General features: G+C 42.4%; 1 protein-coding gene and 2 long non-coding RNA genes across 4 annotated transcripts in view; 1 reads left to right on the plus strand and 2 right to left on the minus strand.

Moving 5' to 3' along the window:
• Positions 1 to 5,110: 5,110 nt before the first annotated feature.
• On the plus strand, positions 5,111 to 120,121 carry EIF4E3 (eukaryotic translation initiation factor 4E family member 3). 2 transcript variants are annotated; one of them, XM_061397392.1, is made up of 7 exons: positions 5,111 to 5,319; positions 20,648 to 20,720; positions 29,264 to 29,358; positions 30,937 to 30,997; positions 35,167 to 35,233; positions 38,917 to 39,072; positions 120,085 to 120,121. In XM_061397392.1, the coding sequence occupies exons 1-7, from the start codon at positions 5,150 to 5,152 to the stop codon at positions 120,087 to 120,089; spliced, it is 627 nt and encodes a 208-aa protein (XP_061253376.1). In that variant the 5' UTR covers positions 5,111 to 5,149; the 3' UTR covers positions 120,090 to 120,121. The 2 variants fall into 2 exon arrangements, with proteins under 2 accessions (XP_061253376.1, XP_061253375.1); XM_061397391.1 differs by lacking the exon at positions 120,085 to 120,121 and adding an exon at positions 43,504 to 45,503 and having other exon boundaries at positions 5,116 to 5,319.
• On the minus strand, positions 95,743 to 104,045 carry LOC133235676 (uncharacterized). Its single transcript, XR_009732623.1, has 2 exons — positions 100,876 to 104,045; positions 95,743 to 100,741 (listed from the first exon to the last, which is right to left on the minus strand). It is a non-coding gene; the product is annotated as an uncharacterized LOC133235676 (long non-coding RNA).
• Positions 120,122 to 140,948: 20,827 nt separating the features above from the next.
• The window catches only part of LOC133235670 (uncharacterized), a 6,560-nt gene continuing 3,329 nt past the window's right edge, over positions 140,949 to 144,179 (minus strand). The window contains exon 2 of the long non-coding RNA XR_009732617.1: positions 140,949 to 144,179. This exon is cut by the window's right edge and continues 1,883 nt beyond it. This is a non-coding gene — a long non-coding RNA (uncharacterized LOC133235670).

Genomic DNA, 144,179 nt, shown 5'->3' on the forward strand with positions numbered 1-144,179 from the left:
TCCAGGCAAGAGTACTGGAGTGGGGTGCCATTGCCTTCTCCGGGGCAGGTGCTAGCCCTGGGAATAAAGAGAGAAGACCGATACAAGGGTGAGAAGAACAAAACAAGGAGTCTGGGGCTGATGAGTGGATAGGGAGGTGGATGGTAAGACAAGCCAACCTCAGTGCCACAATTCCCAGGCTCGGTGACTGGGAGGACCTCTGTCTCCTCACTGCAGAGGCTTTAATAAGTGCTCTTCCCCTTGGCCCTCTCTCTTCCACTTGCAACCCTGAACCAGACCTTCAGGCATCTTTTCGATTCTAGATGAGTAACAATGCTTTTTCCATGTGCAGCTTGCAAGGTGCCTTAGACGTGTTTTCTCATGTATGCCTCAAAGCAGCAACCAGAGGGAGCTCTGTTGTTACCTCTTTGTGGAATGTGGAGCTCAGCAAGGTGAATAAAACTTCCCTGGGTCACACAGCTTCCACAGGGCAGGATCCTGATTAACAGAGGATTCATTCTCATTAAAGCAGTCTCTCTTCCACCACACGACAGCCTCCCCTGAGAACTCCAGTGTTGCATCCAGAGACGTTTCTGGTCTCTCCCACCCCTCCAGCCTTGCCCTGGGATGGACCAACTGCAGCCCTTGCCTTCACTGGAAGCATCCTTCTGGGTCTGAGCCTCTACGGGTCATTTATCTGCAGAGATTGAGGTCTGCCATCTAGTGGCCACTGCCCTCCTTTTTTTCTTCCATGCTTCTATAAGAAGAGAAGACGGGAGTTTCCACATACAAGACAGGCCTGCATATTTATAGCATCACACCCTGTAAACAGGAAACTTCTCAGTCTTAAGAGAAGGAGCTTAGTAACGTAAACATAGCACATTGCCAATAAGTTTCTGCATCCATTCAGCAAACACTTAAATAGATATATGTGTATATATAGATATAATAATATATCCATTCCATAGGAAAGTGTGCTTCCTGAGACAGGGATTTCTTTTGTCTGTATTGCTCACTAACAAATCTCAAGAGCCTAGAACAGTGGTGTTTGTATGGCAGACATGCAACAAATATTCACTGATAAACTGGAATAAATGAATACTTAACATGTGCTGCATCTTTACTCAATACCGGGCACTTGACCTGTACATTTTCTCGTTTAATCCTAATGACAGCTCAAGAGGTAGGGACCATCAGTGTGCCCACTCCTCAGATGTAGAGACCGAGGTGGCGAGGGATAAGAAGCTTTCCAGGTTTGGGGAAAGCTGGCGTTTGATTCAGGTGTTCTTACTTTAGAGGCCCATGCAGAGTGCCCCTTGTGTGTCAGGAACCCTGCCTTCCCTTCTAGCTCCAACATTCTACTGCTCCTGCGACTCCCAGGGAGCTGGATTGAGTGGAAGAGAGAGGACCACTTGTTACTAGGCAACCAGTACCCACCTCACCCATGTTGCCATGGTGATGATGAAAGTTGGGCTGATGGGATTACCAGCTCTTGTTAATTGCATATGAGAGCTCAAGGTCTCTGTCTCTTTCCTGCTTGCTGTCTCCATCTTACTTTCTTATTCTTCTGGGAACTGTGGAGAGATCTCCTTTCCTTCATCTGCAGTGTCCCTGAGGCAGCCATAGTACAATGGAAAGCAACTGGAAATGGAGCCTGGCTGTGCCTCTGAGTAGCTGTGTGACCTTGGGCAGGTTCCTCAGCATCTCTGGGCTGCCACTGCCCTATTTGGGAAATGAAGGTGTTGGAATAGTGGTCCCTGTCTAAGGCTCTTCCTGGCTCTCAAATCCTTTGATGCCTAGGGAACATGTTAGGGGAGCAGACCACGCTGTTACTAGGCAACCAGCAGGCACCCTGCCCAAGTTGCCTTGGTGACTGGATGCTGGAAGGGAGGGGAATAGCTGCTGCAGCTAATTGCTTAATTATTTATGAGTGCCTCAAGTCTTTTTGTTGTTTTCGTTGCTAGGGGCTGTGGGGTCACCTTCTCTTCCTTCCTCCTGCCACCCCAAGCCATCTGAGTGGCGTGCTACGCAGTGGGAGAGCACGTTGGCCTGGACCTCACGCTACCCACGTTCTAGTCCTGCCTCTGTCATTTCCTAGAGCTGTGGCCTCGGGTAAGTTCCCTCACCTCTCTGGGCCTCAGTTTCCTCATTTGTAAAATGATGGGTGTATGTAGATACTCTCCAAGTTCCCTTTCTACCCTGAAACTTGGAATTCCTGCGGTCCAGTTGCAAAGTGGGAAGGATCAGGGGAATTTTCCTCACTGATTATCTTCTGAGGATAATTCTGAAGAGAAATGGTTAAGAAATGGTTAACCATTCTCTGAAGAGAAATGGTTAGCAGTGGTTAAGTATCTTACACGTTTCTAACAGGAAGGGAGTGAAAGCAATGCCCATTGTCCTCTCCTTGCTTCTCCCCTTGGTCACATCACCAGACTTCTTTAGTAATCTTAAGGTGATTTAAATTTTATATTTTTTGTAGATCACCTACTTCCAAAATAGATTTGAGGGGTTCACAATATAATATGCACATGTGCAACTGGATCATTAAAAATAGGAATACATTAATATAAAAGTAATGATGCTTTTTCATTGGTTACTATTGAAGTTTGGATCGAACATCAGATGTAATTTTGAGCATCCTGGAAGCCAAAGCAAAAAGAGGAAGGTGCATAATTGATAAAGACAAATTGCCAGACTGTTCCTAGTTCTAAATTCTGAAAGTAATTTATCATGTGGTGTATATTATTTTTTAGAAACTGCAGATGAAACTTTTAAAATATCCCTTTCTTGCTGAGAGTATTGTTATAGGACATAAGGAAGAAGCTAAACTTGATAGTTTGACTAGTTCTAATCACCAGTAAGCAAAAACTCTCTTTCAACCAATACCTTAGAATTTTATATAAAATTTGAAGATGTCACTAAGAAAATATAAAAGTTTGGAATCTGCCAGTATTTACAAATCATTTACATGTAAATGTATGTAACCATTTTGCACATTAATTTATGTGCAAATTAATGTGTATCAAAATTTTAGATGCGGGCAAAAATTCTACTTCTCCAAACTTATTCTGAAATAAACTGGTGGAGATAAGGAAAGACATTAAGTAGAAAAATGCTTATGGTAGCATTAAATATCAAAGAAAATGCAAACCAAATCTTGAGTGTTAGTGAATTAAATTATATTACTTCTTTAGAATAGATTACTTTGCAGTGCTTAAAATGAAGTAGATTTATATGTTTTGATATGAAAGTCTTCAAATATGTTAAGTAAGATCAGGAGATGCCGCAGTGGTATAAAACACATCTATTTCTTTATAAAAGACGTAGGTAGGTGTACAATATATGTATCTAGATATATGCTTTTATATGCATACTTGCATTTTTCCAGAAGGAAACTATAAACAGTGGCTTCCTCTGGGTAACAGTATTGATAGCCTTGGGAGGGAAGGAGGCTTACTATTCACTCTTATTTTTATTATGTGGACCTGTTAGTTTCCTAGTTAGAGAGGCAGTAGATACTGGCAGTCAGGAGCTAGGTTCTGGAGTCGGAATACCTATGTTCAAATCCTGGCTCTCTCACTTTTTAGCTGGGTGACCTTGGGGTTAATTTAATTTCTCAATTTCTCGTCTATTGAATGTGCTAATAATGTACCTTCCTCATTGGATTTTGTGAGGATTAAATGAGTTAATAACTATAAAATGCACAGGATAGCTTAAACAATGCCATATGTGCATTTTCTTGAAAAAAAAAAAGAAGGTAAGCAACAGCAACAAAAAAGTGCATCTAACCTAAAAGGCCCTTGTATGTTAGAGTTGGAAGGACTTTTAAATATGTGGCTGCTTCTAGCATCATACTTTGTATAAAAATTGTGTTGAAAGTGAGGCTAGCAAAGCAACACTGTTTCATGGTTGTCGTTTTACCCGAACTTAAATTCCTTTTAGGAAAGGCACCTACCCTAGGATTCAACCAGGTGTTTGCAATGTCTGTGAAGCCCCCGAACCCATCTGGTTTTGCAGCTCCTGTTCTGGTGCATCCAGAGACACTCAAGCTAAGAGCAGGATGTAGGCTAGGCCAGGTAGAGTATCTTTGAGGAGATGGAGCTCTACATCCACAGCTGGTCAAGGCCAGAGAGGGACTGTCCAGAAATTCAGACTCCAGGAGGGCGTCCATGTCCCTGCCAGTTAGGACGTGTGTTCACATGGCCGCATGCCTTTCCTTTTCTTTTGAGAGAGACTGATAGACCCCTGGTAAGCAGCTGTGCTTGCACGACCCGACCCCTCTTTGGGTTCAGGAATCTTCCTCTGTATTCAGCGGTGCAGAAAGCCGAGGGCTATGTTCAAAACGGCCCCGTTTCTTCCTCCATTCCTCGTGGGTGCTTTGGGGCAAGTGTGGAGAACCTGAACTGACTCTGGGCACCCTCGTTTACAGTTGGTCACACTTGGGCACACGGTGACCCCTTCAAATCCACTGGGTTAGGAAATGGGCGACACTGATCTGTGACCACTTTACGGCCGGATTAGTGGTCCAGGTTCTGACTGTCTTTCTCAGCTCCTGCTCACTCCAGCCTCTGTTCATTTGGCCAGCGGTTTCCCTGGCATCTGTCTGTCACATCCAACTGTGCTTCCATCTGCCCTTCCATCCCTTCACCCCTCTTCCAAGCATCTGCCAGCTTTCCCACCATCCTTCAGACTGCTGGTTTGTCTGCCCTCACCTACTCCCCTCTCGCCATATGGGTCTGACTCCATCCGCTGGACCATCCATCCATCCATTCCTTCATCTTTCTGTAGCCCACACATTCGTCTCGCCCGTCACCCGTCAGGCTGCAGAATCCACTGACCCTCTGTTCCCCCCAACCCGTAGCCTGGAATCGGTGCCCGCCGCCGGCGCGCCCGCGCTCCCTCGGGCCCGCGCGTCCGTCGGTCCCCGCACGCGGAGTCGGTGCCTGCACGAATTCGCCTCCCCCTCGCGTGGGCCGTGCTTTTGTTCGGCGGCCGCGGGCGGTACTGTGGTGCGGCTCCCGGGCCGGGCGGGCGAAGGGCCGGGCCGGGGCGGGGCGCGCGCGGGGCGGGGCGGAGCGGCCGCGGCGGGGCGGGCGGGGGCCGGGGTGACTCAGCCGCAGCTCGGCCCGCGGTCCGCGCGTCCGCCGGCCTCACAGGCGGGGCGGAGAAAATGGCGATGCCCCCGGCCGCCGCGCCCCCCGCCGGCGCCCGGGAGCCGCCGGGGCCCCGCGCCGCCGCCCCTGCCGCCGCGCCGCCGATCGGCCTGCAGCAGCTGTCGGCGCTGCGGCCCGAGCCGGGCGGGGTCCCGCTGCACTCGCCCTGGACCTTCTGGCTCGACAGGTGAGGGGGCGCGGGGCCCTCCGCCGCCGCCGCGCGCCCGCCCGGCCTGCGCCGCCGCTTTGTCTCGGCGCTCGCCCGGGCCGGGTGCGCCGGGGCCGCCGACCCCGCGCCTACCCCCGCGCCCGCCCAGGCGCCCGGCGCCCGGCCCCCGGCCCCGCCGCGCGAGCTCGCTTAGACCCAGCTCTGAAGCCCAGGTTTCGGCCGGCGCGAGCGGCCGTCGGGCGTCCTAGGCCAGGAGGAAAAACACGCAGTCCCAAAAGTTTCGGTAGCACTTTCCCCCTTTATTTCCTTCCGAAGAAGCAGTGCCGGCGGGCGGGCGTCCCGGCTGGGCGGTGGGGGATGCCGGGCCTGGCGTGGGTGATCCGTAAAGTGGGGAGAGTGGTGCTGTCCTGGCTACGCCCACGGGGCTCTTGGGGAACTCTGGACAAGACCCTCACTGTGACAGCGCCCGGGAGAGTTGACCAGCCCCGTGGGAAGTGTGCGGCGGTGGTGTTACTATGGCACAGCAGGCGCCTGCCCCCCTGCCCACCGATGCTGCCTTGCACACTTCTTTGAATTCTTTCTCATTCACTGGGCAGCTATTTCTTGAGCACTTACTGGGGACCGATCCACACACCTCCTAGGTGCTGGGGATTCAGTGGTGAGCCGTGCCTCACCTTGTTAGTAGAGTGCAGACGATTGCAGCTTCCTAAGGGCAACAGCTCAAGTACCTTCTCAGAAATGCCCACCTGACTGTCACATCGAAATTAACACTCCTCATTCCTATCACTCCTGCCCTCCCTGGTCTTCTTCGTAATGTTTATAATGCTACCGAGTTGTGTTGTGTAGGACACTGTTTATTTTCAAACTGTCTCAATCTCTCAACATTTACCCCTCTGTTCCGGGCCAGAGAGCAGGAACTCTGTGCTTGACACCTAGTAGGAGCACAAGAAATTTTGACAAATGAATAAATGGATGAATTGCAAAGACCCTTCTTAGTATCTGTCACGCATCCGGTGCCCAAGGCTGACATTTAAAGATTGTCCCACGAGCTTACGGACGTTTTGATGACACTGTGTCTACTCTGGTTAAGTATTAGGAAGGCCCGGATGTGAGTTTTCTGTGCAAGTTACTCAGTAGACACAAATCTGGTTTTTAAAAGCCTTGCGTAAAATATGTGCAAGACTTTTAAAAAATGATGTTCATCTTTTCTTAGGCAAACAGGCTCATTCCTTTCTTCCTGTTGGAATTAGCACCCCTCTATGAGAGTTAACAGTTTGAAGTCATTGTCTCTTTCTGGAACACAAAAAAGTTAGGGGGTGGGGAAGATACAGTAAGTCGTTTTTTTTTTTTTCCAGTGTTTTTACTTTCATTATGAGATGCTGAAAGAGCGTCTTACTGTCATAACAAGAATGGTTTTGGCAAACTGCAGCAGAATGAAATCATATGCGTCTTTGTTTTCAGAAGTGTGTTATGTTGCTGTTACCTGGCATCTGTTTCCAAGGTGTTAAACCTGGATTTCTGGTCTACGATGGAGACTGTGGGCTGCTGGAAACAGTATCAAGAGAGTTTGTTTATAAACATGCACAACATTTTTAAGACCATTAATACTACATAGCAGCACAACTTTTAAAGAATATGTTACCCTTTTTTTAAATGAAGTATAGTCAATGTACAGTACTACTACAGTGTACAATATAGTGATCATAGTTTTTAAAAGTTACACTCTATTAATAGTTATTATAAGACAGTGGTTTTATAGCTTGTGTTGTACAATATAGCTTTATAGCTTAATACAACTTTTAAAGAATATCTGGTATCTTTTAAGATGAGAATGTGGTGATTTCAGTGAAGAAAGACTATAGCTTTTCTGCTATGCATTTGCACATTTTTGTTCTCTGAAAGCCAGTAATCAAGTGAAATATGTTGTTGCCCCCGTATCCAAATCTGTAATAGAAGTGGCTGTATTCATTTAGACATTATATTTAGTCTATATATCCCATAGGTTTTATTGAACTTTCTCTAGTTCTCTGGAGATGTAGAGTGCCTCTCTTCCCCTTGAGGTTGTGAACACATTATGTTCTAGAGGTTCCCACGTATCTTTTTCCCTCAGAGAAACAAGATTGTAGGGAGGGTGGTAAGGCTCTCTGGAGAGCCCTCCACTGCACCCTTCTCCCCAGATAGCTGATGTATGCGCTGATGAGATCAGTCTCGAGAACCACACCATCCAAAGGTCTCCTGCTACTTACACACCTACTTACTTGGCACCTACCTCCTGGCCTGTCCTACCTTTCAGCCTTCTGTGTAGTGATGAACGAATGACCTAGACTCCCTAGGGCCTCACCTGCGTTGTTTGTGAAATGAGGATAAATAATCACAGGATACATTAGATAGGGCTGTTTGGTGGGTTACATGAGTGTTATGAGTGTAGAACACCAGCATTATTATCCAGTGCTCCCTAATTAACCACCCAGCCCCCATCAGTGATCCTCAGGGCAGCTTGTCTGATTTCAGTGTTAGAAAGCCAGCATCCTAATGTATTCCCCTCATGGTTGGATTTGAGAGTTCCCCACCTCCACCCCTACCCCCATAGAGTTATTTGCAGTTCCAATAGTAAACTCCAGTAGGTTCTTATTTAATTAGACTGTATGGCTAAAGATTCAAACATTTGGGGGATAATTTTGGCTAGGGATATAGGATGAAGAATTTTCCTCTCCTTTTCTGGGAATTTGAAACTCTGTCTTGTCTTGACTCTTAGAGGCCACTCCTGGTTGTGTGCCTCTGACTGCTTTGTGTTCATCTCATATTGACCCCTCCCCCACCTCTGAGTTTTATCTGCAGTACTCAGTGCTCAGGCCTCTTCTTGTTCCCATGTACACCAGTGATCTCATCCAGTCACAAGGCTTTGGGCTCCATCTGGACCGCTGGTGATTCCCAAGACCCTACACTGGTGCATTCAACTGCTCCTCTCCATCCCCATGTGGATGTCTGATACACATCCCAGCTTGACACGTGCCAAACTACTTCTTCAGCTGCCCTCCCCATCTTGCCTCCTTGGACCGAGCTGTCTCAAACCAGAGCAGTTAACAGCAACGCATCCTTCCAGTTGTTCACCCCACCCTTACAATCTTAGAGTCACCCATGACTCTCTTTTCCTCCTTATCTCCCCACTTTCTCTGGCCCCTTCCACATCCTCCTCCTTCCCACTGCATCCATTATCAACAAGTGCTATTGATTCTACCCTCAAAATGTATCCAGAATCCAGTGTATTCTCACCACCTGCATCCCAGACCCTGTCCCACACCACGTCTGTCTCTTGGATGAAGGAAAGAGCATCTTCACTGCTCTTCGTGCTTCTGCTCTTGCCCCACACAGTGCGTTCCCAGCATAGCAGCCAAAGCAGTTCCTTTAAATACCGTAGTGAAAGCCAGTCACCTTTCTGCTCCCCAGTTGTCTCAAGCAAAAGCCAGAGTGGTCATCACAGCCCTTGAGACTGCAGCATTTCCCACCCCGCTTAGGACACCTTTCTCCTATTTCTCTGTCACTCTCTGTCCTACACGTGCCCTTCTAGCTCGCTGGCTCCCTGGCTCTTTCTCCATCATCGCAAGCCTGGGCCTTTGCCATTGAGGGGCCTTCCTGATGGGCTGCTCTACCCTCAGTCACATCTACTAGGTCTGCACATTGCTTCCCTCTAGTCTCTGCTTCAATGTCATCTCAGCAAGGCCTGCCTTGACCACTGATAGAAGCTGATGCACACCCCCGGACTCCCTCCCAGGCCCCTGCCTCCCTTTTATTGTCTCTGTAGGATTAGCATTGCTTGTCTGTCTTCTCTAACCAGAGTGTATGCTTCCCAGGATTCCTCTCCCCACTGCTCTATCCTCGACTCCTAGTTCAGAGCCTAGAACAGGCTAGGTTAGCCAGCACTAAACATTTAGGTGTTGCACTCAATATGCCTGCAAATTTGGAGAACTCAGCAGTGGCCACAGGACTGGAAAAGGTCAGTTTTCATTCCAATCCCAAAGAAAGGCAATGCCAAAGAATGTTCAGACTACCACACAATTGCACTCATCTCACACGCTAGCAAAGTAATACTCAAAATTCTCTAAGCCAGGCTTCAACAGTATGTGAACCTTGAATTTCCAGATGTTCAAGCTGGGTTTAGAAAAGGCAGAGGAACCACAGATCAAATTGCCAACATCTATTGGATCATAGAAAAAGCAAGAGAATTCCAGAAAAACACCTACTTCTGCTTCATTGACTATGCTAAAGCCTTTGACTGTGTGGATCAGAACAAACTGTGGAAAATTCTTCAAGAGATGGGAATACCAGACCACCTTATCTGCCTCCTTAGATATTTGTATTCAGGTCAAGAACAATAGTTAAAACCAGACATGGAACAATGGACTGGTTCCAAATTGAGAAGGGAGTACATCAACGTTGTATATTGTCACCCTGCTTATTTAACTTATATGCAGAGTACATCATGTGAAATGCTGGATTGGAGGAAGCACAAGCTGGAATCAGGATTGCCAGAAGAAATATTAACAACCTCAGATACGCAGATGACACCACCCTTATGGCAGAAAGCGAAGAGGAACTGAAGAGCCTCTTAATGAAAGTGAAAATGGAGAGTGAAAAAGCTGGCTTAAAACTCAACATTCAAAAAACTAAGATCGTGGCATTTGGTTCCATCACTTCATGGCAAATAGATGGGGAAACAATGGAAACAGGAGAAACTGTATTTTGGGGGTCTCCAAAATCACTGCAGATGGTGACTGCAGCCATGAAATTAAAAGATGCTTGGTCTTTGAAAGAAAAGCTATAACAAACCTAGACAGCATATTAAAAAGTAGAGACATTACTTTGCCAACAAAGGTCCATCTAGTCAAAGCTATGATTTTTCCAGAAGTCATGTATGGATGCGAGAGTTGGACTATAAAGAAGGCTGAGTGCTGAAGAATTGATGCTTTTGAACTGTGGTGTTGGAGAAGACTCTTGAGGGTTCCTTGGACTGCAAGGAGATCCAACCAGTCCTTCCTAAAAGAAATCAGTCCTGAATATTTATTGGAAGGACTGATGCTGAAGCTGAAGCTCCAATATTTTGGCCACCTGATGTGAAGAACTGACTCGTTTGAAAAGACCCTGATGCTGGGAAAGATTGAAGGCAGGAGAAGAAGGGGATGAGATGGTTGAATGGCATCACCAGCTCGATGGACATGAGTTTGAGCAAGCTTCAGGAGTTGGTGATAGACAGGGAACCCTGGCATGCTGCAATCCATGCGGTTGCAAAGAACCGGACATGACTGAGTGACTGAACTAAACTGGACTGACTGAAACATTTAGGAGGCTGTTGAAATCTACCCTCAGTGACTTTCCCTTCAGGAGAAGGGGATGATTTTACTCTAATTTTCATTTGCAAATCTGCATCCTAACCCTGACCTCTCTCCTGGGTTCTTACACCCAGAACCAACCCTGTGATGGTCAGCACCACCTCGTCCTACCTGGCACCCCCTTCTTCCTCAGATGCCCTTCCCTCCCCAGTTCTGTACTTAACATTGTCCATGTACTCTGGGAAGACGTGCTCCAAGCCTAAGCCGTCCCCTCCTCTCCTCGTTCCTCCCTCTGCACTCCCTGGTTCTCTACAGCCTCAGTCACACTGTAGCTTCTTGCTCCAAGCCTGTCCTTCCTCCAGGCATCTCCTACACCTTCAGAGTTAGCCTTCTAAGTGACACCTGACCTCACCCTTTCTGCCTCTCTGTTCTGCCACAGTAGTCAGTTTTGACTGTGTCTCTCATCACCTAAGGGTGCCTCTGTCATGGATTGTGTGCTCCAGACGGGTCCAATTGTGGATCTCCACCCCTGCTTCCACCAGAGCAGGTCTGATTGGTTTTGGTGGTGGTGGTTTTTAGAAGTGAGCCATGTTCATTTGAAAAATGAAAGCATTGAAAAAAACCATTCCTCAGCTTTGAAAAATTGAAAAAAGCATTCCTCAGCTTTGAAAAAAATGAAAACCATAGGTTTGCAGATTGTGGTACAAACTTCTTTATTGCTCATTTAATGTGAAACTCACCTCCTTTTTAGCCTCATCACCTGTGTCTCCCCAATTCCATTATTTCACTCAGTCTGTCTATTCTTTCTGATAACAGCAGATGCCTGCCCCTTCTCCTGGATAAACCATGGACTTGCCATCCTCTGAGATATATCTCATGATATTGCTTCTGCTTGGGGTGCCCTTCTCTCCTTCTTCTACCTGAAAACCTGCCACGCATGCTTTGAGGCCTTTCTGAGATGCCCGCTCTGTAATTGTCCTTAATTACATAATAGCCCTTGGCCCCGGCGGGGTTAAGTGCACCTCCTTTGTGTCCCTGCAGCATTTTTATAGCCTGTATTTGTATTAAGGATCGTTGATGCCTCTTCTGTCCCTCCCTTCTGATCATGAGGCGCGGAACTGCCTCGTGTCTTGACTCCCAGAAGGAAGTGCGCCTTACAGTGTGCATTGTAGGTACTTAGTGAGTATTTGTGTCCTTGTGTTTTTGATCACAACTGTGGGCCCTCTCTACATCGCCCACTGACTCCACCCCATCACGGTTTAACTGCACCCAGTCAGTTGAAATGCAGGCCCTCACCCTGCCCTAGACCTACTCCATCAGACCTGGTGTGGCATGTGCATTTGGAACCATGGACCCTCATGTGCATTTGTAACGGATGCATTAGGCGCCTAACGTGCCAGTTACTGTTGTCCTTATTGATCAAATTACTTAAGCATATCAGCTGCCAGTTACTGTTGTAGCTGCTGAGAATGCAAAGATGACAGCATGGGCTTGGGCCTCCTAGGAGTTCCAGGAGGAGCTCTGTCTGCCTCAGTAGCATCGATGAAGAGTTTGATGAGGGACCCGCCTTCCAGGGTGAAATGTGTCCAAGGGCATTCCGGTGGTGGCTCCATAGTAACAGGCATGATGGGGGCAGGGTGGGACCAGGCTTGACACAGAGGACCCCCAGAATGTCCTTCCTCATCCCAGAGTGGCCTGCTGGGTCTAGGCACGGGCGGGTGACAGGGAGAGAGGAACTGGCGTTTCGACTTCTCCTATTCTTTTTCTCCATTCTTGCCTTTCTGAACCCACAAACTCTTACTTGCCAGGATTTTATTTTCTGTGAGGCAAGTGTTTCTGGGTACTTCAGGCAGGGAAAGGCCCAGACTTTGGGGCTCACAGCCTGTCACCTGTGGGTCAGTAGCTGCTTCCTGCAGACAGGCCTGAAGACCTTAGACATCCTCACTCAGAAAACTTACCAGTCCTTACCTGGTATATAGTAGCTTCTTGAAAATATATTTTCCTGCTTTCAGTGTAACGGATGCCATTTCCTTATTTCCAAACCTAAGGCAGCTGGTGAGACCTCAGTGACCTGTCACGATGACAGTTCAGAGCCTGGCCTTTTTCACTTCCGCTGTCAGCTCTAACACTGTTAAACTTCTTTATCCCCCATCCTCTGTGTACTAAAGGATTCATCAGATATCTAGATCAAAGAGTCGTAGTTGCTACCATCAGGGAGCTCATAGGCCAAGAGTGACAGCAGATAGAAGCAGGGAAAAATCAAACTCAAATAAACATGCAAAGATAAAATATTTAGATTATGTGGATAGTTTCAGTAGATGCGCTATTAAATGTTATTAATAGGCTCTTACCCATTTTTGCAGGTGACTCTCAAACAGGAAGCTGATGTAGCCGCAAGCCACAGATCTATCTAAAAGTGATTAAACTGCAATCATCTCTAATGGAGTGAATGATAGACAAGGGATGTCCTTCCTCATGTATCTGGGCTTGTGCAGGTTTTCTCTGTGACAGCCGAGCCTGGCGTTAGTAAATTCAGCAAGAAGACTGGCTTTTAGGAGTCGTATCCCTGGCTTTAAAAATTTCCCCATTTAAGTTATTCTCCTGGCTGAAATGAAATGATCTCTCGTAAAAGTAAGGTGAAGCCACCATTCATCTTTTCACCAATGTTTATTGTGTACACATGTGCACTGTACGTGTGTTTCCATAACCTGGCTGTCCTGTACCATACGTAAAGCTTTAAACACCTTGTTTGTCACTTTAACCAATTAATATTTACTCCTGTTTATTCGGTGCAATGGGCAAATGACTGGAGCTGTATGTAGTTATTCACGGAATCCTCACGATACTGGAGTGGGCAGTACAGCAACATTTTGCATAGGAGATGCTTTAGGCCCAGAGAAGTAACTTACCTGAGGTCACAAAGCTAACGTAGAACAGAAACAGGGTTTGGAGTAAGGACTGTGTGACCCCAAGCACCAGCATCCCTCACTCCACTGAACATTGCTTCCCTGTGAGTATGAACCATGAATGGCAAACAGTTCTCCCCTGTCCATAGCTTTAGATATGGGAGCTGGGCTGGGCTTCTCAAATAAGGAAACTGGGGGCCAGTGTTACAGGAAATACATAAGCCAAGGACTCCCTGTTTCAAAATTGACAGAGAAAAAGAAGAGAGTCCCACCTAAAACTCATATTTAAGTGCTTTTATAGGATTGTCCTTCACATTTTAATGATAAACATGTCTTAATCATCTCTTTGGATGATTGAAAAAATATCATTGTTTTCATAGATGCATTTTTTTCCCAATGATTTTTTATTTATTTTTCTGATGATGCTATCTGTAGTTGATTTAGTTTAAAAGAATTTTGTTTGGATGTAGTTGCTTTATAATGTTGCTGTACAGCAAAGTGAATGAACCATACATATACAGAGTTCATTAGATTTTATTTCCCATTTCTTGTGGTGATTTGCTTTAGATGATGTAAGTCAAGAAACCTCAAACTTATACAGACAAATCCCCTGGGATTCAGTCGGTGTCAAGTGGGGCCTGGAGACTCTGAAGCTCTAACAAACTCCTGGGTGATGCTGCTGGCTGAGAGACTACAGTTTAAGTGGCATGGATGTGGGCAGGGTTTGGGGAAACCTTTCTAGCTTCTTTCCTTTATTAGAAGCATCTCCAGGAATCCAGGTCCCTGGTAAGGGGTGCTGTGCTCCACTGAGAGCCAGCTAGGCAATGGTTCACATCATTTCCTTAAGTACTTACAAAGAGAGTAAGTTCATCTGTCTGCATGAATTTTATTTCTGAGCTGAGCCTGCAGCAGCCAGGTGGGGTTTAGGAGAAAGCACATTTGGATTGTTGGCAGGTCGGGATTGAGGGTTGCAACATGCAGGAGAATTGAGAATGTATTTGGTCCAGAGTTGTGTTCACAGCACCAAGCAGAGTAGGGATCGTGCCAGAAGTGATCAGTTTAGGTTAGTGACAAAGAGCCAGGTTGCCAGGGACCCTTGGTTCTGGTATCAACCCTGCCACTAGTCAGCCAAGAGTCTCTGGGCAAGTTACTGCTCTCAGATTTAGTTTGCTTATCTGCAAAGTGGGGCTGTAACCATTATTTAATTAAGAATTTAATTAATTAATAAATACTGCTTAATTAATGGTGCATACACATGGCACATGATGTGTGGTCTTTCTACCTACTGGGAGTGCAGTAAGTATCTCTGGAGTAAGAAAGGTTAAAAATGCTTTGAAGTGTCTCAGACTTCAGTTGAGCTAAATGAGTTCTGACTTGTGGAGATTCTCAGGGACCTGCTTTAATGAGTACATAAAGATGACTTGTAAATAGCACATTACATTTTTGCATATAAATGATAGTTATGTGCCTGGAAGCCACTTACGTAGAATAGTTGGTCCAACTTACCAAACTTCCTGCCTTCTCCTAACTCCCCAAATGGGGACGGATTTTAACTGATTTCACATAGAGAAACTTAAGATGCATATGTTGTTATTCTGTCATTAAGTTGAAGAGACACAGGAGTAATATAAAGCTGGATTTGGGCATTTTGTAAGTTCAAGGGTTCCCCTGACATCTTTTACTAATCATCTATTTGGCAGACCTGGAAGCATTCCTTCCCACTCTGCCTTGACCATCAGCTTCCGGATTCACCAGGTCCAAGTGGAAGCAGCTCACGGAAGCTGTGGCCTTAAGCCCAGAGAGACTGGCACCCTATGGGCTTTCTTTTCTAAGGATGGATCCAGGAGGTTCTAGGCTCTGTGTAACTCTCGCAGAGTTCTTGGGATTTTTGCTCTCTGACCCACAGATGAGAAAATGCACTTGCTGTCTCTCAGCTCTGATTGCTTCCTCCTCTGTTCCTCTTCTGCTGCTGGTGGTGGTGACAGCAACCACTGCTTCTGAGATACTGGGCGCTGTGGAAATACTTCATGTGCATTCGCTCGTGTAGTCTAAGTAGAGAAGCGGTGAGGGGTAGAGCCCATGTTCCTCGGAAATGGGAAGCGAGGTTCAGAAGAGTCAGGCTCATCACACGGCTGGGGGGTGGCAGAGCTGGGAACTCAGATCTGTCGACTTCAAACCCCTCTGCTTTCCTGCCTTCGTGCTGCAGGCCAGTGTGACTCTTGTTTGGCAAATTATCTTAAAATGATGACCTGCAGATGTGTTCCTCCTGAATTATGTTCCTTGATTCCCATTTGGGGATATCATTGTGGCCAGGGATCCTGGTGACATCGATCCCTGTCATGTGTCTCTGATTCTCCCCCCTCCCAGCAGTGTGGCTTGATGGGTGGTGACGGAGGAGAGGATCACGGGCTATAGCAGTGGGTGGGCCCAAGGAGGGAGCAGGTCATCTAAGAAGGGCTGAGAGGGGATTGCCCTAGGATGTGTCACCTGTGACCACCAGTGTTGACAGTGACTGCATGTTTTTTACTGAGGAGCAGACTCATCCAAGAGGAAGATTCTGGGCATCAGAGCCAGAGAGACCAGGAGAGGAACCCAGCTCTGCTACTTAACAACATGCTCAGTTTTGAACTCTGTACATGGAGACAGTGGTACCAGTACCCTGGCAGGATTGCTATAAGGAATAGAGATCTATATATGCAAAGCCCTGTCATATAGCACAGGCTCAATAACAGGAAGCCGTTATTACATTACTGTCATTAAATCACAAGGGAAACTTCTAGTCAAACAATTCAGACTCCTTGACCTGATCCATCCAGGAGACATTTACTGTTCCATTGCTGCATTCTCAGCTCCAGCTGTGTACTGTGGGAGGCAGATGTAGTATTTAAAGAATGAAAATAGGTCCTGACTCCTTGGTTCTGTGATTTTCCACAGCTTTGGCTGTATGGCCTTCTAGAAATGGAAATAGTCAATGTGTATATTTCTTTCTCAACTTTTTCTCCCACTTCCTGCCTCCCAGCTCCCTCCCCGCAAAAAAGTATCTAAATATTATTTCTTTGCCTTCAGATATCTGGGGAATTCAGAGAGGCAGGGTGCCTAGTTCTAGAACACACACACCATGAGGACAAGGACTTTGTCTAGATTGATCACTGTCGTACCCCCATCAGCTAAAAGAGGTGTGCAGTGAATCTTTGTTGATTGAACAAATTACGTCTTCTCAGGCTGTTTCTTTTATGTCCGTGGCAGGGTTTCTTAGCATGGACTCTTGACAGTTTGGACCTGATCGTGCTTCGTTGCGGGGGCTGTCCTGTCCACCATGGGAGAGTCCAGAGCAGTCCTGGCTCTTACCCACCCAGGGCCAGTAGCACCCTCCCCGTTGTAAAAGCCAGAAATGTCTCTGGATGTTGCCAAAAACCTTTCTTTCCAGAGGCCACATCACCCTTAGATGAGCACCCTTGGTCTGCAGAGAGGGGTTTGGGTTAGGGTTCTGTTGAGAGGTTTGGGTTTTTGTAACATGAATAAAGTAAAAAGATTTGTTTTAAGATGTGAGAATGTACTATAAGTGTGATAGCAGTAAAAAAAAAAAAAAAAAAAAAAAGTTTCATTGAAATCCACTACAAACACTTCCCTTCCAGTTGCTGCAACTGTCTGTCAGAGGAAGTGGAAAGAGAAGGTGCGGGCTGGGCTGAGGCTGTGCCAGGAACCCCCGGCAACTGCTGCTTAAAGAAACAGTAACTCTGGATGGCACAGCTTCCAGTTCAATTTGGAATCAGCAAGTCCAGTACAGATTAACCTGTTTACAAGGCAGATCACTTATACATCTTGGCCAGCTGGCCTTTTTAAGATCAGTTCTGTGGATATTTGGCCCAGTATTGCTTGTTAAAGATAGCTGAGGTTCAGGCATGAGGTGTAGTCTTTCTTGTGACTGTCCGGATCAAATTTGGCTTACAGAAGAATGAGTTTTCTTATACTGGCTAAGCCAATTCACTACTATCAGAAGCATTGTTTTCTTACTTTGACACCTGGGTATTCATAAAACTGTCCAGCAGCTGGAAAGAACATTGAAAATCAGAGAATCTGACCTCCTTCATTAAGAAATTAGAAAACTCATCTTCCATAGAAGCTGACACTTTTCCTTTCAAGGACCAATGCATCAGCACCTTGAGATATTAATCAGAATAGAGCTTTTGTTGCTCATGATCCTACTGCTTTTAGCGAGGACCTTCTCTACCTTGCTCTATTGCAAAGACTATTCTAAGAAAGTAATATGGACACAGTCTTGTATTAAAAGTATTATAGCATTCCACAAAAACAGCCTTGATGGGAACACACCAAGAGTCATTTGTGAAACTCCATTAAAAATATAAGTGTGTAGATGGTATTAACTGGACAGTTTAGCAGTGATAGTGTAAAGAGCAGGAAATCTCAGGTTACCTGTATTCAGATGAGGTTTTTGTGGCTTGGGGCACATTACCAAACCTCTGCAGGCACTGGGCAGCTCACCTGTAAGATGGTGACAAGTAAGGATGACATCTAAGTACATTGGTGGGAATTCGGCACTGTAGTGAAGGTGACTTGCTTATTTGCATATAAGCGAGAGTTCAGTCCACACACCCCAGCCCCTGACATCGTCGTCACGCCCTGAGAAGCGCTGCCCTGTCGTCTCATGCTGTAGCCTTTCTCAGACTCTAGAAATTAGATTTCTTTGAAAAACTTGAGCAGTGGAGCTTTGTGTAATTGTCTCCTGTTCTAGAATATGAATAAAAGACCAGAACTTGGAGACAGAGGCATTTTAAAAGAGAAAGATAAAGCAAAGGTTTATCAGTGATATTTTTTTCTAGGTTAAATAGTGATATCCTCACGTTGTATTTGCTTAAATTGACATCATGCTGTACGAGGTGAACACTCAAATTATAACTTGTTCTAAACCATCATAAATTGAATGATAACTTTAGAAGTTAGCAAAAATTCAAAATGCACAGTTTTAAAAATGAAGAAAAAGCTAGGTACATTTTCCTACCTTTGGACCTTCACTTTTTCCCCATACCCCATTAAGGACAGGACTTGTATGTGATCTGCTCTGTGCCTTGGGCAGTCAGGGATATATTTGCTGGGAATAGTTGGTGGAGACTAAACTAAACTCTTCAAAGGAAGAAAAGTCATTGTTAGAATAAATGCCAGTACATTTTCCTATAAAAGTGATAGATTGTTCATGGGAAAATCTGTTCAAAAAAGGTTAAAGTTTGGGTTTTGTCTTTAAGTGTTTCACCCAGTTCTTTTGTAATTTAAGCCTCAAACAGCACGTGTGTGTGCTAAGTCACTTCAGTGGTGTCTGACTCTTTATGACCCCATGGACTGTAACCCGCCAGGCTCTTCTGTCCATGGGATTTTCCAGGCAAGAATACTGGAGTGGGTTGCCATTTCCTTCTCCAGGGGAATCTTCCTGACACAGGAAATCGAACGTGCATCTCCCGCATCGCTAAGCACATTGAGGAAGCCTAAAGTTTGTGTTAAATAGCAATTCAGTGTTTATCTGAGTCAGTCCTTCAGTTCCTTGAGCAGCGCAGATAGACGGAGGCATTGTGGGCCTGGCACCGCTGCTGCAGGTGCTGATCGAGTCCTCTCTCTTCACTACGCTGTAGTCTAGTGTAGTGTAGTAACAACACGGCTATCTTAGGCTTCCAGTTTGGCAGCAAAATGCGATCATGGTGGTTATTGTAGCTTTGCTTTTGTCAAACACAATGTCCAACACACTCATGATAACTAGAAAAGAGTTGCACACCTGGTACTTTGGGGAAGATTTATTTAATGGGCTCTACCTGTTCACCAGGGTCCCTTGTTCGCCCCCACACTAGTCTGTAACTGTACTTCCTTCTGACCTCCAGGCTAGGGAGCTGTGTCCAGAAGTATGTTTTTTTGTATCAGGTTTGACACCCAGGTCCGTATCATTGGCCCATAGTTCCTGGACTGTCGTCTTCAGACCTTGGCCCCTTGGTGCCTGGTGCTCACCCCATAGCTGGGCGGGACCCTCTGCTCTGCCATCCCCTGCACCTTTGAGCTGGGTCAGTTTGGGGCACATTTCTAGCTGGGAAGTTCAGCATCTTGAAGTCCCTGTCAGAGGGTCAGCACTGGTAAAGAGCATTCTTTTTACAGGTTCCAGACTCTCATGGGTCAGCTGGGAACCAGTGCGTGCTCCTCACCACAAGACTTAGTTCTTACCAACAATCAGACATGGGGCTGTGGTGCATTACTTGAATTTTTAAATCTTAGGCATAATGTAGCTGGACCCGAACTTTCCTGAGCAAGACCTGCTAATTCAGTGTAGGGAGAAAGGAAAGATGGCCGGGTTGGAGAGGCTTCACTCCTGCAAATAGATGAGCACGCGTGCTGTTAGCCCTGACCCAGGACACGGTGCTGGGTAAAGCCGGTAGTGGACGGCTCCTCTGGTGAGTAAGCCTGTAGTGTGTTGCCATCTAGTGGAACATATGGCAAACTAAAGATTAATGTATTCCGACTGCAGAGTTCACCAGAGCTAATTACATGAGCCGGAGAAGATAGCTGAAAAGTATTTTGGAAACATGCAAATTCAGGTGAAACAAAAAGTCGGAGTGACTTTTAGTAACCATGTTTTCTTACCGTTGGCAAAAGGTCAGCCCGTTTCTTAAGAGTTCATGAATATTTACCACCAGGGAACTAAGAAGTTTTTCAAACACGTAACCTGATCAGGACCACGCACTCTCATTGTCGTCTGTACAACAGGCCCCATTTCCCGTTCAAAGTCCTCGACAAAAAAGGCTTGGTTATTACACGGTTATTTTAGTATTTTTTAGACTGTGATTTTAAGGCTTCGAATACCTTTCTCACTTACATTTCCACTTTTCCTATTAAATTTCCACAGGGTAAATATGCTTGTTTTTAGGAGAAGCAAGCACCTGACTTGACAGAGTAGGAATTCCACATTTTAAATTCTAACTAGCATCCCAGACGTGTCTGCTTCTGCGGTTTCAGACCCGGTTGGTGTGCAGACCTGCAGACTTAACACTGTGGAATGTTTCATGAACACTGACCCCTTGTTTTCCTTGTTTCTTTGCTCTTTGGCTTCTGTTTGCCTAGGTCCCTCCCTGGTGCCACAGCAGCTGAGTGCGCATCAAATCTGAAGAAGATCTACACAGTACAGACAGTACAGGTAAGGCCAAGAAACCTGCTGTTTGGGGAAGCTTTCTCGTCCAACCTGAGACCTGCCGCTGAGCTAGCAGCGCCCACCCTGACTGCCCTGGCCTCAGCCCTCAGGTTCATTCCAGCAGAGCTTCCCTCAGCCATGTCTGCCCCAGAGGCAGCTGATCACACTACGCTTCTCTTGGTGACCTATAGGATGTTATCTCTACTTCAGTGTTTCCCTGACCCTCACGAATGGCAGTCTCTGGCATTGTTTTGAAGGTATCAGGCTGTGTCGCATTCAAACACCAGCTCAGCCGTTCCCCCCCGGGCTCTGTTTGCCATCAGTGAGAGGCGCTGGCACCCACTTGCAGGGCTGTCATAAGAAGGGTCACGGGTCACGTTGGGAGGACGGGACAGTGTTGAGCAACAACGTGGAAGGTGTCAGACCTGTTTCCTACTTCCACGTTCGAATTCCATCGTCCTGAGTTGGGCGAGTATCAGCCCTTTAATTGCTGTGAAACTGGTGTCGTGGTAGCACCTGCCTCCATAGGGGTTTGTGAGGACTGAGCAAGATGATGTCTTTACCAGGTTTCACGGGAAACCTGGCACACTGTGGGCTCTCAGCAAATGTGGGCTCTTAGATCTCTTAGTTCGTTCTCTATCCAACACTTAGGGTGAACTTTAAAAAAAAAAAAGAAAAAAAACTGGTTTATTTAGTTGATCACATTACTGTTTTGTTCCAAGGAAAATTCTATCGTTTCTCTCCCTTTTCTAGTTTAATACATTGTTGAACACAAAATAAGGCTTTTAGGCCCACTTCATACTTGCATTGACTATATGTCCTGAATTTTCTAGAAGGCCCAGTTTAAGTCATTTGTGCGTTCTGCCCCTAAATCTTTTAATGTCTTAGAAATTTCAATAGATTGGTGTTTAGACTGTGTCTCTCTGGCAACCTCTCACAGTAGCACAAGGATCCTATATTCAGATGCTTCTCCGTCTATCTGGTTCAGAAAATTTAGGGCTCAGGAATCTGATTGTAAGTGCCTCGCCAGCCACAGAAGACCCTAAGCGGGGTGTAAAAACACAGTCGCAACTGTAGGCCGTTTCTGATCTGGTTGAGAAAATGACATAAGCATGTGGAAAGCAGGATAACAGAGCTGCTGTAAATAACCAGTGCCAAGTACAAGCAGTGTCACACGGCAGCACGTGGGCCACCGTCCAGAGGGACAGATGCTCTCAGAGTCTGGGAAAGGCTCCCCTCCCTTCTCCCTGTGGTGACATTATGGGCCTTGGTACTTCTCCGCAGTGCCGCTGTGTAAACCTCCGAGCACTTGATTCTAAACCTGTCCTCATGTAGAAGTTCTTAGATCCCGCTGGTTTTATTATTATTTTTTTTTTCTGAGGTCCTCTTTAGACTTTTTCCACACTATTATGACATTGGATCATCAGAACTCTGCCTGGGATTCCAGGAAGACGTTGGTACGGGCACACTGAGGGATCAGTTTGTTTCCCTGACCCTGCTTGAAGACAACAGAGCGTTGGTTGAACCTTGATATCTGGCAGCAAGTGACTTAGGACCTTCAGGGACCAATTTAAATTTCCCAGGCTAGCACATACTAGGAAATACTTGCAAATAAACTTTATTGGGATATAATTTAGCAGGTTTCTGACGTGTACAGTTTGATAAATTTTGGCAAAGATACACAAGCATGAACTATCACTAGAATCAAGATAAAAAATTTTCATCCTGCCTTAAAATTCCTTCATGCCCTTTCCTTCTGATCCTTCTTTTACAGAAGCAATCACTACTCACATTTCTGTCACCATGCCTTGGTTTTGTCTTTTATTGAACCTCATATAAATGAAATCACACAGTATTGTATGTTGTGTCTGATTCCTTTCACTTCATAAATACTGAAGGATCAAATGAGTGAATGAGGAATTAATAAATGAACCAGTTACCTGAGTCACAGCAGACTGCTTGCATAAGGATCCATTAAGCTGTTTGTCACACATTCTCAATGGGGGCAAAAACTGATTCTTGGTAAGGAAAAAATGATTGTACTGTTTTCATATATTAAGCACAGATATGCATACAGTACGTGTACAGATACATAGTCTTTCGGTGGTATTAAAGTTTCACAGTAAAGTGATTAGGAGAAGCTCCTTCAGCACAGTGGGGTGATGATGAAACTCTGCCCTAAGGGGTCAGGAAGCTCTGTCGTATGCCTGATGTGTGTGTCCCCCTCCATTTCCTCATCTGTAAAACTGACATAGATAATAGCAGTTCTGCTCCCTAAGGTTGAATAAGGGATTAAGTGAGATTGCATAGCTCTTAGTAGTGCTTGGCACTTCATAAGCCCTCACCTGTCAACAGCTTTTACAAAAGCCAACACTTGTAATAAAAGTAGACCCGGATAATTCTACCCTTTAACTTCATCAGCTGACCAGGGAGGATGTGGGCTGAGGTGTAGGGTGGTCACATTGCCTGGGTTAGTATTGCATATCTTCCACTTAGCAGCTTGGGCAAGTTGTTTTGCTTCTCTGTATCTGTTTACTTATCTCTAAGATGGGGATAATCTGATACAAGTTGTATCATCAGTTTGTGAGAATGAAATGGCATAGGACTTAAAAACACATAGTAAGTGCGTGATGATAATAATAAATTCATCTGCCGTTATGTATCAGTTTCTTTTGGAACATCTTCTTGTACTTTCCACAATCATTTTTTTTAATTGTATTGCTGTATAGTTGTTTTACAATGTTGTGTTGGTTTCTGCTGTACAGCACAGTGAGTGAGCTATATGTATACATACATCGTCTTTTTTGGATTTCCTTCCCATTTAGGTCACCACAGAGCGTTGAGTAGAGTTCCCTGTGCTATACAGTACGTTATCCTTAGTTATCCATTTTACACATAGTAGTCGATAGGTGTCAGTCCCAGCCTCCCAGGTCATCCCGCCCTGTCCCCTTTCCCCACTTGGTGTCCATGCATTTGTTCTGTACATCTGTGTCTCTATTTCTGCTTTGCAGATAGGTTCATCTGTATCATTTTTTCTAGATTCCACCTAAATACGTTAATATACAACATTTGTTGTTCTCTTTCTGACTTACTTCACTCTCTGACAGTCCCATTCATGTCTCTGCAGATGGCACAATCTTATTTTTTTCTTTCGATTTTTTATGGCTGAGTAATATTCCACTGTATATGTGTACAGCGTCTCCCTCGTCCAGCCCTCCATCGATGGGCATTTAGCTTGTTTCCATGTCCTGGCTATTGTGCATATAGTGTCACAATGAACACTGGGGTGCCTGTGTCTTTCTGACTCTCAGTCATGTTTTAAATTCTGTGCACCACTGCTTCTAGATGATTTCAGGCAATTATTCCCCAGATTATACCACTGCAAATACCTCTACTTAAGGAAGACATGTTTAGCTTATCCACAGGTTTGGGGATTTCAGCCTGTATCCTAAATATCGGTGAATAGTTTTTGGTATTTGAGAACTAGCCTGGGTGCTGATTTTAAAATCATTTGCAAATATGCTTTTTCCCTACTCTCTTTTTGTTCTGCAATGGTAGGTTTATTCTTGACTATTCACTCTGCCAGTACTAACAAATGTACATCCCCTAATTACGTCTGTTTTTCCTTCATGCGTGTTTAGATGCAATGTAAGTATCCTGTGTTATTATTGACCGCTTTCTGTAAGGACGTAGTATGTCTTGTTGTACTTTGAGGCCCTCAGCAAATCAGGGATGCAGATGGAGGGAGAGGAGGAATTGTCATCCCTATTGATTAGCTGGAGGGACTGAGTCTGGGAGGTTAGTGGCCCAAAACCTATGGTGGAAACAGCCCGTCATGCTGTGTCTCTGGGACCGGAAGCCCCTCCTCCTCTAGGTCCACCCTTTTGCTTTTGCTCCTCCCTGACCGAGGAGTAGATGGATGAGGCCTGTGCCTCCAGCCGGCCCGGTGACCCTTGCTAAGGACACTCTCATTACAGCCAACAATAATGCCCTCTGCTTAGAGTTAAATTTATTTCCTACTTTATGGCTTTTCTTGGAAAATTCCATGTTTCATTTAGATGTGTTTTCCAGACAGCCTATTGATTCCTTTTACTCTTGTGTAAACATTTCCAAATTTTCCACATTTCTCCTGTGTTTTTATGTCCTAAACGGATGCAGCACAGAATAGAAGAGAGCTTCTGAACAAGCTTGATGGGAGAGAGCTACCAGCCAGAAGCAGTTTGCAGGGGAGGGCTCTGTTGCTACCAGAATTTCAGCCCTGAAAACCCATTCCTGTACAGCATTCTAACCCACTCTCTTGTTAGTTGCTCAGTCGTGTCTGACTCTTTACGACCCCATGGACTGCAGCACATGAGGCTTCCTTGTCCTTCACCATCTCCCAGAGTTTGCTTAAATTCATGTCCATTGAGTCAGTGATGCTATCTAACCATCTGATCCTCTGCTGCCCCCTTCTCCTTTTGTCTTCAGTCTTTCCCAGCATCAGCGTGTTTTCCATTGAGTCAGCTCTTTGCATCAGGTGGCCAAAGTGTTGGGACTTCAGCTTCAGCATCAGTCCTTCCAATGAATATTCATGGTTGGTTTTCTTTAGGATGGACTGGTTTGATCCCCTTGCAGTCCAGGGTATGGCAACACCTTAAAGGTGTATCACCTTACAGGGTGTTGCCACACCGTGTCTTGTTCTATGTCCTACCCAGCGGTCCTGTAAATTGATGGACATTTTGCTTAAATTTAAAGGAAACAGAAACTTCACATTTCTTCCGTAAATGAACATCCAGCACTGTTTATTGTAAGCTGAAGGTCTTCATAAGAATATATGTGCGTGCTAAGTCGCTTCAGTCATGTCTGACTTAGCACAACTTTTCTCTGTTCCTCTCAATGTGTGAACCTCATTAGCTCGCTAATTCAGATTTTGTTTTTCATTCTTTGACTTCCTGCATGGTGGGAAATTGCCCTGATCCTAGCCTTCATCTTCCTTACTCCCCAACAGTCCTCCAAACTTTGGTTCTCACTCTAAGTCAGGCCCTTTGGAATTCAAGGCAAAACCCATTTCTCTCTCAAGTACCTAGCTTTCCCAAGTCAGAAGCACTTTGCTTTCAGCCTGTTGTGTCTGCTGTGATTTAAAAACATCCATTAAGCTCTCTATAGCTGCCTTCTTTCTTCTGGGCTCTGTCTGCCCTTTCCATAAACACCATTGATTCAGTTGGTGGGATACAAGCCCCAGCCAATTAGAATTACCTAAGGAATGAAAATGTTTGTTTAAAGATACTTTCCAAGATTTATATGCTGTGACCCTCAGAAGAAATTGTGGATTTGGGTTTTTTTTTCCTTTGGAGGTGTATTTGCTAGATTTTTCATTTTTTTCTGGTACACCACGTTGTCTGTCACCATGGGGCATTTTTTCTTCTCAAGTATTTTCAAGTTTATTCTCTCTCTTTTTTTTTTTTCCTTCAGAACGTACAGTAAAAAACTGAGGAGGAAATTTACCAATTTTCCTGGCAATGACTGATGATCTATTTGGCAAAAAACTGTGAGGAGGAGCATAATTGCTTCAATCAGAACTAATAGGTTGGGGATTTATCAAGTGGACACTATTGTCTAGTGACTCTAACCACCCCTGAGACTCATCACAGCGCCCTGCCCCTCACTGATGGCCACACATGTTGACTGAATAAATGATGCTGGACTTCCCTACCTCTCTTCCAGTTATCATTAAGTCTTTTGGGAAAAAAAAAAAACACATCATTTTAAATAAATATTGTGCTTAGTTCTACTGTTTGAAGGCCAGTTAGAATTAATTCTAAGTCTACAGGCTTTTGGAATCTATTTGCAAGGTTCTATCAATGATAAAACATAGATGTTTCAACAAAAATAAAAGTGTGTTACGGAGAACATGACCAGGAATTCTCCAGCTTCCAGGGAAACGGCGCTTTTACTTGCGCAGGAAAGGGCGGGCAGGGTACAAGAAACTGTGTGATGCTGGCTTCCTCCCTCCAGCGCTTTCTCCATCACACATGCTTGAGGAGTAGTCCACACACTGGGTGAGGTTTGCAGTAAGGAAACAGACTGACTTTGTGCTGTGGACTTTAATGGGGCTGTTTTTAATGAAGGTACCACATCCTTCACTCTCATTTTGGGTTCATGCACAATCATGCAAATATGGGCTTGAATAAGTACATAGGTCAGAGTAAAGTCTTTTACTGTATCTTCTTGGGCTGTAATCTCCTCCTCTCAGATTTGCCAAGACTAACAAAATCAGTTGTCCATTTGTGTTTTCAGGGAAACTTCTAAAGTCACACACCTTAGCACAGTCCTTAGTGTAAAGTCACACACCTTAGCACAGTCCTTAGTGTGTTGTTCTTAAGTTTGGAATAGAAGAAGCATTTTGTTGTGTTTTCCATGGTGCCTCAAACACTGGGTGAAAAGTTAAGATTTGAGAACTTTGGCAAGAGTACAAGGGCAGGTGTTCTAGCCTGGGATCCCTTTTAGGAAACTTGAAGTTTGCCAGGTCTGAAGTCGTCTTGGTGAAAGCAGGCATTTATATTGTAGCATAAATGTGTCCATAAATTCTGCACAGGTCCTTGCCATATCGTTGTGGAAGTCCCAGGCTAGAGCTAAGGCAGCAACATAGCCAGTAATTAAGGGAACCTGCTGGTGGGAAATGGTCTTCAATGGTGCCCCTCACTCTGTGACCTCGTGACCTGTTCCATGGCTTCTAGGATTGGAGAAAGATGTGCCTAAAATGGGTCGTAGTGTCTGCAGAGGAGGAAATTGCTGAGTGGTTAATATCACAAGTTTTAGAGTCCACGTGCCTGGCTTCAAATTCCAGCTCTGCCTATTCACACAGAACAGAAATGAAATATTGGGATAATCTTACTATTTGCACGAATAGCAAACCATTTACATGGTAGGTGTCTCCACAAAGACAGACGTCTGTTTGATGACTTACAGAGTTAATTTCAGCTACTCCCTATTTTACCACCGTTTAGTATAAGGAACACTAGGTATTCTCATTAAATCTGTTGTCAAGTAGGGTGTGTTTCTTTTGCCTTCACTTCTATTTTCCCATTCATTATAGTTGGCCTTGCAATGAATCCAGCTTTAGTTTTTACACAACACGGGCTGAAACAACCCGATAAGATTGTTTTATCTGTGTTTGATGAGAAGAATTACCGTTCAGCAGAGATAAAATCTCATTTCGCCTGTGCTGCCCTTGGATTCGTTTTTCTGGTTGTTCTCTTGCTTGTTCTGTTCTCCTCACATCCGCTAGGAGTCCCGGTCTTCCTTGACTCAACCTCAGCACACAGAATGTTGTTTCTCATCTGTATAGTGATTCTGTGCAGAGATACGTTCATAGTGCAGTGATTCTCGGGCCGGTTCTGAACAAACTGGGACGAGTTCTCTCCTGTGTACACCTAGTCTTTGTCTTAAGCCTGGCAGTCATTCCAAACAGTCTTGCTGGGGGATTAGTCTGTGTGCCTCAGTTTCCTTATCCATAGAACAAGGCTAATAATTACACCTGCTATCAAGATTGTCATTAGGATAAATTTCGTAAACGTGTAAAAGTTCAGAGACCAAATTCTGGCCCTATTAATGTTCCCGCTTTTATTCTCATTGTTACTATTACTCTACTATTTTTACGTAATCTGTTTCTGACTACCAGCTACCATGTGTGTTAGTTCCAGCTGTTCTAACAGAATACTGTAGACTGAATGAATTCAACAACGAACGCTGATTTCAGCTGATTTCTCATGCTGAAGTCCAAAATCAGGGAGCCAGTATGATCAAGTTCTGGTGAAGGCACTCTTCCTGGTTTTATAGACAGACAGACAATCGTCTGCACGTGGTAGAGAGAACTCTCTTCCTTTCCTTTTCGGGACACCAATACCATCATGGCGCATGGGGTGTTCCATCCTTATGGCCTGATTTTGTCCCAAAGACCCCACCTCCTAATACCATCCCAGTGGGGTCTTGGGTTTCACTCTGTGAGTTTGGGGAGCATGCAGACATGGAATTCGTAACACCTTGTATCTTGGGGAACTTGTTGCTTTGGCAGTTGAGCTGTTCCTTTTTCCTGCTGGGAGAGGAAAGGAAGTGGGGAGTTTTCTGTTTGCCTCCTGTATACCCCCTCCCCCAATCCAAAGTGTAACAGACTCTTTCTAGGCTTAAAAGACAGAGTCTGTGTTACAAGGAAATACGGTTCAGTACATATATTCAGCACTACTGACTTTATTATATGCCATCTATGTGTCAGAAAAATCATTAGCAAGATCCTCACCCAGTTTTATGTGGAGACACATTGCATAAGAATGGTTGCTTAATAACCATAGTTTCCTGAAGCATACAACTTGGCCCGACTTCAGAAAAGAACATTCTTTAATGTTATGTTACATTTCCTAGCAGAAAATTAGAAAGAATACTGAGAAAAATCTAGTTCGAACGGATAGGACTTAATGAGAACCTGATTTTTTTTCTTTAACACATTAGTTTTATAATCTAGCAGTAGAGTAAGTCAATACTGGATATATTAAACAAAGTGTTTTTCTTTTAAGATATTCTGGAGTGTGTACAATAATATTCCTCCTGTGACTAGCCTGCCTTTGAGATGCAGTTATCATTTAATGAGAGGAGAGAGGCGACCACTCTGGTAAGTATCTTCTGTATAATTCGCAGTTATGGTGGGAGGGAAATGATTGTGAACTTAATAAAATGTTTAACTTCATGCCAAATTGGAATGCCACAGTAATTTTCTCCTAGTGATGCTGCCATGATTTAATTTTGAAACAGGCCCTGCCCGCCATCCCTTTCTCCTTGTGCCCCAGGATGATGAGCAGGTGTCTCAGCATCTGCCCATGGAGGACCCTGCCGTGGCCTCTCCATAAGTAGGTCCTGAGTAGCTCACTGAAGGGCCCATGTGGGTCTTTGTTTGGGGGCGTAGCATCATTTGGGTTTCTTCTTTCACTTGTTCAGCAATGACCCGGACAGTACAATGAAAAAGCTTATAGGCTTAGGGAAGGTGAGAGAACAGATGTGGTGCCCAGGAACCGAGCATGAACAGAGAGCACATCCCCTCAGACATACCTCACACGGACCACATAGAAAGTGTATGATACTGATCACGGCCCACAGTCAAGGGGAAGCTGTCTTTCTTCTTTAATGGCTGGGGTGGTGTTGAGGGTGGGGAAGAGTAAGCCACTTTGCCTCAGCTGGAATCCCAGGTAATAGTGAATCCTTGTATCATGTTCCTTGACTCTTCTAAGTCATTTACTCATTAATAGAAGGGAAATGTATCTTAACTCTTTGATAGTAAATGACAGAAACCTAAACTGAGCCAAAAATGGAATCTTTTGGCCTCTGTAACTAGATAGTCTACTGATGGGGCTAATTTCGGGCAGATCTGGGTGCTCAATTGTTAGTGGGACTCGACCCTCTGTAGCAGATTCGCTTTGCCTTCCTCTGCCTTGGTTTCATTTTCAGGCAGGTTCTCCCGTTTAGGTGACAAAATGGCTTTCCTAGGCGCCAGTCTTTCACCCTGCAAGTTTGTCAATGTCAGCACTCACCAGCCCCAATAAAATGCCAGGGCAGGCTCTCTCTGGCCCCATGTGGGTCATCTTACCATCCCTGGCCAACCACAAAGACTAGGAGGAGACAACATTCTCACGGGCAGACCTGGGTCATGGGCCCATCTTTAAAGCTAGGGTGTGAAACCAGCCGTATCAGAAAGTGTCTGACGTAAGAGTAGAGGACAGGAAGCTATTTAAAGGGAGATTGGGGTGCTCTTGCCAGAAGGGGGAGCAGTTACTACAGTGGGAAGCAGCAGATACCTTACACAGGAGCTGAGTCTCCCATTAGACTTGTGACACAGGGCTGACAGGCCAGTCAGAGCACGCGATGTCAAGAACATGACATGGAGATGGAAAAGCCCTCACCCCTGTTAGGCACTTGCAGTCCCTCCCAGATACTCTGGGGAGCCTCTCTGCACCCTTCCTTGAGGATGATCATCTTCCTTGCCCTTTTGGCCACTGAATCCCACTCCCCTCTCCATCTCCATTGCCTCCCTTTTTCTTTCATCCACTTCTGTTTCCAGTAAAACAGACAGGGGTGGGGAAGTTCATTGCGGGATGCTCCCTTGTCTTTTGTTTTTAATGTCATCCATTGTTAAACTAGATGTATGCAGGGCCACTTCATCCAGGAGTATAACTTTGAATGCTGGTTTTTGATCCAGGGAAGAAGAGAGTAATGCTAAGGGTGGCGTGTGGAAGATGAAAGTCCCCAAGGACAGCACGGTAGGTTTGTTCTGATCCTTTTCCATAAGCTGAAGTTGTTGATTGCATGTGATGAACCTATTGTGTGTTTCATACAGTCCACCTAGTAGACTCAGAACAGGACTGGGAGTGAGAAATTCAATTCTGAACTTGGTGGTTTTCTTTTTTTTTTTTTTTTTAACTTTATTTTCCATTGGGGTATAGATGATTAATAGGCTTCCCAGGTGGTGCTAGGTGGTAAAGAACCCACCTGCCAATGCAGGAGACATAAGAGACTCGGGTTCAATCCCTGGGTCGGGAAGATCCCCTGGAGGAGGGCATGGCAACCCACTCCAGTATTCTTGCCTGAAGAATGCCACGGACAGAGGAGCCTGGCAGGCTACAGTCCACAGGGTTGCGAAGAGTCAGACACAACTTGAAGCAATTTAGCAGCAGCAGCAGCAGCATAGCTGATTAACAGTGTGTGATAGTTTCAGGTGGACAGTGAAGGGACTCAGCCTTACATATACATGTATCCATTCTTCCCCAGACTCCCCTCCCTTCCAGGCTGCCGTGTAACATTGAGTGGAGTTCCACGTGCTATACAGTAGGTCCTTGTTGGTTATCCCTTTGAAATATAGCAGTCTGTACATGTCCATCCCAAACTCCAATCTTGGTGCTTTTCTATCTTAAACACTGTCACCTTGAAAATACACTGTGAGTCTCTAGAAATGGAGTAATAGTATGACTGTATCATAGAGACTGAACAGCTCCGTACCTGTAAACTTTACCAAAAAAGCTAATTATGGTCGTGTTGCCCTCCCCAGCCATAGCCAACATGTGGAAGTAGGTTTACGTAGTGAAAAGCATGACCCTTCCCAGCAAAGGCTCATCCCTTCCCCACTGTAATGAGCAACACTCCTGAGAGTGATCCCGGCTTGGAGGGTCTGGACGCATGGGAGGGGTTGCATCTCAGCATTCTTTAGGGTTTGATGCAGGGCTGTGCTGAGTCTCTCTCTGGGGCTAATGAGAACCTGGTCTGTGGCATGGGCTGCCAGGGCACTGATCGGCCGTGGTCATGCCTCAGAAGCCTGGGTTTCCTAAGAGTGGGCTCTACTTCATTATACTCACTGAAAAGAACATTCAAATCTGCTCTGAAGCCTTGGGAAACCGAAAGCTTCTTTGAAAATGGATGTGAGGACTGACAGTCTCACCTTTTCATGGTTTCTTTCATATGGATAAGTGCAAAGAATTGAAACATCTCTAGGGACCTATAGGCTTGACCAGGCATTGCTGAAGCTGAAACTTCAGTACTTTGGCCACCGGATGGAAAGAACTGACTCATTGGAAAAGACCCTGATGCTGAGAAAGATTGAAGGCAGGAGGAGAAGGGGATGACAGAGGATGAAATGGTTGGATGGCATCACTGACTCTATGAGTTTGAGCCAGCTCCAGGAGTTGGTGATGGACAGGGAACCCTGGCGTGCTGCAGTCCACCCCTCTTTGTGGGGTCACAAAGAGTTGGACACAACAGTAACTGAGCTGAACGGAAAGATATGACCCAGTTTGTTTCTTTCTTTTTTTTTTTTACTTTCTTTTGATTTATTGTTAATAACCAGTTGAAAAGTATATAGCTCCCTTGCTAAGACTAGCAAGGGGGGCACTCTCCATCCCCCTTCTGGTGTCTATGTCAGAAACTTTCTCTGACCCTTTTTATACTTTATTTATTTATTTTTTAATTTTATTTTTAAACTTTACAATATTGTATTAGTTTTGCCAAATATCAAAATGAATCCGCCACAGGTATACCTGTATTCCCCATTCTGAACCCTCCTCCCTCCTCCCTCCCCATACCCTCCCTCTGGGTCATCCCAGTGCACCAGCCCCAAGCATCCAGTATCGTGCATCGAACCTGGACTGGCAACTCGTTTCATACATGATATTATACATGTTTCAATGCTATTCTCCCAAATCTCCCCACCCTCCCCCTCTCCCACAGAGTCCATAAGACTGATCTATACATCAGTGTCTCTTGTGCTGTCTCGTACACAGGGTTATTGTTACCATCTTTCTAAATTCCATATATATGTGTTAGTATACTGTATTGGTGTTTTTCTTTCTGGCTTACTTCACTCTGTATAATAGGCTCCAGTTTCATCCATCTCATTAGAACTGATTCTAACCCAGTTTGTTTCTTAAAAATGCAAAGTATCTTTAAGGTGCCTAGCTATAAAATTTGGTTGTTATTTGATGTATAGGATTTACAAAATGTCAGGGGAGGGACTTCCCTGGTGGCCCAGTGGCTAAGACTCTTTGCTCCCAATGCAGGGGTGCTTGGGTTCGATCCTTGATCGGGGAACTAAATCCCACATGCTGTCATTTTGAATTTCAGTGAAAACAGGCTTTCCTTGTCACGTTCTTTTTTTACTCACAGTAGATATTGAACTCCAGTGGAAACGATCATGATGGGTGAAAAGTAGCTGAAAGATGTTTGTTCTCCCTCCTGGTCAGCTCGCTCAAGCACATTCAATCAGAAATAATAACACCTTCATGACTGTAGAAATGTCCTCATCCCAAGCTACTCAGCCCTCTCTTCTTCGCTGACCAGCAGGAGTCTGGTGGGCTGGCCTTGTCTGCATTCACTATGGGACAGGGAATGTTCCCTTCCCATAACTTCCTCTCAACACACTCACCTTCGCCCCTGATAGCGTAAGAGACTGCAGACAGGACAGAGAGGAAACGGAAAGGGAGGGCTTGTAGGTGGGAGACAGGTAGACCAGGGTCTAGGAAAGAGAAAAGAAAACCCTCTTTGAGAGGGAAAAGTCATTACTGTTCACTGCTGTTTGGTTAAAAATTCAGTGAGGCTGCTTTCAGCTCATTAGAACATGATGACACACACTTAGGATAGTTAATATATACTGGGCAGCTGGTACAGAGCACACACGCAGCTATTTATGGAACAGATCTTAAATCTCCAGTCCTGTTGTTGCAGTCACAGTACTGAGCCCGTCAAAGGCATATGTTGACTAATTTCACGGTCACAGCAACCCTGGGAGGTCGGTCCTATTATTACTCCCTGTTCACCAAAAGGAAACTGATGCTCAGAGAGGCTGATAGCCGGCCTGGGGCATAGGTGCTCAGCCGGCTGTCATGTTTCAAACTCAGTTCTGACAAGAGTTCAGGGCACATGCACCATGACGAGGAAGAGATATGGGATGAAGAGCTTTTTGAGGAGAAACTGGAAGAACTTGGAGGCTTCCAGTTACCTGTGTGTGGACACTGGCTGTTGATGGATGGTGTCAGTGTATCTTGAGTAGGAGAGGCTCAGTTTTTCTCATTGGGAAGGAGCAGACCAAAAAGTGAAACTTAAAAGTGAAAGTGTTAGTTGCTCAGTTGTGTCCGACTCTTTGCGACCCCACAGACTGTAGCCCGTCAAGGCTCCTCTCTCTATCCATGGAATTCTCCAGGCAAGAATACTAGAGTGAGTTGCCATTCTCTTCTCCAGGGGATCTTCCTGACCCAGAAATCAAACCTAGGTCTTCCACATTGCAGGCAGACTTTTTACCACCTGCCCTAATTCTTTGAGGGCAATGCATATCTGCACACACACACGCAATACACACAGTTTAGTTATTTAGCAGAAACAGAATGCCTTCAAGTGAATAGAAATCTCCAAGTCTCTGGCTGTCAATAAACCAGAAATTTCCTTAAGTGTTCTTCACTTGTGTAATCTTGGAAGTGCCTTATAAACTTCAAGAAAAACAGAAAAGGGTTTTTGAGGAGGATTTTACTAATAGCATTCACTTAGAACCAGCTGATACATTTTGAATCAGTGAGAGATAAAGAGATTGGAAGATCCTAGGCCGTTTGAACACATTTTTCCCACATTCTTCTCAAAGTCATCCCAGGTGGCACCCAAGATTAGCTTTGCCTCGTTAAACATACAGTTTCGTGGACACAGAGTTTGTGACTTGGGATCCCTTGTATCTTTCTGTGCAAAGTGATGTGTAAAACAGTATGATCTGTGCCACCACGTGAGTGTTCACACCCATGGTTCAGCCACATCTTTGAGCCCGCAATACAGGCTTGGGTAGGGTGTGACAGCTGAAAGAAAAAGTGACCTGTGTAGCTCCTGAAGATAATTGTTTAAAAACGTGTATGTGTTTCTCTTCTTTGGTTCTGGCGTGTTTTTTATTCTCTTCCCACACCAGTCCACAGTTTGGAAAGAGTTGCTGTTAGCGACTATCGGGGAACAGTTCACAGACTGTGCCGCCGCAGGTAACAGTGCTCTTATCATCCCTGCTTGGTCATCCCTGCTTGCGTGCGCTTGGCTTGTGCTTGTTCCCTGCTGACGTTTGTTTCCTTGTGTTTGGCTTTTGCATATCTCAGGGTCGTTTATTTTGTCACTGTGACGTTTACTTAGCTTTTTTCCATGTGATCATGGCATTTCAATGTTATATGTGTAGGTACGTATGTATATTTACATATTTGTATATTATGTGCATATACATATGTGTGTATGCTTATATATGTATGTATTTTTTTCACATATAGCTTGTCTTCATAGTATCCATGACCATCTGTCTAAGATAAATAGGCAGAAAAAAAGGGAAAAAAATTTTCTTAAATCGAAGTATGATTGGCATACAGCACTGTATTTGTCCCAGGAGAAAATGAAATTTGACATTGACTCCTAACACAATTGGTAGTAGGTTTCCTTTATCCATTCCAACCCTTCCAGAAGAGGCAGGTACGTTTGTTGTCTACTGAAGTTTGTAGTTAAGTTGGCACAATCCTTTCTGTCTCTCTCAATCCCTCGCCCTTGCTGTCTGTCCTTCTCTTCATTCCTCTACTCAGAATGAGCCATGAAGGGGAGGTGGGGCTGAATCACCATTAGTGCCTATGATCCCACAGCTGAGGCTAAAATGTCAAGTCTTCAGGACTTTACAGACCATTTTCAAATACTGAATGAGTTTCTGAGAGCCCTGTGAATACATTTCTGTTTTACATTTTTAAATCAAAGTATAGTTGATGTACAAAATGCGTAAGTTAACCTGTGCCCAACAAAGTCACAGAGTCACAGTTTCCTGAGGTTATATTCTCCCTCTATAGTCATTACAAAAGACTGACTATTCCCTAAGCTGCACAACAGCCCCGCAGCCTATTTTTCACCTCATAGTTTGTGCCGCTCAATTCCTTTCCCCCTTTTTATTTTGCTTTGTTTTTTTTGTCATGAAACCACTCAAAGAGGAAAATTGAATTGCTGGTTTACAAATCTGTTTTCTTCTTAGGTAGTTCTTTCTGAATGCTTCTGAGAGGTAACATTTAGAATAACATTTTACCTGTTCAGCTTTCAGTTACAGTTTCTTTTTAAGCTAATTGATATTGATTGATCTGCCCTCAGACTTCTTAAATGGTGCTGCCTTTGGGAACCCTCCTAGGCTAACCAGTTCCACGCAGGTTCCAGGTTTACCTCACTGACTGTTTCATCATTTCACTTTTGTTGTCCTTAATTGTTACACTTCTTTTTATTCACTGAAGACAGAACCTGGGTTAAGAGGAACCTGTCCTAAAAGTATAGGTCCCTTCTGTTTTAATAGGGGGTAGTTAGCAGCTTTACCATATGTAGCCAAAAAACTGTGTCTTCGTTGTAATTATAAACACATACATCCCTGGGAGAGGAATTTTTCTGTGTGAATTATTCCCATTTCCAGAATCAGGGAAAATAGTCTAAGTAGTAATAAATAGCCAGGATTGAGCAAAGGAGATGTATTGTTCTGTGGCTGACATCCGAACGAGAGCACTGTTAGCTATTAACCACTGGCTCCTCATTAACCCGCCTCCACCACTGCAGCAGGGCAGCTCGTGTCTCCGGGCCTCACTTCGCTCATTTGCATACAGTACGTCTCGTCGCGCTGCCAGTATCCTAGAATCGTCAGGGCCCCGCTGCTTGATGCTACTTGTGCATATTCCATACTGGCCGATGGATCTTCTTTTGCATACAGGCTGCAGCCTTCTTGTCATGCCCTTCTTAAAGTGCTGTGCCAGGAGGCTACACCAAGGGACCAAAAACCAGGCCACACTGAAACACTGGCAGTTCAGCCTTTCCAGCACCAATCCGTTCAGCACCCTTTGGTGTACCAATGGTGTAGAAATGGGCAAAACCAAAAGACGAGAAAATGCTAATCTTCTCCTGGCTAAACTTCATGACGATTCTTGACAGTGGTCAATATGGAAGCTTTCCTCTTTGCTTGCTGATTTTAAGTTCACATAAAATTTAACATTGAGCTCTAGCAAATATACTTTGAAGGTAAAAGGAAAAATAAGAAACTTGTACATAAGACACTTTTCTTGATTGGCTAAAGAGTTTCCATGGATGGCCATGATCAGGTACTGTTTACTTTGGGGGGGAATTTTTGTTGAATTGTGACATGTACACAGAGAAGGACACAGACTATACTGTGTGTAGTTTGATAAACATTCCCAAAGTAAACAAATCCCCATAACTGGCATCCACGTCAAGGAACAGAACGTCCATGGCCCTTGAGAATCTCGCCACACCCTGCCTCCCCGAAAGGTGGCCACCAGCCTGACTTCTGACACCTCCCACTGTTTTTGCCTGCTTTCACACATTTCTATACAGGGAATTATTTAGTATCACATCATACATATTTAGCCCAGAGTGAAATTTATTTTAAAAGGAGAGGGAAAGAGGGAATGAAGGCAAGACGGGAAGGACGGAGAAAAGAAAACAATTATTTTGCTGAAGATGAACCCCTCTAGTAATTGGACATGCCCTCATTTATAGTGTATCTAAGTGCTGGAACCTTTTAATCCTCAGAAGACACACAGAAAAACTGACAATGTAAATATTGAGGTGCACAGCCTTACCATAAACAAAGACACTTAGGCAAAATGTATTAACTGCAGCACAGTTTCATAACTTTGATAATGCTCATCATTCACATCTAACTCATTGATGCTGAGTGTGCAGGGGCAGAGGGGTGACCCTGTTTCAGTAATGTGCAGCCAACACGTAAATCTGGAGTCAACAGTCTTTACTCCTGTCATTTTGCTGCAAATTACTACATATAGAGTGGCTCCTTAGGACAGTACATAACCTTACTTATCCAGCCACCAATTCTCAAATACCTACAAAATAGCCCCAAATCTGTAATTCAGTCTTAAAAAAAAAGACCTACATTAATCAAAGTAGATAAATACTTTCCTGCCCGTTCACTGAAGTGCTGTAATAACAGAGCCACACTTAGGCGATATTTGCTCTTACTTTATACACAGTGCTAACAGATGGTCATTGATTCTCTAGCCCACAGTTAAAATGCCCAGACCAGAATGGGGTATGGCTAGGGAGAAGCAGGAGAGAGCTGGGAGGATTAACAGGACAGGAGCAGACAAGCAAACCACAGAAAGCAGAATGAGCAACTCAGAACACACAGTCTGGGTCCAGTTAGTGTTGGGGCCCAGAGTGCTAGCCACCCCAAGATCTCTGAATGGTTGGCAGGAAGTCAGGAGAAATACTTGCTGTTCTTAACAAGGACAAGCAAGCATCGAGGAACAGTTCATGTGAGTTCACTTGGCTTTCAGAGAGCCGAACATTATGCAACTTGTTTTAGAAAAAGTCTCATCAAAACAGAGTTCCAAATAGTCCAAGGCTTCGGTAACATGTTAAAAAGGGCAAATTACTTATCTGGAAAATTTGTTTGGCTGGGACACTCTGTTTATCTAAGTCCCTGGATAAATGTGATGGGACCGCTACAGCTTTAGCTCACTAAGTTGCTTTTGTCCAATGATTTTCCCTTAGTATTTATCACGAGTTCTCTCATGCCACTTTCTTTTGTTCATCTTCATAACCTACCAATAAAATGATAAAGGTTAAAAAGCCAACTCTGGAAGACTTGAAATGATCACTCATTTCTATTTTTCCCCTGCCTTCCCTTCAGATGATGAAGTAATAGGAGTTAGTGTCAGCGTCCGGGACCGAGAAGATGTTGTCCAAGTCTGGAATGTAAATGCCGCATTAGTCGGTGAAGCCACTGTTTTAGAAAAGATCTATGAACTCCTGCCCCACATATCTTTTAAAGCAGTATTTTATAAACGTAAGTGCTTCATTTCCAGTTACTACTTTCTAGCTTATTCTTTGATACTTTTAAAGACAGAAACTGTGTTGCCAAAGAGGTGAAGGGAGAGTCACTTGAAATTCTATGATCCACTAAATAATTCAATAAAATACATTTATGGGTCTAAAAAAACAGTTTAGCCTTAGAAATTAAAATGAGATTTTGTCATCTAAACACATGTATCATAAAAAAAGAGATACATTATTGTTTTTGTTATTTCAAAAATTTAAACCTAATCTCAGTCTTGTCATTCTTAGAAGAAATTGCCTTCTATTTGAAGCAACAATAACAAAAAAGTTATTATATGAGCTGGCAGGTAGATTTTCAATCATCCCTTCATAAACAGGGATTTATAATGTGTAACATCTGTATTTGTGGAGGAACTCATTCTGAGCACAGGCATGATTGAACGTTCTACTGAAATGCTAATACGTCCTCATTACGGATGACTGTGACACAGAAGAGAATGCACGCATAGTGGTGAAATGTTAACAGTATGAATAGGTGTGTGGACCCATTGTTTCCATCATGATTCATGTTCATTGCTTTTGTGTGCTCTTTAGAAAAAGTCATCTTTTTCATAATGAAAACAGCTTAGTGCTATTAAACCAATGTTTAGTAGATCAAACTGCAGGTTACAGTTTTAACAGTGAGTTAGAGGAAAGGATTGACAGCCCTGCAGACATATGATGAATTTCCTGTTTTCCCAAACTATTCCAAGAGTCAGTAACCCAATTTTTTTCAACCATGGTGTTTCATTGAATCTAAGGTGCCTTTGATGATAAATATTCTTTTAGTATTACTAAGAAAGAAAAATAAAAGGCTCCTAATTTAACTGTGACATGGTCTTAATTCCAGGGGTCTTCAAATGTGCAATGGGGAGGTGGGGGGGGAAGTGCATCTTAGAATGAATGAAATACACTCCATGGCCATTTTACTTTTCCCAACCCCTTATCAAAAAGAAGAAGAAAAAAAATCAAAATTTATTTTGTCAGTGTCTTACTATGGGATGAATCTAAGGCCTCCCTCTTAGGAATCATATAATGGCAAGCCATTTAGGTTGTAAGCTATGGGACAGATCTGCTGCTGCAGATATCCAGAAGGTGTTTAGCTTCTGAATTTTAAATGGAAGTTTATATAGAAGAGATAGAAGATGGCACTACACAAGTTGCTTAACTGATTGTGCAGCATGGAAATCACATGTTTGTAGATGCAATTTGGATTTCTTTAGTTCAGTTTAGTCGCTCAGTCATGCCCGACTCTTTGCGACCCCATGGACTACAGCACACCAGGATTCCTTAGGGGATGTTGGATTCCTCAGAGGACATTCATTGTATTTTCAACCCAGACATTAATTGAAAGGTCACCAAAGGGTCTTTTTTTTCTACTCCCTGAGACTAACTCCAGCAGAAACTCTCCGAAAGGAAGTGTTTCACTGCCGTTTATGAATGGAGCAAGTGCGAGCTTTACCGCCTTAGACCCAGCTCCCCTTATCACTTCAAAGAAGAGGAAAGTGATTTGGAATTGTGAAGTCAGGCACTCTGGATTTTCATCCCATTTCAACACCGTGACCTCAAGCAAGTCACATTCTCTCATCCTTTCACTTTCCCTTCTTAATATTGAGGAGGTTGGTCTTAAATGATCTCCAAGGTCCCTTCTGCTTCAAAATTCTATGATTAAATTTCTAGCTAACCTGCTGTCAGGTTGCAGCAGACTCAATGTGATAGAAGTGTTTAGGCCACAGAGGTAATTCGGCCATCAGCGGTTAGGCAAGTTTTTAGGGCAGTGGCAATAGCCAGGTAAGACAGTGCAAGGGTGAGTCATCGCTTCTCTGTTGCAATGACTGGGGAGCAGGGGGAGAAAAAGGCCAAACAGAGAAGGGGACGTGCAGCTCCCCGAACTGACTCTCTAAGTGTAGACACCATTGTGAAATTCGCGACTTAGGCTATGGGTCTTAGTAGAAATGCATATTTTAATAGTATAAATTATCATTCAAAAATTCAAAAATTATTCAAATTGGGATTGGAAAAAACAAGCAGTTCTCTTTATTTATATGAAGCAGGCAGTCCTTTACTCAGTAGAGTTATACACCATCCACTGCAGAATTGATTTGGAAAAAAGAAGTTTGGGCAGAAATGTTCTTCATAGCTGGGTGAAGAACAATGATCCGGTGAGCCAGATCACAAACAGCCAACTCCACGCCTTTCCTCTGTCTTGTTAAAGTAGGATCCTGGTGTTAGTATTTGGGAGCCACTTGAAGTGGTAGATTTTCTGTGAACAAAGAAACCTAATGAATTTGGGCCAGGCCTCCAGCCGGGTGGCTGAGAATCAGGCTGTTGATAAAAGTTATCTGTGCATTGGATACAGATCGGTCATTTGACTAAGAAACTGAAATGAAGAGAGACCTCCTCCCCCGCCACCCCCCAAATTCTGTTAGGTTCTTCAGAGCAGCTGAATGACAAATGTCTTCTGATGCGAGAATTGTTTAGAGCCAAGGTTGGCAAACTGCACTGTCAAACCAAATCTGCCACCTTCCCACCTGTTTTTGTATGGGCTGCAGCTGAGAATGGCTTTCACATTTTTCACTGCTTGGAAAAAAAATCAAAAGAAGAACTACATTTTGTAACATATGAACGTTCTATGAAATCCACATTTCATATACATATGTATATGTATATACAAAGCGTATTGGCACCTAGCAATGCCCATTTGCGTACATATCATCTGTGGCTGCTTTCATGTTACGAGGGCAGAGTTAATAGTTGAGACAGAGACCCTGTGACCCACAGAACCTAAGATGTGTATTCTCTGCCCTCTTCCAGAAAGAAGTTTGCTGATTCCTGGCTTTGAGCTTTTCTATATTTCCTTTCAGCCAAAGCTCACCTAAAGCCTGCAGAACTTTCTCTGTTTCTCAGAATGCGCCACCCCCCCCCCCCATTCTGAATGTTCTGTTCTGTCTCCATAACCCATCGGAATTGCACTGTCTCAACGGTGACTGCCCCAAGCTGTCCCTCACACTTAGGAGTAATAAAAATCTGCAGACAGTCCCTTTCTCCTGACTTAATCATTTGGTGCCCAGCGTCGCTAAGAGACCTGTGGCTTCCCACCTTGATCCAGCAATAACAATATATTTTATTGCAGAGCAAGCCATGTTTTCTTTAATGTCTATCCTTAAAGTCTTTTTTAAAAAGAGTAAAAAAAAGCATAAAAAGTGAAATATTTCTAAAGTTCTGCATATGAGAAATGTTCAGTTACGTCGGTTCAGATTCCTGGATGCTCATAGGAATTGGGCCAACCTGAGGTAGCTCTCAGAGCTATAAAGGGTGCCTCTCCCAGTGCCGCATCCAAGTGAAGACCGGGTTTAGGTGGACAACCAGGACAATCCTGAAGGGAAAATGATCCTATTCCCTGCCAAACCCTGACCCCACACTAATCTGAAGAATCTAGTTTATCTGAAAAATACAGACTTAGGAGAGGTAAAATGGGCCAGCCCATGTCTGCCTTCCCAGGACTCCCTTCCGAGCAGGGAAGAGTTGCGGGGACAAAGCATGGGGAATCCTGAGTGGCCCTTGGCTGTGTTTGACCTGTCATAGTAACTTTTCCTCTTGAGAGAAGAGGATCCACCCTCGCTTCATGATAATGGTTGAACCAGGTTTGGGAAATAGAATTTTAAACTTGGCCTTTTGCCTTGGAGGACATAGTCTATATTTCACAGGCTTCCTAGTTCCCACTTCTAGTTTATAAAAATGTAAGTCTTTGGAAAATATTGTTGGTCACATCATTTTTTATTCTAGAGTTCCTATTTGTAATTAGTCATTTTGCAAGCCAGACCCGTAGGGCTGGGGAAAAAAAAAAGGAAAAAACAAAAACCATGACTGGGAAAAACAAAAGACCCATCCGTTTACTCAAACTTCATTCCCCCACAGAGAGTGTTTAGAGGTGGGGGAGGACCTGCGAGAATTGCTACCCCCTTGTGTTGTTCTCTCTGTTTTGTTTCACTTTTTGTTTGGTTTGGTTTTTCAAGATAGGTTTGTGAATGGCCCTGTCTGGGTTCTGTGAGGCACCCCCAGCCCCAGCCCAGCATCCTACGGGGGCCCAGTTTTCCCTGCAGCGTTTGCTCAGAGCCCGGCATATCCTCCTCATCAGCTTGTCAGGATTACTCATCCTCCCCGGCCCAGCAAGAAGAAACAGGCAGCGTGCCCATTGCTTGTTTATTCCCTGTTTTAATTCTCATTATTACGTTTCTCAGGAAATGCACGCCTTAGCTAACAGTTACTGGCACACAAAGGTGTTTGAGTTCTTGCCAACATTTGGGGAGACTGAATGAGATGCCTTAGAGAAGGGTTGCCCCATCCTTTGCTTAAAGTTTTCTTTCCTTTTTTTCTTTTTTGTTTTTTTTCTGTCCTTTAGCCCATGAAGAGCATCATGCTTTTGAAGGTGGACGTGGAAAACACTAATTGCACTCTGTAAAGAATTCTTTGTCCTTTGCTGATTGGTTTTGGAAACGGTCTTAACAGGAGGGAGAGTGAAGAGGAGACCTGCCGGAGCCCGATGCTGGTTCATTTAGAGTGGGTTTCTGCCCCTGCAGATTGAGCAATTAGGACTCAAAGTGGCAGGTGGGGTGGGGGGGAGATTGTGTGGGTTTTTACTGTCACATTACTTGCTTTTCTTTCTTTTTATTTTTGGCTTTATGAATTCTCTGTTCTTTTCTCTCCAGTTTTTTTTTTTCTTTTAAATTCCTCATTAAGTCTAATTATTGTTTTCTATACTCCCCTTTCATTGAGGCACAAGAAATCGGTTTCCCTTTAAGTAGCTGTGCTGTACCTAGTTAATGAGAATATGCATAATCGTGACAATACTGCTTTTGAAAACCACACTGTCCTCCAAGGAACACTAGCTTGGTGAAACCTGTCTTTTGATTATTTGTTGTGACACATTCCTACATACTCTGCACTGGGCATTGTTTTTTTTTTCTATCCCAGGGAAAAGAAAAACCTTACTTAATCTGATTTTGCACTGACAGCACCCACATCTTTTATTTTTCCTTTTTAATAATTTTTTTTGTTAGAAATGAAAGGAAAATAATAGTTGGGTTGCCAAACATGAAAACTATAATCACAGTTGAGTTATCAAGATATATGTCAAACTGTAAATCTTTGGACCTTCTGTGGAAGTACTGTCCAACCAGAATTTCAATTTGGCCTTTTCAAAAGAAGGCTTAGAGTGGTAGCAAAGGATTTGTCTCAGTAGGAAACCTTGTAATTTCTGATTTAAAGAGAAGGTGATATTTTAATTGTTTGAACTAACCTTCTTCTGAATTTTGGGTGTGTGTACCCATTTAGGGCTCTCCAAATCAATTCAGACACATTTTGTTAAATGATCCCATTTTCCTGCTCATGTTGTGTGTCGTTTCCAATAATCAATCATCCTCTAGCCTGGGCAACTTTCCCCTGCCTTTTTCATTTAGGAGCAGAAGTTAAATCTCATTTCCAAGATGAATGTGAACATTCATAAAGTTGAACTCTGAATGCATTTTGTTGACATTAATTTTTGGAGTTGTTGAGATACATCGTATTATGTTACCAAATAAATACCAGTTTTAATAGAAGGAAATGACCCCCTCTGGAACACTCAGAATGTTCTGATTTCCCTCCCAGCACTCTGCCAGGCCTCCTCCTCATCTACCTGAAAACGGCAGGGCCATTTAGAAAGGCTGCCTCTGGCCAGCATTTTTTTTTGGAGTCAGGGGAGCTAGGGCATGCTTATACATCTCACAGAAGGGCAGTGAACTCCGAATTTCCTTTCACCCAGGATTTTTAATTCCTCTTGCATTATTGACCAGCAGAGAGGCGGGGCTTCTTCCAACCCCCAGCCTAAGTTTGTAAATAAAATTCTCCATTCAAACACTTTAAAGGACTTCAAACAACATCTCTTTACAATCATTGTACCCTTCACTTGCATTACTAACCACATCAACCATAATAAAAAAATGATCATGGCTTTTTTTTTAATGCTTTGTTTATAAACTTGAGTTTCTCCAGTGATTTCAAAATGAGGTATAAGTATATCAGACCCATTTTCAAAAGCCTGGAACTTGTTCATTTTAAATATTGTACCAACATCCAACTTGTTTTTAAATTATTGATCAAGAATTGAAAAAAATATTCTGGGCATGAGTTTAAATTCTCTTTTATAATATAAGTATTTTTTCTGATAGATTAGAAGAAAGGATATAATTGACTTATCTTCTTTATGATTGTCATATATATTTCCTTAAGTAAATGGATTATGAAGTATTTTTATTTTTGAACTTTATTTAAGGCATTGTGATGACATGTTCAAGTTTTGCATGTATGTAGCTTTTGAAGAAAAACAAATAAAATAAAAGGAACAGGAATGTTAGGCTCCCATTAATGTTTTCTAGTTTCTATTGTTTATGATCATGAAACATGGCTTAACACACAAAGTAGATTTTTCTGTCCCAGAGAACTTGTGGAACTCTTTCTGACTCTGGAAAATACCAACCGTGAGAAGGATTTAATTTGCCTAAGTTAAGAACCTATCATCTAAATTACTCTGAGAGAGGATTTTGTCAGATTTTGCTTTGGAAATTGTTTTAATTGAATATTTAGTTCATAAGGGACAGTGTATGAACTAAGCTGATTTAATCAGTTTAAAAACCTCTCATTACCTTTTTGGATTAAAGAAGCTAATACTCTTTTGAGGTACAAGGAACTGTCTTGTGGGGCATGTGACTTTTGTGTTAGGGTAGTGTCCCCTCCTTGGCCGAGGCCGGGGAGAATGGGCAGTCCCAGCAGAAGCCCGGTGTCTTTCTGCCAAATCTTTGCAGGTGTAGCCTGGACTCTGTGTAGAGTCACCCACAGTCCCTCCTGTTCAACTGAGGACGGATCATACCTGTTGAAAGTAATTTGTCTGTATTTTGGTTTTCTTTTGTAAGTGCTTTCTGAATGCTGACTTACTCCATTTTGATATTTCCTCCTCCCTCCTCCACCTTTTCCACATTTCTAAAGTGAGGGTATAGTTTACAGAGAACATGTCCATTTAATATCATGTACCTATTAAATTCAGGATGTAGTTGACGGAGAAAAATATGGAAAGGAAAACAGTTCCTGTAAACTTTGAGTTTAACTTGACTCTGATCTTCTCCACTCTCTTGAATTTAGCTGATATCTACATCCTACATACAGTCACAAGACTTTATACTTGAAAGAAACTTTTGGGTATTATCAGGTCCATTTGACATAATGTATAATCTACCAACAGAGATTGTCTTTTGTGAAAGGACAGGGGACTAGCCAGTGTGATGCAGCTGAGCATTGAAGTCTGAGGGCTAAATCCCAGTCCAAGTTTCCTTAAACAGGGAACACCCTCTAACCCCAAAGCAAGTCACCCTAATCATGCACTAAATATCTGATCCAATCTGGACACTGATAGACACGTACATAATCAGACGCCCTTTTATAAACAGCTCTCATTCTCTCCTGAAGCAGCGTCACGGTGTGGCGTTGTAAAATAACTTCATTATTCCGGGAGGTGGGGCTTTGCTATAAGATGCCCAACTCCAAGGGGATCCCAACTTCTGTGCTTACATGAAACTGACAACATCCAGATCGATCACACGGTGGCGCTGCCTTCCAGCCGACGGTCCTGGCTCAGCAGCATAGTGTATCCGGCTCTGTTTGTGTAATTACGTTAAGATTCTACTGCCTATTGCTCTTGTGGTTTTATAAAACTTTGATGAGATGCTACCAGTAGAGGTTTAGTTCCCCTACACCTAATAAAACTGTGTCAACGATAAAACACTCCGGATGTGGTATAAAAAACTCTCAAATTTTAGGCTCTCATTGAGCCTTTGAGCAGTTAGGAAGAGAAGGAATGAAATAAACCAACCTATAAGAAATACCAGAAATATTTCATCATATTGGGCAAATATTGTGTCCAAGGGGAGAGGTGCAATTAGAGTTGGATTCTTTCGTCTGTGTTCGCTTTCTAAATTTGAACCTCCCCTTAAAAGTGTAAGTCTGCTGTTCACCTTTCCTGTATCGATGTTTCTATCACATTCCACTCACTACAAATGAAAGTAGAGGACTGCCTGTAGATGGTTTATTTCCTAATGGAGGATATTCAGACTGATTACAAGAGAGTTCGGTGACTCAGGATTGTAAATGCCTGGAGAACTGCCTCAACTGCAGAGAGGAGTCGGAAGGTGAGGAGGAAAAGGTTAGGTATGGGAGTGCAGTGAAAAACCCCTAGGAACTCATCTGTGTAGCAATTAGGGTGGGCCATTCCTCTACATTTCCCACGAGGAGAAAAGCCCAAATAGATGACACACATTTCACACATCTGATAATACTGCTCTCTTTTTGTTTTCTGTTTTTACGTATGCGTCAAAATCTAACAGCACTTCTTATTTAGGTTAACCCATTGAGGCTCAAAGTCACTGTCTTGTAGATCTTGCTGATGCAACTGACTCTTCAAAGAAAACTCACAGACTCTTAGAATTTTAGGGTGGAAGGGACCTTTGAGATCATCTATCAGGGCTTCCTGTCCCTTAGCTTGTAGAAGAATTACTGGGGTGCTTCCTTTCTTGACCCCAAACCTAAGAGTTTCTGAGTCAGATACCTGCCTTTTTAGCAAGTGCCCCGGTAGTTCTAGTCTGGGTAGTCCTTAGACCCCCACTTTATGAATCCCTCATTATATCCAATCCCTAGATATGACAAACGAGGAGAGCATCCTACCCCCTACCCCCCAAGCTCTCTCAGGTGACCTGATTCAATTGGATAATACCAACAACCTTCTGAAACCTGGAGAAAGCCATTATTACTTAGACTTGAAAAGATGATGCTCGTAAATAAGAACTTTATGGCTAGCACCACAAGTAGTAATAAGTAGCCCATCTCCGGAAGTCCATAATATAAAACCTTTAGTACAGAGTGGTAGGCTTTTCTCTTTTCTAAATACCATTTCAGCCTGTTAAGAAAAAAGAAATTAATGTTCAGAAAAAGTAGTTACCCCATATGTGCAGTAACTACTTTTCTATAATGTCTTATGGCATCTGGGGTTCAGCATCATTGAACAAGATTAAATGAACGTTATAGAGCTATAAAATTGCATGTAAAATAACGCAAAACTGTTCGAATGACTATCAAAGAAGCCCATGAATGAATTTCCACTAAAATTAATTGTCATTCCTAGACATGGCTTAGCAAAGCTGTTACTAAACTGGAAGGATTCTTTGATACATAAGAGTATGAAATAAAAAATCAAGTAAGTGTTCCTTAAACCATGTTAATGATAAGTGAAAGTCATCAAGAAGTCAGTATTATTTTGTTCATCATTGCTACTACAATTGAGAGTCCCATTGTATATGTGTGTGTGTTTTGAATGTACCTTACTAGAATATCCAATAAAATAGCCTTTTGGATATTCTATGGTGTCCTTCAGAAATCATGAGGTTGAAGAAATCTGTCTTACATGTTTTTGTTTTGGTTGTTTCCTGAAAAAGGTGATCGACTCATTTAACAAAGTGCATGATTTCTTCATGACAGTTTCAACTTCTCATGTTGAAGTCAGACAATTTTTCTGAAACTTTTATTTTGGAAGTGTTTGAGGTTTACTAACCTGGCAACTTTACATGAGAGAAACAAGAATGAGGTAAATAGGAGCATTTCTGAGTTTTGTGTAGAACTTTTTTTTTAACATACAAAGAATTGACTTTTAAAAAGGTTTAGCAGGTAGAAATTTTATTTTTAGCAATTTATATTAATGAAGAGTGGGGAATATTAAAGGACATTGAGCATTTTAATTAAGTTATAGGGTTTTTTATTTTCAAATAAAGCTATTAGTTTTGGTGCATATACATTAAAATTCCCCCCCACCCCTGAATTTCTTAGCCCTTAATCAGATAATATGGCAGGCAGCCATTGTATGGTTTTACCAAAAGATTTTAACTGTCTTCTCAGTAATTAGTTATTAACACATCACCATTCCTTTGTATATCTTCCTCATTTGAGATTTCAGCTTCATTGAAATTGTACATAAAAGGACCTCAGAGCTTAGACAGTGGGCACACTTTAGCTTGGGACCTCCAGCACCATTTGTCCCAAATCTAAAATTTTATCAGTCTGCCTTCAAAATTACTCATTCTTTTTGAACTGTGTTACCTGTATAAGTTGAAGCAGGTTTATTTGCCTGATTTCTTGGGTCTGCCTGTGCCCCCTCCTCTCCATGGTATACCATCTGTGCCCTGTGCTTTTGGGGCCCCTTCACATATGGCTACAAGCTGGTGTAATGCCCTTCCTTTTGATCTGGCTTCATCTAGTGATTTGCTCAGTATTTTTAAGGTCAGACTGAAGAGTTTTCTGTTCTAGTTATTTTTGATTTTATATTGTGTGTTGTGTTTGATGTTTTGGATACATGTGAAAGTTGCATCTCTAAGTCAGTAATTTTTATTCCAGCCTTTGGCAGCCATCAGGTAAGACTAGACTGTAACTTTCTTACTTGAAAACGTGTAGTGATTTATGTGTTTAGTGCACATGTTTGGCCTTTTCATGAGAAAGTTCTTACCGTTTTCTAATTTGGGACGATACTGCTGTGAATTAGCACTCCTGTCTTTTAAGTTAGAACTTCGTGAGGTTTGTTTAAGCGTCCGTTAATTTGTAGAACTTCACGTTGAGATTTTTGTTAATCTGTTGCCGTGAATTTTTATGCTGTAATTAGGTTCTATAGTATAGAAATGTAGTCCCTCAGGTTTAGAATTTCATGCGATGTTATTTAACCACATTGCTTCATCTTAAGAAGGTCCCAGGTATATATGCATTGACTGTCAAACTCTGTTTATTCCAGCACCTACTGCAACTTTCTGTCCACCTGTTTGAATGTGCGTGAGCATGGTATCTGACCCTAGTGCGTTGCTGTGGTCCTCTGATAGGAAGCAGTATCTCTGTCTATTCTACTCCCTTCTTGAATATATTTGGTGATAGGGCTCATCTTGGTGTCTTAGAAAACACATTTCATTTACTTGCATTCTTTTTTTTTAACCCTCTGCCAAGAATGGTTTCATTTTAGAATAAGCCAATCATGCTTGTTTCTTTTTTGTCCCCCAATTTGCCCATAAGATTCAGTTGATCCTTATTTAGCCAAGTAGATTTACTCGTCCTTTAGAGCTACCCTGTCCCTTTAAAAACAAACAGAAGAAAGCAGCAAACTCTTTCTTTTTAACTTTGTATTTCATGTTGGAGTTCAGTTGATTAACAATGTCATGTTAGTTTTGCGTATGCAACAAAGTAATATACATGTATCTGTTCTTTTTCATATTCCTTTCTCAGGCTGTTTGAGAATATCAAGGAGTTAGGGGGCTTGGGATTGTCATGAAAAGCAGCAAACTCTTATTTTCTCCCATTCATCTGCAGACTTTCCTACCTTTCCCTGTAAAGCAAACAATTTTCAGGATTATGTATATGATGCCCAATTAATTTTAACTCAGTGAATTTCATGCAGGTTTTGGGGGACAGGGCATAACACTCTGAAGGCTTTGAGATTTCCTCATATCTCCTCTTCCGTTTGAGTCTGATAACTGCAGTCGTGTATCAGTCTGCGTTTTATTACCTAGCAGTTATTGATGCACTTGTGGAATGTGTTCTTGGTAGTTTTATAAGCACAGGCTCTGCTTTCCCACCTAAAATACAATGTTTTCAAGACCAACACCAGTGACTCTTTTAGTGCAGTAACTGCTGTTAAGGAATTTTTAACTGCTTTTGCTAATGAATGTAGTTTTTAAAAATCTCTGGAATCCTACAGGAAGGTAGGTCTTTTGTTATAAAAAGAAAACAGTAGCATTTACAAGGCTCAGCAAGTTAAAATGTGTATCATTGAAATATGTATCTATTTCCCATCATCTGGCTTGGCCGTGGTGCTGACTAGCGTATTTCTTGCCAGAGAAAATAAGTTTAAATCATAAGCATATTTAACTAGCAAGCATAAATCATAAACCCTTCCAGTCATGAGCATACTGAACTCTGGTACCATTTGCACAGATGGTATGGTTAAATGTGTGTGCTCCTCCCAGCTTCAAAGATGTGGACAAGCTTTTACTCCCCGATTTCCTCTCGTTCAGGAAATTTAAATCATTTTTTTTTTTTTTTGCACACATAGAATTCTAAAAAATACAGACCTAGAGGAAGGTTTCAGGTCCTAGGAAAGTTTGGGGTTTTGTGACTTAGTGGAAAATAATGGAAGTGAAGGTTCAGCCCTAAAGCAGTATGCCCCCTTTTAAGGCAAACATGGTTGGTGTTTTGTGAAGATAGTCAAGTTCTGAAGGACAAGACTTTGATTTTCAGAGTGTATCTTTAAAAAAAAAATCACAGAGCCATAAATAAAATTTTAACAGAAGTCCCTTCTCTTTCAAAGAGTGTTCCCCAGGTGGCTGGTTCTACAGAAATACTTTTAGATACTGCAAACAAAGCTCCTATTGTAAAATTTATTTTTAAAAGTCTAGTAAAACAATAACACATCCCTACTGACGTGCATTGTGTGGCAAAACGTTAACATTTTGGAAGCCAGTAAGTGTATTTATGTACTCACTGATTGTGTTTTATGAAACATCACTTTAAAGACCTTTTTATTGTAAAGTAAAACAAGAATATAGAAAACCACCCAACACAAATGTATAGCTTAGTGAATCGTTACCAAGGGAATATCCTTCTAACAGCACCCATCTTGAGGGATAGAACTGGGCCAACTACCTCAGGAGCCCCAGTCACGAGTCTCCTCCTGGTCACGGCCCCCACCTTCCCCAATAAAATAACCATTACCCTGACTTACAGTAACACCTCCTTGCATTTCTTTATGGTTTTATCACCCAAGTGATAAACCTTACTTTATATTTTTGTGTACAGAAGCTCTGTTATACTTGAGAAGGTTGAGTTCAGAAAAATTATTTATAAGCCCTTCAAAAGGTAAGTGTAGAGTGACACTCCGTAAACAGTTGCTACCTACAAGTCAGCCGTTGGGCAGAGTTTGGAAGGCTCCTACTGAGGTATGCTGCTCTGGTCATAGCTATGATATCACTGAAAATAATAGCTAACGTGTATGGAGTTCCATGCACTCTAATTACATGGGTTAATGAATGTCCTTCACTCCGAAACTCTAAGAGGTAGATCTCATTGTTGTCCCAACTTTCTGTATGTGGAAACTGAGGTTCAGAGAGGCAAGATAATGTGTCTGATGTCTGAGATTCTGTATGAGTTTGCCTCTAAAGGAAAGGATCTACAGCCTTAAGAAAAAGATGGAAAAGTCACTGGCCTTATTAGTTCACTGTTTTCCAGACCCAGAGAGTATAAAGAATTTGCGTAAGGTCACAAAAACAGTCGGTGGCAAAGTTGCAGGCAGATCCCTAAATCTTGTGGCTGTTACAATCAATGATCTTTCCTTCATTCCCTACCTTCTGTGGAAAAAAGGACACGTTTTCTAATCTGCTTCTCTTCATCATTTCCACATGAGCAGATTTGACTTGCAACCAGTTTATAACTAGGATGCACCACCCACTTGCTTATTTTCTCAAGATTTTAACTGGGAATTTAAAAAGTTTATATTCGAGGCTTGCTTTCCTGCCTCGCTTGAGTGCCCAATCTGTGGATGCACATGCCTCACACTCTTCTCCAAAGAATGTACAAGAATAACACATTTGACTGGTGTGGATGGCAGGTGAAAAAGAATTACTGGTGTAGTGTAGGCCCTTCCACATATTCATGGCCAATTCTGGATTATCCCAGCACAGATGGATCATGCAGAATCCCTATTCTGCTTCTGACGTGACCTTTAACTATTTGTGTTTGCAAATGCTTCTACCAGAGACTGCAAAGGAGAAGAGCAGAGATGATGGAACTTGATTCCTTGACCAGAAGGTTAAGCATCCTGGTAAAAACGTTTGGTTATTTTGCTGGGAGACTCTGGGATTCTCTCTGGGTTGAACCCCTCTGGGATGCCTGACTCAGGCTTGGGTGTGAGCCTCTAGAAGGGAAGCAGACTGGGCAGCATGCACGGGGCTTAGTTTGGAATTTGTTACTGGATTGAGATCCTGTGAACTTGTGTCTTGACCAAGTCACTTGTCTTCTCTAAGCCCCAGTTTCCTCATCTCTAGGAAGGAAGAAGGTGGAGCTTCTTCAACGCAAACAGCATAGTTAGGCACCCAGCTCAGTACTTTGCTCTGCAAAGCAGTAGTAAATACTTCCTTAGGTTGGCTGTATCCATGAAGTTCATCCAGTACAGAGAATGGAGCTGATCCAGTGAAACTTTGACAGTTTCCTCTTAAGGGATTGGCCCAGCCTTAGCTGTTTGAGGTCCTGTAAGTTGTTGGTGGCAACACTGGCCAAACTCACTAGTCTCCCAACTGCTTGTTACTGATCGTTCTACCTCATGACACCCTATTGGGAAAAACAGATCTACCTTCTTCACTTGAACTCTATACCTGGCTTCTGGGTCCATTTGCCATGAACCCATTTAAAACCTGAATGAACTTTCCAATTAATTATTTTCTAAGGACGTGATTGTCTTCATTACTCAGGAATATAAAAAGGAAGTTTAGTTGATTAAAATGTTTCCAGGCTGAGGAACATTGTGTTGTGTTAGTCTCGTATTGTCCAGTGTGGCTTGCAGGCCTGCAGACGTGACCTGGGATGAAGCCTGTAGCAGGCTCCCAAAAAGTCCCTAAATAACAGGTATGTTTTTTTAATCCTGGATACCTTAAAGACACATTGATAGGCATTAATATAACTGAGATAAGGATTATATAGGATATTGACTCATTCATTCAGCTAGTATGTATTGAACAACTAAGACATGCCAAGCACTAGGGATAAGAAAATAAACAAGACATCATCCATTCTTTGAGGAGCTTACAGTTCAGGGGATTGAAACTTCTGAACACTAGATGGTAAGAAAGACAGGAAATGGTTCTTAAATATGTTTGACTTCCGAATGCCTACACAGACTGCAAACTCGATGCATGTTTGAATGAAGGAATGTTTGAATGTTACCCTAAAATATCCTTAGATTTCTAAAGCTGAGTGTTTTCTCTAATCTCAGCATTGTTTTAAAATTCTCTAATAATAGTTTTGACAATGAATTCAGTAACCACAGAGGCTGTTTATAATTTGTTGGTGCTTTTCAAACATCTTTCAAAGCCAAGCGAGCCCTCGACTTCTGCTCAGTAATTCACGTCTTTATGTCTCTACCTGAGGGGTAACCGTCATAAAACGGCCTGTGCACCAACATGTTAAATATGGGAATTCTTACACTGTGGAATGTCTAAAGATTGCTTACTCTGTCATTTTTAAAAGCCTGTAATTCCTTATAAAGCATATATAGCATCTGAACAAGAAATATGACACTAAGTCTCGGATTAAATAATATCTCGGGGCCGCTACCTTATGCATTTTCAGCAGTTTGGGAACTCCACTAAGTGCAGGTTAACAAGCCCAGAGCATCATAAATGAGCATCTGTCCCATGACCCAGCTGGAGACCCCTCCGATTATTCATTCCAGAAGCACGTGCTGACACCGAGTTCAGCCCTCTCGGCTCTCCCACTCTCCGTGGTCTTTTAAGATTGGCAGGAGGTCAAATCCTTCCACCCCTGCGCTTTGTGGCACGGCTCAGTGTTCTCCGGGTCTTGCTTTGTAGCCCTGATAACTCTATTTTCAAAATTAAAGTAAACAAAAAGAGACCCTGGCCAGGGAGCAATCCAACCCTGAATGTTTATGTGGAAAAGGGTTTGTGTTTTGTTTTGTTTTAAAGTCTTTTAAATGAGAACAGGCAGCTCTGAGAAGAACTTGTTCGATTCGGCACCACTGCTGTTTTGCCCGCTGACCTGGACTTTTGCAAGCCCAAGTTCATCCTTCCTCTTCAAAGGCCTGGCTCTGAGCTGATCACACATTTTCCTTGATGACAAATTAATCAAACTTGATTTCTTGGATGAGATGGATACAAAAGAACTACAACTCCCCAAGGCCCGAAAGTCAATACAGCCCTTCTGGCTCTGATTAGAGTAACAAAAGGATATCTGAGAGGCATCTTCCTCCCGCTTGCGGCTGTGGGACGAGCTGAAAGCCAGCCGAGCTTGTAAAGGAGAAAGGCCTTATTAAAACACATTTCAGCTGCGACCCAGTGAACGGCGAGCCCCCCTGACAGAGAAAATGACTTCTTAGTAGATGCTCACCTTTACTCAAGAGCAAAGTTTCCGCTTAAAAAGACCAAGAGGAAGTAGTATATTATGAATCTGAAATGTTTATAGATCTCCCCTTTTATGTTTCTGCTGTGAAGATGAGGTTAAAAAAGAAAGAAAGAAATCCGTCTGTGATATCTGGCAAATGTTAGATATAGCCCTGAGTTTGGATAAGGAAATTGACTTCTACCTGGTTAGAAAGGAAATTCCCCAAGTCCGGGGGATTTATGTACCTGTGAAAGCAGGCCTAAGACAAGGTAAAGGAATGGGCTTCAAAATGCGATTGCTGTGGGTCTGCTCTGACAACCCACTCAAGGGAGAGAGCAAGAGAAGCATTCTGCTAAATCGGGGAGCTCAGGATTTCAACGCAAACCCCTCTTAGCAGCTTTGTCATCCGCCTGTTCTGTGGGGCATCCAAGGACACTGCTCGCATCCTTCTTGTGATTGCTCTGCCTTCTAAATTTAGAAGAATTGCTGTTGCACAAAATATGGTCCCCTGACTGTCCTGGGCCAGTTTTACGCTTTCCCCAAAATACCTTCACAAAATAAAGGGTTCATACCTCGAGATCACAATTTTGAAAAGAGGTCTGGGAAGGTTTTTTCCCTCCTCCCCTGTAGTAATGGAGGCAACACACACACATCTACACACTGTTGGTTCCCCTTCTATAAGTTTGTAGGGTCTGCTGGCCCACAGCCCCAGTGTCGACTGATGGTTGCTACATGTGGGCAGAGTGAAGTGGGGTCATGTGGGACCATCTCTCATGACACTGGGTTTGAAGATCCCTCCTCCAAGTATCTTTCTGATCCTGACAGGTCGTTTTCAAAATGTCTGTAGCATTCATTCCAGGACCCTTAATCACTCAAAGCTGTCTTTGAGATTCCAGCAATGAGCAAATTGTACGGAGGTTCTGCCTGCCCCTGTGAGGCAGCTCCAGCGCCACCCTCACCTCTGCCCTCTGACATGTGGGCTCCCAGCTGCAGCAGCCAAACCCTCATGTCTCTAGCCCTGCACCCCAATCACGTCCTGCTCACCTCTTCCTGGTGCTCTGAGGGGGAGCCCAGGTCCCCTTGCCCGTCAAGCCTGTTCTGATCTCTCCAGCTTGAGTGGAGCCCTCCTCTCTCCGAATCTAGGAGATACCTGAATTTCTTTGACTCCCCACCCCTCTATGGCCCATGGCTCATTCTGGGGTGTGTGTGTATGAGTGTGTGTGTGTCACTTGCCAGGCTGGCACTAACTTGGCATTTTTACATCGCACCTCACCCCCAGTCCTAAACACTGAGGCTCTGCTCTTGGTTGAATGGAGGAGCCACTTTGTCAAAAAGCCCATCAGACATCCCATCTTGAGAAACCCATGTACCGTTCCTAGGGGATCGCTTTTGTGGCTGGAGAGAGCACTCTGTTTGGATTGAGACCATTTCCCATCTCCCTACACCCCAGCCTGCCGGTTTTGTGACTCTGAATGAGCTGCCTGACTTCTGAGCCTCGTTTGCTCATCTGGGTAACAGGAAAGATGAATGCCCCTATTACTGGGTGGGAGGAGTCAATGAAAAAATTATGCATAAAGGCTCGTGACAAACTGTTAGCGCTCTTCTTGTGTAGGTTTTGATGTTAATGTCTCATGATATTTGCAGTGTTTTGGTCAAGTTACTCTGGGTTTTTTTGTTTTGGTTTGGTTTTTTTGTTTTTTTAAGGTATTTGGCCAGTTTTTTTTTTTTTTTTTAATCACACTCTGAAGTAGAGTCCAAAAACCTTTTGTTTTATGAAAAAAATTTTTTTCCTTTAGGATAAAACTAATGCATGCTCATTTTTAACAAATGTGAACAATAATGATGGTAGCTGGCCGCATCCCCAGTCACCTTTTTTATTCCTAAATGATTAGTAGGAAATAACAGTGTTTATGAATATCTGAAGATAACGCAAGAAAACTGGGCCAAAGTTGGGGCAAGGGGAGAAGGCAAAGAGCTGTACAGAAAGTAAGGGACACTGTATTGGAAAAAGGAGGCAGCCAAGCAACGCGATTAGCCTGGCGGAGCGTCGCCGCCTGCCCACAGGTGGTGCGAGTAACGAGTGATTAATGAGCAGCACGTGTCTCGTCCGCGTGTTTGACTACGTTGACCGTTACGCTCCGTCAGCGTGGTTCTGCATTCTTGACTCTGCTCGGGAGGTGGCGGTTTGAAGGCAGAGAGAACCCTGGGGGACTCCCTTGGACCTTAAAGAGTTTAGACCGCTTCCTCCCACCCACCCCCAAGAAGAAACGAACTCGACCCTCACCCGAATCGACAAATTTGCATCGTCTTCCCACCAAGAGGCAGAAATGGTTGCCCCGGAAGAAACTTCAGTGGAGGTTCGTGGTTTTACGTCTCATTCTTTTGCTCGTCAGTGTTGTGTGCCGTCTTCCCGAACGGCTTATGCCTCTTGGGTTCATGTCGCTGAATTCTAGTCCGGGGCCAGCGTTGTTGCTATTCACAGTTTCTTCTGGACGGTGGGCTGGAGCTGGAGAAGGTGCCGGCTTCTGAGAGTGGGAAAATGGGACTTACTGCCATCTTCTCGGGATTTGGGTTTCCTCAGTGGCTGTTGCGAGTGTTTGCCCACGCAGAGCCCTTAGACAAGGCAGCCCTAGAATGTCTTAGATGAGTCGGTCAAAGGGAAAGTGGTGTGAGTGCTTTGTGGGGACTGCAGGGACCTCGGGGCCCAGAGAGCGGAGTAGGCACTCTCTGCTCGTGGAAAGGCATCCCTGACGCCTAGTTGTAACATGGGCCAAGTTGCCTCAGTGATGTCTGACTCTTTGCAACTCTATGGACCGTAACCCCCCAAGCTCCTCTGTCCATGGGATTCTCCAGGCAAGAATACTGGAGTGGGGTGCCCTGCCCTCCTCCAGGGATAGTTATAACATATGCTTGTTCTAATGAATATCTGTTGCCATTTCTCTTGTCCATTTCATTTTATGTGTTTCGGGTTTTAAGAAATTTTAAATCTCATGTTGCAGACGAAAAATAACTAATGAGTTCCTAGATTGAGCTGTTGGGGGACAGAATGTATTCACCTGGGACCAAACGCTGGTTTTTAAAAGCAATTTGCAGGGGCTTCTCTGGTAGCCCAGTGGTTAAGACTTCACATTTCTAATGCAGGAGGTGCTGGGTTCGATCTCTGGTCAGGGAAGGAAGGTCCCATATGTGGCAAGGTGTGACCAAAAAAACCCCAAAAAACAAAAAAACCAGCTTGTGTTCAAAGTCTATTACAGTGATCCACTTCTTACCTCCAGTTCTTAGAGATACTTTCTTCACTGCATGGGTTCAAAAGTATCTGTTTTTTAAAGCTGTAGCAATTTTGAGGTTAATTTGTAGCAGAATAGGAAGTAAAGCACTCAGCTCATCAGATTATTTCTAAGTCACTACCTATGTGTAGCCGTCAGCTCAACCCTGATAAAATAACCAATGTGGTTTCCTGCGATCCTTGCCGGCCTCCTCCCAGTTAACTAGATGGAGTCCTCCAGAAACAATTAAGACCAGCTGTGCTTTGGGGACTCTAGTAAGGGTTTGATGTAGAGAGATTCCACGGTGGTGGATAGTGAGCTCGGAGAAGAGTCCTCTCTCTCAGTCGGCTAGGTGGTGATGTATTGTTTCCTGAGCACAATAGGACTCAGATGAGTCTGGAGACCCTCTCCAAGGGCTGCCATTAGAGATTTCCAATATCTGCTACAAGTTAGGTCCTCTAGAAGCTGGCAGTTACATAATCCCACCTCTGTGGGCACAAGTGCAATGTCACTTTTTTTTTTTTTTTTTTGAAACTTTTTCAGCTCTGTGCCAGATACTGTAGGTGTGGACTTCCTTGGAAGATACATCTTCATTTACTTTTGTAGATGAATGGGCTTTCTAAATGTGTGCTGGTCAGCCTTTGATGATTCAAGAGCAGCCTGTGAAGCAGTCACTGACCTGAATCAGGGTCCTATGTAGTGACACTTATTTCATAGCTGGGGTCCTGAAGCTTAGAGGGGAAGGGTCCCCTGCCCGGGGTCACAGAGCTGCTGAGCCTCAGAGCAGGATCTGTACCGTATTCCCCATATTCCACATCCCGTTTCCTTTTCCCTAGGCAATTTAAATTTTGCAGTTGTTTAAATAACACATTCCTCTTCTCTACTCTGCCTTTGTTTTCTGAATTCTGTTTATTCCAAGTCTGAAATTTTCACTGAGAAAAAGCTTCACGAATTAAGCAAAATGCCAAATTAACTTCAGTGGCTTAAAATATTAGGAGTACAAAAAAAAAAAAAATGAGGCGTGCAAGGCAAGAGGACCACCATAAGCCCCACTGCATGAGGACTACTTCATTTCAAATGACAGGAAGATAAGCTCAGACTGTGTTTAAAAAAAAATATGAATAATGTTACTGGAAAATTGTGAAGAAATGGCTTCAGGCAGAGTTTGATCCAGAAGACCTATTATCTTGGTTCTTATTTTTCTTTTGTCTTCGTTCTTCAGGATTAAACCTGCATCCTCCAGTTTTAAGTCCAGAAATACAGATTTTTCCCTTACTTTCTCTCTCTGGCATCCCACTAAGTCCAAAGGTTGTGTACCATTGACTCTAACTGGTTCTCATTCTTATTCCTGAGTTAGTTATTGTGGACAGCAACAGGCTTAACACACCCATCCCTAATGTAGGAGTGAAGTCATGGTGGTGGCTTCCCAGACAAGGTATTGACAAGGGTATTGATACTGGGTAACAAATACCACTGCAGCCTCAGGTCCCAGTAGCTAGATGATGTAAGGCAAGTTACCTAAATGCAAAGCTTTCCTTTTTTCAGCTGCAGAGTGAAGATGATAAGGGCATTGCTCTGATTTTGTGAAGTGTTCTTGACTGTATCAGGTTCAGTAAATTTTACCAATTAGCATAAGCTTAGACGCTAAGGGGCTGGGACTGGGTGATGTAGTGGCTCCCAGTTGCAATAAGAATAAAGTCTTGACTCCTTGATTAACCCACGGGGAGCGAAGTCTCCAGCTCTTTGTGGATACCCTCCTGTTTCCTTTTCCCACTCCCATTGCCCCTCCCTGGAAGTGAGTGACCACCCAGGGGCCCTGGCAGCACTCTCCTCCTCCCTCCCCTCCCCCTGTTTTCTCTTTAGAGCCACACACCTTTCCCCATAGAGCCCACAGCTAGTCTGTGGAAGATTGCCTGTTTGTCTGTCCCGCCCATTAGACTTGGTAAGGATGAGACTCTGATTGTCACTTGAAAAGAGCCGCTGGCTTGTCAGCAGTATTCAAAGGATCTTTGGAGTGTAAAACAACCAGGGCTGAACACTAGGCCAGTCCATGGAGCATCTCCTAGGTGAAGGCCTGGTTGGTTCCGCGGATCTGGTTCCCCAGTGGAGGAGGGGGCTTGGCTCTGGCCTATAGTTGCAGTCCTCATCCCTGGTTAAGTCTAGGCCACTTGCCTTGCATGGCCTCCGACAGATGCCCAGGGAGAGTGTGCCAGGCATGGAATGGACCAAACCCACCATTGGAAAAAAGCCCCTGGGGCCCAGCTGATAGCCTGGGAGCAGTTGGCTTTGCCACCTGCATAGACTCTTAACAGTCCATGTCCAGGTTTTTAGGTAAGGTTGTTCTGTAGTAAATTCTTGTTTTGAAATGATGAGCTGCTGCTTGATTCAAAAAGCAGATTTTAATACACAAAAGAACTTTCCTGAAAGTCAAGATTTACTTTCTGTGTTAAGGCTTAAGAGCTGCTCAAAGTAAAAATGTCCCTGACTTTATGTTAAGGGAAATTGGGAGGAGAATCAAAAATGGCAAAGAAACACAAATTTGGAAATAACTGGATGGGCGATGAGACATCCTCTACTGGCTGCCCTCTCCCCGTTCTCAAGGGTACTGTTCTCAAGCCTCCTGTACGTATCTTTCCATGCAGGTAGCAGTTTGCAGGGAGGGTCTTGCCAATGGTAAAGTATGGAATATAATTCTTTCTAGTCAGGTTGGGTTTGACTACTCACAGGCTAGAAATACTTCCTTGCTTGAAGTGCTGGAGGTGAACTGAAGGATTAGACCCCAGCTGCAAATGTGCGCCTTATGTCTGAGAAATGAATCTGGGCAACTGTGCTCATCAGCTCCACTTGCAAGCCCACTTCCCTCTCTTTCTGCTGCCAAATTTCCTCTTGTGGAGCTGGTCTCTCTCTTATTGGAGTATTTCCCATGTGTTTGCTAAAGAGACATCACCACCAAGACATCTGCAGAGTCTCTAGGCTTTGAAGTACCCACAGGAAGCTCGGCAAAGAGAAATCCAGAGTTCCTTTGAGTCTCCCGGGTGGGTGGACATACTGGTTGTTGGTTTGGTTTGAGAGCAGCTGGGGGTGAAGCCCAAATCCAGGGTGCTGGCACCACCGGAAATTAAAGTGTCTTCCCTCTTCTTCTACCTGAGACAGGAGCTTTAAATTTTTTTTATTAATATTCAAAGGAATGAAAAATAAAAGCACACATTAAAAAGTGTTTCGTTTCCTCTTGTTCAAATGAAATTTCAAATCCATGTGTGTTTTTAAAGTGTGTGTTTCTGGATTCATAACTATTCAAATGTAGGTAGCATGTAAGAGTTGACAAAGGACATTTGTATACATTAGTTCAAGTTACCTTTGTAACAAATCAACATCATTAGTGTATTACCATTATTTTGCTAATGAGAGAAAGATGGAAAGACTTGCCCAGCATTGCTTAGCCAGTGTGAGTGGCATCCTGCAGCCCTTTTGATGCCGGAGGGAGTGCTGTCTAACCAAGGACCTGAACGTGAAGTCGCTCAGTCGTGTCCGACTTTTGCGACCCCATGGACTGTAGCCTACCAGTCTCCTCTGTCCATGGGATTTTCCAGGCAATAGTACTGGAGTGGATTGCCATTTCCTTCTCCAAGGGATCTTCCCAACCCAAGGATTGAACCTGGGTCTCCCGCATAGTAGACAGACGCTTTGCTGTCTAAGCCACCAGGGAAGTCCATCTAACTGAGAGTCTCTTCCATTTACTGGGGGGAAAATGGTCTGATATTGAGCTGTTTTCCCCTCCACATCACCCTCAAATTGTAGGGTAATCTCTTTCCTTGGGAGTGGAGGTTGGTCTTCATGGCTCCCCTAGATAAAATTAAAGAAATTATATAATTATCATAATATGATTAATAATGTTTATCGAATTCTGTGCTGGAATCTGTTGTAAATTACATCTGTGAATGTCGGTAAGCCTCACAGAAACCTTCCTTATCCAGTGAGGTGAGGTGACCAGCCTGCCTGAGGTCAGTTGGCTAGAGATGGTGAGCCAGAATTCAAATGTAGGCGATCCAACAGCAGGCTCCTTCTCTTAACCCCTCTCTTTGTATAACCTGTACTGAACACCTACTAACGCCAGGCCCTTTGTTTGCACTATCTCACTGACTCATCATCACCAGCCCCATTTTATAGATAATGAAATAGAGGTTCAGTGCTTTAGTCCTAAGACTTAGGAAGAATTGGAGTCAAGATCCAGCTGTAGAACCGGATCTCAGAGTCTCTGCTTCATTCCATGCCCCCAAAATGCCACTGATGCTTTCATTGCACAAAACAGCTGAAGAGCACCTTGGAGGGTAGACTCCAGAGGCTGGGCTACCCAGCACAAGAGGGTGTCCACTTAGAGCCTTCCCCGAGCAGTGTGTCATTGAGGCGTTAGGGATGCTGACACCCAGGGAGGCTAAGTCATTTACTCAAAGACACATCCACAAGCGAGGGCCGGCACCAGGATCTGAATAAAAAGTTTGTACTGAAGGCCCTGGTCTAGGCAGTGGTGACTTGAACAACTTTGAACTTCAGAGAGTTCAGGATCCCGGTTTCCATTTCTGCCCCATCTCTGTTACCCCTGAACCTTCAATCTCCCTCCATTTCTCCCTTCTCCTCCAGAAATGTAGAGAAACTACCACCTACTTCTCAGGAATTTTGCAAAGATTAATAGGATCATTTCAGAATAGTTCTTGGAGTGGCATATATGAAAGGTGCCATCCAGAAGAAGAAAGTAAAATAACAATAATAATTATTCTGTTTCAGTGTATTTAGGGAAATCTCCATGGGGCAATTAAGAGAATACTGGCTTGTACTTGTGGAAAATTCACAAGTTAGTAAAATGCCCATGTCCCTGTGAGGCCGCTGGGTGGATGGTGGAATGGACAAGGCCATGGTACCAGATCTAAACCACCCAGGCTTCTGTACAAAAATAACTTGCCTGCCCATCTCAGGCCCACAGAGATGGTGCTTTGCCTGACCGCAGCCTGGTTAATGCAGAGTGCTCACCCAGCTTTTTCCAAAAAACTACATTCCCTGGTCATCCACAAAAGAGAACTTACTTTTGGAAGCTTCAGTGTCAGTCCTCTAATTAATTCCTACCCATTTACCACAGGGACAGCTTGGGGCCTCCATGCACTTCTCCCCATCTGCTGGTAGAAACTGTGTTTGTATTTAGTGGTGAGCCTGGCAGATAATGAGGTTTTGATGCCACAGAGCTATTGAGGTGAGTTTATTCTGGGCTCTAAGGAGCCCTTGGCTGGTAACATCTGGTCTGTTCAGATGTCACCCTCTCTCCATTCCGAGGGCCTGGGTTTGGTGGGTAAGATGTTCTCATTTATGATCGGCTTGCCTTTGATCTTTGAGACTGGCTCTCTCACTTAAACACCTGGCCATGCTTAGGCTCTGCACTGGTCCGCACTCCTGCACAGTGTTCCTTTCCTCCTGATGCACAGATGGCCACCACACTGTGCAGCCGTAGCCGCAGCCTGCTCAGCATGCCGCAGCAGAGATCTTTTCTAACTGATCAGACAGGATAACCTCTTAGGCAAACACTTGGGTACTTTCCCATCTCTTACAACTTCATTTTCTACTCCATAGCACCCCCCACCAACTCCTCTTCACCTAAAGTGAGCAGAGGCTGGACCCTTAGAGTAGAGCTTCTCTTATCATCTGGGCATCTGATCATAATAGTGATTCTGATCCATGAACCAGGGGTGGGCCTCAGATTCTGATTTTTGACGGGCTCCCAGATGATGTGTTTGGTCCATGAACCACATGTTGAACAGCAAAGTCTTGCAACACTTCTGGAATATTCTCCACTCTGGCCTCCCCTAGTCATGTTCCTATCTCTTCTCTTTTCTCATTACAAAACTTAACTCCCTTATGTTCTGTTCCCATAGAAACACCTTCCTGCCCCCTTATGAATATTTCATACTCAAGTGATAATAGCTGGTAGATAAACAGAGTGTAGAATCAAAAGTCTGTATCTTAGAGAGCAGGGTGTAGATCTATGCTGTAATGAGTCTATGAGAATCACATTTCCAATTGGTGAGTCATTATTGTCTTTAATATATTCTGACAGTACTCTGTCTCAATCAGTTCAGTCGCTCAGTCGTGTCCAACTCTTTGCAACCCCATGGACCACAGCACACCAGACTTCCCTGTCCATCATCAACTCCCAGAGCTTGTTCAAACTCATGTCCATTGAGTTGATGATGCCATCCAACCATATCATCCTCTGTTGTCCCCTTCTCCTCCTGCCTTCAGTCTTTCCCAGCATGAGAGTATTTTCCAATGAGTCTGTTCTTCACATCGGGTGGCCAAAGTATCGGAGTTTCAGCATCAGTCCTTCCAATGAATATTCAGGACTGATTTCCTTCAGGTTTGACTGGTGTGATCTCCTTGCGGTCCAAGGGACTCTCAAGAGTCTTCTTCAACACCACAGTTCAAAAGCATCAATTCTTTGGCTTTCAGCTTTCTTTATGGTCCAACTCTCACATCCATACATGACTACTGGAAAAACCACAGCTTTGACTAGATGGACCTTTGTTGGCAAAGTAATGTCTCTGCTTTTTAATATGCTGTCTGGGTTGGTCATAGGTTTTCTTCCAAGGAGCAAGTGTCTTTTAATTTCATGGCTGCAGTCACCATCTGCAGTGATTTTGGAGCCCAAAAAAGAAAGTTTGTCACTGTTTCCATTGTTTCCCCATCTGCTTGACATGAAGTGATGGGTCTGGATGCCATGATCTTAATTTGAAGAAGTTTTAAAGAAGTCACTTTATTGGCAGTTTAAAATTATAAATCTGAAAACATAATTAAAACATTGTCATTACAACTGGATTTAGGCTTTCCTTTTCTTAAACAGGCATGTTAAAATGTCCATGCTCATGTCATTCTGCTGCTGTTGCTTCTGCTAAGTCGCTTCAGTTGTGTCCGACTCTGTGCGACCCCATAGACGGCAGCCCACCAGGCTCCGCCATCCCTGGGACTCTCCAGGCAAGAACACTGGAGTGGGTTGCCATTTCCTTCCCCAATGCATGAAAGTGAAAAGTGAAAGTGAAGTCGCTCAGTCGTGTCCAACTCTTAGCGACCCCATGGACTGCAGCCTACCAGGCTCCTCTGTCCATGGGACTTTCCAGGCAAGAGTACTGGAGTGGGGTGCCATTCCCTTCTAAATGAGCATAAACACTTGAAATCTAGCTGAAACAGTGGCTCTCTTAAGGAAGGAAGCTCCTTTATATCATGTTTAAATGGCTTCTTAGGATTCTTACATTGATATATCATAATTGACAGACATGGAGCTGAAAATTCAGGTCACCTATATTCATACCTTGGTTCCATGGTTTTCCCCACATTCTTAAACTTTGGCTTTCCACGTGTATGATATGCATAGTTATCATTATTATTTATTACAATTATTAAATATGGGGCTCTGTAAACTCTGCCTCTGTCCCTAGGACAGCCCTAGAAAACTGCCTAATGACTGATGGTCATGGATACCCATCATTGAAAACCAACCAGCCTTTATCACTGGACAGGCCCTAGAGGCCATGCTGTGCACACATATCCCTTTACTTTCTGGATTGCAGGTTGGCCCACAATGGATGAGGAGGGTACCTGGGAGGGGCTGGTTCAGCCAGAATAGTGAGAGTGTTTGGTCTCTGGGGTTTGAAGGCACTGCGCCTGACTATCTGGTATGAAAGGATTTCCATTTCTAACTAGTCTGTCCCCACTTGGCCAGTGAGAATCCTGAGAATGAAATGAGGCAAGTTGTCTAAGGTTGCACAGCCAGTGAGTGGTGGCCCAGGGATGTCTCACTCTGGAGCCCATGGCCTTACCCACTGAACAGCCCTCCCCAACAGGACATGAAATAAGGCATGTGAAAGTGTTTGCTGCAGTCTCTGGCATGTGGTCGGTGGGTACTCAGTAAATCTTAGTGTTCCTTGCCCTTTGTCTACACTTGGTTCCTGCCTGGATCGCCATGGAATCCAGTGCTGTTCTCGTATCTGGGGCTGGGAGGGTGGACGCAGCTGCCACCTTTGACCTCTGTGTTACCCAGCAGAGCCTGGCTGGTGCTGTGACTCATGGTTTCCAGCTCTCCTGGCTGCACCACTGTGCACAGGAGTTTTCTAGCTACAGGTTGGTGAAGTATTCCAGGGCAGGATGTTTACATCCCCTGGAGGAATGGGCACAGAATCAAGCCAGCCCTTGCTTGGCAACCCCTGGCTGTTCTTTCCAGCCTAAGGCGCCCTGCCAAGCCTTCTCAGGAGAGGCAAACATAACAAGTGCTGATGTGCTTCCATTTTATATAGAACATAATAAAAGTTTTCAGGATGATTTATTGTCCTAAATAAGAAGATACAATGGGCGCCATCCATTATTCAGCATGCTAATGATAACCTTTACTCTGTTGTCGAGGATGATCTGAGGTGGTGTTCAACGGAAGTACAAAGGATACACAGGGAACACACACACACAGTCCAGTGACATTTCACGCCGTGACACTTGGAAAATTAATTGTGGAACAAGAGGATTTAAAACCAAAGGGAAGGGTATTTTTCCACGTTTGCAACTTTCTGAACATCATTAAAATTAAAAGGGTTTTTTTAATTTTAGGTGATTTTTTTTTTTTTTAGGTGATTGACTTGGGAATGTCCCCCACACAAAGTGAGCATTGAGAACTCATTGAATGCTTTCTTGTGATGTTGGTTTTTTGCTCTTTTGTGATTTTTAGAAAGTATATTTCTTCCAACTGACGTTATTCAAGCCATATGGAGAAGAGGGCCAGAACTGTATCATTTCTCGAGATGCTTGTTCATGGCCGAGTTAACACCTATGCGTGGGGGGTGAGGATGGTGGCCTGGCATACCGCTGTTCCCTTTACAGGGGACAGAAACTGAGCGCTTTTCCCCTGAGAATTACAGTTAACTGGAAAATAGAAAACTTTGTTTTGGCTCCAACTTTGTTTTGATAGATGGGCAGAATCTTCCATTTGTCCTCTGATGTATGAGGACTTTTTTTCCCAAGAGGAGAAGGTGATCAAAGTTATCTCCCATGGTGCTCAGTGATGCTATGTATGTTTCACTGGATATCAATAAAAATTAAATAAGTACAGATAGCTTATTTAGATGAGCACCATAACTCAAGTATTGATATCACCAGAGATAAGTTCATTTCTGGAATTTCCTCTTTATTTGAAGCTTTCTCACTAGTTTGTGGACCAGAAGCGTCTTCTAATAGAGAGGAGAGCCTGGAGAGAATTGAGAGCTAAGCTTAGGATGCCTTTTTCTGTCTTTCAGGGGACTATTTATTAAAGAAATTTGAAAAATAAACAAAAACAAACACTTCTGCTGATTCCCTTAAATGGTTTTTTGGCTATTAGAATGAAAGCATCTCTAAAAAATCTTAATGCCCTCAGCAATTCTCCAAAAATTTCCTCCATCGTGATTTTTAGATTTATGAGTAATAACAGAAGGCAGCATTTTTCAGTTCTGAATCATAGCAGAACAAGCTGTGTTTGGGAGCAGTCAGGACTTGGTCTTCAGAGTAGGTTGGCTGGGTGACCTAGACAAGATGGTTAACCTTAGCTGGGTTATAATTCCGCTGTAAGATGTGAAAGACTGTTGGTCATTTTAAGATAGAAATAAAGAAACATAGGTAAAGTAGTTAGTACAGTATCTAGGACAAAGGAATCCTTCAAGAAATATTGCCCTTCCATCTCCCTCTGCATTCCTCCAGCCCTGCCAGATTGCTTAAATATATGTCAAAAGTTTAAAAAAAAATGCACAGCTTAATGAAACTTCTGCAAATATTTCATAGTCATATGCTTAGTATTAACAAAAGAAAGTCTATTTTTATTTGTTCACCGCTTTAATAAATGTTGATTGAGTGCCTATAGTGTGTAGGTGCCAGGAACCATTATCTTCTACTCAGAAGCTGGTGCAACCCAGCTATGCAAGCACTCAAGTCAAATTTTAAAGGTTTCTCCAGGAGGTAAAAATGGCTCAGGGTGATGCTACTAAAACCAACTGGTTATGAAGTTGAACCACTGGGTCTCATTCTAGAGTTTTCCAAAAGATAGCTCTAAAACTATGTTCTTCTTTATTAAGGGATTTCTGAAATTCTTTAGGCTTCTCTCCACCACTGCCTACTTGTAATATCATGTTTAGGATTATTCTGAAGGATTCTGAGACTTTCCACAACTATGTCTATTTCAAGTCTGTTCTCGGAAGATGGAACTCTACAGAAGGCAGTTCACATGATTTTTTAGTCCGAATCTATAAATAATTGGTATATCCATTTTAGCCCCCCAAACTCCCATCTGGTTCTCTGTTCACACGAGGCACTAGGCCGAAAACTTGGAAGAGTAATAATATCTCAAGATGCATAAATATCATAGGATAATTGCAATGATAGTAGATGCTCCTTGCCTCTGATTTTTTTTGAGGACTGGAGCTTGGGCTTTCCCAAGGTAATTAACTCAAGATCAGCAAGCTGGACCGGAGGGGAACATCACTCGGAGGAAGGCAGTTATTTCATCTTTCCTGTTCACTTGTCCTGCGTGCCTGCAGGCATCCAGTCTCCTGATTCAGAATCAAGAAGGCTTGACCTGGTCCTTGCTCCTATGCAGACTTTTTCTAATTCCTGACTGTTAGAGAGGCAGAAGAACACAGCTTGTTTGGGGGATCCCAGATGGAGTTTGCAGGATGGATATTAGAAAAAGCATCTCTTGTGACTGGTAAACTGAGAAATTTAAATTGGAACAGCAATGAAAAAAACCATACATGTTGGGAGGTGGGGTGGGGGTGAGGCAACCCATGAAGTCACTTTTGCATCTGTAAACAGTCATTTTTTAGAGTGATCTGCACTTTAAGAATTCCTAATGGGTACAGTCAGTTCAGAGTCTAAGCTCAATGTGTTGGAGTCTCTGATCATGTTCTTCTGATTAAGGGGGGGTGGGAGGGGGAAACAATAACAGACAAACACACACTCAAAAGATGGGGAAAATGTGAGCACCAGGCGTGTCCCTGCTGATCTGGGGATGGCAGTTGAGAGAAAAACGTTTCAAGTGCAGGGACAGAAGCAAGAATAGCCCCCCAACAGGAGAGGGAAGGAGGGTCAGCAAAGGTAAGTTTATGAACCAAACAGAGATGGGGGAGCGGAGGGGCTGAATGAATCGGGAGCAGAAACCCAGGAAACCAAACCTGCCATGATTTATTGAAGATATTTAATTTGAAATTGTGATCCCTACAATTACTGAAAATGGAGCAGCTAGAAAGGAAAGCAGTTTCATTGTGACAGGGCAGGAAGAACCCGAGACGTATTTGACATTTGAATTCCTTTTTATAAAACTGCCTTTGTTCCAAAGTGCTCCTTTTGGATCTGGTGAGATGTGTATTAATTTTGCTTCCTTCATCATGAATCACTGTGTGCGATGGAAGACCACCTGGCACCAGCAAGTCAGACTTGTCCTCTGCATCCTACAGGAGTGATGAGAAAATACGTGAGGCAGCCTGGGAGGGAGATGGGATGTGACCAAGGAATTCCTGGAAGGTGAAAGTTGGAGGTGGATCGCTCTGTTAGGTCTTGGACATTTTGTCATGAAAGAGGGTAGGGCATTACTTTAGTAAAACCCGCTTTCCCATCCTGTAAGCTCATTTCATTTACCCCAAACTTCCCCCCGCCACCCCCCGGCCCCAGTAAAAACCAGCCTGGAATTGAAACCATCTTTTCCCTGAAGTGCCCTCCTGACGGTGACCAGCAATGGCAGTCAGAACTAGCAAGTTCTGATGAAGTCGTTTAATTCAGGCCCATTCACGATGTACATTCTCTCTGTGGGTGGAAAGAAACCTGGAGAAGAGAAAGGAAACACGGCTTAAAGCCTCCAGAAATTGGCAGACAAACTTCCGGAAGGAGGCTCCTCCAAGGAATCTTCTTCTTGAATTAAACCTGGATCTGAAGTACATTTGTTAATGATCAGGCTTAAAAGTGGGGTTGGGTTTCCTTGTATCTTGCTGATACGGGTCCAAACATTTTGGGGGGGGGCGGGGGCGGTTTAAGATGAGAAGGAAGAAATAAGGCACCATGAGAACAGAGCTGAAAATTCCAGGCCACAGCTCACTAACTTAGACTAGTCTATTCTGATTGCCTTCCCCAATACGTATTGGCTCGCTGCTTCCTAAATATTGTATTATGCAGTAATAGTCACTGCATGAGAACAGAAATGAGTTTAAAAAATATTTGTCTCTGAGGCTTGTGTGGCTGTTCATGTATTCTCTCAGTGTTCAGCCATTAACAGACTGCACCGAAACAGCTTTTTATTTACATTTTTGAGACATATACTTGGTGTGGTTAATGAAAGGTGATTTTTAACCCCATATCTATCTTTAAAATACTGAAGAGGCAGTCCAGAGTTTTTCCATCCATAAATGGTGGTCATAAACTACCATAAGATGGCACTGTAACATAAATTATGGGAAGAGTCAACTATATGGTATAAGGACTGAAAGAATGAAAAGTCGAGCACCAAATTGGCAGGTGAGCAGACGGGAATTATTCCCAAAGAGCTGCATTAACTAGGAGACTAAAAGCAAGTTATACTTACATTGGATTTTAATCAGGGAGATGCTATCCAGGAATTCAGTGCAGAAATGCAGACAAGCCCTTTTATATTTTCAGAGAAAGTGAATTCCCAATTTAACCTGAAAGAAAGGATTTCGAAAAATACTAAGAGAAATCAGTCTGCCACCGCAGGTACAAAAAAATGGCAAAGTATTTTTCACTCTTGATTCTGTCTCAGGAATATAATAACTAAGGTCAGAATGAAAAGCTTGTTGAACTATTTTCCCATTCTTCTGACTTCCCTGTCATCCCAGGAAGGGGAGAGAGACAATGTTAGTGAAGTGGCCAACCCCACAGGGCCTGGCTGTAGAGTGTGACTGTCGGTGCCAGCACATTTATCCTCTTGGTTTTTTTTTTTTTTTTTTAAGCAAAGCAAGCATTGCCTTTTACAGATGGGCACTGGGGAATAAAAGTATTTTGGGATATTGATGCAGCAGGCATCGTTGGTTGTGGGTTTTTTTTTTTTTTTTTTCTTTTTTGGCCATGCTCTGAGAAGGACTCAGTCAGTGCTGCCTCTGCCAAAGTGGCCCTTGTTTAGTAGCAATCCCTTAGGGATTATAGAGGAAAGAGGGATGGAGAATGTCATCCAGATTCCTTTGTAGGGGCTCTGTAGCTTCAGGTGTAGTTGAAAACAGCAGTCCCACCAGTGTGTTCTCTGGCTTATAGAAAAGCTCTTTAAAAAAAAAATCCATTTCTTAGAGATCTCAGGCTATTGTGATACCAAGTGAGTACTCTCTTTGGCTTGGCATAAGAACAGGTACATGTTCCTCTCTGCTTAGCAAGCAGGTATCTAGGCTTCGTTCGATATGGTACACTCAGGGGTGAGGTATCAAATGCTGCTGGAACCACGAGATGGTTTTCGGAAGCGCTTAGCATCCCTGCAAACAGCGGACTACATTTGGCTGAGAGGAGATCATTGGGGAGCCTGGCTTTATATGGAACATTAGGCTCTTTTTCTTAATGATTTCCCCCCCCACCCCAGTACAGGAAAATAGGGGGAACATCAGAGAACTGACAACATTGATCAAAGATCAATCAGAGGTACATCATGGGGGATGTTGTGGTCTAGAAAGCCCACGCCTGTTAATGTGGTCTCTGAAGCCCACTGAGCCCAACTGGTTAGCAGATACAAAAACCGACGGCCTTCTCTCCGGTGAGGTAAGCCTCCATTTGGGGGAAGACAGGCTTGGCTGGTCCTTCTGGCAAGTAAGCCAGAAGAGGCAGAACAGACATGGAGTCATGAGCAGTCTCACTCTAGCAAGTAGACGAGGACAGTTGCAACCTCTCACCTCCCTTGTGAAATAGCTGTGGTATTAAACTGTCTGCTTTTTGGAGTATGTAGAACATTAATGGAGGCTTGTCTGGGGATGGAGCGAAGGGAAAACGCATGCCTCCTAATACACTGGTGTCCTCTGTTTCTGTTGGCAAAAATCTGTTGTGAAATCTAATGCCTGCTTTGCTCCTCTGATTACCTGCTTGGTTAAGAATACTGAATTATCCCTCCCAACTCCTGCTAATTGTCTTCATAAATATTATTTTGGAAGTACTGTTTTTGAGACCTCCCCCGCTTTTGTTCCAACAGGATACATTTTTTTTTTCTCGAATGGGCAGAGTTAATAGCTTTGTTCATAAGTATGTGAAAGTTGATATTTAAGGATCTCAATCCCTTTCTGAGACCCTTGGTGCCAGAAAACAGAATTGGGGGGATTTTATAAAGGTACTATGGTGCGTGGACCATACATCATGTACCCAGTAACTGGTACATTACTATTTCTGCAGTGAAATGTGTGGATGTTCGGGTTAATGGTCTAAGTGAGCTCCATAAAGGCCCTATATCAGGTCAGGTTTTGCCAACATTGAGTTAATTGAAAAAAATGGAACTTAGAGTTTCTGAATTGTGAATAAGGGAATGCAGGTCTGTTTTCATATTATGTAAGTGTCTTTATATTTCAGAAGAAATACAGTGTCAAAGTTATATCCAAAATCTATGGATTATATAAAAAGGTGGACTTTGAGGTTTGGCTTTGAAATGGTCTCTATGCATAATTTCTTACATATCCATTGCTTTCTACTTGTTCCTTCTTCCAGACTAATCAGAACCTCCAGCTATGAGGTTACAAACTCCTGTGTTTAAGGAGACCACAGAGATACTATGAACTGAGTGGGTTGGTATAGACAGCAAGGAATGATGAGGACCAGGGTGCAGGCGAGCCCTGCAGTGTCCGAAGGAAGCGCCACACCAGATAGCTCCTGATGTCTGTTGCCAAGTGGGAGAGGGTCCCAGGCCATGCCCTTTATCAGGATAAATCAGGAAAAAAATGTGCATGAAATACTCTCAATTTTTAAATGTTAACAATTCAGCTTTTCAAACTTTCCATGCAAAACATATCGCTTGGACTGTTTTCACTAGCACTCAAAGTCATTTATATAGCAAAAGGGGAAAAAAACACCACCACCACAAAACTCCATATATATTTCTTATCTTCCTCACCCACCCCAAGTTTTTTCTCCCTGCTTTTTAGTGGTTGTTGTCATTTCCACGCTGGCTTTGAGGGCCTCTTACTCACCCTTGACACCCATGGCCATGTATTTAAATTGTGCATTGGATACAATAACATCACCTCTTTTGCCTAGACCTTGTATTATTCATGTTATCCCACTAATTCGCTACTGAGGGCCTCAGTCCTGGGATGCCTTTATGCTCCCCTATTTTCTCCTTTCCTACACTTGTCCATCTCTCCAAAGAGCCACTCAGATTATGCCTGTGCATATTGTCCTGTCTCCACATTCACATTTTTAAAAATTGTGGTATAATTGACATGTAACAGTATACTAGTTTCAGATGTACAGCATGGTTCAATATACTGAAAAATAATATACTGAATATATTTTTTCAGTATACTGAAAAATAATCACCAGTGTCGAGTTAACATCTGCTACCATACACAGTTACAAGTTTTTTTCTTATAATTTTTAAGATTTTTCTCTCAACAACTTTTGAAAATGCAATACAGCATTATTCACTGTAGTGGCTATGGTATGGGCCTCTCAGATGGCGCTAGTGGTAAAAATCCCATGTGCCAGTATAGGAGACATAAGAGATGTGGGTTCGATCCCTGAATTGGGAAGATTCCCCTGGAGGAGAGCATGGCAACCCACTCCAGTGTTCTTGCCTGGAGAATCATACATTACATCCTCATGACTTATTTATTTTATAACTTGAGATTTATACCTTTTGACTCCCTTTCCCATTTTGCCTAATCCCAGTCCTCTGCCAGAGGCAACCACTGATCTGTTCTCTGTATCTGTTTATTTCTTTTTCCTTTTTGTAATTCCAGGTATAAGTAAGATCAAATGGTACTTGTCTTTTTCTGTTAAACATTTCACTTAACGCAATACACCCAGAGTCCATCATCTGTATTGCTGCAAATGGAAAGAATTCATTTTTTAAGGCTGAATAATATCCCATTTTATATATGTACTACATCTTCTTTATCCATTCATCTATCAGTGACCACTTAGGCTGTTTCCATCTCTTGGCTATTATAAATAAAGCTGCAGTAAACTTGGGGTGCATGTGTCTTTTCAAATTAAAGTTTTTATTCTTTGCAGATACATACCCAGAAGTAGAATTGCTGGATCCTTTTGTTTTTAATTTGGAGGAGCATCCATACTGTTTTCCATAGTGGTTGCACCAATATACATTTCCATCAATAGTGTACAGGGGTTCCCTTTCCGCCAGAATCTTGCCAACCCTTGTTATCTCCTGTCTTTTTGATAATAGGAATTCTCTAACAGGTGTGAAGTGACATCTCATTGTGATTTTAACTTGTATTTCCCTGATGATTAGCGACGTTGAGTTCGTTTCATGGACCTGTTAGCCATCTATGTGTCTTCTTTGGAAAAATGTTTCCTTAGATCTTCTGCCCATTTTTTAATTAAATTGTTTGTTATTGAGTTGTATTAGTTCTTTATATATGTTGGATGTTAACCCCTTGACAGATAAATGATTTGTACATATTGTCTCCATTCAGTAGGTTATCTTTTTATTTTGTTGATACTGATAAGTTCTTTTCCTGTGCAAAATCCTCATCCATTTTTAATCTGACCCAACAGAAATAAACCAAACCCCTAAGTAACAAATCCTGTGGATTTTTTCTGATTTTCTTTTTTTTTTTTTTTTTGAGTTTAAAAAGCCAAACTGTTTAATTTTTTTTTAGTTAACTTTTATTGGAATACAGTTGATTTACAATGCTATGTTTCAGGTGTACAGCAGAGTGAATACATATACATATACATACACACACACACACATATATATATACATACATACACACATTCTTTTTTAGATTCTTTTCCCATATACATCATTACAGACTATTGAGTGGAATTCCCTGTGCTACATAGTAGGTCCTTACTGGTTATCTGTTTTATATATAGTAGTGTATATATGTCAATCCCAGACTCCCAGTTTATCCCTCACCCTCTCCCAGTTTTTCCCTCACCCCACCTTACCCCTTTCTGTCTAAACTAACTTCATTATTTACAACTTTTGAAACGCCCTTCTCCCTGGTGTCTGTGTCATTGCATGCCTTGGTTTCCTCCCTTTCCTGCATCTTTTCACTCACCATACTCCAGTGTTCTTCCTCCTCGTACTCACAGCCACTTTGTTCTTCACTAAAACCTGAATGTGACCTCCATCCCGGCCATTCCACCATCTAGACTTTTAGACTTGGCTTCTCTTCAGATATAAAACCTCAGCTACCAGTTGGGTATTCCACAGGCGATTCAAATTCAACCCTTCCAAAAGAGAACCTCACACATTCCTTTCTAATCAACTCCAGATCTTCTTCCTCATCTCCATTTTCCTGTCCATGAATTAAAACCAGTCATCTGTGACCCAACACACTTAGCATTCCAATAGTCACTGACATGAGTAGGGTCCATCTTCCTCACAGTCCTTTTTCATCTACACTGTGAGTGCCTTTCTTACTCTTATTACTACTATCTGCACTCTTGGGCTCTCACCCCACTAGCCTGTCCTATGAAATTGGAGATGATAGTTCCTAAAGCCCAGCAACCACCATATAGTTCACCTGATTGTCTAGTGGCTTCTCCAAAAATTAATTCTTATTTCCAAGCTGTTAAGACTATCATGAGCAAGATAATCACAATGGCATGATCACTCACCTAGAGCCAGACATCCTGGAATGTGAAGTCAAGTGGGCCTTAGAAAGCATCACTACCAACAAAGCTAGTGGAGGTGATGGAGTTCCAGTTGAGCTATTTCAAATCCTGAAAGATGATGCTGTGAAAGTGCTGCACTCAATATGCCAGCAAATTTGGAAAACTCAGCAGTGGCCACAGGACTGCAAAAGGTCAGTTTTCATTTCAATCCCAAAGAAAGGCAATGCCAAAGAATGCTCAAACTACCGCACAATTGTACTCATCTCACACGCTAGTAAAGTAATGCTCAAAATTCTCCAAGCCAGGCTTCAGCAATACGTGGACCGTGAACTTTCATATGTTCAAGGTGGATTTAGAAAAGGCAGAGGAACCAGAGATCAAATTGCCAACATCCACTGGATCATGGAAAAAGCAAGAGAGTTCCAGAAAAACATCTATTTCTGCTTTATTGACTATGCTAAAGCCTTTGACTGTGTGGATCACAATAAACTGTGGAAAATTCTGAAAGAGATGGGGATACCAGACCACCTGATCTGCCTCTTGAGAAATTTGTATGCAGGTCAGGAAGCAACAGTTAGAACTGGACATGGAACAACGGACTGGTTCCAAATAGGAAAAGGAGTATGTCAAGGCTGTATATTGTCACCCTGCTTATTTAACTTCTATGCAGAGTACATCATGAGAAATGCTGGGCTGGAAGAAGCACAAGCTGGAATCAAGATTGCCGGGAGAAATATCAATAACCTCAGATATGCAGATGACACCACCCTTATGGCAGAAAGTGAAGAGGAACTAAAAAGCCTCTTGACGAAAGTGAAAGAGTACAGGGAAAAAGTTGGCTTAAAGCTCAACATTCAGAAGACGAAGATCATGGCATCTGGTCCCATCACTTCATGGGAAATAGATGGGGAAACAGTGGAAACAGTGTCAGACTTTATTTTTCTGGGCTCCAAAATCACTGCAGATGGTGACTGCAGCCATGAAATTAAAAGATGGCTTACTCCTTGGGAGAACCAGTTATGACCAACCTAGATAGCATATTCAAAAGCAGAGACATTACTTTGCCAACAAAGGTCCGTCTAGTCAAGGCTATGGTTTTTCCGTATGGATGTGAGAGTTGGACTGTGAAGAAAGGTGAGCGCCGAAGAATTGATGCTTTTGAACTGTGGTGTTGGAGAAGACTTGAGAGTCCCTTGGACTGCAAGGAGATCCAGTCAGTCCATCCTAAAGGAGATCAGTCCTGGGTGTTCATTGGAAGGACTGATGCTGAAGCTGAGACTCCAATACTTTGGCCACCTCATGCGAAGAGTTGACTCATTGGAAAAGACTCTGATGCTGGGAGGGATTGGGGGCAGGAGGAGAAGGGGATGACAGAGGATGAGATGGCTGGATGGCATCACTGACTCGATGGACGTGAGTCTGAGTGAACTCCAGGATTTGGTGATGGACAGGGAGGCCTGGCGTGCTGTGATTCATGGGGTCGCGAAGAGTCAGACACGACTGAGTGACTGAACTGAACTGAACCCTAACCCAAATTATTTTCAGTCTGATTGACCACGAGTACCATTAGTACACAGCATACGTTTGCTAAACCAGACTATATTTCAAAACTGTCTTATTCCTCTGGAAGGAAATATGCTCTTCCTTATCTATACTGAAGGTTTGCTTACTACCCAGAGGCTGAGGTACAGTTGTTACAGTTTGACCAATTCGTGGATGGTGCCACACAATGTAAACTTTTTTTGTAATGTAAATGTTTTTACCATCTTCATTTCAACTTCCTTCAACATGTTCTGCCTTGTAGGTACTCCGGGTGATAAAATGGAAGAAGAGGAGTTCATGGCCTCTGAATATATTTAAAACCTTTTTTATTGCACTAATTATTTCCTGAGCAAGTACTAAATAGCTGTGAAATGTGGCCAAATAAAAATAACCTGTACATCTAAGAGTCAGCAAATTAGTAATAGACTATGAATACACTGAGCTATGGTAGCAGGAAAAGTCAAGGTTAAATTTTCCACTAATAGTTATCACAGCATCTGATAGGGCCATGAAAACTAAAAAATAGTTAAAAATGGGACACTTACTGAACCAGGTTTTGCATCAAATATATGTTTCATTCAAACACCCCAAGGTGATTAATCTTATGTTGTCTCTTGGAAAATTTTTCTGGCTCTCAGTTTTGCAGTGTAATGTGTTAGAAAATGCTATTGGTGTGTTATGAGAGACATGCTTGCTTTTTCCACTGGCTCTCACTAGAAAGATTATCTAAGTCCCTTTTATTTTGTCAACACTCAGGCACAGCAATTTAAGCATTTATTTTGGTTCTTAAGTCTGTTCATGATACAATAATACCAAGGAAAGTGCTTTTTACCCCCTCTGTTGTCACCGAAGACAGATGAAGGTCCATGTACTGCCTAGGAAGTTTGTATCTGGTGGAGGGTAGTGATGCCTCCTAGCACTGGGTTAAGAAAGCATTTTGTGGAATCCATACTGAGTATCTTGTTCTACTCTGGAGAGAGAATGGAGAAATACTGCCTCCTTTCTCCTCTGAGCTTATCAGTAAGGTCCAAACCCAATGATAAAATTTGGAGAAGGTTAATTCATCTTTCCCCATACAATTGGAGTTGGATAACCAGACTTCTTAACTGAACAAGTTCTCTCTTTTCGAAGTGGGCAAATGTATCCTAGCTTTCAAAGTTCAAATTCCAACTCAGGTAATTGGAAATTGTCACATGCCCTCCAGAAGTTATTTTGTTTCTTGAAATATTATTAATGCCATATTCAGATACTTTAGCATCCGCCAACACAACCACCATGGATTGGGAAGATATGATGACTGAGAGAAGACACTAGTAGGTTTTCACTTCTCAATGAAACACTGACATTGGGGTGTGTGAAGATTTGTGTATCATGTCCTGCTCTACATAGAGTTTCCAGGTCTCGGTGATGTTAACATTTCAGTGCAAGTTGAGGGTTGTAGCCATGGTGCTGGTGGATGACTAAGCTATGGTTAGTTATAAAGGTGATGGAAGCAAGTGTCAAGAGAATGTAATAATCAGCTGAGGCTTTTGAAATTGTCCCATGCCAAGTTTATATCCCCAATTTTCTGCACTTAGAGCCGTGTGGCTGAAATAGATGGATCCAACATTATTCTGCAGAGATAAATTCCAGTATCTCCCACACTCCAAGGATGTGTGGCACACTTTAGCATGCCCAAGGGTTGTTGCACACTTAGCATCAGCAGCTCTTAGATGCCTGCCTGTAACTGAGATTTTTAAGACCTGGCATTTGAAGATTATTCTGTGTATCAATAGAAAATGTTTGTCGGCTCAAGATATATCACTGTCTGAATCCCATCTAGGCAGCCAATATTTTACCTCTTTTCTCGATCATATTTTTCCTCAAACATCACCAGGGTAATATGAATAGAGGCAGGTGATTTTGAAACACACTTCTAATGCCTGGTTTTAGACAAGACGTCTTTTCTTACTTTTCAAGCTCATTGATCCTCACTATGACACATCACATCTGGTCGTGTCTTTCCTGTTCTGTTTATGTAACATAGCATGGTGTCAAGTGGAACTGTATTCTGGCACAGTCATCAGCCAAAGAGATCACAAACGTTACTTCTGAAACTGCAATAAAAGTGTCAGTGTATTTTAAATTTTGTTGATGAATGTTTTTTTCCCCAAAAAAATAGAGGTATTGATTCTAAAAGCTTGTACTTTTAAATTTTATTGTTCAAAGAATCACTGTGTCGGCAAACTGAAGGGCAAAGAGTTTAGTTGCTCAGGTGAGCAAATATTTATTGAATGATTACTTTATGCCAGACAGTCTGGTACCATATTCATTCTGGGCTGCACAGGAGTGAGAGAAACTATATTTCTAAGTAGAAACTTAGAAGAAACTAAGTTAAGTACATCAAACACCCAGTTCAATAAACGGGAATTGTGCACTGACCGCTGCATATGCTGATGACTCCCCAGTTTATGTCTCTAGCTCTCACTTCTCCAATCTACCCCAGAATCAGTCTGTCTACCTATGTTCCAGTGTCTTCAGGCGGTTGCTCCTTAGGCAGCTTACACTTACATGTCCACTTACGTGTCCAAAAGGTAGAACAAAGATGACCAGGGCCTGATAGGAGGGGCAGCGGGGAGTTCATGTTGAATGGGTGCAAGGTTTGTGTTTGGAATGATGGAGAAGTTTGGGAAATGGATGTTGGTGATGGTCACAGCATTGTGAATGTACTGCTAACTTCAACACTTAAAAATGATTGCAATGGTAAATTTTATGTGTGTTTATTTTACTGCAGTACAAACAGTACACATCCAATACCAACCTCAATTTCCACTCCCCAAACCTATTAATTCCTGCCATCCTCTTTGTCTCAGAAAATGACACCTCTATTCATTCTTAGGCTTGTGTTAGAAACTTGGTGTCATCACCATTGATTTTCTTTTTCCCACATGGAACACTGGCTCCATTCTGAAAACCGGGTGGATGGCTTACCTTCAAAATATACCTAGAATCCACTTATCACCCCACCTCAGTTGCTTGATTCACATCATCCTTTGCCTGTACCACTGTAGCCTGTTAGCTAATCTGTTTTGCTCTTGCACTTCTATAGTTCATTCTCCACACATAACTAGAGTGATTCTTTTCACATATGTGTCCCATCATGCTATTCTTCTGCCCACTTGCGCCAGTGCTTTCCTATCAGAGCACTGTCAAACTCAGGGTCTTTCTGGCCCCAAAACAACCCAGGTGATCTAGCCTCTGGCTACCTTGCTGAACTTGTCGCCTGCCACTGTTCTGCTCGCTTTGTTCCAGCCACACTGGTTTCCTTGGTGTTCCTAGAACATGCCACGCACACTCCTGCCTCGAGTCCCTCACTGCCCTCTGCCTACAGCACTCTTCCCCATCTAGTGCCCGTATCAGCGCAAATATCACCTCCTTGGAGAGCTTCCTGGGCATTGTCTAAAATAACATCACCTCCAACACCGTTTTCTCTCACTCTGCCCTGATTTATCTACATGTTTTACTTACTGTCTTTTCCTCTTTCACTGGGATATAAGTTCCATGAGGGCAGGGATTTTTTTTTCTCATTTTGTATATACTGCCTTATCTCCAGAAGCCTGGGACATCATGGGTTTTCAGAAAATATTATATGATACGCAGGGCACATAACTATTTTTTTCCTTACTATCATTCTAGTATATTAGTTTGGCTATTACAGAGAATTGAGTTATCAAATAAATGTCCACTTGGGAATGAATTATGTTTTCCTTCTTTCTTACATTAAAACATTTGACTTCAGGCAAAGGAATTTTAGGACATTAAGTTTTTAAAATAGAAAATTTTTAAAAATTAGTAAATTTTGTTCAGCTTAAGACTTAGATATACATAGGAGCAATTCAAGGCAAATAAATGTAATTCCAAAATACATAATTGAGTCAGTTGTATTGCTTTAGGTTCTTTTGCTTAGAAGATTCAGAGATGCAACAAAAGGGGGCTTCTGTCTTACTTTCTAACCTCAAAGTCCAAGGCCTGGACTTCAGGTGTGACCGCATTCAGGTCCTTGAATGATGCAGTGAGTTTTCATTCTGTTTCTGGACAGTTCTGCCTCCTCTGATATTGGCTTTATTCCCAGTCAATTCTAGGATTCTGTCTTCCTTGTCTCTGGTAATCTCAAGCAAAAAAGGGCTTCTTCATATCATGAGTCCAGCAAAAACCCCAGGACTCAGTCAGATGAGACCATTCGGTGGTCACCCTTGAACCAAATATTGGATCCAGGAAGATGGAAGATGTTTGTTTGGCAGGCCTGAATCACATGCTCATTTTGCAACTAAGAAGAGAGGAGGAATTAAGGTCAGCTCCACTCAGTCACACTGACCAAGCACCAGAAAGGGCTTATTTAGAGGGGCACCAGAAGAAGTTCAAATGGGTGTGTAAGGGCAGAAACATCTGCTATTCACTAGATCTAAAAAATAAAAAAAGATTGCACTTGGCTCTGTGATGCCATACATTCCTCTTTGACTTAAATATTTTCAGTTGGTCTTAAAATGTTGTAGTGGGTTTTAAGTTGATTGTGAGTGGATTCATATCTATTTAAAACATGAGAGGGCTTTCCTTAGGACAGGAGAGGTTGCATGTGCATGTCAGACCATGTGGCAGAAAATGGGAGACATTTGGAGCACGGGGGAAGCTAGGGGAATTGGGATGATTCAGCCAATTTCTCAAACCTTTATTGACTCAGACAACATTTCTCCTTGAATGTCATTGTTTAATCGCCAAGTCATGTCTGACTCTTTGTGACCCCATGGACTGTAGCCCGCCAGGCTCCTCTGTCCATGGGATTTTCCAGGTAAGAATATTGGAGTAGGTTGCTGTTTCCTTCTCCATCTCCTTAAATGAGGCAATTTCTATTTAATTGAAAAAGTTACTGGATAGTGCAGTGTATAATGAAAGAATATCTGTAAAAAGTGTATGTAAAAGACACTTGCTCCTTGGAAAGAAAGCTAACTATGACAAAACTAGACCAGAGACGGCATTTTGCTGACAAAGGTCTATGTAGTCAAAGCTATGGATTTTCCAGTAGTTGTGTATGGATGTGAGAGTTGGATCATAAAGACGGCTGAGTACTAAAGAATTGAAGCTTTCAAATTGTGATGCTAGAGAGACTCTATAGAGTCCTTTGGACTACAAGGAGATGAAACCAGTCAATGCTTAAGGAAACCAACCCTGAATATTCACTGGTAGGACTGTTATTGAAGCTCCAATCCTTTGGCCACATGATGGGAAGAGCTGACTCATTGGAAAAGACCTTGATTATAGAAAAAATTGAGGGCAGGAGAAAAAGGGGGCAACCAATGATGAGATTGTTAGATAACATCACCAACTCAATGAACATGAATCTGACCAAACTCCAGGAAATAGTGGAGGACAGAGTCGCAAAGAGCTGGACACGACTTAGTGAAAAACAATAGAAACTTACTTGGTGGTTGTCTCCATCTCTTGACTTGTTTAACCCACATAGAACTCAGCTTCCATTCAGTTTTCCTATTTCCTTTTGCACAAGTTCCAGCAACTGCATTTTTCAGCCCTATCGGTGAGCTAGGCCCCCCGTCCACTAGAGACTATATGGTACAATGGTTAGAGCAGTTCTTTGGCCTCAGGAAGACATAATTTTCAGTCCTAACTGTGCCATTCCTTGTGTTTATGATCTTGGGCAAGTTGTTTAACCTCCTTAAGCCTTAATGTTCTTATCCCTATTTTAGGTCCTAAGCTTTCAGCACTGCTCCAGGTCCCTCTAATTAAACTTTCTGGGTCTAGCCATATCATGAACAGTACAGACATACAGTTAGAATGCAGGGTGATTTGGTGGGCAATACAAACCAACTCTGGTGCAGTTAAACAAAAAGGGAATTTGCGGGTCAAGGGTAATCTCAGGGAACTGAAGGAAAAGCTGAACCTGAAAAGCACAGAGTGAGGTCCAGGAGCGAGGTGATAGCCCCTCTAAGGCAACAGAATCAGGGTGAATCGGCTCCAAAAACTTCTGTTCATGTGTAATTCCATTCACGTGTCTGGGGAGCATGACTGGTCTAGAGGACTGAGGACACTTCCTAACCACACAGCTGTTGTAGAAAACATCATATTAATATATTCTACATCATATGATATATTTGTTTGTCCTTTGACTATTTGTTGAGCACCTAAGTTGGGTGCTGGGCTAGAATTTGAGATGGAAAAAAAACCAGTGCCTGCTCTTGTGTATCTCATATATAGTCCAGCAATGACTGAACAGATAGGATCTTTTGGTTCTAGAATTTAAGGTAGGTCCTTTGTCTCACTAAATCATTGTGCAGAAGAGCAGAGTGGTTCTCCAGAGGGAAACTGAGAACTGTGAGCAGAAGGGGAAGAATGTCTGCTGACAGGGAAAAGCAACAGCTATTCCACTATACCTAATTAGTATATTACTCCAGTTTTCAGAGCCTTGGCTTCTTCATCTATCAGATGGGAATAGAATGATATGGTACTCACAGGGTTATTTTAAAGATTAAGTGGGTTAGCATATGTAATGTTCTGAGAGACTACCTAGGTCTATAAGTGTTAACTCATCACCATCATCATTACATTGTCATCATCCCAAACTCTTGATCTCCTATGTCTTGTTACACGCTCTTTTCATAATGGGGCCCAAAGAAGTGGGAAATGCCTGTCTATGCCCCAACCCCCCAAGCAATAGGACTTTTTGAGTAGTAATAAAAAAGAAGAGGAAGAAATTTGGCAACTTCTCATTCTGTAGTCACATAGCCAGTACCTTTTCTGATTTCCCCTTTGCCTGGGGATGTGCAGCCTGTAAGTGTTAATTTAAAGGGAATGCTCTAAATGGTGACTTGTGCAGGAGCCTCAGGCTGTGCAGACAGAGAGTCCTTCTCTGCAGAAGGTTCCAGGCTGGTGGCTTTGTTCCAGCCCTAACCCTGCATATACTCATAACCCAAAACTGACTGAAAGTGATTGAAATGCAAGTTTTTGTTGAGCTGAGATGCTAAATCCAGGATCAGGAGCATATGGATCACTCCATATTTGTTTTCTGCATATCTGATGTTAGCAATTTAGAACATCACTGGGACGCTCCCTAGAGAATTTCAGTTCTGTAAATGAAACAATTATTTTGGCAGTTTGGGAAAGATATATTCATAACTTTCATGGTATTTAAAGGGGAAATACACCTTCCCTGAGTCCCTTTTTCCCTTGCCAGATACGAAGAATGAAATCAGAATGCAGAGGGAATAGATGGCATAAACAGAAAAATTGACAGTGTGCTGCATTCACAGTTGGATTTCTAGGATTGACAGTGAGACAGGAAGTAAAAGGGTTTCTCCAAATCTGGGCACAGGAAAGTTGTAGAGAACACCATGCCTGGGGCATTATGTTCATTCATTCAAACATCACTTGTCTTATAAGCACCTCTTATATCCTTTTGGTAACGTCTTAGATTAAGATGACTAGTGCTTGCCCTTGGTAGTATGCTCTCAGTTTCTAATACTGTGTAGTAGGATTCTTTGGTTGCAAGTAAAAGACGCTTACTTCTTGGAAGGAAAGTTATGACCAACCTAGATAGCATATTGAAAAGCAGAGGCATTACTTTGCCAACAAATGTCCATCTAGTCAAGGCTCTGGTTTTTCCAATGGTCATGTATGGATGTGAGAGTTGGACTGTGAAGAAAGCTGAGTGCCGAAGAATTGATACTTTTGAACTGTGGTGTTGGAGAAGACTCTTGAGAGTCCCTTGGGCTGCAAGGAGATCCAACCAGTCCATTCTGAAGGAGATCAGCCCTGGGATTTCTTTGGAAGGAATGATGGTAAAGCTGAAACTCCAGTACTTTGGCCACCTCATGCAAAGAGTTGACTCATTGGAAAAGACTCTGATGCTGGGAGAGATTGGGGGCAGGAGGAGAAGGGGACGACAGAGGATGAGATGGCTGGATGGCATCACTGACTCGATGGACGTGAGTTTGAGTGAACTCCGAGAGATGGTGATGGACAGGGAGGCCTGGCGTGCTGCGATTCATGGGGTCGCAAAGAGTCAGACACAACTGAGCGACTGAACTGAACAGAAAACAACTTAAAACAAGCTTGAGTGGAAGAGAGAAAATTGTTGTAATGATGACTGGGTGTCTTGTGGAATCCAAGCCAAGGCACTCCTAGAGCTTTCAGTAGAACCTGGACCCAGGAATTAAAAGCTGCATGACCTAGGCAGTCTGTATACCTCATCTTGCATATTTGGTCAGTTTTTCTGTGCTTCCTGGTCTTCCATTTTTCCCTATCCACATAGTAGAAAATGCCTTTCCCACAGTTTCTGAGTTATTAGATCACTCTACCTTTGAGAGGTCATCTCAGAAGGAAGAAAATCTCTCTATCCCAAGGTTAACTGGGAGGGAAATGGATTGGCTTAGTTTGGCCAGGTGTTTACTCCAGGTCCAATCAGCTATGGCCAGGGAGTGGGGTTACATACAACCTATCACTCAAAGTATCGTCCCCAGATCAGCCACACAAACACCATTACTGGTATCATTACAATGCCTCATTAGAAATGTGGACTCCGAGACTACCTCAGACCTGCTGAATCTCCATGTTTGCAAGATTCCCAGGTGACTGTATGCATGCTGAGCTTTGAGAAGCTTTGCTGTCAAACCTACATGGCTGTCCATGGTTACAGTGTAGGAGGTGGGCAGATAGGAAGGTTGCCATGAGCTGAGCAGACAGCCCAGAACACTGCTATGACAAATAACATGAAAATGCTCACTTCTGGGAGCTACTTCCTGAAACATTAGCTCTTAAGAGTATCTATAGAGGAGAGTGACTTAGAAATTTATTGTGATACAGATGACATCTTTCATGTCTCTGTGTTGTTTCTCAATAATTGCTTGATGGTTTCTTGCCTCCTCTGGGACTGTGGCAGCCTCCTCAGAGGGTGTGTCTATTCTCAGATGAAGTCTGGACAGTTTGTGCTCCCCAAGCTGGCAGATGGGGTTGGTTGGTGAACATGTTGCTGACAAAGTCCAAATATGGGAATCCCATGGCACACTGGGTAGCTCTGTAATGATGACTGATCATGATCTTGTAGGAAATGCCCTTGGACACAGGCTGGGAAGACCTGAAATACCCCCAAGTGGTAGCAGGCGAGGAAAGAAGGGCAAGCTTTGGCTATGAGTCTTAGAGCGCTAATGTAGAAGAAGACTGTGCCCATCTTCATGAGAGTCTGTCTTTCCCCGGTGTTACTCGCACTTCAGCACAGATCCTTTGTCATGGATCGTTGAGTGTGAGTCTTGTGGCCAAGTTTTGTCTTAGCTTCTCAGTTGTGTTTAGGACCATCTTGTATTTTTTTTCCTGTCACTGAGGCACACAGTAGATGCTCTTTTCATGCTTGAGAACACTCAGAGGATCTCATCTTGAATGAAAATGAACCCTAACAATGAATGGTCCCTTTGCCATGACTTTTCAAAAGCCTTCTATTTATGATCGTCCAGGCTTGTCCAGCTGCTTTCACTGGTGATTGAGACAAGCTTTGGGTGCTGAGCACCCTGAGCTCGGGACATTGGAGGAGAATCAAAGGAATAGATCTAACTTCACTCCCTGTTTATATCCACACTTTATGTCCATCCCAGAGTTGTCTGCTCACCTTAAAATACATTAGAACAACAGTCCATATATGTATACAGGCATATGAATATGGGGATTACATGTTTAGAATTTCTTTTCTGATAAGGATGTATGGTCAGAAGATCTGGAGACCTCTAGTTTAGGGCTATAGTTGAAAAAAAATTTAAAGGCAGCGTGGAACCTTTTTTACTTCAACCCATGTATGAAGTTTGCCACATGCCAGGCACCATTCTGAGTGTGCTACAGATATTAATGTATTTAGGCTTGCTAACCAGTCCATGAGGGTAGGTACTGTTTTGAATCTTATTTGTGGAAACTGAAGCCCAGAGAGGCTCAGGCACCCAGCAAGAAAGTGGGAGCTGGAAAACACACCCAGGCGGGCCGGCTCCAGGGCTCAGGCTCTCACACGCTAATTAGGCAGTTCCTTCAAATAGACTCTGACGTCGAGCCAAATGCACAAACAGAAGTAAACAGGCAGAGTGGAGAGTGAGGAGCTTCTTGGTCTTCCTCTCAACCCTTTGCTTCCTGCTCGCCTCAGCTCTTTTCCCCCTTTTCCCTGAGGTGCAGAGTACCCCAGGGACATGGTTTGGGAAGCAACCTAATCCAGCCGGTTAATTTTGTCAAGTGGTTGCGTTTTACCCTAGGTCAACCAGCTTCCTAGTGGCCAAACAGAATCGCACTTCTAATTCAGGCCTCTTTCTGCCTCCCCAGGTTAGACAGGTAGGGGCTGTGCCTTCATGAAAGCCCCCTTCCCACCACTTCAATTTTAGGAAAGCACATTTCATATGTATATAGGTGTCCTTACTGCATTATAGTTCTTCCCTTCTTTATCCTTGTTGAGTGTTGCATGATTTACCTTCCAGGTAATTCTTTTTGCTCATTTCACTGATTTTACCAGATTTCAGTCTTGAGCTTATTTCAGGCAGCTACATTTTGAAGAAGACAGAGTGGGCTGTCTTGAGACACGGTTGTGATGCTTTGGGTCCACTCAGGCTGGACCAGCCTTTAGCAGCTGCTCCTGCTGACACAGTGGGACTGGCCGCAGTGCATACCTGATGATGGTCTCCCGTGCGGCAGTGCTGGGGCAGCCCAGGACCTGTTGGACTTGACTGCACACACTGTGACAGCCCACTTAAAAAAATTATTTGTGATTTGCACTATGCTATCAATGGAGATTGAGAGTATTGATCCCAACTGATTGCTGAGGACCAAAATAAAGTGAAAGGGTAATTGACTGCCGTGTCCCCCATCGATCGAGCGCCACAGTTCATCACCACTGAAATTATTTTCAAGTACTTTGGTTTATCATTCCTAATAAATACAGAAATTGAGTAATCAAAATGACTTACATTCACATCGAACCGAAAGCTTTTAAGGAAGTGTCTATGTTTAAGTGAGTCCATATTCTATGCTGGTTTTCCAGTCAAGCCCCCAGGGTCCGTTCTGACAGTGCCGGGATAAAGCTGGGCTCAAGAAAAAAAATAAAGCGTCATCTCTCAGAAGCAGGAATCCCTGCCACTGGCACTTTTCCAGCGATGTCATGGTAATAGCGGCCCCTGAGATTTTAAGGAGGAGTCCTCCATGTAGTCATACTGTCCATCTCATCCATCAAATATTTTCTTCAAGGCAGCAAGATTTCTTATCTGTTTCACTCCCCCAGCACCATTCATAAAAGCACCATGGTGGTTTACATGTTTATAGTGATGTTAGCAGTTATGTTATTAAATCAAAGTGACCATTAACCATGTTCGTATAGTTTATGTGGCATTTGACCCTTTAGTACTTTAGAATATCAAACATCCTGTTAAGCAGGTGTCTGAAGAGCAGGACTGAGAGGCTAGTGCTTGTTTTGGGAACCAAGGTTCTGTAGCACAACCCCGTCCAGTAGAGATACAGCCATAGGTGTGACTAAAGCACACTGTAAAATGCAAAATCTCACAATAAAAGTGGAGGGACTTATGGAGAAAGTGGGGTGAGGGACGTAACACAGAACGTTGTCAATGACACATTAAAAAAAAAAGAACGTAGTAAAAACAGCCCAGTTTCGCATATGTTCACTGATTAAGATTATGTAAGTACTATGCTATATACTGCGTTTTACCTTGGAAAAGACCTGGAGTTTGCTTGAGGAGGTGGTGTCCACAAGCAGTAGGTGGCTCCCTGTGAGTTACGGTAAGTGGTGGCAGGCAGATATTCTAAAATTGGATGGAAGTTTGTAGTGCCAGATGTGAATGCATGTGGTGCATCATCCACATGGTGGACTGGAGTAGCTGGTTGATGTTGAACGCTGTGCCTGTGTGAGCATCTTGTGTATTCCCACGCCGCTCAGTTCAGCTGGTACAGTTTTCTGGATTCACCTTGTATTCCTTACAGATGTTAAGTAGAGACAGTATTTGTATTATGCTCAGATCACTTCTCAGTGTATCAATCATGTTGGAAGGAATTCATATTTTCAAAATAAGCATAACTTATTTTGTGTAAGCTATATACAAATTAGTAATACATGTATAATATATACTGTATATTTTTGTATGTAAGTATATATATGCTGTATATATAACAATATAAGTAGTAGAACTGCCTATATAATAGAAACCAGAAATATGAGCCATATAGATGATGTTAAATTTCCTAATAGCCACATTTTAAAATGTAAAAAGTACCTGCTTCCTCTTTAGGTGAAATTAATTTTTATAAGATCTTTTATTCTAGCATGCTCTGCATATTATTTCAGCGTGCTGCTGCTGCTAAGTCGCTTCAGTCATGTCCGACTCTCTGCGACCCCATGGACGGCAGCCCACCAGGCTCTCCTGTCCCTGGGATTCTCCAGGCAAGAACACTGGAGTGGGTTGCCATTTCCTTCTCCAATGCATGAAAGTGAAAAGTGAAAGTGAAGTCGCTGAGTCGTGTCCACCTCTTAGCGACCCCATGGACTGCAGCCTACCAGGCTCCTCTGTCCATGGGATTCTCCAGGCAAGAGTACTGGAGTGGGGTGCCATTGCCTTCTCTAATTTCAGCATGAAGTTAGTATTTAAAAAGCTAATGAGATGTGTTGTCTTCTTTTTTATACTAAGTCTTTGAAATTGTGTATGTCTTTAACACTTACAAAACCATCTCAATTCAGCCTAGTCACATTTCAGGAGGTCCATAACCACATGTAGCTTGTGGCTACCATATACTGAAAGTATTGAGTATAAAAATATTGGATAGCATCATTGTAGAGAATAAGTTGAATTTGCAGTGTAAAGTAGAAATTCATTGTAGGGTGTAGGATCTCCCTCTTTTTTTAAAAAAATTATTGAAGTATAGTTGAGTTACAACGTTAACTTCTATGCAGCAGAGTGATTCAATGATACATGTATATACATTCTTTTTCATCTTCTTTTCCATTATGGTTTATTATAGGATATTGAATATTATTCCCTTTGGTGTACAGTGAGACCTTGTTACTTATAGGATCTCCCTCTTTCTGTTGACCAAAGCTAAAGATCAGGCACATACTTTAAGATATATAAGCATATATATTTACTTAAGAGAAATTGAGACTGTGTTTAGAAAGCAGATCTCTGTGCGTAACCCTTACAAATCCACTTCGTTTATAACTCACTGTTTTTTGAGTGTGCGCTGAACAAATGTTTTAATGTTTTCTTTATAAAAAACATAAAAATTGCTGTCTTAACCAGTTTGGGTTAAAATGTGGTTAAGAAAAAAAACACAAAATTACCTAATTGTGTTTAAGTAAATAATTCAAGTGTTAAGTATATTCACATTGTTCTGAAACAGATCTCCAAAACTTTATCATCTTGTAAATCTGAAACTCTGTACCATTTTTCTCCTTTCCCCAGTCCTCGGTAACCACCACTGTACTTGCTGTTTCTAGGAATTTGACTCTTTTAGATACTGCATGTAAGTGGAATCATGCACTATTTTTGTTACTGGCATATTTCATTTAGAATGATGTCCTTAAGGTTCATCACCCATGTTGTAGCGTGTGCCAGAATTCCTTCCTTTTAAAGACTGAATAGTATTCCATTGTGTGTGTGTGTGTGTGTAGGTATCAGTTTGTTTATTCATTGATTGGTGGGCATGTCTCTGATTACTGATAACTGAGCATCTTTTCAATGCATGTTGGCCGTTTGTATGTCATCTTTGGAGAAAAGATGGGTTCTTTGCCCATTTTTTAATTGAATTATCTGATTTTTTTATTGTTAAGTTTTAGAAGTTCTCTTAATATTCTGGATGTTAATCCCTTATTCTGTATATTAACCCAAATATTTTTTAATGGGAAAATATTTTTCCCATTCTGTAGGTTGCTTTTCACTCTGTTGACTGTATTCTTTGATGCACAAAAGTTTTTAAGTTTGATGCAATCCCTATTTTTGCTTTTGTTACCTGTGTTTTTGGTATAATACCCAAGAAATCATTGCCAAGTCCAGTGTCATGAAGATTTTCCCCTATGTTTTCTTCTAGAAATTCTGTAGTTTTAGGTCTTATAGTTAGGTCTTTAATCTGTTTGGGTTTAATTTTTATGAATAGTGTAAGATAAGGAACCAGCTTCATCCCTTTACATGTGATATCAGTTTTCTCAATCCGTTTGTTGAAGAAACAGTTTTTTCTCCACTGAATGGTCTTGGCACCCTTGCTGAAGTTGATGGAATGGTTCGCTTTTGACAAGTCATTTATTAATAAGTGTCAAAGCACAGTCGGGTGGTCATGCAAATGTCACCTGCATTTGTGAATTTCTTCAGGTCAGGAGCCAGCCCTAGAAATCTATTGCAATTGCTTAATTGTCATGTGTTTGGCCTGTAGTAAGTACTCAATAAATGTTTCCTGAGTTGAGTTTAACTCATTTGTCGAGTTGTCGTCTGTGGTAGAGTGTAAATTCTTGAATGGCAATATTGAAGGACTGAGATGTTAGATTAGAATTTTCTTCACTTTGGCTTATGTTTCTGACCCACCCACTCATTCATTCACCAGACGTTGAGAACCTGCGCCTTGTGTCTCACCGCCTGCATTCTCGTACTCCATAGCTGGACCAGACTCAGCGTTTCAGTTCCCTGCACATAGCGTGCTCTTTCCTCCTTAGCCTTTGCACATGAACTTCTATATCTGGTTAATTCCTATTCCCCCACTCTGGCCTCAGCCTACACATTTCTTCCTAGCCCTCTCTAGGTCTGAGTTCCCAGTCTCTCAGCTGCACCAATGGCATGCTCCACCATCAAGGCCCTGTGCTATCATTATTACTGAATTTTTGCTTATGAGCTCTTCAAGGGTGTAGATCATATTTTTTGTACTTGTCTGCCGCTTGCACACTTTCACAGGGACAGTTGAAGACCCTGAAAGTATTATGGGCAAGCTATGATGATGGGTCTCAGGATGAACCCTGAGGGAAGATGGGTCAGGTTACAAGAACCTCTGTTCTTCAGTGCTTGCAGCTTCCAAAATAATCCTCATACAGCAGGGAATTTTTTTAAAATCTAAACATAACATGTTACACCCTCACTGAAATCCTTTCAGTGGCTGTTAGAATAAAACTAAAGTCCTAATCATCACACAGAAGGCCTTCCTTTCCCACCTCTCCTCCTTTATTGTACACACTCTTGTTGATCCCTGTCCTTTCTCTCCTCTGACCTCCTTCCCTGTTCTTGGACCTGCAAGCTCTCTCCCTTCGCCAGGTCACTGCCTGTGCTGTTCCCTCTGCCGACAGTACCTTCTTCCATCCCCCAAATCTTCCTGTATTTGGTTTATTCTCCGCATTCCAGCTGCCACATTACTTCCTTCTGTGCCCACTTTACTGAGTATGGCCTTTCTCAATTTCTTTATCTTGTCATCCGCCTTTATTTCTTTCATAAAACTCATCTCTGCAGGTGATGATATGTTGCTTTATTTGTCTCTCTTTCCCATTAGAGTTAAAGCTCTTGAAGGCTGGGCCCTGACTGACTTGTTCACAGCTGCATCCCAAGCCCCTGGAGCTTTAGGTTCTTGGTGGTAATTTTGAGTGAATGAATAAGATTGTATTTGGTGTATTTGGGAATGGGGGGAGAAGGTCAGTTAGACATGTATAAGAGAGGGTCTAAAATCTAGCTTAGGATCAGTAGTCATTTTGTCTCAGTTTGGCTATCCCCATAAACAGGTCCTGATATGAGGATTCCTATACAAGTAGTTTATCTGGGAGATGATACTAGGAACCACTGGCAAGGTAGTAGGGAAGTGAGTCAGGTTAGGGACATCAGCCAGTTATCAAGGGTGTTGCCATTGTAGTAACTGGAGCTTCCTTGGGTGGAACACGTGTCTCTGTGTGATCCAGGGAGGTGACGGCTGTGCCTTGGGGGACTTAATTTCTGGTACTCTGGCTCATGGGGAAGAGTGGGCTTCAGGTGTGCCACACCAGGTAAGGCCCCCCAAAAATGAACTGGACACCATTAGCATCTTTTGCATGTATCTGTCAAGAAACAGGGCCCATGAAAGGGGATCATCCAGATGGCATGTAATGTATCAAGTTTGGGGAATTTGCACGCATTACCTACAGAATATCCAGATGAAGATAGCCAATGGGCAGTTGCAAGTATTTGTGTAGAGCTCTGAGGAAAGGTTGTGACTACAGGATGTGCTTGACAGTTGTTGGCAGGTGAGGGCATGCTTGAGCCATGGGGTTGGATCAGGTGGTCCTTGTTTGCCGAGCCATGTGGCAGTATTTGTCATCATTGATCTTTTTTTTTTTGTCTTGAGGTGATCTTTTCACGTATCCTTGATGACATTATCATACTCTTCTTTCCCTTCTGCCTTTGTAGCATCTGACAGATAATTTATGGAGTGGATGGGAAGAAGGTTGTGGAGAGGCAGGGGGAAGAAGCTGCCCCAGAGGTGTAGGAGAAGCGATTCGGGATGTATATGAGAGTGAAGGAAGCAAATGTGGTAGCTACAAGCAATGGAGGGAAATGATCAAGTCCTGCATGAAATCAAGAATTTGGATTCTGAGATTTCTCTTTATCTGATTAACAAACCTTTCCTGTTGCATTTCAAAGTTTAAAGGTGTTGAAGGGAGGGAGGGCTGCATCTTCCCATTGGGCATGAGCTGGGAATGCAGGATGAGTACTGTCAGAGACCAGTTGTGTCGTTAGCTATTGCCAAATAACAAGTAGTAACAAAATGTTGGTGGCATTTAAAGAAGGGCATCTGTTTAGCTCCCATGTCCGCATGATAGATCGGGGTTAGGTGACCAAGATTGGAGCTGGCTGGGTGGGTGCCCTACTACTGCTGGGATCCTTTGGGCTACTAGCTTGGGAAGTACCAGAGCACAAGGGAACATGCCCAGCCTCACCAATGCTTCTAAGCCTTTGTTCGTGTGATACCTATTAACATCCCTTTGGCTAGAGCAAGTCACATGGCCAAGCCTGAAGTCAGGAGGTCCTCACTCTATCCATGACAGGGGTAGGAAATGGGTATTTCTGAACGATATTCTAATCTACCACATAAGAAGAAGGGTCAGAGAAAAAAAGAAGCCAAAGGAGCCCACAGCTAACTTCTTTCCTGAGCTACACAGCATTATTTTTCTTGTACCCTTGATTTTCCAAGCCCTAGAAAGGGTGCCATTGATTTGCTTAGGGTTGGAAATGGCAACCCACTCCAGTGTTCTTGCCTGGAGAATCCCAGGGACGGGGGAGCCTGGTGGGCTGCCATCTATGGGGTCGCACAGAGTCGGACACGACTGAAGCGACTTAGCAGCAGCAGCAGCAGCAGTGTGAGTGGATTAGACAGAACTAGCTACAAGGCTTGGCTGCTTCCTCTTCAGAAGAATGCAGATAGGGATGTCAGACAATTATGGGGAGACCCACCTCACAGCGGACATTAGCTTTGAATCCCAACTTTTGCATGCCAGCATCATGGGTGTAATTTGAGAGGCCTTGCAACTTCTGAGTACAGTCTCTCTTTCTCTCCACATGGCTGAGAGCTGATAGAGAAGGTATTGGCAAGGTTAAGAAATAGGGAGAATTGATGATTTGGAATAGTTGTTATCTCCTCTTTTTGTCACAAGCATTCACAATTCTTTATCTTCTAAATCTTAAGTTTACTAATCAGCCTGAGGCAAGGAGATAAAGATATGCTGATACAATTACGGGGGGGGGGGGGGCGGTGAGCTCATAATTATCATCAAAGAGTACGATTAAAAACACTTTTTATTTAAATATTTATCTTAGAGAATTTCGGCTTGTGAGTTTACAGTGCTTCTAGGGAGCATGGCAGTTTGAGAGACAATGACCTCTTCCTTCTGGTTCTTTTGATGACTGTCAGAGCCTGGAAGTTTTCTTCCTGGAATCTGTTTTCCCCAGCAGTGCCAGGCACATGGTAATGACTCGATAACGTTTTCATGGAGTGAATAAACTGTAAAATTGGAACAGAACCGTCCATGGATATAGTAAGGATATGAATGAAATGACATTTAAAAGATTTTTAGTCTTAAAGGTAAAAAATTCTGAATTCTTCCTGCTTTGAGTGGGATGTAAATTCAAGAGTATGTGATTTTGTACAATGTAGGGATTGTAAATATCCCCAAATTATATAAATAAGCTTTTTCTTACCCCTTGCAACCTCAGGTACAGGATTTTATGGGCTCTTCCAAATAGAGCATGTTTTATGCACAAAGAGTTTTGTTTTTTGCAGTATATATTTTTTATTGACAGCTTTGATGATGCAGGGCTGATTCCTATGTTAAGAGAGTGTCAGTTACTTGGTTAATTACATTTATCACCCAGGATCCTTTGTCTCTTCATAGCCACTGAGTATTTGGAATTATTGTGTGTTACTTGTGTATTTCCCTCACTGCAGTGAATATGGTTTTTATACTTATGTGAAACTGCTAATATATTGCTTGGTAGATCATGAGCAATGGGCTTCTGACAGCTCTGTTCATTAGTCAGTGTGGGGTAAAAAATAAAAGAAACCACATTGATATAGAAACAGAGTGTGAGCCAGCAATTACCATCAGAGAGCACAATTGAAGCCACATTTTATTTAAATATTTATCTTGTGAATTGATTCATACAAAACAAGAAGCCGTTTTTTTATTTATGAATGGCTTCACCGCTGAAATTTGAAGAGCGAGATCGCTATTTGAGTTGGGTTTGATGCAGTCCATGGTTTAGTGTACAGAGAGCTAAATAACGCCAAATTATTCATTGTGATGTATCATTAAGATTGCTATGTGTGAATGTGTAGAAAGATGATAATGCCGTGCAGCTGTTCACTTTGGAATCCCAACTTTGCATAGTAAGGAGGAAAAAAAGCTGATACATAACTTTTAGTACCAATAATAATAGCAAATATCCAGAGATGCTAACCATGGGCCAATTGTATTTTATATATTAACCTGTGAAGTGAATACTGTTAACCACTTTATAGGTGAGGAAGCAGGGGTACAGTGAGATGAAAGGATTTAGCCAAGTTCACACCAGAGTGTGGGACAGGACTTCTGGGAGTCCTTGGCAAAGACCCCACTCCTTGCTGGTCCTACTTCATGTCTGGTAGCTTTTGATGGAGATAGACTACTTCAGCTTATACAATCTGTGTTCTCTGGCTTACAAGGATTTCCAGTAATGGCAGTTGCAAAAATCTTCCAGCTAGCTGGCATCCATTTCATTAGCCTATTTAGAAAGATCAGGTCAGGAGAACTCTGCTGTGGGCGCTCACCACACATCTCTCTTTATCACCAAACAGGATTGTTTGACCTTCCCTCCCCTCCTGGTACTCCACACACAAGGGAAGACCTTCCACTCATGTCTGACAACCAGGTCGTAGACCAGAGCTCATTTGCCAATTACATTATATAGGGATTTACATTACTGTAGATAAAGGAGCTCCAAGCATCAGTTTGTGTGAGCACTTGGGACCCATGGGAGACACCTAAAACAAAATCTTAAAAATAAATACTGGCCTGTGGAAGGGACCATGAAAAAAAAAATCACTAACTGTGGATATTGTTTAGAAGATGAAAGATGAAGGAAAAGGAGCAAAAAGAGATAAACATGTTGTAAGTAAAGTTATAAATAAGGAAAACAAAAGAAAGATCCACTTTTCTATTGGGAGGAGATCTATAGACTAACTGGGTTTAAACACTTTTTGCTATTTAAAGAAGTCCTGCCAGAACACAGTGGAGTATGGATGTGGCATCACTTCATTCCAAGGACTGGTTGAAATATTCATTTTGCTAAGTATACCCAGATGTGTTAAAATCTGAACACTGACTCATAGTAACCAAACTCGCAAGAGATGGATATAAAGCCAGAATGTAATTTGTTGATGATGCTCTCTGCCTCTACAGAAACTGTCACATTCTCATGCTCACTGAGCTCTGTACTGTCTCCCTATGGACAGAGCTTCATGGAGAGCAATATTATGGATTAGAAAGTTGCTTCCTTAAACGTGGTCATAGGAAGGGAAATTAGTCTTGTGACCTCAAAGGATGGTGTGTTAGTTGAGACTGTCTCCAAGGCAAATTATTAAAAATCAAACTTCAGTTGGCTTAAACAAAAAGTACCTTATTTGCTTCTGGGACAAGGAAGTCAAAGGGTTCTGACACAGCTGGATCCAGGAGTTTGAACAGTGTCAGCTAGATTCTGCTTCTCTGTCATTTAGCATGCAGTTGGGCTGTAGGCTTTATGATGGTACAGAGACATGTCTCTTAAAAAGGCTTGTCCCTTGGCCATTGCTTGGTGAGGATTTGTTGAATATCCAGAGAACAAGTTCTTGATCCAAGACACTTTCTTCCCAGGAAGTTCTGGAAAGTAATGGCACCCCACTCCAGTACTTCTGCCTGGAAAATCCCATGGACGGAGGAGCCTGGTGGGCTGCAGTCCATGGGGTCGCTGAGGGTCAGACATGACTGAGCGACTTCACTTTCACTTTTCACTTTCATGCATTAGAGAAGGAAATGGCAACCCACTCCGGTGTTCTTGCCTGGAGAATCCCAGGGATGGGGGAGCCTGGTGGGCTGCCGTCTATGGGGTCGCACAGAGTCGGACACGAGTGAAGCAACTTAGCAGCAGCAGCAGAAACACTGTAGAGTTTCTTCAACCTTTTTGATCCTAAGAATCACTTTAAAATATCCATTCCCAGCCCTTTCTCCTATGGAGTCGATGCAGTGGATTTGGTCGGAGTCAATAACCGGTGCTTTTAAATAAAGGAGCAGGGTTTTCTGTGTTTAGGAGGGGAGAGCCACTGATGTGGATTGACACTGATCAAATTTTAATGTGCATAAGAATGGTGTGGGTGGGAATCTTGTTAAAACACAGGTTCATTACTTAAAAAACAGAGACTGATGGAGAATGAACGTAGTAATTGCCTGTGGAGAAGGGGTAGTTAGGGAGTTTGGGATGGCCATGTACACACTGCTGTATTTAAAAGAGAAAACCAACAGGGACCTACTGTATATCACATGGAACTCTGCTCAGTGTTATGTGGCAGCCTGGATGGGAGGGGAGTTCGGAGGAGAATGGATACCTGTATGTGTATGGCTAAGTCCCTTTGCTGTTCACTTGAAACTATGACAACATTGTTAATCGGCTATACCCCAATACAAAATAAAAAGTTTTAAAAAGTCAACATTAATTGAAAAAAATTTTTGAGTGACTTGTTCTACATTAAAAAGAAATGGAAATTACCTAACAACAACAGATGGTGATTGCAGCCATGAAATTAAAAGACGCTTACTCCTTGGAAGGAAAGTTATGACCAACCTAGATAGCATATTAAAAAGCAGAGATATTACTTTACCAACAAAGGTCCATCTAGTCAAGGCTATGCCTTTTCCAGTAGTCATGTATGGATGTGAGAGTTGGACTGTGAAGAAAGCTGAGTGCCGAAGAATTGATGCTTTTGAACTGTGGTGTTGGAGAAGACTCTTGAGAGTCCCTTGCACTGCAAGGAGATCCAACCAGTCCATTCTAAAGGAGATCAGTCCTGGGTGTTCTTTGGAGGGACTGATGCTGAAGCTGAAACTCCAGTACTTTGGCCACTTCATGCGAAGAGTTGACTCATTGGAAAAGACTCTGATGCTGGGAGGGATTGGGGGCAGGACGAGAAGGGGACGACAGAGGATGAGACGGCTGGATGGCATCACTGACTCGATGGATGTGAGTCTGAGTGAACTCCGGGAGTTGGTGATGGACAGGGAGGCCTGGCGTGCTGCAATTCATGGGGTTGCAAAGAGTGGGACACGACTGAGCGACTGAACTGAACAACAACAGAAAACACAGATTCATATGCGGTAAGTCTGAGATGGGGCAGAAATCCTGCATTTCTAACAGGCTCCTGGGTGATATGAATGCTGCTGGTCTGGGGGACACACATTGGAAACCACTGATCTGCAGACCATTGGTTCTGAACTGGAGTCCGTTTTGCACATCAGGGGACATTAGGCAGTGTCTGGAGACTTTTATGATGATCACAACTGAGGGAGGCATTCTACTGGCACCTAGTGGGTGGAGCCCAACAGTGCTGCTGAAGATCCTACTGTGTGCAGCACAGCCCTCAGCCACAGAATTATGCAGTCCCAAATGTGACAGGGCTGCTGTTGAGGAATCCTGCTGAGGAGTGTCTCCTCTGTGTAGCACATTGCCATACTCGGTTAGCTATACTTGCTATATTTGGTTAGCAAGCATTATTTACTGCCTTCATAGTCTAGTCTGGTCCCCTCAGGGTTCCCTGATGAGTCTTTGTTTGGATTTTAACTATTGTTGAAGTACTTAAATCACATACTGGCCCTGAGAACAATAGCCAATGTGATCACTCCTTGAGACCTTTTCTGTGCCAGGTGTTGTTCAAGGCATATCATGCACAGAGTATAAGGTACATTTGACCCTTGAACAACACAAGTTTGAACTCTGGGTGTCCATTTGTATGCAGGTTTTTTCAGTAAAGACATACTACAGCACTGTACAATCCAAGGTTGGTTGAATCCCCAGGTGTGGAACCACAGATGTAGAGGGTCAACTGTAAAGTTATACGTGGTTTTTCAATTGCATGGATGGGTTGATGCGTCTACCCCCCACACTGTTCAAGGGTCAACTGTAGATAATATTATTATCCCATTTTCTTAATGTAAAGTCTGAGGCTCTGAGAGGTTAAGCAGCTTTCTTGGGTTATTTCTGCAGCTGACCCAAACTGTAAAAAAAAAAAAAAGAAAAAAAATCATTGGTTATTACATAAATAGCATGTGAATGTAGTTCAAGTCAAAAAAACATGTAAAAGCACACACAGAAAAAGAAATCTGTTACTCCACTTGCTGCCAGCCATACCTCTCTTTCCCAGAGGCTGTTTGTTCTCAGTTTCTTGGGTGTCCTTTCAGAAAGAGTCTCTGTATTAAAAGATAGATATTAATAATTTACACAGGATGATAGGCTACTGTATTAGTTTCATAGGGCTGTCATAACAAATCACTTCAGACCGGGTGGCTTGAAACAACAGAAATTTATTGTCTCACAGCCCAGAAGCTGGGAGTCCAGTTGCTGGTAGAATAAGTTTTTCTGAAGGTTCTGAGGGAGCATGTTCATGCCTCTCCACTAGCCTCTGTGGCTGCATCACTCCAATCTTTGCTCCCATCTTCACGTGACCTTCTATGTCTGTATCCACATTTCTCTCTTCTTGTAAAACCAATGTCTTGATTTGAACCTACTGTAGTCCAGTAGGACCTCATTTTCTGTAAATAAGGTCACAATCCAAGGTACCGGGGATAAGGACTTCAGCATGTTTTTGAGGGGAACACAGTTCAACTGTCAACAGCCAACAAGTTTTGCTTGTATCTTACTTTTTTTCATTTAATATGTGTTGGGTATTGGTCCATGTCTGCAGCTAAAGAGTTGCCCTTTCAGTGGCCATATCAGATTCCACTGTATGAGCACACCATAATCATTTAATAAGTTCTCTGTTAGTGGATGTTTACGTTTGACAAATCTTCTGTTTGGTACTCATTATTATTTCTTTCCCTCTATTTTTAGAGCATAACCAAGCAAATGGGAAAATAAATTACTCCCCATACATTCATATGTCTCGATTTCTCAGCCAGAAATGACCAGTAAAAACCTATTCTAGAAAGTCCAGAAATCTCTTTTGTTTCCTAGCATGGAGGAGCACAGTTTCACAAACTCTTGTGGAGTTATAACTGTTATAGTTCACAACCTTTGCTGGACATCACCAGCAGCATTTGGGGAGCTGCTAAAAATACAGATTGTGCATTGCAGGCAGATTCTTCACTGTCTGAGCCACCAGGGAAGCCCACAGATTGTGGGGCCCCACACCAAACCATCTCCCAAGGAGGTAAGGCCCTGGGAGGCATATTATTAAGAAACTACCCTGTGGTTCTAGCAGATAATTCAGATAGAAAGCCCCCAAACTGTGTGCCTTTAATTGTGTCTTGTACTGGGAAGCTGGTGATAAATATAGTTCAGTCCTTGACCTCAAGGAGCCTGTGGTTTCTTAAGGAAAACAGAACCTTGAACAGATTGTTATGATCTAAGAAAACACAAGGAGCCATCAGCACAGCCCAGGTGTAGAGGCTGGATGGGATGCAAGGAGGGAATTGATGCCTTCGCTGAAAGTTGGAAGGTAACAGTGGGCTAAGAAGTAGAAGGGCGATCTGGGCAGAAGACACAGTGTAAGCAGAGGCACAGTGCAGAACCCCATTTATGTGTGGGGAGAACCTCCAGTTTGTGGGTGTCATTGAAATGCAGTGCAGGAGGTGGGAAGGAAGGATGTGGGTGTAGGGAAGGCAGCCAGTGTTACATTACACTGGCCTTCTGTATCCCTCCTGGTCTACTCATGCCTAAAATGAAGCAGCAAGCTGATACACAGTTGGTCCCTAAGGTCCCCTCAGGCAAACTGTCTCACCCAGGAGGGTGAGCCCAGAGGTCTGAAGAGACTGATAAAGTGTGTCTCAGTCACGCTCTTGACAGCCTGAGCCCCGGGGTGGAAATGGTGACAGAGACGACCAGAACCAGCAAACGTTAAGTTGCCATCAATAAGAGCAAAGGAGTGAACAGGGGAACAGCATCCCTTACAATCCCATCCTTATATTTTAAGGAAACTGATGATGCAGAAATTGGTAAGAGGCTGGGGGAAGGTGAAAAGAAACCAGAACCATGACTATATGGAGGCTAGCCATCTGGAGTCAAGTCTGCCTCATCAAACAATCCCTAATTGTTTTTAATAAGGTACATAAGTTATGTTTGGCTTCCTCTGCTCTGTGCAGTCTCCCTGTTGAGACTGTTTTTTATTTTCTTATGAAACAATAAGGCCAATGTAATTAAACAGCAGTGAACATATTCGCTTCCCAGTGATTGGTGCAGGTAATTATGAGCACCTTCTTGGACGAAGGGTGGTTGTTTTTCTTCTTCATGTTGCAACTTTAATAAAGAAGGAGATGGCAGGGAAAGATGAGTGCTGGTGAAGTTCCAGTCTTCATTCGTCCTTCCATTTACAGAAAAGAAATGTTCCAGAGCAGACTGGAAGAGGGCCAAGATGGAAACACATGTCTGTCTGGCTCACCATACGTACTCATGCCTGGCACAGTCCCTGGTACTTAGAGGATACTTGGTAAATAACGATTGACTGGCCATATAACAACTGACTGACCATCACCAAGAGAAGGAAGGACACAAATATTCTTGGACTACCAACTCAGCACCAGGTGCCATAGAAAGATGATTACGATTGTCCCGTTGAACTTTCTCCTATAGAATCGGGGACCTTTTTAAAATTGCCAAGATTGGCAAACGGGGACTAAAAAATGGAGAATTGAGTGTCCTGGGACAGTATGCTTAGGGTCAGCATCATGATGTAAAGGAGGTAAAAAGATGGTACAAAAATATTTTTAAACAATCATTTTCAGAGAGAACAGGAAGCAATACAGCATACAGAAATGAAAAGCCGGACATTTCCAGACCTAGGAAGATCTGAAAAACAAATAAGCGCCTGAAATATAATCCTCATGGACTAGGAGGACCAGTGAAGTAGGAGGGCAAACAGGAAATCACCTTGAGCAGGATATGGGGTCACAGGCATTTTCCTTTGGCTGCTGCTTCTGAAACACACACTGCTTGTCACATGGTGAAATGCTTCCCGTGTGCTGGAATGTTACGCCTCTGAAAGCCCTGTGAGACATATTCTAGAAACCATAGTTTACCAACGAGGAAACAGATTCTAGAGGATAAGAAACTGGCCCAAGATCCCACAACAGAGACAAAGCAAGCTCTAAAACCAAACTGAGCTGTCTCCAAAACCTGAGTCCCGATGTCTGCACTTGAGTTCAGTTGTCCAGTTCAGTCACTCAGTTGTGTCTGACTCTGCAACGCCATGGACTGCAGCACGCCAGGCTTCCCTGTCTATCACCAACTCCTGGAGCTTACTCAAACTCATGTCCATTGAGTCAGTGATACCATTCAATCATCTCATCCTCTGTTGTCCCCTTCTCCTCCTGCCTTCAATCTTTCCCAGCATCAGGGTCTTTTCAAATGAGTCAGTTCTTTGCATCAGATGGCATCAAAGTATTGGAGTTTCAGCTTCAGCATCAGTCCTTCCAATGAATATTCTGGACTCATTTCCTTTAGGATGGACTGGTTGGATCTCCTTGTAGTCCAAGGGACTCTGAAGAGTCTTCTCCAACACCACAGTTCAAAAGCATCAATTCTTTGGTGCCCAGCTTTCTTTATAGTCCAACTCTCACATCCATACATGACTACTGGAAAAACCACAGCTTTGACTAGACAGACCTTTGTTGGCAAAGTAATGTCTCTGCTTTTGAATATGCTATCTAGGTTGGTCATAGCTTTTCTTCCAAGGAGCAAGTGTCTTTTAATTTCATGGCTGCAGTCACCATCTGCAATGATTTTGGAGTCCCCCAAAAATCAAGTCTGTTACTGTTTCCAAGAGGTGACTGTACTTGAGTTGCATTCCATTTTACCTAAACTTCTCACTTTGTCTTAGATACAGCCACGGTGGTTCCTTATAACTGATTCTGTGCCTCCATCTCATAATTTCCATATTGGCAATATGAAGTCACATGCTATTTTTAGTAAAACAAGTAGCAGATATCCATACATGACCATAGTCATTCAATAGCTTATCTTTTTAGTGCTACAGGGAACTGAGAATGAATGGGACGTGGACCCTTGAGAGACTTAGTATTTAGCAGCTTAACCAAGGAACTGGGCACAAAGAACCAAGTCACCTGTGATTATACTGGTAATAATAGCATGTTCTTGATGGCCTGCTGTGGGCCTCCACACTGAAACACATTTTCCCTGTGCAGAGAGGTATATAGGCAACAAGCCCCAGGAGCTCAGGTGAGGAGCCGTGGCGCTGAGTTGGTGGCATCACAGAAGACTTGTTAGAAGAGGTGACATTGAGTGGAAACTGGAAGACTGGTGAGACCCTAGGACAAAGAGGGGATGGATAGGTCATGAGGGGACTGGTGAGGGGATTCTGAGTGGGTGCAGGCAGGAGTATGATACCAAAAGGGAGGGGTTGGGGAGAGGCTGACCAAGATGAGTCACACCAGGTTACTACAAGCTTGAAATGTCAGACTGAGGAGATTGAGATTTAATAGGTGACATGGAGCTGTTAAAGTCTTTAGCCATCTTTTTTTAGGAACCCAAGGAAATCAAGCTGTTCAGAAATACCCAGTGAATTTGATAAACAGCAAATGGTTCAGAAGAGCACCATGTCTCCTATACCTGCTGGACTGCTTCAGTTAACTGGAATAGGCGCTTACTCCGATTGGCCTAGACATGAGGAGCTTAACTGATTACAGTAAAATTGAGATTCCGGAATAAGGTTGATGACTTAAGACAGAGCCAGGTTGGAAACCCATGCCAGTCTGTGGGATCCAGGTCATTCTCCATCTCGTGGTTTCTCTCTCTCCTCTGTAGGACTCTTGGGTGGCTCCCCTAGCCCGGCCCAAGCCCTGTCCTCTCTGCAGTATTTGTTACAGGAGTCAATCTCTCTCAACAGAAATGCCACCCTCCTGGAATCCAGCCTCTCAGCCCGGGTAGCCTCATGTGCCTGTCTTTGAACCAGTCTCTGAGATCAGAGAGCCACATGGTCTGCTGAGCCAACCCTGAGTGTTGTTTCCACACCTGGTATTAGAAGTGCAGTAGGCCTGCCTGCACCTGGAGGACTGAGAGTGGGGAGGAGTGCTTCCTTAGAAAGCAAAAGTCCAGGGTGTTGTGACCAGGACGAAGAGGAACACTGGCTTAGCAGACGGAAACAACACGTGTCCATGACAGAAGCTCCAAGGGACCCAGCAGAAGAAGGACCTTTGGGAACACATGGTGAGAGTGTCAGTTCTCTGAGGCACATGAATCAGACACATCCTCCAGGATCCCTGATGGGTTGCTCGCTTGACTCCTGTTGCTGGGCCCCCTGTGGAATTATCGATTGCTAAGAGGAGTCTTTAGAGACTCTCGAGTGGGATGGGGAAGTGGAAAGCCAATTACAGAAAGTAGGAGTTCTGGTTTTTCTCAGGGTTTAGGAGCTGCGAGCCAGAGGAAGCAGTTGATATAATCACTTCTGTAGTGTTAGGCCTGCAGTTGCCAAATCAGGGTGAAATTTGCATGCCAGTTTTCTATGCAGAATGTTGTTCTCATGCTAATAGAGTTGCTGCAAACACATCTGCCCACCTTATGAATAAATCCTGTATTTCAACCAGTCTCCTGCTGTTTGAGTCTCAGGAACACCCAGGTCTCCTTCTAATGTGGGTACTGATGGGATAAAGGTGAGGGTTTTTTGCTTGACCCAAGATACATTTGAGAGCTAGGACTTTAAGGGTAAGGATGAAGTTGTTCTTTGTCACAGACGGATCCTAGTGAGCAGTTCTTCCTGAACACAGTCTGGAAGTCATCCACACAGGCTGTGGGACCACCAACAGCTCTTCAGAGATTCTGGCCTAAGGTGGTCTAAAGTGAATCTCTCTATAGATCCATTCCTAGCCTGGCCCTGGCTGCTTATAGAGGCGTTTGGGGAATTTTTTTTTTTTTTAAAGCAGCATTGGAGGTAAGGAAGGAAGGATTGGGAGTTTAGGATTACCAGATGCAATGCCAACTATTATATATAGGATGGATAAATAATAAGGTTCTATATAGCATAGAGAAATATAGTCAATATCCTGTGATAAACCTTAATGGAAAAGAATATGAACAAGAATATATATATAAACATATATATGTACATATATAACTGAGTCCCTTTCCTGTACAGCAGAAATTAAATAACATTGTAAATCGTTATGCTTCAGTAAAATTAAAAAAAAAAAAAACAATACGAAAGCCTAGGCTACCATTAAATCTAGTACTTCGGTTAGATAGTCCGTCTGTCTTGGGCCTCAGTTTTCTGATCTATAAAATTGATAGGCCTTGGCTACATAATTGCTGTTGGTATAGGCTGTGTGTAAGTGCTCTTGAGACTAGAATTTCTGAAATACAGCTAACCCATCTGGAGGAGCCCACAAAGTAATAGTGCTCAGTAACTGAGCATCAGGTATGTGGATCTTCCTCAATTTCTGGTGGGATTGTGTCCCAGTAAACCCACCACGAATTGAAAATACTGTAAGTTGAAAATGGATTTAATACACATGACTTACCCAACATCACAGCTTAGTCTCAGTTCAGTTCAGTCGCTCAGTCATGTCCGACTCTTTGCGACCCCATGAATCGCAGCACGCCAGGCCTCCCTGTCCATCACCAACTCCCGGAGTTCACCCAGACTCATGTCCGTGGAGTCAGTGATGCCATCCAGCCATCTCATCCTCTGTCATCCCCTTCTCGTCCTGCCCCCAATCCCTCCCAGCATCAGAGTCTTTTCCAATGAGTCAACTCTTCGCGTGAGGTGGCCAAAGTACTGGAGTTTCAGCTTTAGCATCATTCCTTCCAAAGAACACCCAGGGCTGATCTCCTTTAGAATGGACTGGTTGGATCTCCTTAGTCTACCATAAAAGTGCACAGAACACTTAAGTTAGTCTACTGTTGGGCAAAATCGTCTAACACAGAGCCTATTTTATACTTGTGTTGAATCTCACATAATTTATTGGATACAGTATCAGAAATGAAAAACAGAATGGTCGTATAGGTACAGATGAATGGTATCGATTGCTTACCCTCATGATCACGTGGCTCACCAGGAGCTGTGCCCCCTGCCTGTGCCCAGTATCACAAAAGATTATTGCTAGCCCCAAAAAAGGTCAACATTCAGAATTCTGTTTCTACTGAATCGAATACCACTTTTGCACCATTAGTTCAGTTCAGTCGCTCATTTGTGTCCTACTTTTTGTGACCCCATTGATTGCAGCGTGCCAGGCTTCCCTGTCCTGCACCATAGTAAAGTCAAAAATCGTTAAGTGGAACCATCATTAAGTTGGGACAGTCTGTAATTCAAATTCAGACCTGAAATCAGACATTCTCGCCTGAGAGTGATTTTGCTACCAGGAGACACTTGACAACTCTGGAGGCTTCCTCGGTTACCATGGATGCAGTGCTCTGGGACTCTAGGGTGGAGAGGCCAGGGATGCTCCCTGCAGCAGGTAGTATTAATACATCCCCTACACTGAGCATGAGCCACTGTGCTTTTCTTGTATTGTCGAGGTTGAGAAACTTTGCCTTTGGGAGTTCAATTTGTCTTCCACAGTCAAAAGCCCCACCTGTGTACCATGATATCATCAGTCTAATCCTCTAGGTTCACACCTGCTTGGTTCAACTGAGAAGCTGCTAGAAGCTGTTTTTTGTGATACTCATAAACTAGCTACATATTTTCTGGTTTTTCATTTTGACTTTCTCTTAATATATGAACCACTTTCCATACTGTGACACATGGTTACCAAAGCTTTTTTCCCCTTCTTCCCTCTTGTGTTTCTTCACACCACACCAGTTTGAAGTGGGGGCGAGAGGGACATCTGTTTGGGCCTGAGCCTCTGGAGGAGGCCCTAAAAATGTCTTGAGAAGAACTGAGTTGGAGACCAAAGAGGCGGCTATGTGTGGAGGCCCTGGGCAGCCCTCTCAGCTCCAGAAAGATGATGCTAAAAGAAGCGCTAAGTGCTCCCATCTTGTGTTTATACTATTCCTATTTCACAAAGTGGAAAAAAAAAAAGTTAAATTAAGAGGTGCTCACCAGCCTTTAGGAGTTGGAGATTTTTTGTACTTTTTCAGAGCCAATCGGCCAACCAGAGGACTTAGGCATTTATGAGATGAACACAATGTACATGAGATATGATGGTGTTTGAGGTACCAAACTATTTATTTGATGGAAGGTTTTCCCATTTTCCCTAGTTGATGAACTGTTCATGCATGACTTATCTTGAGTTTGGTTTGACAAAGTGAGTGTTGCTAGAAAAGGAGGGAAGAAGAAAACTAATTGATAACACAATGGGCTCAATCTGCAAATGACCCACTTCCTAGCCTGCAATTCTGGGAGGGTTGCAACTCTAAAAAGAGGTGGTGATATCATGACTTTGGTTTAAATGCACTTTGGAAAGATTACATAAAGAGACTTTCTCTAATGGATAAATAGGAGCAACTTAGAATTTTAGTCTCATGACTATTCAAGGAAAAGGATTTTCTAACAAGAAGTATGTATGCTAAATCAAGGTCTCTATGGAGAGCTTGTTATATAAAATAACTGTAAAATTTTGAAGAACTCTAGAAGGAATATAGTTGTTATAGACCATTTTGAAATCAAGACACACTACTGAAAATTAGTTTCATCATTTTTAGGGTAACATATAATCTCCACATGGAAAGGTACATTTATAGTATAACTTGACTTTGCTGTCATGGAGGAGGGAAGGAAGCAGTTTGGCCAGAAACGTCAAATTTCCTAGATGCTGAGGTTGTTCTAGATGAGTGAGTGGTGATTCCAACTTGTTCATTTCCTTGAAGCAACTAACCCATCAAGATGTCTCCTGTCCTCTCTGACAAAACACAGAGGCATCGAGCCAGGTGAGGCCATCTCAGGAGGCACTGGCTTTTTTTTTTTTCCCCCCTTGTTTTAAAAAAATTTATTGAAGCTTAGTTGACATTGTTGTGCTAATTTCTTCTGTATAGAAAAGGAACTCTTATACATCTATATTCTTTTACATTTTCTTTTCCGTTATGGTTTGTCATAGGATATTGAATATAGTTCCCTGTGCTATGCAACAGGACCTTGTTTATCCATCCTATGTATAGTAGTCTGCCTCTGCTAATCCCGATCTCCTGTTCCTTCACTCACTCCTTCACTCCTCCTCCCCCTTGGCAACCACAGTTCTGTTCTCTGTATCTGTGAGTCTCTTTTTGTTTCATAAACGTTGATTTGTATTGTATTTTAGACTCCACATATAAATGATACCATATAGGATTTGTCTTTCTCTGACTTACTTCACTTAGTGTGATAATCTATAGTTCCATCCATAATGCTACAAAAATGGCATGATTTTATTCTTTTTAATGGCTGAGTAATATTCCGTTGTTCCATTGCATTCCAACACACACACACACACACTATGGAATCTCTCTCTCGCCCTATATATATATAGGCATCTATATATATGTGTGTGTGTGTGTGTATATATATATATATATTACATCTTTTTTATCCATTTCTTTGTCAGTAGATGTTTAGGTTGTTTCCATGTCTTGCTATCTTGGCTACTGTAAATAGTTCTGTTATAAACATAGGGATGTATGTATCTTTTTGAATTATAGTTTTTACCTGGGTAGGTATGCCCAGCAGTGGGATTGCTGAATCATATGGCAACTCTATTTTTAGTTTTTTGAGAAACTTCCATGCCATTTTCTGTAGTGGCTGCACCAATTTACATTCCTATCAACAGTGTAAACAGATTTCCTTTTTCTCATGCTCTCTCCAGCATTTGTTATTTGTGGACTTTTTACTGATGGCCATTCTTACGTGTGTGAAGTGGTGCTCGTTATTGTTTTGATTTGCGTTTTTCTAATAATTAGTGATGTTGAGCATCTTTTCATGTGCCTGTTGGCCATGTGCCTAATGGCCATCTGTATGTTTTCTTTGGAGAAATGTCTATTTAGGTCTTCTGCCCATTTTGTTTTTTGATTGGCTTGTTTTATTTTTGTTGTTGTTATTGAATTGTCTGAGCTATTTGTATATTTTGGAGATTAAGCCCTTGTTCATTTATTTGTTTGCAAATATTTTCTCCCATTCCATAGCACTGACTCTTTATCAATGCATTTCTTTCTGTGAGTGCTCTTAACCAACATTTTCTGATAAAACTCCAGTTTTGAAGGTATCTTGTCCAACAGCCATGCAGTTTCCAAGTCAGATGTTTTATAAGTGACATCTGTCTTGATCAGATTGCATAAGCAAATGACTTGTTCCAGATTGCTAACAATATTTGCTTAAGTATTTGAGAGGGAATTTCTCCTTTGAAACATCAGAGTCCCAAAATTATGTTCCTTATCAAAAAAAAGTCTTTTTTTTGAAAAAACTTTTGTACTGGGGTATAGCCAATTATGATGAACCTAGACAGTGTGTTGAAAAGCAGAGACAAAGGTCTAATAGTCTACTACTCTGCCGACAAAGGTCAGATAGTCAAGGCTATGATCTTCCCAGTGGTCGTGTATGGTCATGAGAGCTGGGCTGTAAAGAAGACAGAATGCCAAAGAATTGATGCCTTCAAACTGCTGGAGAAGACTCTTGAGAGTTCCCTGGACAGAAAGGAGATCAAACCAGTCAATCTTAAAGGAGATCAACCCTGAATATTCACTCTTAGGACTGATACTGAAGCTGAAGCTCCAGGATTTTGGTCATCTGATGTAAACAGATAACTCATTGGAAAAGTTCCTGATGCTGGGAAAGATTGAGGGCAGAAGAAGAGGGTGTCAGAGGATGAGATGGCTGGATGGCATCACCAATGCAATGAACGTGAACTTGGGGAAAATTCTGAGAGATGGTGAGGGACAGGGAGGCTTGTGTGCTGCAGTCCATGGGGTTGCAACGAGTCGGACATGACTGGGTGACTGAACAACAGTAATAGTCAGTCATAGTTTCAGATATGCAATTGACACCATCCTTATGGCAGAAAGTGAAGAGGAACTAAAGAGCTTCTTGATGAAGGTGAAAGAGGAGAATGAAAAAGCTGGCTTAAAACTCAACATTCAAAAAAAACTAAGATTGTGGCATCCGGTCCCATCACTTCATGGCAAATAGATGGGGAAACAATGGAAACAGTGACAGACTTTATTTTCTTGGGCTCCAAAATCACTACAGATGGTGACTGCAGCCATGAAATTAAAAGACACGTGCTCCTTGGAAGAAAAGCTATGGCAAACCTAGACAGCATATTAAAAAGCAGAGACATTACTTTTCTGGCAACGTTTCGTCTAGTCAAAGCTATGGTTTTTCCAGTAGTCATGTACAGATGTGAAAGCTGAACAATAAAAAAGGCTGAGCTCTGAGGAATTGATGCCTTTGAACTGTTGTGTTGGAAAAGACTCTTGAGAATCCCTTGGATTGCAAGGAGATCAAACCAGTCTATGCTAAAGGAAATCAACCTTGAATATTCATCGGAAAGACTGATGCTGAAGCTGAAGCGGCAATACTTTGGCCACCTGATGCAAAGAACCAACTCATTGGAAAAGACCCTGATGCTGAGAAAGACTGAAGGCAGGATGAGAAGGGGATGACAAAAAACCATATGGTTGGATGACACCACCGACTCAATGGACATGAGTTTGAGCAAATGCTAGGAGATAGTGGAAGACAGGGAAGCCTGGTGTGTTGCAGTCCATGGGGTCGCAAAGAGTCAGAAACGACTGAGCAACTGAACAACAACATAAACAGTTAAAAATGTTGTGCTAGTTCCAGCGAAGGGACTCAGTGATACATATACATGTGTCCTATCAAAGAAAGTCTTAAAGCAAAGATAGGGAAGTTGTCACCAATAAGCCAGACTTTGCCAGAGATGTCTGTAATCAGCTTGCCTCATGTTCAGCTTAAAAAAATTGTGTCAGTATTTAAAACCTAGGATATTGCATGCAACAAGTTGGAAGTTTCTGACTCTTTTGATAAAGTAAAAGGCCTGATGTTTAAGCCCTCCATCCCATGATGGGAAGGAGGTGGGCAGCAGCTCCCTTGAAGTGGTCATGATCTGTCCAACATGCCATAGTCCCCACCCTTCTCTGTTGTTTTCCGAACGCAGTGCTTGGTGTCCTTGATTGTCTTTCGACTGACCCACTTTTCTCATTGCTCTTATCTGCCTGGTTTATCTGTACACTTGCATTTCAACCACCACCACAAGAGAAAAGATAAAGGTGTTGATTGATGGTGAGAGGGTGTTTTCATAACAGTTTTGGAAAGTAAAGGCAGAATGATAAATTCTGTCTATAATTTATGTTTGACTTTTTTAAAGTACAATGACTTGTCCATTATTGGACAGTAAAAGATCATTTGTGTCTAGCACAGCTTCCATTAGAAAATGCATATCACTTAGCCGTTTGATGCCAAGATGATGTGAGCAGAGCTGGCTCTAGACCGAACTGTAGAGTGTGCCCAAGTGGCTTCGTATTACCTCTAGCCAACCTCTTCCTCATGTCCCCTCCTTCCTACTTTAATAACTCTGTGTCCTTACTACTTAATCCACCCACCTTGGATGTAGCTGTTTTTAATGATCTTTCTCTAAATTTAAACGATGCCATTAGAGAAGGATTTTTCACTGAAAGATATCTGATACCATTCCTCCTAAGAGAGAGAAAGCTTAAATCATTTCCTGTTGCTTCTATCCAAGGATATTAGTATTTCTGTTCAAAGGAGAAACTTGAAACTTATTGGGTGTACAGTTGTAGAATTTGGGGATTGGACAGAGGTTAAGGATCCTTTGGCCAAGGTGTTAGAGCCCTTCAAATACATGAAATCAAGCACTTATTCCTGAAGTTGACCTTAAGTGTTACTTGAGTCAAAACCTGGATTCATATTTGACTAGTGTAGATTAATTACCGTGCATCTGAACGTGGGTCTTTGTCTAGCTTTACCTTGACCAGTGTGCATGTGCTCAGTCACTCAGTAGTGTCTGACTTTTTGTGACCCTGTGGGCTGTAGCCTACCAAACTTCTCTATCCATGGAACGTTCCAGGCAAGAATACTGGAGGGGATTGCCATTTTCTACTCCAAGGGATCTTCCCAACCCAGGAATCAAACTTGGATCCCTTGTGTTTCCTGCAGGTGGATTCTTTAGGATTTAGGATTCTTTACCACTAGCACCACCTGGGAAGCTCTCCCTTGATCAGTAGTGATAGTAAAAGCTTTGGTTTTCTTCTGTAGTGTAGGAGGGTTGAGTTAGATACAGCATTACAAATTCAGGGTACTGGTGTCACTCACCTCGGATCACTTGCTCAGTACCAAGCTTCCTCTCAGATTCCGCCAGCTTTTCATCAGAGACCTCCAGACAATCAATACCAGTTCATCAGAATTGGCTATTGTGGTGGAGCCAGTATTGCACTCCCAGGAGATAAATACAGAGGTCCCTGTCTGCTCTCTCATTCCATGAGTTCAAGGACCATATGTGGGTCAATGTTGAATATTCAGTAGGCAAAAAAAAAAAAAAAAATTCATTGAACATGTGGCTCCTTTTACAGTCTAGAGAAGTTAAAGCAGTGCTTTCCCCTGAACACTGAAGAGGGATCTCTTATCTCACACAGGTTCTCACTAGATGAAGTGGTCAGGTCATTTAGATGAGGTTGTGCTCTCAGGGTGCACCTTTAAGACAGGCTGTTTCTGAAATCACAACCTAACAATCTTGAAAACTGGGCAAAAACAGCCCCAAAGAGCTGTTTCTACTTCAGGTTCTTTTTAAGACTAACGTGAATTGTTTGGGACAGAGATTGTCACAAGAGAAACCAGAGAGGCCAAATCTTCAGCTGCTGCTAAGTTGCTTACCTTTGAGTTTCAGAGTGAATGAACTGAGGGGACATGGAGCTGGGGGTTGGATCTGTGACAAAGCACATGTCCATGAGGAACAACTGAGCTGAAATCTGATGCCCAGAGCCTCCATTCTTGTGTTACTCATCCAGATGTTTCTTCTCGAGATCAGGGACGGGCTCTCACAGACAGCCTTTTCAGCTCTCAGAAGCACTACTGGGTTTTCCTGAGAGCATTTTAAGTTAGACATTCCCAGCTCTGTTTGGATTTCTCCTATAATGCATTTGTAATAATTGTTGGACCCTGTCTTTTATTTGCTTAAAATGCTGCAGAAGCTTTTGTCTCACTCACAGTGAAGCCAAAGGCTTTTCCAGTGGCCCACAATGTGCTATGTGATCTGGCTGTCACCTCTGTCTTACCTTGGCTGCCCTCTTTCTCTTTTAATATATATATTTTGAGTTTTTAATTTTATGTTTTTACTTTTTAAAATATTTTTTGAAATAGAATTTTTATTTTTAATATTTATTGAAGTATAGTTGACTTATAATGTATTAATGTCCGCTGGATACTAAAATGATTATAGATATCTATATACACATTTTAAAATATTCTTTTCCATTATGGTTTATCATAGGATATTGAGTATAGTTCCCTGTGTTATACAGTAGGGCCTTGTTGTTCATCCATTCTCTATATAATAGCATACATCTATTAACCCCAGCTCACACTTACTTTTTAAATTTTTAAATTAATTTATTGTTTTATTACTATTACACCTATAAGTATACAGTATACTTTTAATTGAAGTATACTTGCTATACAATATTATATGTTACAGGTGTACAATATAGTGATTCACAGTTTTTGAAGGTTATTATGAAATATTGACCATATTCCCCATGTTGTACCATACATCTTTTTGGCTTACTTTTTACTGATTGTTTTGTACCTCTGATTCTCTTACCCCTATATTGCCCCTCCTCCCTCCCTCTCCCAACTGGTAACCATGAGTTTGTTCTCTAGATCTGTGAGTCTGCTGCTTTTTTGTTAGATTCACTAGTTTATTGTATTTTTCTTGTTCCTTCTGCTGCAGCCATATGCACCTGTTGGCTGTGCCTCTAACATAGTAGACCTTCCCCAGGACCTTTGTACTTGCTGATCTCTCTGCCTAGAACATTCTTTCCCAGGTATTTTCGTGGATCATTTCCTTGACTAGTTCAGTGAGGCTTTCTTTGTCCATACCAGTCAAATATATTATGTTCCCCTCCCAGTGTATTTTTTCCCCATCATTACTTTGTATTATAATATAGATTTTGCCTTTGTCTTCTTCATTCTCTGGCTCGCCTACCTCAGTATAAGGTTCATTAGTGCAGGGATATTTTTGGATGTCTCACTGCTCCATTTCTGGCAGCTGGAACAGTGACTGGCACTTAATAGGAGGCCAATAAATACTTTAAGAATGAATGAATGTTTTCACATCCTTTCAGTACCTTTCTCACTTATTTTTATTAACTTTTTAAAGTTGTAAGCAACAGAAAGTCAAAGCTATGATTTTTCTAGTAGTCATGTATGGATGTGAGGGTTGGACTCTAAAGAAAGCTGAGCGCCAAAGAATGGATGCTTTTGAACTGTGGTGTTGGAGAAGACTCTTCAGAGTCCTTCGGACTGCAAGGAGATCCGACCAGTCCTTCCTAAAGGAAACCAGTCCTGAATTTTCATTGGAAGGACTGATGCTGAAGCTGAAACTCCAATAGTTTGGCCATCTGATGCAAAGAACTGACTCATTTGAAAAGACCCTGATGCTGGGAAAGATTGAAGGTGGGAGGAGAAGGGGATAACAGAAATAAGATGGTTGGGTGGCATCACTGACTCAATGGACATGAATTTGAGTAAGCTCTGGGAGTTGGTGATGGACAGGGAGGCCTAGCATGCTGCAGTCCTTGGGGTCGCAAAGAGTCGGACATGACTGAGCAACTGAACAGAACAGAAGCAACAGAAACCTAATTCATACCAGTTTTAAACAAAAATAGGAATTCATGGGCTTCTATAAGTAAAGCATGATAAAGACCTTGATTTTTCTACTACTGTGGATGGGCTTTCTGCATGGAGTATGGATGATACTTGCCAGCAGCTCTAAGCTTCCACCTCTAGTTTTTGTATCCAGTGGAATGAAGAGCCCATCTTCTAGCCATTAAAGGGTGGTGTGGGGACTTGTATAGATTGACTCAGCCAGACCACATGCATCCTTGGACCAGTCCCTTTGGCCAGTGAAGCCTGAAGAATGATGATGAGCCCAGCCTGGGCCATGGGCTTCCCCTTACAGCCTGGAATTTAGGGCTGTTTACAAAAGTGTAGAAGAAAGTTGTGGCATAAATGTACTTACTTGGGAATTGTGAACTAGGCACCCATGGATGTCAGCCATAGTCACTCTTCATAACTTGCTCTAATTTGTCTACCTACCTCCTGTAACAACCCAACATAGCCTTCCAGAAATGGGCTTAAGGGTTCATTCTTTGTATACATGGTTTCCAAAGTGTGGTATACACACCCCACAGTATATACAGTATAAACCACTGAGGTGTAGAGAGAAAATATTAGAACTTATCTTATTCATATTTAATCCCTGTAAAATATTCATTTTATGTATGGTTTTTATAATGCTCAAATCAGCAGTTAGTAGTAGTACTACTTAATATTTAGTAGTACTTAGTAGGACATTGGTAAAGTAGTTCAAGTTCATATATATATATATATATATATATATATTTACATATGTAATTTATAAATAAGTAAAACCCCATACATTTGGCACACTCATACTCAATAGGATACAATATGATACATTAAAAAAAAATAAAGTCTGAGATCACAGTATTTTTTCTTAAAGGATACAGTTTACTACTTTAAAAGCTTCACCTTAAAAGAAATTAGGCAATTTTATCTCCAAATACTTTTTAAATGTTGCCAATTTTCTGCAGTAATGTGTTGTCCAAACACCTGACAACAGAGTGAAGATCATAGGTTGATTGTTTCCTTTCAGTTCTCAGGGACAGTACTTTTATGATTTTTCTCCAAGTTTGAATGACAACCTCAGAGGCAAAGTCTTTTCCAGATTAACACTATGTCTCTGATATACTTGAAATCCAGAAATATCTTTGAAGAAGGCAACTATAATCATGCAGTGAAAGAAAAGTTGGGTAAGGAGAAAACTGATTAAGAAAAAAAGAAGGACAACTAATGAAGGCCCAAAGCAGAAAGCAAGAAATTATTCCAGAAGGATGGAAAATGTAGTTAGAGAACAAACCCATATTCAAGTCAGGAATATCTTCTGAATTATTGAAATCTGAATGACTCTCATATTCTATTAAAGAGGGAAAATGGTATTGGAATAAATATTAAAAGGAGTCAAAATCTAGGAGGCATTACTCGTCTGAATATTATTAGCTTCCTTCAGTGTACGTATCTGTCCATCCTTTTCCACAAACTCTTATGTTAACCCCTCACTCTACCAGTGCTTTCTACAGAGGAAATACCAGGATTCTGGTTAAAAATATATGTGTGTATATCACACTCATAGCTGAAGCTGTTTCTATAGCACAGCAGGATCATAGAGTGAAAAGTGAAAAGTTAAGCTAATAATTTACTAAGATGACATTATTTGTGTTTAGTCATTAAGTTGTGTCCGATTCAGCGACCCCATGTACTATAGCCTGCCAGACTCCCCTGTCCATGGGATTCTCCAGGCAAGAATACTAGAGTGGGTTGCTATTTCCTTCTTCAGGTGATCTTCCTGACCTAGTAGTCAAACCCTCGTCTCTGCATTGGCAGGCGGATTCCTTACCATTGAGCCACCAGAGAAGCCCAAGTTGATATTAGTTGTTCTAATTTCATTTTAACCAGTGTGATTTCAGCCTATCATGGTGCCAGGCCTATATTTGGGATTGAAAATAGGTGAGACCTAGTGTCTGTCTTGAGACAGCTGACCACTTTGGGCTGGAACATAATAGCTTCATGAGATGCTGAGTTCCGCCGCCCCCCCCTCCCCCCGCCCCCTGACAAAATAGAAAAAGAGCCAGGGGTCGATTGTGAGGGGCTGGGGGCAATGAAAAAAATCTGCCTGGGAGCATCAGAGAAGATGACATGTGAATAAGGCCTTAGAGGATATAAAGGATGGTTTCAAATGAAAAAGCTAAGAGGAGGGAGAAACGGCATGAGTAAAGGCAGGAAAGTAAGGAAGACCACGTCTCAGTGGAGGAGATATGAGGAGACCAATGTAGGAGAAAAATGGAGGCAGAGTTTGGCCTTTCTCTTGGAGATGGTGGCACATCATTAGAGGATATTTTAATTTTTTAAAGTAAAAGATTGGCATGTACTGGTCTAGTGACAGTTCAGAGGACAAATTGAAGCTGGGAGCAGGGTAACCATTTAGGAAGCTACAAAAATAATCCAGATCACAACTCTTAAAGAGTAGAACTGGGGAAGTCATAGTGGGTTTAGCAAGAAGAGAACTAATGTAAAGGAAATTTCTGATTTTAAAATCAACAGAACTTGATACCTTTATGCTAAGATGGTAGAAAAGAACAGGGATTTAGAGTTGACTATCAGTGTGCAATACAGAAATCATTGCAGTGGGAGGGAGGGAAGAATGGGCTGTCATTTGGTTTTGTTTTATTTTGATGGTAGGGGTAGCTGTTGTTAAGATGATGATGGGTTTGATTTATTGTTTATTAGCTGGGCTTCCCTGGTGGCTCAGCAGTAAAGAATCTGCCTGCAATGCAGGAGTCACAGGAGACATTGGCTCGAACCCTGGGTCAGGAAGATCTCCTGGAGGAGGAAATGGCAACCCACTCCAGTATTCTTGCCTGGAGAATCCCAATGGACAGAGGAGCCTGGGGGGCAACAGTCCATGGGGTTGCAAAGAGTTGAACATGACTGAAGCAACTTAGCATGACATCATTTCAATAGTCATAAACCATAAGTTTGACTTTTGGGGAGTTATATCATTCCGTGAGTTTCAATACATTTATTTATACATTCATGTAACCACCACCACTATCAGGATACGGACTAGCTCCATCACTCTCAAACAATCTCTTGTATTGTCTCTGTAGTCCAGTCTCCTCCCTGCTCTCACCAACTCATAACCCTTGGCAACTAGTGATCTGTTCACCATTCCTGTATTTTTGTCTTTTCCAAAATGTCAGGTAAAATAATCATATATTATGTAACTTTTGAGGTTGACTTCTTGCACTCAGCATTCATCCCAAACGTGCATCAGTGGTTTGTTGGTTTTTATTAATGAGCAGTATTCTACGGGATGGATGTACCACAGGTAGTCTGGCCATTCACTTTTGAAGGACATTTTGATTGCTTTCAGTTTGGGGGAATTGTGACTAGAGCTGTTATACATATTTATTTTTCCTCTTAGCAGAGATGTAGTTTTTCTCATTATTTTAAAAAGGAGGGGTAAAATATGCATAGAATAAAATGTCACCATTTTCAATAAAAACATTTCACTAAGTGTACAGTTGAAGGGCATTAAATTAAAAGCATCTTTGTGTAGGTCTTTATGTGAACATATGTTTTCATTTATCTAGGGTGAGGAAGCAGGAGTGAGATCACACAGCCATTTGAGTAAGTATATCTTTAACTTGATAAGAAACTGCTAAACTCTTTTCCACAGTGGTAGTACCATTCTGCATTCCTACCATCAGTGGGTGAGAGTTTTAGTTGCTTCATATTCTTGCCAGGAGTTGGTACTGGGGATTTTTTCCCCAGCCTAATAGGGTGCAGTGATAGCTCATTGTGGTTTTAATTTTGCATTTCTTTAATTGCTAATGATCTTGAGAACCTTTTCATGTTGTTACTTTTGTCAAATGTTTGTGAAGTGTCTCTTCAAATCTTTTGCGTAGTTTAAGATTGGATTTTAAAGTTTAAAATTTGTGCTTCTTATGTTGATTTTTTTCACAGGTGTTTATATATTTTGTATATAAGTCATTCAGTGGATATATGATTTTCAAATATTTTCTCCCAGCTAGTAGCTTGACTTTTCATGTGTTTTGCTTAGGAAAAGTTTTAAATTTTGATCAAGGACAATTTATCAGTTTTTCTTAAATGGCTTGAGTATTTGATGTCATACCTAAGAACTCTATGTAACATAAGGCCTCAAAGATATTTCTCTTCTGTGGTTTTCTAAAAGTTTTATAATTTTACATTATTTATAATCCATTTATTTTAAATTAATTTTTATTGGTTATAGTAAAGGGGGATTTAGAAATTTGGATTCTAGGTGTTCATTAATAGTTTATAGAAGTATAATCTTTTTTTTTTTTTGTATGTTGACCTTGAATCCTATGACTGTACCAAAGTCACTTATTCTGAAAGGATTATTTTGGTTGTGTTGATTTCTTGGGATTTTTCTGTGCTCATATCATCTGTAAATGTGCAGCATTTTATTTCTTCCTTCTAATCTGGATGTCTTTCATTTCTGCTGCTTGAGGGAAGACTCTGCTGAGTACTCCCATTTGATATCTTGGGAACTATGAGATTTTCCACTCTGGCTGTTGGGAATCATCCATTATTTCTGGTAGGAGGTGAGCCCTAGGCATTGTTCCTTCTAATCCTTTTGAGTGTTCCCTGCCAACTCTGGGTTTTTGGTAATTTCTTCATATGCCTGTAAGATCAGTTCTCAACTGAATGATCCTTCTCTGGAGTTTGCTGTCCATGCAGCCCTCTCTCCTGGTACCTTAACCTCCTTTGCCTTCTTGGACTTTCCCTCTGTGCCCTCAGCTCAGGGAACCTGCTGGCTCTGCCTCATTTCCCTTTCCTACATCAGTGACCTGATATCTTTCTGCAGACAGTAAGCAGGGGTGATCAGATCATAAGGCTTATCTCTATTCTTTGGGTGATGATAACATACAGGTTATTGCCCTAGAAATGTTTGCAAAAGTTTCTGAAAGAGGTCAGTTGAGCACAAGAGAACAAGGATCTACTGGATTAGTTCACCAGTAAGGAATTTGCAGCTTCCAAGCATGAGTGGATGAAAACTGTGAGTCACATTCCAAGAATCTCAGTAAAATGGGAATAGCAATATCATCATTGTCATCATCATCTTCACCACTGTTACTTCACAGAACTCTTACTCTGAGATGAGATGGGAGTCTCCTATGCATTATGACATTCAAGCCTGGTGGTGGCCATGAAGACGTTTCTCTCAGATCCGCAACCTGTGGAAGCGTAATTGAGCAACAGTCCCACCTCCTCTGATCTGCTTTGTCTGCTGTGCCTGCCACAGCCTTTTCCAGTCAGTGACCCTGTGCCGCATGGACGCTAGCACATGCCTGTTATGAGATACAAGTGACTGACTCCAACGCTCCTCACTGAGCTCGCTGAAACTTCCTTAGAGCTGTACTGTCATCTAATACTTTGCCTGCTCCAGGTCCCTTGTTTCCTTCTTGTCTCCACAGCATCAGTCAGTCCTGCCTTCTGGTCGGATACCTCTTTTCCTTTGGCTACTCAGTTTCCCTTGCAGGCAATTTCCTCATTCAGGCTCTGGCAGCACCATCTTGGTCTCTGCTTCTCAGAGTGTCTGAAATAACATTCCTGAAATAACTCTAGGAGGCAGGAATACTCTTTGTTATAAACTAAATTGTGTCCCCCTAAAATCCCTGTATTGAAGTCCTAGTCCCCAGTTTGTATTTGGAGATACAGCCTTTTCAGGAGGTTATTAAGGTAAAATGAGGTGATGAGGGTGGGGCCATAGTCTGGTAGGGCTGATGTCCTTAGAAGAAGAGCATGAGAAACCAGAGATCCCCCTCTCACTGCGTGCAGAGGAGAGGCCATGTGTGGACGCAGTGAGAAGGCGGCCACCTGCAAATCAGGCAGAGACTCACCAAAACCACCCCTACTGGCAGCCTGAGCTTGGACTTTTGGGCTTTAGAACTGTAAGAAAATAAACATCTTTTATTTTAGCCACCCAGGGTGTGGTATTAATCCAGGAAGCCTAATGAACTATCGTTGCATCCCTTTTATAGGTATTGGACCCTGAAGACTGGGTCACACAGATCATTATTGGCTAATCCAATAGTAGATCCTAGGGCAGTGTGGCTATGAATTTAGCCCATCATAGCTGAGCTGTCTTGTCACTCCCTGAGCCTTGGAGGATGGAGAGATGTGTTCCCTGTGGGTAGAGACTCTAAACACGAATGAGTTTAGAGGGAAGCTTGGAAAGAGGTGGAAGGGAGTTTGGAGAACTCTCACTCTGCCTCCTGGCTTGAGTGGGAAAGCAGCCTTTACTTACAAGTGAAGCCATTTCTCTAGGTTGAGAGGAGCATTTGGAGGCAAGGATGGGGTATCTAAGTGATATTTCTTGTTGAACTCTTAGAAATGCCATGGAAGAATCTTAGTCTTTGAGCAGAAAAAAAAAATTTAGCATTTAAGAACATTCCTGGAGATAAGACTTTGTTTCTATACACCATTAGGTGTCAACATGTGGGGTCATGAACAGCCTAGCAGAAGTAAGTCACCATATGTGGCTGTAAGGAGACCTGCACTGAATTGTAGCAAGAAGCACATGAAAGCCAGGGGAATGTGAGCCCACAGAGGAAAGTGTGGGAAAAACTCTCTTTGTGAACTTCTGAACATGTTTAGCAAGAGAGCCAATACTGAGGAAATTCCAGCTGTTGGTGCCTAGACATAATATCTGAGCAGTTACTGACTTTTACTTTTCATGACAATGTTTTTGTGCCTTGTAGACACAGCTAAGATGTGATGAATGTAAATAATGTAGTACATGTTGTCATATCTTGCCGAGTTGCTTTAAGCTCAACATTAGCAAAATCCATCTTGTTTAAGTAGAGTTTTCAATACTTATTTGCTTTTGTAGTACAGAGATAAATTATTTTGCTTGTAAGATGATTTGATTAAAAAATAGCTTATTTCATGAGAAAAAATGATGTGTTAGATACTGTTTTATGTCCCTGTGTCTCGTCATCTTTTAGGCAGATAGAAATGTGATCCTTCAGTGTCACTTTTCCACTCCTGTTGTAAAAACTACACCAGTTCATCTGTCAGTGATAGAGATAGTTTGAGGGGAAATCACATTCTTTTGACTAAAGGAGTCCAAATGTTGTTTTATTTAAATATCTAACTTCCTGGAAAATTTGATGTGGGTGGTGTGTGTGTATGTGTGTGCGCACTATGTTGCTGTTAGTAAACAGGAAGGCTTTGAAATGATACACTACAAGGATTTAAATCCAGATTCTCTTGTATTTTCTATTTGAGTGGGTTTTATTTTGTTAGTGTTCTTATCCTCTTCATTACAGAGTCCTAAATTAATTGCCCCACTCTTTTTTTAAAAAGATATTCTGAAGTGGTACCCCACAGACATAATGTTATGACAATGGAATTTTAGTTCTTTGGTTGACTGCTTGCAAAATTTTGTTTGGACAAGAATGCAGGACACTGGCTTTTTTAACACAGTGTATAGCCTCTTTTTTTTTCTTTCAAGAAATTACTTGTGGGAAAATAGTTGAGGGTATCTTATTAATGATTTTTCCTCTTGAATTGTTTATTTCCCACCCCATCCTTCAGCTCTTTGTAACTAAAAACGAGCTCCAGTTCCTCATCTTGGTTACAGTGGTTTAGATGTTTGTTGGTATGTGAATTTGTTTAGAAACGTTTGTGTGATTTCTCTTCTTTTTTTCTTTTTTCCCCCCAGTGATCTCAGTTTGCTAAACATTGCATAACTTTTAAAAAATGTAGTAGATTATTCTTTTGCCTCCCTAAAGTTTGTAGTCATTGCTGTTTTTCACTTCAGTCACTTAGATTATTTTATGAAACCAGTCCAACCCCCAAAGTTGTTTGCTTTTGCCTTTGACCCTGGGTGGAGGTGGGCTCTGATATTTATGAACTTTGATTATTTTCTGTCTTATGTAGGGAAGGACCTGAGAATTTTCAGCAGTTTCCCTGCAGCCATGGAAAACTATATTCAATGAAGCCCTTGCCATACACTGCTTAGTCTGCAATTCTCTTTGATGTACAGAACTCTGCAAATGTTTCTTGGCCAAGAATTGAGGCAGTTCATTGCAGGGGAGTGGTAGGAAACACAGGAGCATAGGTGATTGACTCTTAAAAAGGAAGATCTTAAAAAAGATTATTTGGTCCTGAAGTATCAAATATGTGGCATGAATACCACTACTCTTCCCCTCCACGCCCATAGCAGACATCACTATCAATCATGTCTCTTTCTGTCGAGTCATCCATAGCCACGTGATCTTTCAACATGGTATCCCAGGGCTTCTGTCAAAATGCCAGTGGCATTGGCATATGAGATGGAATCTCTATCGGTAGATTGTATGATATATTTATAAACACCTGGACACACAGGGACGTTCTGAGCAAGGCTGAAGAGCATTGGAATTAAGAACAGAGGCTCGAGAGTGAAATGATGTGAGCCATACCACTTGTTGGCTGTGTGATTTGAGGCAGAGTTCTTCATTCTTGTGAGCCTGTTTCCTTGTCAGTAAAGTGTGGATTATTATAGAGGCTACATCATAGGACTGCTGGAAAGGTTGAACTAAAATAATTCCCAGCACTGCTCAATAAATGTGAGAGAACCATTTGAGATATTATAATTAGGGACAGTTTCTTGTTTATAATTATTACAAAGCTGCTGCTGCTGCTGCTAAGTCGCTTCAGTCGTGTCCAACTCTGTGCGACCCCATAGATGGCAGCCCACCAGGCTCCGCCATCCCTGGGATTCTCCAGGCAAGAACCCTGGAGTGGGTTGCCATTTCCTTCTCCAATGCATGAAAGTGAAAAGTGAAAGAGAAGTCGCTCAGTCGTGTCCGACTCTTCGAGACCCCATGGACTGCAGCCTACCAGGCTCCTCCGTCCATGGGATTTTCCAGGCAAGAGTACTGGAGTGGGGTGCCATTGCCTTCTCCGTATTACAAAGCTAGTTAGGACTAATCTGGGTTTCCCAACTTCAGCATTACTGAAATTTAAATGGTCACATACTTACTTGTTATAGCAGCTGTCCTGTGCCTTGTAGGATAATGTTCATCAGCATCCCTGACCTCTACCCACTAGATGCCAGTAATCCCATCCCACATTTGTCCCAGTTGTGACAAATATCTCTAGACTTTCCCAAATGTCCCTTTGGGGCAAAATTGTCCCAGTTAAGAACCACTGGACTAGACCCAAGTTCACGTATAGATTGTGTGTGTGAGTGTGTATGTGTTTATATTTTGTCCAGGTTTATTGAGACATATGGACCCATTGTGTAAGTTTGAGGTACACAGTGTAATGATTTTATAGATATGCATATACTGTAAAGTGATTACCATGTTAAGATAACACATTGATCACATCAGGTAGTTACAGTTTGTGTGTGTGTGTGTGTGTGTGTGTGGTGGCAGCTTTTAAAATCTACTCTCCTAGATACTTTAAAATACACAATACAGTATTGTTAACTGTAGACACAATATCGTACATCCCCTGGAGCTTACTCATTTTATAACTTGAAGTTTGTACCCTTTGACCAGTAGTACCTATTCCCCCATCCCTGGAGACCACCAGTCTATTCTCTGTTTTTATGAGTTTTGTTTTTTTAGATCCCACATGTAAGTAAGATGATACAGGTTGTACCTTTAAGCTTGGCTCAGTTCACTTAGCATAACACCCTTAAAATTCATCCATGTTGTGATAATATCAGAATTTCTTTTTTATTGTTGACTAGTATTCATGTGTGTGTGTACTGTGTTTTATTTACTTATTCATCTGTTGGTGGACACTAATTGTTTCTATTTCTTGGCTATTGTAAATAGCACTGCAATGAACATATGGGTAAAGATAGCTCTCAGAGGTAGTGATTTTATTTCCTTTGGATATATGTATACCCAAAACTAGAATTGCTGGATTATATAGTAGTTCTTCTTTTAATTTTAAAAGTAATCTCTATACTGTTTTCCATAGGAGCTATAATTTTTTTTTTCACGTTAATATACTTGTGCCTGAACCCATTGTCAGAGATACTGATTCTTTTAGCTTTGTCTCTAAGCTCCAGGAACTTAAAAAAAAATTTTTTTTTTGTACCTGTGGCTTTGACATTCCCGCCTTCATGTCAGGCTACAACTTTTTCAATTTACCAGCCTGGGTACAGTTTTGAATAGCAGATTAATAGCTCCAAGTTTTAATTATGTTTTTGTAATAGAATTTAAAGTAATTTCAAGGAAAATGTTCACAATATAAGTTTCAGTGATAACAGCTATGTTCTAAATTGTATAATAATAATAACTTGGGTATAATTAATTCACGTACTTACTGTGTGTTAGATGCTAGGCTATGAACTTACTGTTCCTCCTGTCATTTTTTTTTGTGACAGTACAGAAAGGAAGCACTATTTTTGCCATTTTACAGATGATGGAACAGAGACACAGACAACTTTGTCCAAGGTCCCAAAGCTACTAAGTGTCAGAATAGGGCAGCAATGCTAGGCTTTTTGTCTATGGTACAGACAAAAACATGCGTGCTAGAGAAAGATCTAGAAGAATGTATGCCCAGATGTTTACCTTGATTATTTATAGATGATAGGATTATGGATATTTGTTACTATACTTAGTGTTTTGCAAATTTTCTGCTTTGTGCATTCATTAATTTCTTAAAGTATTAAAAAACAAAGTTAAAATTACGCAGTCCTGGGACTTTTATAAAACAAGTGATTATATTTACCACAGTTTACTTCCCATTTATTTGGTCTTGCTTATGATTGATTGAAAAACAATAGGAGTTACATTTGAATTTTTTATTTTGGATTCCATAATGGAAACGTGCAGCCCCTTAATGTAATATGTAGCTATTTAGAAGTGGGGGTTGTACACATCTGTAAGGTGCTTTTCCCATATAAGTTTGTTTTGTTAAGTAATCATATGGAATTTTAAAATAAACAAGATCCAAAAGAATGTTGTTCTTCAAGATTTCCAGCCTTAGCAAATTATGTGCTGTTTCAAAGATGCTACCAGTGAAACATCTTCTCTTGAATTTCACTTTTGATTATGGCCTTTAAAGCTACTTTCTGAACCAGACAAGAAAACCAGGCTTCATTATTTCAGCAAATGCCAGGAGCTACCTGCTTGATTGCCCCCCAAGGCATGCTCTGAATTTCTATTTGGTCATTTTCAAATATCAAACAGAGCCACGTGGGTAAAATTTACCATAAGAGGCAGTGCTTTACCTAATGTCTTGTTTTCTCATGGAAATTCCAAAAACGGAAATCGAAATGGGCTTTGATGAATGGAATCCTTGTGAGCATAAGTGCGTAGACCCTTATGGTGACTACTTTCACGTGTGCTGCATTCATGTGATGCGTAAATTCAAATGTTTGTGTTCATTTGCATTATTTTAGAGTTCTCCATCATGGGTTTCAGTTCTTAATATGGTATTTGCCTGGCTTTATTCACTGTGGCATATGTTTCCAATTTTAAATAACTTTGAAGGATTCCTGTGTGTCTGCTGTTAAAATTGAGAGGTCTTGGTGACTCTGGGGTCCAGGTGAAACTACGTCTAAAAGAATATGTGTAAATACATATGTTGAGCTAGGTGACGTAAAGGTCACCAGAGGCCCAAGGTTTTACTTTGTTAGATCTGACATGTAAGACTGGGCAGTGTTGGAATCCCAAGTGGGTGGTGACTCCCCCTGCCCCTCCTGCCCCTCACCCCCCTACAGGTACTCTCCTGGGGTATCCATGAGCTCTCTGTCAGCACATCCACATTCTTGTCTTTGGAACTCCTGTTAAGGAAAATTTCATTTCTGCCTGAATCTCTCCTTTCTAAGTTCAGTGTCATTATCAATATTTTACATGAAGGAAGGAAAGGCCAAAAGAGATGGGAGTCTTTGATGATAGGGTGATCTTGTCACTTGATCATTGATTTGTTTGGTCATTCATTCATTCAGATATTTAAGTGCCCATTACATGCTACTGAGGAATATGCAGTGCACAAGAGAGACAGATCTCTGTCTTCATGGAGCTTATTTCTAGGGAAGGAGATAGATAATACATGAGTAAATAAATCAGGAAACAATCAGAACTGTACATAGTAATTTTGAAGGAAGAGGAAAGGGAGGGGTATATCTGGAAGAGGTCAGGGAATGTTTCTCCGAATAGGTGATATTTCAACTGAGACCCCAAGGCTGGAAAGATCTAGCCATGCAAAGAATCTGAAGAAGAAGATCATGCCAGGCAAGTTGAAGGCTCCAGTGCTCCTTGCACATCATAAAAGACATGGAGTAATTGTACAGTCAATACATCAAACAGGTATAAAGTAATACTAGCCTAAATAAAGCTTTCCTGACATAGGTAAATTTTAGAAGAATGTGTAAGGACACAGGCTTCCCCAGTGGCTCAATGGTGAAGAATCCACCTGTAGTGCAAGAGATACAGGAGATGTGGGTTTGATCCCTGGGTTAGAAAGATCCCTGGAGGAGGAAATGGCAATCCACTCTGGTATTCTTGCCTGAGAAATCTCATAGACAGAGGAGCTGGGAGGGCTATAGTCCATGGGGTCGCCAAGACTTGGACACGACTGAGCACACATGCATGAGACAGGATGGTGATCTAAACTCTATTTTCTTTCACGATAAACCAGAAAAGCCAATTTTCACATGGGCACTTAAGCAAGGGCTGTTGTAGGAGTTAAAACTGTGAGAGAAGCCAGGGTCTTCTGCTTTAAGATTCTCTTTGCTCTAGAAAAATCTGGCTTTAATGGATATTGGAACAGAGTATTTTTTGAATGTGTGTGTTTGCTCTGCTCACATGATTTTTTTTCCCCAGAAGGAGACCAAACTGTTTATAGGAAAGATAGAAACAAACAAACAACTGGGTAATATGCTTCTAAACATCCAGAAACATGTGACCTTCCAGCCAGCACAGAGATCCAGTGGGTAAACAGCAGGCCAGCCATGCTTGATGCTCTTGGAGCACACATGCCTCTGCTTCCTTGGGGATGGCAATGTAAATTACACAGACCATTATCGTCTCTTCTTCAGAATTCTAACTTCCGAATACTGACCCAGAAAATGCACAGTTTGTTCCCCTGGAGCATAAGATTCATGCTGCCCCGACACCTGCTGGAAGGATGAAAGAAGATTTGATTGGCCCCTTCTACCTTTTGCTGTTCTGTGTCCTAAGACAAACATCCAGAAGAGGCTATTTTCTGTTGCCTGGAGGAAAGATTCGTTCTATTGTGCCAATTGGAGTCTTGTAGATATGCCAGAGTCATAATCTTCCCTCCACCATTTCTCTCTAGGCCCTGAACTCTTTTCAGTGGAATGCCACAGTTTACTTGGAACTAAGAGATGAGTTCTTGCCTTTTCACTCTCTTTCTTTCTCTCTCTCTCCCTGCTCCCCATCTCCTAAAAACAAAAAATTTGGTGTCATTTGTTTCTTTTACTCTTTTTAGGACCTCTGTCCTTCTAGCTAAGCTGGTATCTCAGATTAATTTACAGAGTGCCCTACTCTTTCCACTGTTGGTAAATCAACCTTCAGATTCCTTTGTGGTAGGTTCTTAATGCCCATCTTACCATTATTACTCATTTTCTCCTCTATTTTTACCCACTGTCTCAAAATATACATAAGTTTTATTTGGAATTTTCTTACAGTTGAAGTGATAACTTTATTTTTCTCTTTGGCTGTGCTGGGTCTTGGTTGTTGCATGCAGGCTTTCTTTAATTGCAAACAGCAGGGGCTACTCTTCATTGTGGTGCCTAGACTTCTCATTGCAGCGGCTTCTCTTGTTGCAGAGTATGGGCTCTAGAGTGCATGGGCTCAGTAACTGTGGCACACAGGCTTAGCTGCTCTGCACCATGTGGGATCCTTCCAGACCAGAGGCAGAACCCATGTTCCCTGCACTGGCAGGTGGACTCTCAACCAGTGGGTCACCAGTGGAGTCCCCTAAGTGATAACTCTTGACAGGAGATACCATTTTTGCTGACGTGGTCAGTTTATATTGGTAGCTACCGCTTTTAGTTTCTTCTAAAAAACAGTTCCGTTGAAAAATTACACATAATTCATGGAGAAATTAACCAGAATGTAAGCTCCATGAGGACAAGGATTTTCATCCTTTTTTACTCCTCTTTCCTTATGTCTCATGTAGTGCCTGGTACACAGTATAGCAAGCAGTGAATATTTGTTATGTGAATGACTGAATGAAATTGACATCAGGCTTGCATGTGTGAGGGAGGGGCCCTTGCAGATGCCCACTTCTGCTTCTCATAAGGTTCCTCCAACATTAGAATGAATCCTTAGAGTCACATTAGACGTAAAATCATCAGGATGCCAAAGTTAGCAAAAATCTTGGAAACAAACATTTGTTTTCTTTCCCCAAACTGTTCTATGAATCTAGTAATCATTCAGACACTTCCATCATTGATCATTAAAACAGCAAGCTGGGCTACATAAGTTGTTCAGGAGCTGTGAAGAGAGTGGATGAGCTAGTACTGAAAAGGTGGACTTGGTGACAGTCACTGGCCCCTCCACACAATACACTGTTCTGAAGCTCCCTGCACGTGAGATGCAAATGTCCTTGGATTCCCAGAAGAAGGGGAGTTTTAATTAGGAATCCAGGTGAAGTTTCTGCCTGATGTAAATCCTATGCATCATCTTATGACATGCAGTAACTTAAAGTTCTGATTCTATTCATTGCCACTTCCTTTATTGCATTTTGTTTTTAGACTGACAGAAAGCTGACTACATATATGACATTGTTTATGGAGTCTCAGACTCTAATAATTAGTCTGCTTGATCGTGATGGAATGAGGGTTGGTGCCAAACCTCCTTTTCTCAGAAACTATAAAAGCAGTGACAAACCTAAACATCATATTAAAATGCAGAGACATTACTTTGCTGACAAAGGCCTGGCTAGTCAAAACTATGGTTTTTCCAGTAGTCATCTATGGATGTGAGAGTTGGACCATAAAGAAAGCTGAGCGCCAAAGAATTGATGCTTTTGAACTGTGGTGTTGCAGAAGACTCTTGAGAGTCCCTTGGACTGCAAGGAGATCAAACCCATCCATCCTAAAGGAAATCAGTCCTGAATTTTCATTGGAAGGACTGATGCTAAAGCTGAAGCTCCAATACTTTGGCCACCTGATGTGAAGAACGGATTCATTAGAAAAGACCCTGATGCTGGGAAAGATTGAGAGCAGGAGGAGAAGAGGACGACAGAGGATGAGATGGTTGATGGCATCACTGACTCAATGGACATGAGTTTCAGCAAGCTCTGGGAGTTGGTGAAAGACAGGGAAGCCTGGCGTGCTGCAGTCCTTGGGGTCGCAGGGTTGGATACAACTGAGCAACTGAACTGAATAAAGAGGTTTATACAGTCAGCAAAAACAAGACTGGGAGCTGACTGTGGCTCAGATCATGAATTCCTTATTGCAAAATTCAAACTTAAATTGAAGAAAGTAGGGAAAACCACTAGACCATTAAGGTATGACCTAAATCAAATCCTTTACAATTTTACAGTGGAAGTGACAAATAGATTAAGGGATTAGATATGACGGAGTGCCTGAAGAATTATGGATGGAGGTTCAAAACATTGTACAGAATGCAGTGATCAAAACCATCCCCAAGAAAAAGAAATGCAAAAAGGCAAAATGGTTTTCTGAGGAGGCCTTACAAATAGCTGAAAAAGAAGAGAAGCAAAAGGAAAAGGAGAAAAGGAAAGATATATCCATCTGAATGCAGAGTTCTAAAGAATAGCAAGGAGAGATAAGAAAGCCTTCCTAAGTGATCAATGCAAAGAAATAGAGGAAAACAATAGAATGTTTAACGATAGAATAGAATAGAAAACAATCGAATGGTTCTATTGAAGAGAATAGATCTCTTCAAGAAAATTAGAGATTCCAAGGGAACATTTTATGCAAAGATGGGCACAGTAAAGAACAGAAACAGTATGGACCTAACAGAAGCAGAAGATATTAAGAAGTGACAAGAACACACAGAAGAATTATACAAAAAAGATCTTCATGACCCAGACAACCACAATGGTGTGATCACTCACCTAGAGCTAGACATCCTGGAGTGCAAAGTCAAGTGGGCCTTAGGAAGCATCACTACAAACAAAGCTAGTGGTGGTGATGGAATTCCAGCTGAACTATGTCAAATCCTAAAAGATGAAGCTGTTAAAGTGCTGCACTCAATATGCCAGCAAATTTGGAAAACCCAGCATTGGCCACAGGACTGGAAAAGGTCAGTTTTCATTCCAATTCCAAGGAAAGGCAATGCCAAAGAATGTTCAAACTACCACACAATTGTACTCATTTCACATGCTAGCAGAGTAATGCTCAAAATACTGCAGGCTAGACTTCAATAGTACATGAACCGAGAACTTCCAGATGTCTAAACTGGATTTAGAAAAGTCAGAGGAACCAGAGATCAATTGCCAACATCCACTGGATCATAGAAAAAGCAAGAGAGTTCTAGAAAAACATCTACTTCTGCTTCATTGACTACACTAAAGCCTTTGTATGTATCACAACAAACTGGAAAATTCTTCAAGAGATGGGAATACCAGACCACCTTATCTGCCTCCTGAGAAGTTTCTATGCAGGTCAAGAAGCAACAGTGAGAACCGGACATGGAACAACAGACTGGTTCCAAGTTGGGAAAGGAGTATATCGAGGTGTATATTTCACCCTGCTTATTTAACTTATAGGCAGAGTAAATCATGTGAAATGCCCAGCTGGATGAAGCACAAACTGGAATCAAGATTGCTGGGAGAAAAAGCAATAAACTCAGATATGCAGATGACACTACACTTATGGCAGAAAGCGAAGAAGAAGTACAGAACCTCTTGATAAAAGTAAAAGGGGAGAGTGAAAAAGCTGGCTTAAAACTCAACATCCAAAAAATGAAGATCATGACATCCAGTCCCATCACTTCATGGCAAATAGATGGGGAAACAATGGAAACAGTGAGAGACTTTATTTTCTTGGGCTCCTAAATCACTGTAGATGGTGATGCAGCCATGAAATTAAGATGCTTGCTCCTTAGAAGAAAAACTATGACCAACCTAGACAGCATATTAAAAAGCAGACATTACTTTGCTGACAAAGGTCCATGTAGTCAAAGTTATGGTTTTTCCAGTAGTCATGTATGGATGTGAGAGTTGGACTATAAAGAAAGCTGAGCACAGAAGAATTGATACTTTGAACTGTGGTGTTGGAGAAGGCTTGTGACAGTCCCTTGGACTACAAGGAGATCCAACCAGTCCATTCTAAAGAAAATCAGTCCTGAATATTCATTGGAAGGACTGATGCTGAAGCTGAAGCTCCAATACTTTGGCCACCTGATGTGAATAACTGACACATTGGAAAAGTCCCTGATGCTGGGAAAGATTGAAGGCAGGAGGAGAAGGGGATGACAGAGAATGTGATGGTTGGATGGACATGAGTTTGAGCAAGTTCTGGGAGCTGGTGATGGACAGGGAAGCCTGGTGTGTTACAGTCCATGGTGTCAGAAAAAGTCAGACAACTGAGCGACTGAACTGATAAAGAGGTTAGTGATGACTGAGCAAGGCTGTGGAGCCCACCTGGGGCTCTGTTCGAGTTACAGACAGCTTCATCTTGAGCCCCTCTGTTTTGAAAGGAAGATGATTTGGTTACTCAGTTACTGAAAGAAATGAGATTGATTTCTGCTTTTCCTTGTGGGGGAAGTTGTCATTTAAATGGCAGTGGCAGGGCAAGTTGGTGACCCAGAGGGAGTCCTACCTCTCTGCTCTGATGTTACCTGGAGTAGCATATTTCATCAGAGGGCAATTTTGCCTCCCAGGGGACATTGGGCCAAGTCTGGAGACATTTTTGGCTGTGTTGACTGGGCAGTATGTGGGCACCAGTGGCATCTAGTAGGCAGAGGCCAGGAATGCTGCTAAACACTATACAATGTTCCCTGCCCCATCCCCAGCAGAGAATTATCTAGCCCCCACAGCCCATCATGCCCAAGTTGTGAAACCTTGATTTGAAGGAACCCCACTCAGTTTTATGAGATTGTCCTTACCTGGTAAGGCAATTCTTCTATTGCTATTTTCTTGTTCTGACTTTTAAAAATCCCCATTGTATTCTTGCACCAAGAATTAGTGCATTGAAGGCAGCCCTGATTTCAGATGTGGGTGGGGCAGGCAGAATGAGTGGCATGCTTTGAAAGGCTCTGAGAACATCCGGACTTCCAATGTTCCTCCACATCAGAGCTCCAAGACCCATGAAAACTAGAGAAACCCCCACAGGGAGTCAGGATTCCGGGATCTCTAAGGGAGCTCTGCTGCTTTGAAACGCTTTGCTGAGCGTTTGCTCTGTGCCCAGCTGGTGTGTTCTCTGGGACCATCCTGGGCAGCTCAGTAAGCTACATGCCAATTCTACTGCTCCTTCACTGAGTCGCATAGGTGGGTTGCTTGGGAACCTGCCCCAAAGTGACACACTGGTGGGCATGGCATTGGGATTTCCCAGCCAGCTATGTCTCATGCCCAGGACTTTGCCAGGAACCAAGACCTTACCCCCTGAGCTCTCAGACATCTCAGCTGATCTTTCTATGACTGTTACCACCTGTGGAAAACAAGGACGTTACACTCAATGACTTCTAGGAATCTTTCATAAGGCTATAATGTCCGTATTTGTTTCTTTGTTTTATATATTGCCCTCTTTAAAGGTTCCCTTTTAAAATGGAAACAGAACTCATGATAGGTACTACCATTGGAAATCCCCATGGAAGGATTCCAAACCTCACTGCATGTCATAGCCAGGTGGTCAGCTTCTAAAAAGGTCTGTTTCCACAGCCTCTTACCAACACTCTGCTTTAGCTAGTTTGAAGTGGGCTCTGGGAGTCCTTGTATTAACCTCCCGCCCACCCCCTTAATCCTTGTATTAACCACACCGATTCTGATGCACACGGTCTGAAGACCATAGTATTGTAGCCCTTTTTGGGGGAGTTAGTTTAATCAGTTGATTTCCTTTATGTAGGATACTGGCTACAGTGGAAGTTCAGAGTGTATTGGGTGACTGTGGTCCTCACATCTCTTAGGCTAGCAGGGCTGCCTGTGACTCCTGTCCTCTGAGACTCACTCCCAGGTTATGTGTGTGAGTGTGCTCAGTTGTGTTTGACTCTTTGTTACCCTCTGTCCATGGGATTTCCCAGGCAAGAATACTGGAGTGGGTTGCCATATCCCTTCTCCAGGAGACCTTCCCGACCCAAGGATTGAACCCACATCTGCATTGCAAGTGGATTCTTTACCGCGTGAGCCATCATGGAAGCCCAGGTCAGGAATTCCCAAACACTGCTGCATATTAGACTCACTGGGAAGCTTATAAAACTCCTCACACCCAGATCATACTCCAGATCAATTAAATCCCAATGCCTCCATTGGGAGTTGGCCTCCATATTTTTCTTTTAACATCTGCAGATGATTTCCGTGCTCAGCAGTTTGAGAACCACTGTCGTGGATGTTGCAGATTCCATACCTTTGCCACTGCTGAATTTTTACCTGTAACGCAAATCCACCCTCCCAGTTCCACAGAGAGAAGTCTTACCTACTTAGTGAGATACATGGGCAACCCACTCTTTTTTTCCATTGTCCTTCCAGATGCTCCCGCTCAGTCCTCTGCTTTTCAAGCTGCTTTTAAGGTATTTATCTCACCACCTTGTTTTTATTTATTGCATGTCTTCATGAGGGAGATGGCATCTTCCATGAGGGAAGAGGTTTTAATATATGTGGCTCTGGGCTGGTGGGAGCAGAAAGAGTAGAAGAGGGTAGATGCACAAGAGACAAGACAAAGATCAACTGGAGTCTGTGCCATGGCTTTCTTCATGACAGCAGAGGGAGAGTGAAAAAATGGAGGAGAATAATAATAATAATAGTAATATAGAAGGTTGCCCTGGCACTAGACTCCTTGAACAAAATATCCTAGTAAAAATGTTGAACTCACTTTTCTGGAGAGTAACAAAGAATCCTAAACAGTTCAGTTCAGTTCAGTCTCTCAGTCGTGTCCAACTCTTTGCAACCCCATGTTTTGCAGCATGCCAGGCCTCCCTGTCCATCACCAACTCCCGGAGTTCACTCAGACTCACATCCATCGAGTCAGTGATGCCATCCAGCCATCTCATCCTCTGTCGTCCCCTTCTCCTCCTGCCCTCAATCCCTCCCAGCACCAGAGTCTTTCCCAGTGAGTCAACTCTTCGCATGAGGTGGCCAAAGTACTGGAGTTTCAGCTTTAGCATCATTCCTTCCAAAGAAATCCCAGGGCTGATCTCCTTCAGAATGGACTGGTTGGATCTCCTTGTACCTTCCAAATAATTGCATTTGACGGTTTGATATTTTGAAAATGTGACTTCTGCTGATACATGGAGGAATCATTCAGATTGCAAACCAACTTTCCTAACCAAAATGTTTAAAGTGACTAGTTAATACTTGGGAAGAAATTTAAGAGTAAGGAAAAGTACTCTCCAGGTTCCGCTTCTTCTCTGCTTGTTTCCACTTTGCTCACTTAAGGAACAAGCCCTGTCATTCTGGACTGACATGGTGGCTCAGTTTTCCCAACAATGGGAGTCACATAGGAGTGGCCTGTGGCCTTGATGCTCCCTGAAGCTATGCTTTGATTGGCCTACCTAAGATTTTGAAACTGAGGACTACTTGGGGAAAGATCTGGATTTCTTTGTCTCTCGAAAATGCAGAAGCGCTTTCTGCCCTGAGCTTGCTTTTAAGGAGACAGCAGTCAGCCTCTGTCCCTTTCAGTTGAGATGCGTGTGCTCAAATTACCACAGTCCCCACGCCTCCCTAATTACACTCAACTCACTTCAGTAATTTGTCTGGTAGAGTTCTCTAGGTCACGGTATTAGCATCACCTCTTTAAACGTAAGACATCAATTGCTGGGCCCCACTGATCTTCTGTAAGGAAGAGTTATCGCTTTCCCGTTTATTTATGTGTGTAGATATTATACACACATATTTACATCTACGCGCATATCTGTGTGTAATTTTGTGTATGCGTCTGTCAGTATAGGCTTCCCAGGTGGCACTAGTGGTGAAGAACCTGCCCGCTAAGGCAGGAGACATAAGAGACCTGGGTTTGATCTCTAGGTTGGGAAGATCCCCTGGAGGAGGGCATGGCAACCCACTTCAGTATTCTTGCCTGGAGAATCCCATGGACATAGGAATCTGGTGGGTGACAGTCCACAGGGTTGCAGAGTTGGACACGGATGAAGTGACTTAGCATGCACCCACATCTGTCAGTATGGATTCATGTATATTTATTTCATTCTTTGGGTTTATAATGTATTACTATTGTTATTTCTTTTCTTGCTCACAATGTCTCAATTTTGGTATTGGGGAACTCTTCAAGATTGGCTCCTGTGGCTTTTCAATGTCTCTCCACTCCATGCCATCATTTTTTTTTTTTTTTTAAGTGCGTCTTATAGCAATTTCTGGTACGACATGGTGTTCCAGGCTTATCTTGTATTTTCTCTACTCCATCACTGGAATTGACTAGTTCTCCAGGGAGTTCTGATTCATGTTATTGGAGTAAAAGTGAAAGTTGCTTAGTCATGTCCAACTCTGTGGCCCCATGGACAATACAGTCCATGGAATTCTCCAGGCCAGAATACTGGAGTGGGTAGCGGTTCTCCAGGGGATCTTCCCAACCCAGGGATCAAACCCAGGTCTCCTGCATTGCTGGTGTATTCTTTACCAGCTGAACACAAGGAAAGCCCAAGAATACTGGAGTGGGTAGCCTATCCCCTCTCCAGCAGATCTTTCTGACCCAGGAATCGAACCGGGGTCTCCTACATTGCAGGCGGATTCTTTACCAACTGAGCTATCAGAGAAAGAGGTTTTATTGAAGAAAGGTATTTAAAAACCAAGATCTGAGTACTGGATGTGCTCATTGCTATTGGGATATCACTACTTCTTGCCTTTTGTCAATGGATACAGCTAGGAAATATATGTATGTGTACTAACTGGGCCACCTGGCTCAGATGGTAAATAATCAGCCTGCAATGCAGGATACCTGCATTCGATCCCGGGGTCAGGAGGATCCCCTGTAGAAGGAAATGGCTATCTACTCCAGTATTCTTGCCTGGAGAAGTCCATGGACAGTGAAGCCTGGCGGGCTACAGTCCACGGGGTCGCCAAGAGTCAGACACGACTGAGTGACTAACACTTGCACTTCAGGCCTTCACATATATAGATTTATTTCTGTATTTATTTATCTGTAAATATATGTGTTTATGTTTTATATTACTATATGTACATATTTATATATATATGTATATTTAGCTGTCCATATGAATACCTTCAATTCTAATTCATTACCATAGGATTCATATTAAACTTGAAGATACCAGATTTTTATCTTTGTAAGGCATTTTAATGTCAATAGTGGCTCATGAACATCCTGAGGGGAGAAAGGAAACTTCAGTTGATAACTATTTTATAGATAACTACTAAAAAAAAACAAACCAAATCTCAAGTTTAATGTAACAGAAAGGTCAGCATATTCCCATGTTTAATATCCTTCAGTCCCTTCTAAAAAATTCTGTAATTTGCAACTCAAGACCCTGGTTTAATTCCTGGCTTGGGAAAATCCCTTGGAGAAGGGATAGGCTACCCATTCCGGTGTTCACTGGCTTCCCTGGTGGCTTAGACGGTGAAGAATCCACTTGCAATGCGGGAGACCTGGATTCGATCCCTGGGTTGGGAAGATCCCCTGGAAGAGGGCATGGCAACCCACTTCCGTATTCTTACCTTGAAGAATCCCCTTGGACAGAGGAGCCTGGCAGGCTACAGTCCATGGGGCCGCAGAGTCAGACACGACTGAGCACACAGCCTCCCTGGTTCCTGAAGGTGGGTAGACCTGCCTCATTTCCCTTCTTATACAAATAGAGTTTGTCTCTAGTCTTACAGAACAATGCTTTTTGTAACCCTGAGCTGGCACTTGTGGATTCTAAATATAAGCCAAGACACTTCTCAGAGATTATAATCAGAATTTTGCTTTACGTGTGAAATCTTATTTTGAATTCAGGTACACAATTACTCAGAGACATAATTATACTGCCTTAGGATAGTATAAAAACAACAGTTTTAATTTTTTTTTTTTTTGGTGGGGGGAGGTTTACAAAAGTAACCTGTTGTTAGGAATCGGAGGTGACTACAGTCTGAGAACTTCACAGATACAAATTAACTATCAGCTGTGAGATTTGCCTACGATTCCTTCATGTTTATTCAGAAGTAAAGATACTTGCATGGGGTCCCCCCTCCTCTCATTATACTTAATGTAAATCTAGTGGTGCTTGCATGTATCTTTAAAAATTGTAGAGAAGTGGAAAGAGAATCCAACCAGGATGGCTCATGGGCCACTGGAGGTGTGGCCCCCTCAGTGCTTTGGAAAATATTCTGGGTTTTGAACAGCAACACCTGTAATTATGGAGGCGTCATCCTTTCCATAAAAAAGAAAACAAAACCAAGAAAGCAAAGCCCTTCTACTAACAAGGTATAGTCATAGCATGTGTTCAGCCTTCCCAAAACCTGTCTGGCATTTGTTTCTGGCCTGGTAGGGAATATCTTCCATCTTTCTCTGAGCACTCATAAAACAATACAAAGGTAAACAATTGGAGGGCAATTAGCAGTCTCTTTGGGGTAACAGAAGAGAGAAGTCATCCTGCTATTAATGTCAGAGGAATTAATCATGGTTTACATAGGTGATTTACTGGCTTAACTTTGCAAGTGGTTGAAACACAAGAACCCAACAAAGTTTACAAAAGATGCTAGCTTGGAGAACCAGGTATGGCGGACAGCTTACAGAACTATCTGTCAAGTAGTTGAAGGTGTTAAAGTTGTTGAGATGGTGCCTGTTTTGTAAGAGGCCATGTGGAGTGCAGATTTGTGTTTCTCAAACTTTAGTGTGAGATGTATACCTGGCCAGCTTTGTTAACATGCAGTAGGTCTAGGGACTGGGCTGTGATTCTGCCTTCTTAAAAACAAAAACATTTATGTACTTATTTGACTGCACCAGGTCTTAGTTGCAGCATGGGGATCTTCAGTTGTGACATGTAGTTCCCTGACCAGGGATTGAACCTGAGCCTCCTGCATTGGGAGCATGGAGTCTTAGCCACTGGACCACCAGGGAAGTCCCTAATTCTGCCTTTTCAACACATTGTCAGGTGCAGTGCCCATGCTGCAGGCCAGCACATCTCATTTTGCATAGCAAGGCTGTAGATTGTTCTTGTACCTGTGGCAGGTAGGATAAAGCTGCTCATACTCCCTTTAAGAATCTCCATTTATCAACATGTTGCACTCTGAATGTTCATGGCTTAAGGGATCAGAACAGCTTTTGGGAATGGAGGTAGTTGGCCAAATACTTCATTGTGCATATCAACAACTTCTTTCACAAGCACCAATTTAAAAAAAAAAAACATAAAAATATTTACAGGCCATGTTTATTTACATTTATTGAACTATACCCTTAAAAGAAAACAGGAAATGCAATCTCTATAACTAAAGCCCCTCTGTGATTAAAACCTCAGAAAATGCACTATTGTTTCTAGTTTGAATGCTGAGCCTCTTAACAAGTTTTGGCATTGGGGAAGCCCCTTTGAAAGCTGGGATCTTTTACCATTGCTTGACTAGCTTTTCAAGCCATTCAGTTATCAAATGTGGTTTGTTTCAGAATGCCTGATCGTGTTGTATAAAGGGGTCCCTCAGTATCTGAGGAGACTGGTTCCAGGACCTTGCTCAGATACCCAAGTAGGTGGAGGCTCAAGTCCCTTCCAGTACATCCTCCACAGGGGCTGGTTCTGCATTCACAGATTCAACTGGCAGCATCCACTGAACCGTGGGCTGAATAGGTGGATTCAGAACCAGTGGATACCGAGTGCCAACTGTACTTTATTTTTAAACTTTTTTTTGGTTCCAAATACTTCCCATACTTTAAAAACCATACTTTAAAAACGGAGATCCTCTGTTGGTTTTTGGTATGGACATAGAGCCACATTACAACACAGAGAACACACTTCTTTTGCCACTTACTGTGAAACATGTGATTTTCATTAGCCATTTTTCTCTTCTTGGAAGGAAACTTAGGAGTATAAGCCTTCATTTAGAGTATTCTGAACACTTTTACTAACCTTTCCCTTTTCCCCATGTCCCTCTTCTCCTCCCTTTCTCTCCTTCCCTCCTTTCTTCACTGTGTTTTCCGGTACCTGGATGTCTGCCACACCTGGGGTAGGGGAGAGGGAGAAGGTAAGCGGGGGATCTTGATTTTGACTCTCTGGTCTCACTCAGTTGCTGTCCATAAATGGCTATGTGGGTTGGCTATTTGTGAGAAGGTTAAATGATTTCTGAGGAGGGGTGGCACAAGTGAAGAGTATGAGATGGGAATACAAAAGGAGCCAGGACACCTGGATTCTAATCCTTGTTTAGCCACTCACCAATTATTTGGCCTTGGAGGGCAATTTAACCTCCCCGGGTTTCAGCTTCCTAATCTGTAATTTGATATACATATTTGGTTATGCCTATTTCTCAGAGTGTAGGAGTCTTATCACTGGGATGGCATTAGATTACATTGAATCACATATTGAGAACTGTACTTCCTTGGCAGTCACTTTCATTTCTTTCTGGTTGTTCAAACAACATCAACAGCAACAAAAAGAAAACTATTCTCTGTTGACATTCATTAATATTTTCCTAGGACTTGTCACTTTTCTGTTTAAATTTTTTTTTAATTTTAGTTTTTTGACCTCTCTTTCTAACAAAGAAAAATCAGCAACTTTGTTTTTACTGTGATTGTTTTTAATTTATGGAGACTGGGAAATATGATTTCCCATTTAATGTAGAAAAATAAAAGTTGGTTGCTTTACAGAAAAATAGTATATTTATAATAACTGTACTTCAATGAGTACAGTATATTAGTTATTTTCTAAACTTAAAAGAGATTCAGGTATCTCATTAACTGGTTGATGTCCACACAAGTTTCTGTTCCCTAAAAATGTGCATATATTCATGGACATAGTATTTGCAGAACAAAGTTGGTGTTACATATAATTAACAGTATGTGACAGGGCACTCAAATGTTCTGAGACCGTTGGGGAAATTTTGGCCGCAATTAACTATAGTTTGCTGATTTGGAATTTACAATTTTTTCCTATTACTTAAACTATAACAAAATGGGGACAAACACCTTTGCCTTAGTATAATTAAAAATGAAATTATGTCAGGAACATCTGTTTTAAAAAGGAATTTCTATTTGTTTTACCACCAAAAGGTGGCGTCCTACCCCCATGCCCTTTATTTAAAAACCCTTCTTGCTTTAATTTAACAAAAAGAAACTTCTAGTTGATTACTGATAAAGAAATTAAAATGTGCTCCTTATGAATGTAACGTGACAGTGTTGAAAATGAACTATATGTTAAACTGCAGTTAAGTTTCCCTCTAATGTAAGCCAAATGGGCATGGAAGTCTTTAATACGGCAGCACATTAGACAGTATTATTACAAAATTGGGTACAATATATCATGGGATTTACAGCCAGGATTTCCTTTTGTCTGCAAAACTTGTTGCCAGTCTGATTTTGGCCCCCACTTTCAAGTGAATGTAAGAAAGTTAAAATGCAGAATAAGATCAGTGGCAACCCAAAGATCTTCTTTAGTATGGCAATGCTAATAATTAAAAAAAAAACAAAACTCACTATTTGATCTGAAAACAAGATCAGAGCATGAATTGTTCTTTAGAGATGATGAATAAATTTGTCACACTGAAATAAATTGCTATTCCCCTGAGTTATAATTTTGCAACCCAACATATACCATAACATGTTATATCTGGCATAAACACTGTAGAAATGAAAAACATCATCACACCCCCAGCCAACAACCCACCATAGACTGGCTACTTTGTAGATTTCCATTTACTTCCATGTAAATTCAGCATATGGAATTTCCAGTGATGGTAATGGGTGGTAAAGGGTTGTTCATAGTGTTAACTGAAAAGACAAAGCTTTTATATAATTGTCTAGTTCATGGTAAGGATTCAATAAATATTAGATGTTATTACTGACAGATGTAGACTGTGAGCTCCTCAAAGGCAGAAATTTTATTTATTTCTGCATCCCTCAGAGCCTTCTATATGGTCTAGAACATAGTAGGTGTGTCATGTCTTAATGTCTTGAATCAAAGAACACAACTCTAGCCTCTAGGAAGCTAGGAAGCGCTGCAGGAACTAAAACACATTTTCTTTATCTTGATTCTAGTCTAAAGATCTGATGGATGGTTTTGCCAGGATAGCCTAGAATCTTACACAGCATGCATTCAACAAGAATTCTACTGTGTTGTAATTACCTTAGCATGGTCTCCCTGTCTCTGGCTTTATTCTGTAGCATGAGTGAATGCTTTTTTTTTTAACTTGCAAAACAGATACAATTTTAAAATGGTAGTCTTATGCTACTATTGAAATTGAGATTTAGAAATCTTCAGTAAATGAATGTTTTAAAATATTTGTATAAAGACAGTATCCAAAAAATTGATAATAACTCTTTTTCAGAATATTGGTTATCTACAACTGCGCCAGCCAGGCTAAAGACCAGAGAGATAGTACTTATGCTCCCCACCAAGTCTTCCCACCTTCCCTCATTGTCTCCTCACCTCCCAAGTACTTTGTA

This window comes from Bos javanicus, chromosome 22 (genome assembly GCF_032452875.1).
Source record: "Bos javanicus breed banteng chromosome 22, ARS-OSU_banteng_1.0, whole genome shotgun sequence".
Taxonomy (NCBI): Eukaryota; Metazoa; Chordata; class Mammalia; order Artiodactyla; family Bovidae; genus Bos; species Bos javanicus.

Coding starts and splice junctions, on each gene's coding strand:
- EIF4E3 (XM_061397391.1), top strand. CDS start 5,150: ATGGCGATGCCCCCGGCCGCCGCGCCCCCCGCCGGCGCCCGGGAGCCG. Junction 29,359..30,936: donor GGAGAGAGGCGACCACTCTG/GTAAGTATCTTC, acceptor TTTTTGATCCAG/GGAAGAAGAGAGTAATGCTA. Junction 30,998..35,166: donor AAGTCCCCAAGGACAGCACG/GTAGGTTTGTTC, acceptor TTCCCACACCAG/TCCACAGTTTGGAAAGAGTT.